The sequence below is a fragment of the Lonchura striata genome, chromosome 1A (genome assembly GCF_050655825.1).
Source record: "Lonchura striata isolate lonStrDom1 chromosome 1A, ASM5065582v1, whole genome shotgun sequence".
Taxonomy (NCBI): Eukaryota; Metazoa; Chordata; class Aves; order Passeriformes; family Estrildidae; genus Lonchura; species Lonchura striata.
The window spans coordinates 43,570,792-43,714,970 of NC_140741.1; the positions used below are offsets into that span (position 1 = coordinate 43,570,792).

Consider the following 144,179-nt stretch of genomic DNA (forward strand, 5'->3'; position numbering starts at 1 on the left):
ATTTAGTAATTTGTGTTTTATGAATAATTTTCAGAGCATAAATTGTATGGTTCATTGGTCAGATTGCTTTCTTTCTATCATCCAAAAGATAGTTCGTGACTAAGATCCTTCTGAAAATATTTTGCATTTTTGTGTCTACAAAATGAGAGTTGTTTTTAATTTATGCAAAATGCCTAATCCAAATAGTGTATAGTATACCTCTAAATGAAATAAGGATGTAATTTTTTTGGAAACAATTGCATATTTATTAAACAACAATAATTTGCCTTATTTTTTGTCTAAACATTTATTATTTTCATCTCATTTTCCAGAGACACATCATTACAATGCTGGTTGTTTTATTGCTACTGCAGTATTAAAAAAAATTCTCCTGTTACTTATAAATAGAAACTTAATGTGGGTTACAGTTCAGACCAAAATTGAATGTAAACTCTAATTAGATTATGGCACCTTATATATGAAATTATTAAGGTCACTTATGATCTTATGAATGAATGACCTGTGCATCCAAGAGAAATGGGAAAGGGCAAAGGCAACACAGCTTGTTTTTCTACTCCACCCCATTTGTAGGCAATGATATGCCAACGAATATACAGTAAAAAGAAACAAAGTCTGAAAGTTAATACCCCAGGCGCCAAACACATGTCTGTGAAAGAGGAATGCCAGCAGACATTTTTGTGTGCAGTACATTAATTCCTAATGGGCTCTTTCTGTTTTACAAAGGTCAGATCACTGGATGGAACAGAATCCCATCTCAGCAATGTATTACCTGCCTTGGTGTGTTTGGAGTAATGGCATAGCTGGGTTTCCTTGCTACGGGGTTAACACCCTACAATAAGTGATTCTGCTGGTAAGACATGAACAGCTCAACAGGTCAATCCTATTAATGCTGGATGTGTATAAATTGGACTTTTTATACTGCCAAAGTGCTCTTGGCCTCAAAGTTCTGGGTGTCCCTAGAAGGATGGGATGGTAAGGAAGATGCCTGCACAGGATCATACACCATCTGGAGTTTTGTTCATATGGCCCTAAAAATTTAATATCTGCCTTTCCTTTTTAATTGCTGGTGATGTGATGGAAAACATAAGGTTGATAATTTTAGTCTCTGAAGCTGGGGTGTAACACAGTCATGAGGTGTGAAATCAGTGCAAGCCTTGCCATAGCCTCCAGTGAATTTTGTCATGAGAGAAATCAAGCCTGGACAGAGACAGTGAAAGGGTGAATAACTTGCACTCAGTAGAGAATGGAGTGATTTTGTGGATGGCCTTGCTGCTCCTGAACGAATGCACAAATCATGGCCAACTGCAGAGGTGGTTTCTGGCTATGGCCATCTGTCCAGCAGAGACCACCAAATCCACACTTGCTTCAGCCACCAAACAACTGAGAAAATGTGTTGGCACTCACAGCTGAAATCATACAACAATCTGAGAGGCTGAAAAGAATAAGCAAGTCCTTGCACCTTTGCCTCTTTTGGGACACCTTTTCCTTATAAATCAAGGCTCCTAATTTAGATTTTGGACTATTTTGTACTTCTGTTTTAAAAAACAAACAAACAACTATATTACATGTAACTATAGGACTTCAGTTTGCAAATTGGGTATGTCAGCATTCCTCTTGGTTTCAAATATATTTTTTTCTCAAATAAGAACCACAAAATTTCATAAGACTTAAACTATGATCAACAGGTAGTGTAACAGTATTAGGCTGACTTTTCTCAAGGGAAACTGAGTGGAAGAAGAGTAATTGAGACTGGAATATCTCACAGCCATTTGGATAACTCCAAATATATGATAAAAATAAAGCTGATCTTTATATAAGTAAGTAATTTTTTCCAAGAAGGAGGTTGGTAGCATACAGTGCTACTGAATTTGTGTTTCAATGACTGCTTATGTCTAGGTTTCTATACAAATATATAAACAGTTTATACAGCTTGTTAGCATGGTGTATTATAGATATTGCATAGCCATGTTTATTATTTATCTTCAGATTTTTCCTTTAACCTTTTCAAGCCTAACTGAGCATCTTAAATGGTAAATGTAACTGTTTTGTGATTCTTACTGAAACCTCACTGTTTTGTACTGTGCAGTGAGAATAAAAGTCATAAAGGGTGTAATAAATATACAATAATCCTAAATATTTTGAGTCAGTTGTGTCTTGTTGTCTCTAGCCATAACACTGACTGTGAAAATTTTAAGGGAGGATGAGAAAAGCAGATTCTAGAGTTTATATCAGGTATCTTTTTCTCACCCATCATCAGTTTGTGAAAGAATGAAGTTTGTGCATTAGAAAGGTGCAGGATGTGAAAATCTCCAGGTGCTCAGAAAATTCAGTGTTACGTAATGAAATCTGATGGGTGGAAATGGCCTTCAAAGGTTATTTCTTTCCCTTGAACAACAAATCAGCTATTTTTGATTAGCCTGTTACTTATGATCCTGTCAAGGTAATAGGATTCTAGTTACAAATGTACCTTCAAGTCTAGCAACAGTCGTATAATTATGAGCAAAATTTCACCACCTGCAGTGGTGTGGGATTATTCTCATGGTCTACAATGAATTGTTGGGTCAAGACTCACTTGTGTAGGACATACTTGAGTCTTCAGCATCTATGACATTGTCTGTAATGCTATTGTTGCTGAGAGAAAACACAGCAACTCCTAGAATACACAGTTTGAAAATCTGTGGAGAAGTGAGAAAAGTGAAAATGTTGATGTTTAATCAACAGAAAAAAAATTCTACTCTTGTTTCTTGGCTACTTTGTGTACTCTACTATAAGTAGAGAGAGAGCAAAATCTTTTGGGGAAGCATGTTATCATGATGCTATTCTAGAGAAAAAAAATACACTAGTATGTAAAAAAAGTGGAGAACAAACACAGCAACAATGGATTTGAAACAAATCAAGTCCCTAATTTCTATGTCCAGATGAGTCTACTGAGTACACAATGCTTTTTTAGCATTCAATGTATTTTTTTGCAGTACAATTAGTAGGCTAGATTAACATTCATACTTCCACTTTTCTTACTTCTTAGCATAGCAGTCTAAACAGTTTAATTAATTGCTGGTCGCATTTTTCAAATATTTTTTTAAGAGTTACCTGTTTTCTAGTCTTTTACCCCCAAGCTTTCTTCTTTCAACTTACATTAGACTCTGTATCTTTTTTATCTCCACTGTTGCACTTTGCTGAATTCCTTCCAATTTGTAGCTGTCATTCTGGTATTGAGGTATCTAGATCTCAGATATCAGAAATATCAGCATATCCTAGTTCTGTACCAACAATGCAGAATTTTCAGGCTTATAAACATTTTGACATTCAGTATCAACTCAGTCTTTCCTAGTAAGGCTGCTCTTTCTCAAAGGATGTAGTAGTTAGGACTTAGTAATAGACTTAGCAGTTTTCCTATAGGCATTTTTTTCTGAAACTGTATCCCATTTGCTTGTTTTCCATCAGATTTTTTGTCTCATGGTTTCATTTGGGAACACTAATCCAGTTTTGATGTTCATCTTGCATCTTACTTGTCACTAGAAGAGCAACCACCTTTGATGAACATGATTACAAGATCTAGATTTCACACCATTTCCAGAAGGGGATCCTGTGCTGCTTTCTACTTCCTTCCATGATTTAACCTGGAATAAGAGTAAATACAAATGAGCCTTCCACTGATTCATATGACATTCATAAACCACCTCCAACTTTTTAGCGCTTCCTAGTCTTTCAGGAGGCTTTCTATTTATAGTCAAACAAAAGCAAAGACCAGTGCACAAATTGGAAAATAAAGAAAAGGAACTGCTCTCAACTTTGCATGAATTCTTCTTCAAGGACTTGGAGGTGACAGATCCTACTAGCAGTCAGAACCACCTACTGATGTCTGACTCTGCCCTTCCAAGCTGATGGAAAATAACCCCAAAATGCCACCTGGATATCTTGTAGAAGATGTGTCAGCACTGCTTTTGATGAAGTGCTCCACTATCAGTCACCTTGCAATAATAAAGTTGTGAGCCAACATGTTGGAGCCACAAGCAAAGGAACAGGTATAACTGCATGGTGAAATGTGTTCCCAGAGATGTACAGATGGCCATGAACCTCCTTACTCTCATGGCTAAATACAAAACTCTTTCCTTGTTTCCTTGATTTTGTACTTGCTTAAGACCCTCTCATATGCAACAAACAAGTTGTTCTAGTAGCTGAAAGGGGGGAAAGAGGATTTGTGTTTAAGTATTTTGATTGTATTTTGCTATAGTTATGTGGGTTTTATGATTACCTAAACAATCAGAAACCTTCAAAAATACCCTGGTTGACTGAGTAATTCAATTAACCCTTCAAGGAAGGTTTAATATAACTCCTGCTGTTTGAGGAAACATATTTTTTCTACAAATTAAACAATGCAGCTGAGCTCCTCAACTGATAGGAAAAAGTGCACAGGGCCTAAATCAGGGCTCCCTGAATCATTATCATCCACAAAGTTGCATGATGTGTAAGGCTGCTGGAATAATTATCCATCACCTCCCTGCTCCCTGCCATTAGTGCACTTCGCCCTGTGTATAGGTTAGGACACCAACCATAACCCACCTACCCCGGGAACTGAGCATGGAAGTCTCCAGCCTTACATAGGGAGAGCAAGCCTTCACTGCTCTTGGGAGAGCAGATAGATGTTGAGGCTGTTTCAATTGTGCTGATCTTGCCTTTGTTGTCAGGAGTAAGAATGATGCAACCGCTCAGAAATGTTGAAGCAAAAAACCCCTGTCTTTAAAAGTAATTGCTTCCTTGCTTTGTAAACTGCCTACTCTTTAAGCACTACGAATCACTGTAATTAATCCTTAATTCAAGCCGCTGTATCTATGTTACATTGTTGTGTTTACTTAGACGTAAAATGCATTATTCTTTACAAGATAATGGCATCAGTCCACACAGTGTCTGTGACAGGCACAGGCAGCTCTCAGTCGAAACATTAGGTGGAGGGTTATAAAGCTAGTTATGTGCCAATATGTTAATTAATTAATCACAGGCATGTTTTCAAAGCATTCTTCATACCTCAGGTGGGGCTGCTGGGCTATTATGAAATGCCAAACTTCCCTTGGGGCTTTGAGGATTGCACTTCTAAATTCCTCAGAAGTTCAGGGAAGTAAAAGGGTATATTTTTGGTGTGAGTCACTGAAGTGAGGCTGGAGATAAAGATTTTTTTGTTTTGTTTTATAGTGGGGGAGGAGGGCAGTAACCAACCAGCAAGCAAGCATGTCAGGAAGGAACTAGGTGGAGGGCAAAGCTGTATTTTTCTAACCCTATGAGCCTATTTTTTCTAAACACATCTAATTTTTATTTAATTTTCTTTTAGTTTAATTTTTCTGAACTTTCTTAATTTTTAATTCAACTCTGCAGTATATATCAGCCAGCCTCCTCTCATCTTCTGGTTAGAAATCCAGCAGCCTGTGCAGTACAGGGTAAGTGAATATATGCCTCTTTCACAGTTCAGCATTCAGGACTTGAAAACAATGTATTTTATCCTGTGTTTTCACAAACAAAACATTTCTGTTTTCTTTCAACTTGTCTGTGAACCTGTGAGGTACCTGCAAGGCTGTATCTGCAAATCCCCCCACAGCTTCTTTTTTTGTAGTGAAAGAGGAGATGCCTATCCAATAACTTCATTCCATTTCAATGGAGGTCTAGGGTGGGCAGGAAATATGAGATTTGGAAAAAATAGAAAAAGCAAAAGAAAAAAGAAAGTATACTTCATAGGGATTTGCTCATTTTTTAAGTCCCACAACTCTAGACGTATATGTGTTGGAGCAGTGTAATCCAGCAAGGTGATCTCCTCCACTCTGTAGCTGTCTGGCCAGCCCTGTGCCATGAGAGCAAGGAACAGAGAGACACCTGAAACACATCCTCGGTGAATTTCAGTAAGACTGGCATCTAAAAAGGACCATGCCAACTAGAGATTGGAGTGTGTCAGAGACCTGAAAAGGGCTCTTAGCTGGGAGAGGATTGGGCTGAGCAAATGTGGCTGTTGCATGTGGGTAGTGATCCCCACTGTCTCATGCCAGCCTCTCATGCCAAAGGAAAAAGGTTAGCGAGTTCTAGGCCACCTGCTCTGCCTAAAACTTTCACTTGAATTGGCAGGAAGAGTAAGTGTAATGGAATTTTTTAAAGGGTTGGGCAATTCTGTTTATATCTGACTCACATTGCATGTAGATTCATGAAATGTAAAGTGATTCCTGGATTAGATACAGAAGAAAGGTGCCTCACATGTCAGGACAAAACTAGTACTATGTGGCATGTTGGTGCTGAGGGAAGGTCACTCAGTTTCGAATTTTTTCTAATTACCATTCCCACTCGGTATCTCATGCTTTACCTGCGGCAAAGTTGTGTAACACCCTGGGAACGCATTTATGCTTTCCCAGTGAAGATGCAGAGGAGACACTGCATTCAGAGAACCCCTCCTAAGTCCTGCACAGCTCAGCCTGGAATATGTTCAGGCAGGACTTTGGGAGTGCATCCAGTGCTGCATAGATACCACTGATGGAGAGAAAAGATAGACAAATCATTGGTCTCTTTACTCTGATTCAAAGAATTCTCAGTCCATTGGAGAAATGAGAAAGAAAAGTTTTTCCTCATTTGGAAACTTCACGGAAGTTCATTAGAACAAGGTCTTTTATATACAGTGTGCAGTTAAATTGCTTTGTGAAAAGTGCCTTTTTTTCTGAAGAAGTAAAAACTTCTGTACAACTTCAAATATTTTGCTTGAATTCATCTGAGATTTCAGTTGCTGATCTAAAAACATATCTTCAGGAAAAGGAGAAAAATTCAGACGAATGCTGGTGTGAAAGGGGATCAACCTTTCACCTAGATTTGTTCTGCACTAATCATGGGAATACGGGCATAAGCTCAAACAAATATGGAAAGGGAGTGGCTTACTGAGAGCCTTATAAATAAAGTACAAAGCTATCGCAATAGAATCTTTAAAATTGGTAGAGCATTTTGTAACCAGAAAGATTTGGCAAGGATCTCTTATTTACATTCTACTGGATTCAGCTGTTTTTAGCTGTTCATCTGTTGCTTTCAGCTGAAATGGCTAAATGCGACCCCACAAGACAACTCTTCTTTTATTGATTTTAAAATTAAGGGGTATTCCTCTTGACTGTGATAGTAGAATATCTTGGATTAGAATGTTAAACAAATAGTCTAATAAAGAAATTGACTTTATTTTTTTTTCTTTCCCTGTTATGGTGTTTGCAAAAGAAATGTACAACAAATACAAGTGCATAAAAAAATCAAGAGTTAAATAATGTAGAAGGAAGGGATATAAAAAAGAGCTGCTTTATGTAAACAAGTTTTGACTTTTAATACTGTATTTTGTTTAACTTTTCTAGGCCTCTGCTGCCAAGTGGCCCTTAATTTATAGAGCTGTCATGCACTTGAATTCAGTGGAACAGCTTGTTTGGAAAAAATTACAGAACAAAACTAGGTTTTCTGTTACTGGAAAGATGTGTGCTTTCTTTTGGTATCAGTGGGCAATCGGAGTTTCTATGGACCTGGTGCTAACAGAGTTATAACAGCATGAAACCTGAATGATGTGGTAATGAATGAGCCTGGAGGTCGGGGGAAGCAGAATAATGTTTTGGAACAGGATGCTTTGGAACAGGATGGTGTTTGGTAGCCAGGGAGGATCCTGCCACTATATATGGTCACTATTTTGTTCATGTACTGAAATTCAGGAAGAGCCACACCTTAGACTCTTCAGGGCTTGACACTGCAGGATGATAACTGACTGCCACTTTGCATGTGGGACAAGCACTCTGGTATAATGCTCTGGGCTGCACTGCCTGTTTGCGTGTTGCAGCTTGTGTTATGTTTCAAACTTGTGATCGCAAATAGGAACCAAATTTCTGCACCTCTGCCCATTGGTATTGATGGAGTGGATTTTCTCCGAAACTATCTCTGAATAATTCTGGATGGATTTGTATCTCCAGAGCAACAGCTTATTTGCATTAGTAAATAGTCTACCCTGACTAATTAGTATCTTTATCTGTTACTTAAGTCTTTATGGTTTCTTTCCTTTGATAAAGACAGGGAAACCACAAATTTTCTGAAAGCCAATAGGAAATGCCCATTGACATAGTGGAGTCAAGGATTGACCTCTGTTGCAAAGCACAGGCAGAAAGGCAGATAGACAAATGAATTAAATTGGAAAGAGGAACAGAGGCTACATATCTTGCAGGAAATGAATTATTATGTAGTAATTTACACTTAAAGCTTAATTATTTTAATTAGATATTACATAGATATCTACCTTGCTGTTTAAAAGTGGCCTGGAGGACTTAAGCTATTGCCATTTTCATTTGAGCCTGGCAGACATGTAGGGTCCTGCACGCTCCAGCAGGCACTCTGGCTTCTCCTGAGCTGGGGCTTTACTCTTCTGCAGGCCACGAGTGTGGCATTGATGATGGCCTAAAAAGACACCCTCTATTCACTGGTCATACTTCCCACATTAATCACAGCATGGATTCAGGAGGAAGCAGAAGGCTCATCTTCCATTTTGCATCTCCCTCCTTACTGTCTGATAGCCCCAGTTACAATTGGTCTCACAGGAATTCAGCAGTGGTGCTCTATTGCTGCAATGGACCCTGGCTCCATCTCCTCAGCATGTGTTGAATGTCCACAGTAGAGTAAGCCTTGGAAAGAGTAGGCTCCTGTCTCTGAGATCAGAGCTCAGAAATTATGTGTGTAGAAAGATGGGTGAAACATTTCATCAACATTTCATTTCATCATTGATTTTACTGTGATGTCAGCCCTGCAGAGAGCAACATAAGAAGATGGGACTACTCCTCTAGGAAATATCTCAAGTGACTTCTTGAATTACCTTAAATGATGACACAGAATCAGCTCAGTGATTTTATTTTAGCCTAAAAGGATATTTCTGTATAAGAATATTTGGAAATGCTGTCCAGTGCTAAGACTCAATCCTAGAGGCTTATGTAGTCCCTGTGCTGAAGACTTGCATATTTATTTGGGTTTCAAAGTTCCTTCACATCCAGAGAGTATGGGGGGGTATAGGAATATTGAGAGCATGGGGTGCATACCTAATTGTGGGACATGGGCTGGCAGGGCCATGAGTTGATTTCGTGGTCTGCATGAGTTCCTAATTTATACCCACGTGGAGTTCAAAGACTTCTTCCCTGCTCAAAATTCTAGAAAAGCTCTTTTTGTCTGGTTACCCTGCCTTTGCAATATCATGTTTCCCAGGGCATATCCAGCCAACTTGCATCAGAAATGCTTTTTGCAGAAAGCATTCCCACCAGTGGTCCTCCAATTGAGCTGCAAGTCTTGGACTACACAGCTTGACTGAATTTCTTTTGCATGAAGCTAATCCTGTCAATGTTCTCCTGGAGCACACCTATTGGTACACAAGACCAGAATAAAGCTCTTCTGAAGGAAACCTACAGTTGCATGGGGTGTGCCAGTTGGAGCCTTGAGCTGTGACTCTCTTGTGCTACAAATCTGCTTCTCTTGGGACTCAGGGCTTGCAGACAGAAATCTCTTTGCTATTATGTTTCTTTCCAACTCCTATTACCTTCCAGTCAGTTCTGTTTTCTGCTTGCATTCTTCAAATCCTTCTTCAAAATCTCACTTTACAGTTTTCTTCCATTATTACTTTCCAGTCATGGAGCAAGTTAGCTCTGAACCTAGGAGCAACATGAAGTAGAACACAGGTGGCCCAACAGCCATAAGCCTGGTGTCTCAGCTGTCTGGGAAGAATTACCAAGAAAGACTAAAATGAAGACTGGGCTGTTTAAAATTTTCCCCTCTATATCTTGTTCCCAGTCCTCACCAGCCATGAGAGCTCCTCTCTCAGCTGGATGAATGTTTTCATAATTCTTTTCAAATATGTGCATTTTATTAAATTTAAAAGGAGATAGTTATAAATAGGATACAGCACTCTGGGCTGAGAAGCTCTTTAGCCAATGTACACATAGAAGGGTGTGTATGCAATTTTCACTGTCCTGCATGACCAAAGTGTACATATTTTTGCTGATGGAAAAGCAACTAATCCAGTGAGGTTGAAGGTGGTTGCAACACAATTTCTGCTCATGAAAATACTGGGGTGAGTTTAATCTTGTGCATGTGAGTGGTATGGGTATATATGGCCTACTTCTACTCTTAGGGACTTTCAGGGGAACAAGGTGGTTAACTACTTAAGGAGAAGCATGTGCACATAGAGCAAGAATGATTAAACTTGGCTGTGCAAAGGCCTCCTCCCTTGCCTGCTCCATCTCCCCCCACGTCTTCTCTCCAAAAGTGCATTAAACCACTTCCAAACTGCTCATGCAGTTGGGGATTATCATGCTCTAAGGGTTGTAATTATTTGAGATCTGTATACTTCCCAAGTTCTGGAGGCAATTATCATTTGGCCTTATCCTTCAAAGAGTGCTTGCAGAATGTGGAGCTCTTACAACTGTGCCTCTGAGATATTCCTTACATAACTCCCAAGTTATGAAAATACAGTGTTTGATTTTTACAGGCAATGAGACTGCTTGGTCTATTGTTTCCTGTTAAATTCACCACACCAAATTCCATCCCATGGGAACTAAAGCCAGCTAGTAACTGAGATGAGGATTTAGTCCATTATTTTCTGTCAAAATTGGGATATTTCACATATCTGATAGTGCATCTGTTAAAGGAACAAATTTACAGTGCGTTGGCCACTTCTGTATTAAAGTCTTACCTTAGATGTGTTCACATTCTCATTCAAACTTGTCAAGTTATTTAACTTATTAAAAAAAACCAACAAAACCTTGCTTTTTTTCTGTACTCATTGATCTTGTCTTTTGATGCCATGCCCATTACGCTACAATGCATCCGGAAAATAGCCCATAATTTTTCTTAAGGCAGGAAAAAGTATTTATGGCTGTACAATAATATTTTACAGTATATATGATCAAAAGATTGCAACTTCATTTTCAAATCAAGTCCAAACAATAACAGAAACTACCAAGGTACTGTGTTTTGTTTCCCATTTCTCAGAATATCCCTGGAATTCTGCCTTCATTAAGTATGCTTCCCACACTGCACAGTTTGGGGTCCTAACAGATGTACTACAGCCTGAGAAAGCACAAAACAAAGTGTGAAATGAAACAAATACAGACTGAAATATATCTGTGGGGAATAGCTTTAATTAATGGAACTCTGCCTATATGTTGCCCTAAAACGAGCATTATGCTGATTGAGGGTGAACAGAAATACTTGTAGTTCCTTTAACCATAAGTTATCATAAGTTACACAGTTTCCAGTAGCTGTGTTCAGGATGGTTATTCAAGCAGCAGATTTTTCTTTTATTAGAGAGTGCACTTTGTTGCCACTCTGCATTTTAGAAAATAATGGAGAACAAGATTCAGCAATTCATGTGAAATTTCAGGTGGGCAACTGTCATGTAGCAGCATCTTGAGAGACAGTAGCAACGAGTGCAGAAAAAACCTTGGGCTGTGAAGAAATCTATAGTTCTCCACACATATGACAACCACTGGAAAGTAGAACCCTTACATCAGTGTTGTATATTTTTTTTCCCCTGTAACACATGTTTTGGTGGCAGTACTTGAGGGTGAACAAGTTGATATAGAGATCTAGTTTTGTATTGATAATCTGGTGTTTAATTTTTCTTTTCCTTCTAACAATAAAAATGTGTCATTTTGATTCTACTGAGAGGAGGGTTTTGTGCAGACTTGACAAGAATTGTAAATTATTTGTGAGCTGAGGAAATTGAGGGAAGCTTTCTCTTCAGGATACAGGAAAACCAGCATTAACTCTCATCTCAGACTTTCCTACTGACAGTAAAAAATCTGTGACTAAACTGAATGCAATTTGAGTTTGACATATAGTCAAGTTGTTCTAAAAGGAATTTGGTATCTCATATTTTCTTGATAATACAACATTTGCAATCTTGGATCAGTTTTAAAGTAATAAATCATGGCTGTCTGATATCAATAGCTGACTGATGATGCCAAAGTGAAGCTATTCCAGTTATGGGAAGCCAAGGAATTGAAGTACCTGGGTTCCCTTTCTCCATGGTGTTGCAGTGGTACTAACATGCTCTGCAAATGCTGCAGACTTCTCTTTTTCACTTGTAGTGGGAGGGAAATGAGGCAGTGCCCAGAAGCCAGGAGCCTTGCTGTCCTTGTCTTCAACTGGCCAAAGCCACCACTCTTATGCTATGACTGTCACACAGCATGTGCAGGCACAGATAGGAGCTTCTCTCTGTGATGTACTCCAGAGTCCTTGTGGAAATGAGTGCATCACTGGGGAGGAAGCTGTCAAGAGTCTCCTGGAAGCGGATGGTTATAAAAATCACATTTTCCTTAGAACAAATGTAAAAATCCTGAAAAGACAGAGGCTGATGGCCATGGCACAATCCATTCAAGGCCATCTGGGATCACTGCAAGGGTTTCAGAAGAGGATAAAAGAAAGGAATGGGGTATGTCTGGGTGTGAGCTAGATAAAATTGTGTGTAGGCAGTGCAGCTGGGATACCACAGAAGGAGGTAGAGACCATTGGAGAAAGCCAAGAATGGTCAAATGAGCTTCAATAATGGGGCCTTAGAAGGGGAAAAAAATAACAAGGAAAAAGGTCATGCTTTTTGGGTTAAGTGCTGGCTGGTGAATAAAAGGCTTGAAAGAAAGAGCAAAGAAATTCCTTCTTGCTGTTTGATGATTAGGAGAAATACAATTTAATGCCCATTTTCAGTAAATAAACAGGGTTGCTACCCTGTTTGTACACAATTCAATCTTGTTTCCTCAAGAAAAACAATCTGAACACTAGCTAAGGACTCTGGCTCAAAGGGGTAATAGTAACCTCTAATGGGAATAAATAGAGGGTAGGCAGCACTCTTTCAACACTCTCTTTGAAGCGCAAACTGAATGCAGTCCTTAAGAAAGGTACAGGTACATAAATATTTACCTGTTAGGTCTCTATTCATGATGGGCTCAATCCTGCGGGCTCAGTTGATGCTTTCAGCCCTCCGTAGATCTGTCCCCTGATGTGTGACCTGCATTTGCAAGCAGTAATTAGAGAACCAGGTGGGTCTGCACCACCACAGGGCCTTTTGAATGAGGGGTAAGGACAAGTTGAGTTCTGCAAAGGCAAATTTCTCTGTATGGGGAAGAGACCTGGGAGCAGCTCAGAACTGGGGGCAGCTCAGAATTTGAGCCCAAAACCACCCAGGGCTTCTGTTACTGATTCACATTCTGGGAGCCTGCAGTAACACTAATGAAGGACTAGGGCTTCGTTACAGTACTTGATGGATAGAAAGTGTCATCTTTTGGAAACACTTGTTGACAGAGCTGCCTTTCTCATTTATCTGCCCTGTAATCAAGAGACTAGTAAAGGTCTTAATAACTGTCACTTTCATGTTGGGCCTGTCATGTAAGTTGGTCATGGTAAACCTTTTACAGGATTAATTCAATGTAATCTTGGGTTTGCAGTGTGTGAGACTAACGGAATTTTTTTTTTTTTTTTTAATATAGAAGTGGGCAGATGGACTAGGATTAAAGGAATTGTCCTCCAACCAGATCATCCTGAAGGAATGAAATACATTTTTCTGGAGGAATACTTTCCTCCTTGGAAATCCAAGACTGCAGTTGAAGAAAGGGGTAGGTGCTTTGCTTTGATGGCTGTGTGCAGTGTCTTGCAGTTTGTTTCTCCTATTGCTAAGGGCCCTATGTAGAGCAGAAATACACACCAGTCCTGTCCAGTGTATGACTGGAGCAGCCACACAGTGTGTCACTGGTGGCTCTCAGAAGAGGGCTTGGGGAGGCAGGCACCAGGACTGCTGGCAAGAGGCATTCCCAGGTGCCACCACTGACCTCCACATGGCAGCCAACAAAGGCCCTATTATGAAGACACAGGGAGGCAGGGCTGTGGTCAGGGTGGAGGAACTTGATAGCAGCCTTTTGAGGCCAGGGAATCTGTAAAATAAACCGCTGGGCAGCGTGAACGTGAAGGTGAGGAATGTGAAACCAGAGTCGAGTTATTTGGGAGCAGTGCCAGTCCAATGCTGCGCAAAACGTTGCTGGCCAACGGAAGAGGCATAGCTGGTTATAAAACACAGCAGTGACAGGACAAACTCTTTGTTGGTATAAATAACTCAAATTCTGATCAGATCAACTGCCCACTTGCAGCAGGGAGCATGGACAGCACCTGTGGCTCACTGTTGCCCCGTCACTTTCCCACCCTGGGCTTGGCCAGGCTGATGAAGCCTGTCAGCTGGGGCTGCGTGGTTTCTGTGACCTCTTTGTGGAGGCACATGGCAAAATGACTTCTGCATCTCAGCCAAGCCTATACCCTTTTCCTACTCGTGGTTACATCCCAGACACATTCTTGGCCTATTTTACCCGAGGATGAGGTTTAAGGCTAAATCAAGGCTGTGTCTGCTGGGAGACATGGTCCTGTGTTCCCTCCTTGCACTATGTTTGGACCCTTGTTTTCAGCTTTTCTATACTGTTCATAGTTATGTGTCTTGGGTTTTCCTTCTGCCGGGTCAGGTCTGGTTCACACAAGTTCTGGCCTTGGCATAAGGGGAGCTTACAGGCCCATGCAAGCAGGGGGTAGAGGGCCAGAAGGGCATTGCCCCTTTCTAGGGAAGCATGTTCCCAAACCTTCTCCTGCTGCTCTGCAAACTGCTCTTTCAGGGGTAGTGGTTTTCCAAGCCTCTCTAACCCACCTTGGGGCTATAGTTTGCAGATGACTTCAAGAAAGAGAACATACAAACAATTTGTGCAGAAAAAACTGCTGATCAGAAGGTGAGAAAAAGGTTAAAATATAGAAATGGCTTTGCAAGGCTTTCTGTGGAGCAGGCAGCGGGTCTGGTCTCCTCATGCTCCTCAGTTCTGCTCTTTCTCTGCTAGATCAGCTGCTGACAGAACAACCCAAAACAGCTAGAAATAGGGACTAGGTCATTTCAGCTGAAGATAATTAGCAAAATAAATGAAAATGAAAGTTCGACTGGGCAGTCAGTCTTCCATCAATCCCTGTGTTGTGATACTTCACTCCTAAAATTGTACAGTGCTAAGTGTTAAGGAATGTTGCCATTCAGAAAAAGAAAAAAAAAGTACCAACAAGAATCAATTCCTTTTGAAGCAAACAAGCAAATTACATAGTAGGCAATGCATGTTATGACAACCAAGTCTTCCTATCTGACAAGATTAGTATAACATCAACTTCATTTATAGTTTGTAACATTATTAAATTGAGTGTTCTGAACTGAAATTGGGGTGTTTGCAATCATAGCAAAGGAAAAAAACAAACAGAAAATAGAACGAGAACTGTTTTAAAAGAAAGAAGCCTGATAAATATTAAGACAACTGAGCTATTGTCTACACAGTGGTTTTAAACTTGATTTAGCTTGTAACAAGTTGTAACAGTGCCCACAACAACATGTCTGATATGCTTTCCTTTGGGGCGAAATGGAGGAATAATTAATTCTTCTAACTTGATTCAGATATAACAATAATGGTGTCTTTTACTATTTATGTTATTAATAAAATATGATTTTTATGGTAAATCTTTTTCTTGTGCTGTGTCCTTGAAGAACCTCTGCACCACTGCAGAACATGACCAGCAGTTTGTTAAAATGGAGGGATGAAGACTATAGCCATAAAAATCTGTTATGCATGACTTATGATTATCTCCTTAAGTCTAATGTGGCTTAATTTGTATGCATTTCATCAGCTAAATTCTAAATAAAACTGAACAATAAACTCTAACTTTTCAGTCATAATGTTCCTGCATCCATTCTTTAACAGCAATATTTTAAGGAACATATTTGTGATTTCTCCAAGTTCTGGATTTGTTCTCCTTGTTTAAATATTGGAATGGAAATGACTAAATATTTGTAACCAATAAAGATTATTTGGCTTATTTGTGGAGTAATTTTATTAATTCTTTGTATATACTGAGATGACTTAATTTATACTGAGGTTCTTGAACAGATGTTTTCACAGAACTCGCCTGAAGTTTTAGTTGAAATAATTATTCCTAAAAAGGAAACAATGGCTTACTATTAACATTTTTGGTATTAACTTTGCTTGATATTAACGCTTTGCTATTCTTATTTTTCCTAAGTTTAGTTCTGGCTGGACTTCACAACCATGCTGTATGGCTTTGCTTACCTGGTTGCTATTATTTGGGAAAAGGCAAAATGAATACTCGAACTGTAGATTGTGTTCTTTACCTGGTCTCTGACATTTAAAGACAATCTAACAACCTAGAAATCTGAATGAACATTTAGAAAATCTACACAGAAGAAAGGAAAAGCAGATTACAGAACAGAGCGTTTCATTCCACTGCAGACTTCTCTCACTTTAAGAATTTATGATTTTAGCTGTCATTGAGATCTGTTGCTCTTAGCAGTGTATTGCCATAACCTCATGTACATGTGTTGGTTATTTTGCTGTCAGTGAAACATGAAAATGTTCATCCACATTCCCAGGAAAGGGGTCTCTCTTAAGAAGTACTTATGAATTCTGACTTGCTCAAGGAGTATCTGTCTTCCCCAGCATGTCATATCTTTTTTTCTTGGCTGTAGCTCGCTGGCCTAGCAATGAGACTTGAAACTGGCTCTCACCTAAGTCATGCCTATTTGTGTAGAGCCTACGTTTAAAGAGCCTCCTTTAAATGTAAAGCAGTGCCATGACATATGATGACAGTCTTGATGAAGTGTCTGAAAGACTGGCTTGTAAAATGATATGTCCACATAACCAGAATAATTTCTGTCTTTCTTACCAATATAGAAAACTTACTTATTATGTAACTTTCAAATCCTTTTTTAAAGATAGGCTTGTTTGAAAAAAATGCATAAAACATTAGAAGCTGAAATTCCCACTAAATTGCTGCAGTTGTCCCTGTAGTGTTTGCCTGTCAGCTTCTGGTGAGACCACTAGGGATGAAGAGATGGACAATTCTAGACTTTTCTCTGAGAGGCAGGAAGATTTCTAGCTGTATGTGTTTTCTGCTGCTTTGCCTGTAACACTTCTTTTCCTCACCTCTTCCCTGTCCCAATCTGTTTGTCCATCCAGAAAAATCTGTATTGAGGTCAGCTCATGTATCTACCAGCAGATGTCTGCTGCTAATGATTTCTTTCTGTTCTGTACTTGCTTGGACTCTACATGAAACAGCAAACTAGAGATGAAATGACCCATATTATGTTTGTAATCTCCTCTACCATATGATCTTCATTTTGGAATTTGAATTTAATTGTTCTTGTGTAGGCTGGTAGATATTAATCTCTGAGATTAATACATGTAAGATAGACAGAGCTTAAAGGTTTTTGGATTGTGCATTTCTATTTTTGCACTCTTCTGCCCAGAGTATAGGATATGCATCGAATGCCAGATCTAACTTCCAATGAAGTTAAAGCAGCAAGGGAAGAATTTGACTCTTATGTGAGAATGTATTAATCTAAAGAAACAATGTCTCACCCTTGTTCTGTTTTGCCAGCTTTTAATATTATCACATTAAAAAAAAAGAAAAACAATGAAAGAAAAATAATTGCCTCATATATAAGTGCTTGTACTGAATATGTGCTACAAACTGAAATGACGTGTTTTTCTTTGGAGTATCATTCTTGCTGTGCCTCTGTTCCCAAACATTTATGATTTCAACCGGAATATCAACACAATGTTTAATAATATGAACATTCTTTTGAAGTACAAGCTGAAGAGATGAGGGCAAAGGGAAAAATTGCCTTTTTTTTTAAAACAAAGTACTGTATTGTGAGAAAACTACTGTACTCACTCAGTTCAGCTGGAAAAAAATCACAAGTCTTTCATGTCAAAACTGAAGGGGTTTTTCAACTCATCTATTATTCCTCAGAATTGCTGCCCAGGAAACTGAATAGGAGATTAACAAAGTATCTGGCTAAAGCAATGTCATTAAAAAAAAATGTTCCACTGTGTTTATAGTAGTGCAAGACCAGCCAATAGATCTCCTGAAAGTGTGGAAATTGAAAAACTGCACTCTCCAGTTATGGAAAATCCCATTGCTCAGAATTCAGATGTTTTGTAAAGGAGGGAATTCTCTTTAGAAGATTTGGCTGAATTTTTTACATTCTTGTATTATCTCGTTCTGCTTGAGGAATGTAAACAGTGCTCATCTGTCAGTATAGCTGTTGCAGCTGGATGGCTTTTAGGACTGGGATTTTTTAAAAAAATGAAGTTGTATCCTGAATGTGATGCTTAAAAACTGTCAGGTCTAAACAATAAAATTTCCACTATGATGGGTGAGGTATGACAGGCAATCTGCTTTGTCTTGCCCCATTGATCTGTCTATTGTGACTTGCTGAGGAATTAATACCAGGCTGGATATGTAATCAGATTTGATGCCTGACTTCCTGCTCTCCTAAAGTGACCAATTAAGATGCCATTAATTAGAAGTGAACAAGTATGAAAGCTGAAAATAAAATCCCCTTTTTGTCTTTTTCTAGTGTTATTTATTAGAAGATTGAAAAGCTTTGCTTGTAATGATTAGAAAATATTTGTTTTTCCTCATCAGCATTATGTGTAAAGCAGAAATATTGTAATCCTGCACTACCCTGCATCTCTGTTTACCTTGCAGAATACAATTTTCTCAGCAGCTGGGGGCTTTGGACTAGGAATTGCATAGATATTAGTCACCCTTCTGTTTCCTTACTTCTGCTTCACCAGAGCCACCCTTAGCCATGCATTCCTATTAATTCCTTTTCTAAATGTTATGATTCTCACACAAGCAGAAGTCAGTGGAGACACCTGAATTCAGCTTTAAAAAAGCTGTTTCTGGAAAACAGTCCAGAACAGTGTATCTAACTGTTCATCTCAGATGCAGGTTTTAAAATTTGTTCTTTATGCATCTTGTATTAACTAGAACAGGACACACAAACATGAATTCAGAACTTAGTACTGGACAGCTGTCTACTTCTTTGGCCTTATACTTACTCTGAATATTGTATTCTTTCCTTCCCTACACCAGCCCAGCCCCAAAGTAACAAGTCACCTCTGCCTTTCTCTCCCCAGTAGTATGATTTTTAAGGCAGGAGGTGGTAGGTGAGGGTGCTGTTTCTGTATTTAACAATGGGAAAAGTGGTTGAATTTGGTATCCCATTCTGTGCTCACAACTACCGTGTTTTGGACTAAGCTTAACCCAGTTCATGGCGGAGTTTGAAAGTGCTTTAAAAACACATGAGAGCCTGAGCCTCATTTGACTGATGAGAACTTGGACACCCCACAGTTTAAGCAGTAGGGTGGAGATCTAATGGATCACTTGCTTGAACTTGCATACACAAATTTCTCCTAAATTGCTCTAAGTAACTATTTATTTATTCATTCAGATTAGGCTCTTTCTATTGCTCTGCTTCTCTCTTCATCTAGAAAAGAATAATAACAGCAATTGCTGCCTCTCCAGGGTGCTGCATAATGAGTATTCAAAATCTTGGAAAACACCCACCCATGATGACAGCAGGGGTTAGTATGTAATGAGCACACCTAATTTATCTGGTCACTGCAGGTTCTGGTCCAGTAGAAGTAAACAGAGGGAATAGTTATTTTTGCCACCTTCTCCAGTTGCTTCTTTGTATTGATGAAAATTTAAATGGACGAAAACTTTTTCATTATGCATCTCACTCTTTGATTTTTGTTTTGTGTGCAGTCTCTGCAAACTTGCCCAGTCCAGATGTAGTGGACTATTGATACTTGCTGCCATTTCTAAATAAAGTAGGATTTTCACCTCCTCTAAACAGAGTCTTACATACATGTAGAAGCACACTTATCTGTCAAAAACTAAAATGTGTGTACATGTACCCCAGCACAAAAATTGAGGGTCATTGTTGTGGATAGATTTAACACTAATGTATGAGATCAGCTCAGTCATACACTTGTAAATTAAGAGGTGTGTACATAAAGTGTTTTTAAAAAATATATTCCAATTGTATATTTCATTAACAAAATGACTAATCTCAGTAAATGTTACAACAGTGCTGATGGAACCTGAGCTCTAATCTATGAATACAGCATTATAATTTTACAAGAGTAGCTGTTCTTAATAAACATCAAAGTGCATGTAATAATTATGTGACTTTTGTCCTTTTTTCCCACGATACTATAGTTAAGCTTGACAACAGCTAGCATTAAGTGCAGTGATTTAATTCCCCTGATGATAAAGTTTAAAAATAGCTTTGGTTCACTTTGTTCCTCTCTGCCATTATCCTCCATCACTTGGCTCAGGGGAATGACCTTCATTCTCTTGTCTGGAGGCAGGGCTTGGACATGCTGGACACTGCCTTTTAGAGGCTTTTGCCTGAGTTTTGGGAAATAGAGCTCGGACAGAGAACTGCATGAAAAAAGACCAAAACTGAAAGAATTAATTGAGAAATTCCTTTAAAGTACAGATGGGTACATTGCGTACAAAGATTTCATTCAATTTGCTGACATTTGCAGTCTTTCCTTCTATGCTTTTTTCACACTACCCTTGACTTCTCAAGCTGCTTTGAACAGACCATTTTCTGATAAAACCTATTACATCATGAATCCTTGTAACATTCCAAGAAGAAAATACAGAGATGAATCATGAAACTAGTGAAATAATACTTATCTTACTCTGTGGACAAATAGAAATATATTGGTAACAACAGCATTGTTGTTGCATTTACTGAAATCTTTATTTTCAGTCTTAATGGGCAGATGCATTTGCTCTTTTAGCAAACAAAAGAGTATTCAAATCCCCTAACTAGAAACAAATGATCACACACTGTACCTGTATTTCTTGAACTCAGAACAGAACAAAATCAAATGTTTTTGTCGGGCATGCTTTATAATTGTGCATTCCTGCACATAGAGATCCAAGCAGGATCCTTCTCAAATGACACAGATGATTATTGTTTTGTTCCCAAGGGAAAGTGGTATTACAGCATCAGTATTATCCACTGGTAATGAGGTGCTCACAGATGGAAGAGGAGGGGTAAGACAGATATGAGTGACTACCCTGTGGCAAATACTGCTTTAAAAATGTTTTCATAACTCTTCAAAGGGTCTGAGTGAAGGGATCATGTGGTAATACTGTCTAACTCTTGCTTTAAACAATAGGGACTTCCAGATCCAATCCTGGATAACCCTGTTAATATTGCTGGTAGTTTTTTTTCTTGATGCCAAGTACATAATTAAGACACTGATTCAACAAATCAGAGGTGATCACTTCACCAGAAAGCATCATATGATAGTGAAAGGCATCTGAGAGGGAGCTCTCCTCACTTCTGCAGATCTGCTTTCTGTTTCTTTCTTGCCACAGTCTCAAACACCATTGTTACTATCTGCAAAGAGCTCTAAAGAAGAACTCTGTGGCAGTGGTTAAGCATTTTAACAGATACTTGTTAGACGAAAGAATGGGTGAATGCTGTCAGTGACATGTATTTGCTTTTTGTTCTGAGATGTTATGTGGTGACGTTGCCTTTTTGTTATGGCCGAGAGAATAGGTGCAGCAGAGTCCCAGACCTTACTGTCTCTTTGAGAAGGCTTCCTTGGAGCTTTTGCCTGCCTGAAGACTGAAACTGTTTACTGATTAGGATAATTGTAGGAGCAATTCTGATTTCACTAGAGATCTAATATGGAAAATATTTCAGAACTGTTCCCTTTGTTTGGAACAAAAACAGAAATGTAATTCAACAACTTGTAGAAAGAGGTAGTAAAACACCATTAAGTACTTTTTAAATGTGAAACCTTCAATGTGCATAAATGAATTGTCTCTCTGCAGCCAGGTGATACACTAAGTGCTGATATGCTGTTCCTTCACAACTATGGGGTGGGTTTCTCAATTAGACTTGTATATGAAAGGCCTTTTTTCCTTTTCTTTTTTCTTCACTGTTGGAAAGGATGGATAAATATAATTATTCACAGGATGAAAACAATCCCCCCTACTGGCTGGACAATACCCTTACTTACAGATAAGTCCAAAATTCAAATGGACTGTTCCATCTCATCCCCCAAAATGTATGTTCATCCCACACCTGTAACCCTCCTCTGAAGCATCAAGTGTCTGTGACCCCATTGGCCTAAGCCTTGTCCCAACCCATCTTGAAGCTCCTTGATAAGGGGTCTCCGAAGGGCCAGACACCCTCTTGGAACTTCCCCTCCTCTTGGAACTTCCCCTCTCTTGGATCTTCCCCCTCTTAGAACTTTCACCCTCTCCTAGAGCATCCTCTCTAACCCTTGTCTCTCCCCTCCCCACATGCCTTGCCACGTGCTGCGTCTGGCAGCTCCAAGCAGGACCTTTCTCCGTCCCTAATAAACCTTATATCCTAAGAGCAGCCTTCAGAGATCTTCATCTCCATTCACCTAAACCATCCTGGAGCCCAGCGTTCCCCACACTTCACTTTTTTTCCCCCTTGGTTGTGTGTATGTGGATGGCCACTATTTCAGTGACAGGATTGCTTCTTATTCTGTGCATGCATATTAGTGATAATTTTCCTTTTTAACTGGGCAGTCAAAATGAATGCAGAAAAGGGAAAACCACATGGACAAAACCTAGAGAAAGAAATGTGTTTATAACCCCACTAATTCCAGCTCATGAAAATTTCCTGATCAAAGCCTAAAATATGCCTCCTACACTGATAGCAAGTGAGGAGTAAGTGGTTTTGTGAATGAGCTACTGAACTAGTAAAGCCTTCAAATCTCTCTGCTACTGTTGTAGTGCAGTATGGCCACAACCATTAATCCCTTCTTGGAAGCAGTGATCAGTAGCAGGGAAAAGTGATATTTTCAAGGGGAAGACTCTCTTGTTGGGTGAATTAAAAGGTAAGGTGCCTAGTAGGAATCTGTGCCCAGCTGCTGGGGAAAAAGAAGCATTGTGATGGGAGCTGGGCCAAGGAGGGCGTACATCAGGGATGAGATGATCCTTCCTTTGAACCCTCTTCTGGACCAGTGTGCACATTGTTAAAAACTTTAAGAAATACAGAGATCAGATGAAGATCAAAGTTTTCTTTGCCATGTAAATGACCAGAGAAGTACCTAAAGTAGGAGGAAGGACAGAGAAAGCAAAGTTGTTCACTTTTCTCTAAGGAGTGAAGGAAAACGTGGCTATAGTCTTCACAGAAGTAAAAAGATACTGCAGAACAAAAGGCAGTGTGGCAATGAGGTATTGTTAGACATCCACTGTTGCTAGGACAAGAAGTAATGGGGTTATATTTAAAAAATATATTTAGGCCAGAAGGTTCAGTGGAAAAATGTATTAGAAAATATATTCTCAGGAAAGGTTAGTGAAATATGGAAAGTGATTTCCTGAAGATGGTAAAGCTTATAAAAGCAAGTCTGAGAAATATCTGTCATAAGTGCTGTGCAGTCAGTCCTTATAGAATAAAGAGTTCTCAAGCCTCCTCTGAACCTTTTTTTAAAATTTTATTTAAATGCTGGGTATTTTTCAGCCTTTTCTATAAAGGCTTTATCCATCAAATTTATTTTTTCTCTTCACCTATATTTGTTTAAAAATCAGCCTTATTCTTAGCATTAGGATTTTTTTCCCTTAATGACATTTGATTTCTTGTTTATCAAATGATAAGCCATTTTCATAAGGTGCTCTGTCAAACAAAATTATCTCCACTGTTTAAAAGGATATAAAATTATTTTTGCGAAGAAAATGCAGATCTTATATTGTCCATTCACCCATGTTAAAGAGTTACTTAAACTACAGTAAACTAGCCAGAGGCTACAACCTCCTTAAGATTACAACCTCCTGAATTTATATGGGGTACTTTGGCTTGCTTGGGGCCCCCACTTTGAAGAGTGGGGCCATTTCAGTGTACAGGTATCTGGAGGGTGGCACTTGCTCAAAGTGAGTGGAAACTTCCTTTTACCAACACTGACTACTTAAGTGACTGATGACATTACAGTTTTATATAAATGAAGTCAGCTTTGCAGTTTATTTGTGGGATGATAATGAATTATTATATCTATCATATTAACCAGGTGACTTAGCATAATCATGTCTCACATCACTGTTTATTGCTCATTATCTTTCAGTGTGCCAATGCTTGATGCATTTTGCATTGCTGATGATTTTGTAGTTGGATGATCAAATCAAGCATTACACTTAGTTTTAATTGAAATATTTTGTTGTCCATCTCTTCATTTTCCTAATTCAGCAAGTAGCCACCATCCCAAATATGTGTCCTTAGACATGATAGACATGATGAATGCCTGTCTTCTAAGCTTGTCTTGGTCACAGATTTGACTTGCAGCTCTCAGCAAATTGTGTCTTTCTTCTTCTCAAACAGATGTTACTCACCTATATTTCAGTTTTCCAGATAACTTGTTTGCATGTTATATTTTACATACAGCCTAGTACAGCAACTGTAATTAAAACTTGGCAGAAATCAATGTAAAGGCTAAATGATCCAGGGTGCTGCTAATAGTAAAGCCAAAATAGACTTCTCAGAAAAGTAACCTGAGTCCTTCAGTGCACTTCAAAACCAGGGTGACCTTCTTTCTTAAAACCAGTTTTTTTTTATTTCTTCACATTTGTGGGGCATTTCATCACTTGCTTCAGAGACCTCAGCTGAAACAATATCTTCAATACTTGTTTCTTTTACCCGTTTCTTTCTATTTTCTTAGATATTCTCAGACCATGTTTCTTTGCACTGTCTGCCACTCAAAAGACCAGCACTGTTTGAGATCACAGACAGCACTCTTGATAAAGTAGTGATTTAATGTCATTCATCAATGAAGAATTTTAAAGCACGTGAAAGGGGAATGCCCCAGGAAAGTGATAAGCACTCTAGCTATTGTTTGCTCTATCAGACAAGTTTGCTCTGTTTATTTATGCAGAAGATCCTCTTTGATCCAGTGTAAAGATTTCACACAACTTGATTGTACTTGAAGGGGGAATCTATTTCTATGTGTTTAATATTCCAGAGAGTTAAGGTTCTTTAAAAATGTCATAAAATGTCCCCACAGTGCATCAGAGTGTGTGCTTGAAGAAATCCCCCTTTTGTAATACTGTCTGTGAGATTCTCAGAAATAGAGAGTCCTGGCCAAAATAATTCTACAGGGACTGAGACAAGCCAAAACTAACATGGTTTAAAAAAAAAAAATTCTATAAGCTTACATGAAACTTTTCTAGGACGGATTTCTTCAGTGAGCATGTCGATAGAATTTTAAAAACTGAAATAAAATGAGTGTCAGTCCCACAAGCATTTGCCCGTGGCATTTGCCACAGTCTGAAGTATATGCCAAGAGAGAGTGGGATAGTAGTGTATAATATGACGAAGAACAGCTGGGTCCTCTTCCCTCTCATGAGCAGATTGTGCCAGATAGCTGCATTCTTGGTCTGCATGTTTGGGATGCAGAGTGAGTTAGATTAGAAGAAATTGCATGGAAGCAGCCTGCATAGTTTTGAAGACATCTTCAAATCTGAAAAAATATTCTTACATAACTTCTGGTCATTTGCTGTAATGAAATCTAACCTCTTGGTGACTCCCTGAGCTGATTTCCCAGGTGCTTTCCAGGCATTTTGGGTCTCGGGAAGAAGTGCTCATCTTATGTTGTCTCAAATGACATTTGGGAATTGAACTGCCCTCCCTCTTACATTTTATTTCTTTAGGAGGCTTTTGAGAAGCACCAGTAAGCCCTTACAGATACCAAGACTTTGCACAGTAGTTTTCATCCCACAGTTGCTTTGCTCACAGTTTAAGCACAGGCCTTTGCAGGCAGAGAGCAAAACACACTTGCTAAAGCATCTCCTGTCTGAAGGTCAAATGCCTTTGGGACGCCCTGCAGTCTGTCTGAGCTGGATAAGCTAGCCTTTTTTTCTTCATTGAGACCCTGATTTGAGAGGCACTGAAAATCTCCGGAGTAAAAAGGAGTTGCTGTTATTTATATAACTTTTTTTTCCCTCTGTTATCTTCTTGATTTAAACTGAAGATTTTTTTCTGTCAGTTCATGTTTAAATTTTTTGTTACCATCCTCCATATATGCCTTACCAAACATCACCAACACTGATTTTCTTAGAGCTTCTTTAACCAGCAAGAAAATAAAGAGCTGGTTTTATTTTTTTTCTTTCTTCTATCCTCTCACTAGCTAAAAGCAAAACAAAAATGTGTGGCTGTTTTAAAGATTTTTATTCTATCACCCACAATATTTTTACTACTGTGAGAAAATACAAAAATTCCTGAACCGAGTTTTCTAGTAGATTTTCCAATGATTTTATGATGATGGAGGTGGGACTAAGGTGCTACTGGTCTGCTGTGGGCAAACTATCACCCACTGGCAAAGAGAAAAGAGGTCCAGAACTCAATAGAGTCCCCAAGAAGCTTTCTGTCTGCATCTCTTAGCTAGCAGGTGAAAATACTGACCTGCAAATAACACCTAGTACTGTTATTGTGGCTAAAAATGGCTAAAGAAAGGAGTGGTCTTTCAAATTTGTAAATAATAAAATGAAGTTGTCTGTCCTAGGAAAGAAAAGGCGAAAGATCAATACTTCACAGCAGCTCCTATGGGGGAACAGGAAGGGGGAGCTGCTTGGCCCAAATACAGTCTGGTATATTTGAGCAAGAGAGACCGGGAAGAGAAAGGAGGAAGGAACTTTGATGCAATAGGAAACTTCTGAATTTATCAAGGCAGGTCCTCTGCACAATCCTGGTGCTGAGGCCTCATATATAGTCTATGCTATTCTTAGAGCATGCAGCAGAACAATAGTTCCATTTGAAGAAGCTCTTTTATAGCTTGCCAATATAAAGAAGGCTGTGCAAAATGATATGATCATGTAATTGAACACTGTAAATAGATATGCTGACCCAAACGATAGCTTGAATTTAGATCACTTTCCTGCCACATCTAAACTTTGTAGACTTAACAGAGTGAGAAAGGCTTGATTATTTTTCCTGTATTTATAAATGTTCATGTTACTTATATGTGATTTATGAAATCAAGTGATCTGATGGGACAATGATGGGAACCTTTTTTCTGTTCATTGAAGCAGAAGCTAGATTAATTTAATCCCTTTACTGGTTTGACTTTAATGTACAGTTATGAAATTAAGATCTGTGTATCCTGCAAAATCCAACCTCAAATGTAAAGAATACTTTTCACGTTTTATAATGCTGTCACAGCTTCCCCTATTAATTAGGATTAATTTAGATTATTAAAATTGATTCTGTGAAATGCAATAGAACTGGTGGTACAGGCTTGAGTCAGAGAGATACAGCCTGCAGTTGCATTTTGAATGGACACTGACAAGACAGGAAGCTAATATGACAATCATGGCTGGCTGGCATGAGCCACAAAGTGTCCTGGCTTGCATAGGCTCATGGCAGATGCTTGATTCCCTGTATGCTGTGGGAAATGAGCAGTATTGCACTATGGAGTTGTTTTTTTTCTAGTTCCCTTCCTAATAGAGACAGATGTGGCCCAGTGCAACAGCTTCTTGAAGGTGTTCTGAACTGCCTCAGAGTAGACGCCTCATCCAGCTCCTTTTCACTTTCATTCTGAGCAGTGCAGCAAGGGCTGAATCTGCACTGATCACACCCTGGTCGGTGGCTGTGCAGTCACAGCAAGGCTCTTGGCACGGTGGGAAGGCTTCGCTCTTGGCAATGATTGAAATACAGCAGGGTGTGGCCCATGCAGAGAGGATGCTGATGGAGACAGAGGCGGCAGGGCCAGAGGTGGTGCCTGGAGCAGCAGGTTCTGCTGGAGGAGTATTGTGAAGCATCCTGGTAGGCAAAAATTGGGACAACACTGGTAGTCAAGACAGGGCAAACCTGGTATTTTGGTCTTCATGGTGACAGTGGAACAGGGAGTGATTGAGTTGGACATCTCAGAGTTCAGCTGTGCGCCCAGAAAATAAGATACCAAAAGGTAAAAGAAAGCCCGAGTATGCCAGAAGTAGCAAATGGTCTGCAAAGCAGTCAGGCATTTTCTTTTATTAACTGATGCTGGTTTGCTGTGTGAGCAAGTAGGAGTGGAGCAGCGTGCTAGATCTTGGGTAAAAGGTAATCTTACACCTGGGAATACCAGACATCATGTTCCCCTTTGAGAAGTACAAAGTTTTGAACCATTCAGATGCCCAGCCTGACTTGTGGCACATAGTTAACCAACCAGCATCTTCTCTGGAGTGGTTTTGATCCAGCCTCATGAACTCACACTAGAAGAATGTGTTGTGTCATGGGACCATGATACTTACAGCATTTAGATAGTGCATGTCTCAAAAAGAAGACAAGGATCTTGAAGTAATGAGCTTCTAAAATACTACCATACTGAATTTTAATTGCAGAGCACCTGGAAAATCAGCAGTCTGAACTGTAGCCATTTCACATGGGCTGCTTTTCCCATGTATTTCTGCCATAACCTTCCTTAATATCTGGGTCTTATGCTGAATTTAGTTTTGTTTTCATGCTGTAGCCTTAAGATGTGGATCAAGTGGCAGGCTGATATTAAACCAAGCTTCATTGTGGAGATGTTGAATTGGAAGAGGGGAGCCCCTGTATTTGCTAAGGACCAATAAGTAACTCCTTCCTGAGATGATCGCACTGGGAGGCTTTTGGAGGGAAATAATTTTTCCTGTATTCAGTTTTGCTTTTGTGTTGGAATTCGTGATTAATGTCATGGTGGTTTCTCTACTTTCACTAGTGATTTAAACCACACATTTTTAACATCACAGGTAGAAAGAGAAGATGTGAGTGTTGAGGGCTGAGCTGGGAATACGACCCCAAAGTTGGAACTGCCTGACTTCAGTGTGTCTGGAGTCTCAGCTGGAAAGCTGCTTTGTATTTGTTTGATTTGCATTGATATATTGTTACATCATATATGTGATACAATAGATTAAAAAAAAAAAGCCATGTGGCACTTGTCAAGAAAAAGGGAACTATGCACTTCTAGTAATTATTACCATATGATTTTTGCACTTTTCCTACATATATGGTGAAGCCACTTATATCCTACTGAAACACTATGTTTTTTTTTTTTTATCAGAGAGAACAGTTGAAACAATATGTATATTGCCACAATAATTTCAGCTCTTGACATCTGTTACTTCGCAACATCCTGTGTGTGCAGAGGATCTTTAGTCAAGAAAGTGAGCTTCAGATGTGATTGCTTATAATAAGTTAAACAAATTCCCAAGCAAAAAGATTGAACAAATAATTTTCCTTTTAAATTTCTCAAAAACTGATGGTGATAATGCAAAGCAGAGACAGGAACAGTCTTCCACATGCAATAAACTGACAGAGCAAGTTGACCTAGTTGTCTCTTCACACTCAGATCTTATTTACCAACTCTTTTCTGAGTGAGTTCATGTAGTGCTTGAGTGTGAATCGTCATATTAAATTTTGTCAGTGACATTTTAAATGCTGTACAGTTTGAAATAACCTGCTTTAATACTCTGCTCCTTTAACTCATCCTGTTATTGTCTGCTGCAGTTGTTGACTCAGTAGATTTTCTGATGTGGTCTGGGAATGATTTCTTTTGGACTTTCACATTATCATATTACAATATACACCACAGATTATTTATACTGGGGGTTAATTACATCATCTGAATGGAATTCATTTTCCATTGTATCTACGAATTTGCATTTTAAAATAGTATTTTCTCTTATGGAAACTCGGAATAAAATTACATTGATTCTTGAGAAAATGAGCTCTAAATAATGATTCTATGATTCCCTGTTTGGCTTCAAACAAATGCATTGGATTGGAATAAATAACTGGGAAGTGTTATTAAAGGATGAAATATATCACTTTTGTACTGTAATGGAATATGGAGTCTGTCCAGTTAAATGTAGCAGATAAATAAATAAATTAAAAAGAATGGAGCCTTCTCAAAGGGACAGAGTTGCTAAGTACAACTTATTTGTGCTTAGGATAATCTTAACTCTTCTTCCAAGCATTTCCATTTAATTTTAAAATAAAATCTTGAAAAAGTTCCCAGGACCAGTAACTACAAATATACAATCTCATTCATGAGAAAAACAAGTGGGAGACAGAACTTCATTGTGTGTATGATTATTTTTTTGATTGGCTGTCAACACATAAATGTGAAAATAAATTGGAGGCATTAACTCACAACCTCATTTTTTCTCATGGCTTATTGGTGAATTTAAAACCTTGAAGTTCGTTTTGGGTCAAGCAAACATTTCGCTTTTCCCATTAAACAAAGCACCTCATTGACTTGCACAAGACACCACAGAAAGGAAGGGCTGATCCACAAGATGGAGGAGGCAGGGCCTGCCCGGCTACTGCGGTGCCTTTGCCCGACAGCCCTCGGGGTACAGCGGGATGTGGGTGCCCTGCTCCGGCTGCCACGTTCTGCTGGACTGCTTGGCTGGGGGCGACCCAGCTCTGGGAGAGGGCTCTGCCTGAAGCACAGCGCTTTGGGCACCCAGCCTCCACACTTCCTTTCCTCCCTTTGAAAGCAATGCGCAGTGAACACTCTTTAGATACCAAAAACAAGAGAACTCTCTTCTTCCTCTTCATCCCAAATGACAAACAACAGGGCAGCTTTATTTTTTCCTCCCATCTCATAAATCAAACAATCCCTTCCCTCAGATGGCGGCGCAGGGGGAGCCTCAGCAGCCCTGTCTGCTCTGCACAAAAGCCTCTGAAGCGATGCCAGGCCGGGATGCAGCAGGAAGAGCCGGGCCAGCGACCCCTGCGATGGCGAGGCTGCGTGGCTGCCTCTTGGTCTCATATTGTCCACTTGGTGCTGCTTCTGTGACAAGAAAAGGGGTTGCAACTCTGGTGGGTTGGGGACCCAGGCTGCCCTTGATGCAGACACCTTTCAGAATGCAGCCATGCCCTCTGGAGCAGCCAGGCTATGCACATGGCTGTTTTCTGTGGCTGTGTTGTATTTCCTCATGAAGACCTGGACTGCACTGGAAATGAGTTAAGTAGATTTGTTTGCTAGGCCTTGGGAAGCTTTGCTGATTGCCCCCCCCCCCCCCCCCCATTGTGCTGCTGAAAACTGGGGTGAGCAGGAGGAAGGATTTGTCAAGATGAAAAACTCTAAGTCCCTAGGCTCATATGTGCTTGTCTGCACACAGAACAAAAGGAAAGAGGGAATTACAAAGCTGCTAATTTGTTAATAATGAAAGGACAGTTGCCAAGGTCCAGCCTGTATTCACGCGCCATGGTTAGTTGCAAAGCAGAAAGGACCAAAAGCAGGGTCTTGGTGAGTCCTTTCCACCTGTGTTCTCTGGAGGTATCAGGGCTGGGCAGTCCTACCCCCATATGATGCAGCATATCAAGCTATCATTAGAGAAAAGGAAATCACCCCAAATCTACTGGCATGCAAAAGTGGATTTAGTATAGGTTACCAGAGGTATAATGGTGCAAGATGCAGGGAGAAACTGAAAACCAAAGTGTAATTTCAGAAAGTTTATGAGTGAGAAGACTCTGATACAAAAAGATTGCCTTCAGCTCAATAAACAATGCATTTTTTCCTCAGAACACAATATTCTGGGGAACCCAGCATGCCTTTATTTTTATGCATGAGATTTTTTGACTCCTGATATAGGAGAGCATCAGAAAACACCCTTCTGGGCTGGGGTTAATGGGGGCTAGCAAACTAAGTGCTCAACATACTCTACTGCAGCAAAAGCTATCTTTTCGGTCTGTTTTTAATTTTCAATTTGGGAATGAGAGGGAAGTTGTTGGAGACTTACCAAACCATTACAGGTGGTTGAAAATATTTAACTCTTCTCCTTTAGTAACAGAAAAATATTTGCACTTTTGAAAAGTGGTTCCAAATCTAGCTGACTCCCTAAAGCCATTTAATGAGCTACTGACAAGATCAGTCTGGGATGTGGGATATACTCCATGAAAACAACCCTTTCCCTTCTTCCCAGGAAGAAATTCCCTGCAGGTACCTGTCACCCCTGTGGCCCTGTGTGTCCCAATCAGGCAAGACTGAGGGGAAGATTTCTAACTACCTTGCCATTAAAGGGTCCTTTTTCTGACCAGGTATGAGAACCTAAAGCCTGCTTTAAGTTAGAGAGGGAGCCATGTCTCTGGGAGGGTGGCAGTGCTTTGGTGAGAGGTTTCTCTCCCGATGCCATGCCTGTCCACCCTGTGTTTCATGGCAGTCCAGCTCCCAGCCATCAGTTAGTTCGGAGAGCTGGCGTGGGTGTGCAGGGAATGAACATTTGTGGTTTAGTTAGTGCAATGCTGATGGTTAGTGAGGTAAGCATCCTCCAAGATTGCTAATAAAGAATGTCCGCCCCCTCCTTCTCTTTGACTGGCGCTGTGAAGACCTGTCTGGGCTATTCAGCTTCTCCTCTATTGGTGAGGTGCTCCAGCTTCTTGGTTTAGACTCCTGTATGTTCTTCAGGCCCAAACCTTGGGCCTAATATGTTTTCCTGGACATAAATCAAAGCAGAGTTAAAAATAATAATAAAAAAGCATAAAAAGCTGTTTGTGTTTTAGAGATACCATATCATTCAGACTTCAAAATACAAATTCTGTTTAAAGTCTTTTTCCCTCCCCTGTGGTTTAGATTCATTAGTTGCTAGACTTCCTTAGTCTGAGTAACAGTTTTAGTATAGATTATGAAGGAAAACAGGATCTTGGTTTGTATTATAAATAAGTCTAGATTGTGCATTGACTGCCAGTATATTTTTCTTATTCCATATCAGTGTCAACTTGGGATGAACACTTCATCATTGTCAAGCCACCTGTGTGACTGCAAAGTGCCAGCTGAATCTGTCAGTGTTGCACAGAGGAAATGAAGAGTCTTTGATCCTCTGAATAGCATCCCTTATCACCTAAAGATGTTGATTCAGATTAAAATTTGCTATGACTTTCAATATGAAAAATTTGTTAGCTTTTTATCTACTGCAGTATTGCTCTACCAAGGGTATCATGAGATTTTGTGGAAATGAGCTGCAGTTATTTTACACTGCCCTTGTGTGCTGCAAGGTTTTGTGCTCCCCTGACCCTACCTTGGATTAAGCAGCTTGAGTTCCAGCTTAGCCTGTGCTTTCTTGCCTAGGTTCACTCCTGCCATTTCAGTGGCCACTGACACGTGAAGTGTTGCACTGTTGGCAGTACTGTTTGCCCTTGGGTTCCTAAGGGAAGTATTGTAGAGAATAGTTCCCCAGTGTAAGCAGGAGTAAACATGTTTTCTTGTTTTGTTTTCTCCCCTTCTGGAGATGCCTGGATATCCTCATCTTCTGAGCCACTGACTGAGGTCACCTTAGGGATCCTTATATGTCTCATGGTCTGGTGTAGTGATATTTTCCTCCAAAGGCTGTGGTTGTGTTGTTTCCTAATCCCACCTGCAATTTTCTTGGTTGGTAGGTGTTTGTGTGGCCAGCTGTATTTTTAACCCTTTTTTGTGCTGAATTAGGTAACCAACAGAAAACTGATCCTGAGAATGCACTGAGAGGGTGACCTTTCTCTTGGCTATATGCTCCCACTGGACATCTTCAAGGAACTGAATGCTCAGAAAACTATCAGAGACACAACAACAAAACCTAAGTGATTTCAATTTTCTTGGGTCTAGTGTTCCCATATTTGCAGTCTGCATGAATAATTGAGCCAGTATAAGAGGCAGGGCAGGGACTTGCACTTTTGGCAGCTGCTCAACTCTACTTGGCTCAACCCTGATGAGAAGCAGAAGTCACATTTGCTAGTAGGCTCTGGCTGCCATTTAATATCTGTTGGTATGCTAGGGATCTGACTCGTGTTTGCTTGACAAGCAGCTAAAATGGGTTAAAGTATGTTACTCCCTCAGGCACACATCAGCTCTTTTGCAGCTGGGGTCAGGACGCCACGGTTTTGGCTGGCATGCTGCAGGCACAGTATGCTCTGCTCCTGGACAACAACCATGGCAGTGGGGAGGGGTGAAGGCCTAGAGGGGAAACACCTCCAGGTGTCACAGACAGATTTGCAAAAGCTTATCTCCCAAAAACCACTGTGGGGTCAGGGACTTGGCATGTCACCAAGCAGGGCAGCGATGTGGGGCAAGTGGTCCAGGCTGTAAGCACCAGGCTTGCTGTCAGCAGCTGCCTTATGGCAGCTCCAACAACACTGCAAGGACCCTGCACTGGCTTTGAGGGAGGCTGCTTAACTTCTGTGTCTCATTTTGCCCAGCAGTGTGACATGAATGGATTGTAAGCAGTGCACTGGATCCCTTTCAGACTCACAATTCAAGAGCAGTCTTTTTTCTTTTGTTGTCTCTTCTATCCTCCTGTCTCTTCCCCAGCAACCACTTCTCCAAGAAGTAATAACTCAGATCCTTTAGTTCCTTATCCTAGCCAAGTGCTTTGATCAATCTAGTATATCTCTAAACATTTTCCAACATGTTTCTAGTCTTTCCACCTTGAATGAGCCTCACAGAAAAATGTAAACCATTTTTTGCTTTCAGCAGATTATTTCTTGTTCTTCAGCTCTTCTGTGGTTTTCTTTTATTTCTTTACTTTTTTTTCCTTTTTAAAATACACAATTTTACATAAAAACTAGACTGACATGTTGTAGGAATTTATTAAGTATTTCTGTTTATTTCTGGCACAGGACCCAGCCAAATCCCCACTGAAGTTTCTGTTGGGTTTAGAGCAACAATCTCTGTTTGAAAACTTATAATGCTCCTTACTCTGGATAACTGCTGATACACTTTCCCTCACTGCTTCTCCTGTCACTTGTAGATGACACAGTGAGAGACTATTTTGCCTACCTGAGCTCTAGAGCAACACTGTGAGTCTGGAAAGAGAATTGATGGTGTTGTGATTGCTGGTCAGTATCTGCTACTGCCTGTGTCTATTTGTGATTTGGACTCCAGCAGCCATCAGACTCCAGTCTGTTCTCAGATCTGGTTCTGTTGCAAAACACATACAAGGACAAATATGCAAGAAACATTTAGCTGTGTTAAAATAGACCTGGTGGTTTACTGCTAGATTTCTTTTTCCTCTCTACTGGTTTCCCTCTCCTTCATCCTCTTAGTGTGGCATGTTTGTGAGTGCATATAATAGTTCATTGCAAAATATACTAGATTTAAAAGCAAAACAGAAAAAACTCCCTGAACAGAAATTGCTGCAGCATTAAGTTTGGCTATGATTCACCCTGGAGACTTTCCCTGGCAGAGACTGTGATGTGCACATCTCAGTTTGGAATTGCTCTTTCGGACACAGATTCCCGCAAGAATAACAGGAACATGATAGGCCAAGCCATGCTAGGCAGCTAAGCCCGCTGCAGTCTGATGAAGAAAATCTGTCCGTCCACCTATTATGCATGCTGCCTGCATGCAAGGGGGAGGGGAAGGGAAGGGGACAAGAGGGCAGAAAAGTAGTTGGAGTTTTAAATTGTTCTGTTTCTGAAGGATTCCAGTCATGTATGTGACATAGTTCAACTTCCTCTATGGAAAATTATTATCTTTCACATGTTCTTTATGCTGTGCTTCATTAAAAACTTGTTTCATTGTTGGACTGTGTTGAACTCTTACTGGAAAAATTCCTGCTCTTCATTTTCTGGCCTGATCCAGCTGACTTCTAAGCTAAAAGAGATTTGTTAGATTTAGTAGGTAAGTTGTGAGATTAAAACAAGCAAAAACAAGTACATGTTCTGAGTGATGCTGAATGATAGGAAAGAGATCTGAAGGCTGAGATTCCTCACTGGAGCAATGGTATAACTGAACATGTAGATGCAGCCCATTCATTTCTAATTTGGACAACAAAGAGTCTACTCACTTCTTACTGTCTGGCTTGGAATGACAAACAGGTGAGCCCTCCCTGCTTTATTTGCCACCATTGCTGGTTTGCAGGGTCACCTGAAAACCAATGTGTATTTGAGTAGCTCATAACAGCAAGTGTTATGTAGGGGCATATACACTCAGCTGCTATTTAAAGCATCAATACCATGTTAGTGCCTGAAATACTACCTCTGACCTGGTTGGCAAAACTGATTCAGTTCACCATAGACAGATTAACATCTTGCTCTGCATTGACTTAGTATTAAGGTCTCTGAAGCAAGAGTTAAGTCAGGGAAAGGTTTTATCCCAAATATATTGATCCTACTCAATTTAAATGAATTTTTAATTATGTTTTGCTATTGACAATGAAGGCGCTGAAGTGTTTGCAATAATCTCTGTTTGATTTTTTAAATTATTCTTATTTTTCCCTCTTCTGCTATGAGTGAAGTATTTATTTCTGTTGCTTAGAAAGCCCAGCCAAAACTCATCTATATTTCTGATGCTGGATGCAGTCCATGAGCAAACCATGATTCAGTTCTGCATGACATAGAGGGTTTTTCTTTATTTAAAGAATATAGTTTATAGAGTTGCATATGCTAGTGCTTTAAAAGCCCTTCCACTGAGCTCTTTCTTCACAGTGCTCAAATGAGAACACAGTGTTTTCTGTATTGTTTGGAATAGCCTGGGAAACAATGCCTCCCAGTGTGAACAGATCTCCTTCAGTGCACTGGCAAACTCATCTCAGAGGAATGTGGTTATCGACTAACCCATGATTTCTGATAGCAATAGCTAAAAAGAGTGGAAAAGTACTCAGCTCCTTGCAGCCCAATAGCACAGCAGTTTACCGATGCGCATGAGAAAGTCGCTTCTATTTAAAATGGTCATAAATTCTATTGGCTCAAACACAGCATCCTGGCTGCTCAGGGGTGGGGAAACAGGTGTGGACCAAGGTCTCTGGTGGTGTAAGCTGGTGTGGCTCTGCTGGTTCCAGCAAAGCAGCTTCATCTACATAAGTTAAATATTTCATCTTAGCATACATTGCAACACTACTACTTGCAAAAAGAATACTTTGAATTAATGCTTGTGCTTGTGGGAAAACATTCAAATGGAAAATATAATCATCCATTGTTAACATGAGTGTCTGGATTCAATGACTGAAAGTTGGCATTGATTTGTGAAATATAAAATAAGGAACACACAGAACAAATACACTTGCATAGAGATTAATTTGGTTTTTCCCCCTGGGAGAGACTGGAAAGAGAACAGGTTTTGAGCAATTTCTCCAGTGAGTGTAAGGGAGCTAAGGGACTTTAGCTCTTGGAATGCTGTAAAGGTCAGTGACATTTGTCTTTGCCTCAAATTGGATTCTGGCCAAATTTTGGGAGGGAGCTCTTCTGCTTCCACCCCATGTTCTGGCAAAAGGCATGCCAGCAAATATCTGACTATGGAGAAGATGGGTGGGCAGAGGGGAGCTCACTCTTGTGCCTAGGCCCCTGCTTCACTGTGGTGGGCTGAGGCTTCTTTCCTCTATCTGCTGGTGTGGGGTGAGCTCCCCAGGGTTTGCAAGGCTTCAGGGACTAGATGCAAGTGGGAGTGCAGCAGAAACTGCAGTGCTAGTAGAGCTGCCAGTAGAAGCTGGTTGTGCTTTCACCCTTCCTACTGTATTTCAGAGTGGTGCTGTAAGGAATACCTGAAGGAGAGCAAATACTTGCAAAGCTGAAGGAAAGCACTTCCAGATGTGGCCTCTTCTAGAATAGTTGGCCAGGCTAGGGCTGGCAGCTTGCTGCATTGCACAGTTTGAGCTAGAGAAATAACAATTACCAAAAAAGAACTGTGAGATGTCCCTAAAGCCAAGGAGAAAAAAGGAGAGGATGTGTTTGCATTTTCTGCACCAGTGGATCCCTCTTCAATCTTCAATCATGTGCTGAAGAGATGATCCTTGCTGGTACTCACTCTTGCTGATGCTGATACTCCTCTTCAAGAGCAACCAGAATTCCCCAAGAACTTCAGATCTGCCCTGTGGAACTGTGTGTCTGTACAGGAAGAGTCATCTAAAGCACTGGTTTCACTTAGCACTCTTGTTTTTTATACAAATGATTTTCTTAAGAAATGTTTACCTAGCAGGAAAAACAATAAAAAAACCCTCAGCATCAACAAAACAGCTGTGTAGTTCATCAGGAAGATTTCCCAGGTCTGGCACCTCCCTGTGCCCTCTCCTTTCTTCTGCCACTGCCATGTCTGCTAGCTTTGATGTTAACACCTCAGCCTCATGCAGAGTAGGGGTAAACAGGGAAAGACTGGGTTCTCTTGTACCATCAGGAGCATGAATTGCCCAGCTCCCAGGCTGCAGCCTGCATTTTAGATTTTGTTTAGAAACAAAAAGGTTTGGATTCCTTTTTCAGTGAGATATATAGGAAATGTAGTTACTTCAAGCAGCCACATCATGGCACTAACAGTGTAGAGTGGTTCTCAGCCAAAACCTAGAGCTCAAGTCAAAACTTGCTACATTAGCACATTTTACTACAGAACAGGAATGTTAATGTGATACAATTAAATATTATGTTGCAAAGAAACTACGTGTCCCAAACCATTGCAGAATGTATCTATGACATAGGGGGAACTGTTTGTCTTAGCAGTGTGTTTATAATTATACCAAACTCCCCTTTTGCCATCGTCCTGCAAAAATCATTTGCAGTCCCAAGCATTGTGTGGCCATGGCTGCCTCTGGCATCCAGTGTGTGGTGCAAGGAGGAGCAGGGCCAGCTGACTCTGCAGATTCAGGGAACCAACTTGCTTTGTAATGGGACACCCAAGAAAGTGCTTTGCTGAGGGCGTCTGAGAGAAATCAAGAGCTGTGCTGTGTCTTGCCACTCATGTTGTGCCCAGCCTGGGGCAAGGGCTTCTGGAGGCTGGGATCCTGGGATCCCAGGATCCTGGGATCCTGTCACGATCCTTCCACCTTTGTGGAAGGATATTATGAACAGGTGCAGATCCAGTGGGGAATTTGCTCTCCCTCTGGGTCTGACTGGTGCAATATATCCTATTGTGACAGGTGATGTGGTTTCAGTCCTTCAAAATCCTCCCTCTTCTCCAGCTTGCACAAGGCTGGATCTCCCTGGTCAAGTTCCCTTAACAGCTGATTAAAATCTTAGTGCCTTGGTCTTAGAGCAGAAGATAATTTGCTCGGTCTCCATTTGTTGAACCACAGATTAGACAGCTCAGCTGTGAAGTGGCCATAGAAAAAGACCCACTTCAGCAGGAAGGAGTAATACCTGTTGTGTTCTTTTACCTTGTCCTTTACTCAGTACTGCCAACTCTTGGGTGCTCTGCCAACCATGTGGATCTTGAGGAATCCTTGGAGAGGCCAGATAATAACTAGTGCAAGTGGAATGGTCCCAGGGGCTTCCCAGAGAGGAGCTGCTGGCACAGGGATGTTCACACACAAGGATAAATGTAGAGGTACATGATTACAGTTTTCACATAGAATCAGTGTATCAGATATTATTTCAGTGATTGATTTGTGTTGAGTGAGGGGAAGACATCTTAATGTGTGTGATTGCAGTGCAATATCAATATTAATTTAAAAGTCCTATGTCCCAAAATCTGGAGAAAACCATCACATGGGTAAATTACAGATTTGCAAGCCAAAACCTTATATTAATAATGAGCTGTCTAATTTTGCTAATTCTAAGTTAGGGAGAAAAAACTATGACATAAAAATACTTAAGCAAATAATTAATATTATTTCACTCTGGAGTTTGATAAGCCTTAATTTTCTTCCTTTTTTGGCAATTCCCATTCCTCTGCTCTGAAAAACTTCTGTTTTCTTATTCTGTAAGTGCATGAAGAATCTGCCCCTTTGCCAGAAAAAAGCACCTGGAGCTTCACTGCAGTGCAGGGATCAGGTCTGGAATTCATTCATCCAACATATAAGAATTAGGTCATACTCTGTCTCCTGTTCTTAAAAGGACTCTTGCAGGTGCTTCTGGATGCCCTGGAGGAAACTGGGAAACATCATGAAGGCTGCCACCAAACCCGCCTGGGGAAGTGGCAAGAGCAGGCTTGGGACTATGCTTCCTCCAAGGCTGCATAACTGGCCATGTCTCCTGAAAACCTGATTCAGTCATATCAGCCTCCTGCAGGCAGTGTTGCAGACCTCAGGATGTGTTTGTTGTCACAGCCTGTGTGATTTTCATGAGCTGTTCAAATCACAGTGTCCATTGTTGGTGGAAGAGGTGATGAGAAAGAGGGAGAGGAAGGTTGTGTTAAAGAAAAGCTTGAAAATTTATGTCTTTTTTCTGTCAGCTGGAAATTTTTTCCTGTGGTCAAAACTATGGAATCTTTTTTCTTTAATTTTTTGAAGGATAAACTGTTGCTGAAGAAAAACAAACAAACAGACAAACAAAAAAAAACCAAAACAAAATAAGCCAAACCAACAAAAAACAAACCATGAAAGCTGTAAGACCAGTATCCTGGTTTCTGTGGAAAAGGAAATAAAACCCCCTTATTCTGCCAAATTGATGTTTTCAAAAGCCATTACCAGACTAATACTTCAGTATGAAGCAGTATGAGGCTCTCTGTATCCTCCCACTGCCACTCCAGGGAAGCACAGGCTCAAGGACCTTTGGAACATGGATCTTGCACACAGCTCTCTAAAGCACCATTTTCTGCTGTCTCTTTGCTTGCAGAAATCTACCTGGTGAGCTCCTCAGACACTGCCTCTCTGTTTAAGTAGAATTGAATCCTTCTTTTTAAAATTTTTTTTAATGGGTTGATTTGAATCAGGTCCTCACTGCTAACAGTCAGTGCATTCAGGATTTTTTTGGGCGACACTTTGAAGCTTAGCTGTGCTCTTCCAGGAAGGGCCCTTCCCTAGCTGTGTCTCTGTGCATGGCTGGGAATTAGTGTGAAACCTTCCAAGGACCAGAGAGCTGTGCTCCAGCCCAGTGAAATACTTTTTTGTCTATTGTAAGCTGAGTGGATGGGAGAGTCAATGGTATAGTCCTTTGCCCTTCCCTAAAGCAAAATGGGGAGGCCCAGACACCTCTACAGATAACTGGGGATTGAATCTTACCTTACAATTTGCTAAGGTATCAAGACTTGTGCTTTTCAAAGCCTGTTGTCCACTCCACAGAGTACTGATACACATTTCCTTCTCCACATTGAGCAATTGATAGGTTCCACTGTAGGATTAGAGTAAATTATCCTTTCTGATGAGTTTTCTAGACAAAACATTGCCTATGAGCTAATATCATGAGGTCAATTCCTCTATCTGTATTCCCAGAAAACCACTTGAAATTCTAGGCAATGAGAGCAAGACTTTTTAAAATTAATTGGGAAAAAAGAACAATTATTCAAATTGCAGAGATGAGGAAGCAGTAGTGTTTGTACTATTGGTTCTTTATTGGCCCTTGTACCCAAGTCTGTTCTGGATGTACCCCACTACTGACAATAAGCATAATTAAATGTAGCTACCTCTTGGGCTTTTTATTTTTTAATCTCTTAAGGACTAGTTGAATAATATTTATATTAGTTAAACTTGTAATCTAAATCTAATCTCATCTTCTGCAAGTCCATGCACATTGTATTAGGTCAAGTTTTTTCTGTAAACAAGGTCTGTTGGGTGACAGACCTTGGAGAGCTAGTTATAACTCAGTGTAACACAATATTCTGTGTACTGTCCTTACTTGCAGCATTTGGACATTGGGAACACCAATTAAAACCTGCTGTGATGAAGGACCACATCTTCTTCCATCCTTTTGGCTTCCTTCCAGCTCCTAGAACCCAAAGGGAAGGGTGGCACAAAATGCAGTAATGCACATCTTTGTGGACTGGTCACCTGTACTGCAATAGTGAAATTCCCCAGTTGGTCTGGAAAGGGAACTCCACTCCAGTGTCACTGCTGACTAGGTGAAAAGGGAGAAAGGCAATATTTAGTCCAGGCATCTCAGTTCTGCACAGTTTCTCTGCCATCACAATGAGGAAGATTTATGAAGGCTGATAAATATCCACCCGTAGAGGGCCATCTCCTCACTGCAGTCACACCTGCACTATTCCTTATTAAAAAAGAAGGCTGGAAAAGTCTAATATAAGTCTAAACAGCAATTTTTCAAGTTGATTTTTATACTTCAGGTAGATCAACAGCAACAGATATGAGTTCTTGTATATTATGTAGCTTATTTCAGCCTCTAATTAGGTTATGTTGCATGCACAATCCCTTTCTTGACACTTGACACAGCAGCTGCCAAAGTTGGGTTCTGGTCAGGCCTGTCCTGGGAACAGTATGTGCTGTGATTTGGATAAAGGGTGCTCAGTCTGAATCTGTGTCTCTGCTTGCCCCTTCCACTGCAACTTTGTTGTGGTTACTTTTATGAAACCCAAGCCAGCTGCTTCCTAGTTTTACACAAAACACATTAATTGGGACCTCTAGCTTTGCTGTAACAACCAACACCTACTTACAGGAATTGTATAGTTATGATCCTCATTTCCACACGTTGCAAAAGTTTGCATTGCCTCAAAGGTTGACACATATATTATTAAGTATTGGTAAGTGAAATCATACAAAAATTTTGTGGTGAGTCCTTCATGGCCCCATGTCTACTAAAAATAACTACTGACAGATCTGATTTCCACATGTCAGAGTGAAAAAGACTGCCAGGTTATTCACCTGTGCCTGTCACTGACTATATTGTCTGGTTGCACATTTAGTCAGCCCTTTCACAAATTCTCCCCAAAAAGTGCTTAGTGAAGCTGCCTTCCTGAATTAGTTTCTCTGTAAGGTTATCTGCTTTTAAAACCAAATGAGTCCCAAACTACAAATTTAGCAGCAGGAGGAGGAATTAAGAAAATTTGCATCCCCTTGATACATTTGACTCAATCATATTTCTCTAACACATTTAATATACTTATATATGATTCTTAGTACTCTTTTAACAGGTACTTACAAATTTACAAATTCTGTACCACTTTGAAGATACATTAACTTTTAAGAATTAGCTAAGACATGCTGGATATATCTCTTGTTGTGATGTTTTTGGTTTTAGAAGGCCAGTCCCCATGACTGATAGGACACTGATTTGCACAGTGCACTAGCCATGTGAGCACTATTGATTTTGTCATGAGGGTCACAGTCCAGACCCTCCCAACCTGTCCTTGGCCCAGCACAACCTCCCAAGCCTCTGAAGTCAAGGGCAGAGCTTGTCTGACTGTGAAACAGGAATGAAGTCCTAATCCCTGTAAGCACCTTTTCTAGATAAACCCTTGGTTCACAGAGTTTGTTGCTCATACTGTGTCAGCATGATGAGAGCAGAGCAGCTGCTCCCAGTGTACTTGGTTGCTGTGGCAGCTGCTCTGGCTTGCTCGTATCACCACAGCTCTGTTTATGATGGAGCATTTACACAGGCACATGTATCCTTTTTTATAGAGCCACCTGGCAAAGCTTTGCTGCCTTCACCCTCGGCTCTGCAGTCTGGGAGCATGTGTTGGCTGTTTGGGTCTATCAGCAGCAGGGCAATGAGCATGAGTGGTGCTGAGGGATGGAGGCTGAGGGTGAGACCTGCATTTGAACTGGCAATGGAGAGATGGAACTGCTGGGTGTGCTGTTCAGCAAACATTCCTGGCTAAAGAAAAAACCTTGATGCTTACAGACCACAGATACCTAGGGTGTCTAATACAGCAGGCTCAAGAGCTGCTGCTGCCCAGTGGTTGGATCACACTGGTTTCAGCATTTCAGCAGTTCTGTGGTTCAGAAGCATAATTTTATTTCCTAGCATGACAACCTTGCTGCTCCTCTCCAGGAAGGTTGCTCTCTTGGCTGGTACCCTTGCAACAGCAGCCAGAATAATATAGGCAGCCTCATGCCTCAGATAGCTCGGCTTTACATGGCATTAAAGAGTATGCCAAGTCAATGAAAATGGGAACATGACCAATGGTAGGTGGTAGACATTAATTTGCCCCTTGAAGTTTTGTCTTGTTTTCACTACTGTAAATCCTTCTGTACTAGTCTGGTTGCCTCTGTTAATGGCAGAATAGACAGAGCCATGCTGACACAGTCAGGGGAGAAAGATTGGCCTATTATAGTGAGAGTTTTGTGTTTGGAGCTTGTGCTGTCATGCAGTGAGGTGGCCCATGCTTGTACAGGGAAGAGAGGAACTGCTGTGAGCTGGTGGCTGCTTGGAGTAGCTGGGGTTGCAGTGAGGTTCAGCCTCCCTAGATTAAAGCACTGTTTCACCTCATGTGTGCCCAGTGTTGGTCATGGCATTACCATTTCACAAACACTGGACTTAGGCACATCTTTGGGAATTATCTGAAATAAAGAGGAGAAATTATCAATTACTATGTCTGTCCATATGCTCTGGTCTGTTCCCCATCCAGAATTGTATTTTTGTGGGGTGTGAAAATTATTCGAGACTGGTAAATCTCCTGAGCATTGCATAGAGCTGCTAAGTGACAGGAGAGAATGTAAGGGGTAGCTGCTGTGCTAGCAGTGGAGGGACAAGCAGCCAGGGAGCTGAGAGAAGTGCTGCTCCCAGGGGTGGCTGGCTGTGAGCCAGCTTCAGGTTGGGGCTGCTTTAGGTGGTACCATGCTGGGGCAGGTGTATTCTATTGCATGGAAAGGCTCATAATCCCATACAGAACATCATGGTAATGGATCTCTCACCTTTGTCCACTTGGATTCTATAATCCTAGACAATGACTACAGCCACAAAGACAGCTAAATCCTACCTGAAGGCACATTTAATTGAAAATGGTCACAGTATCCATTGGCTTAGAGGTGCTTTAGTTTTTACTAGAAATTTCCTAGAGGTGCTCTCAGTTTGCTGGCAGCACAGCACATGCCATCAATGCCATGCTGGCTAAGTAATTGGCTGCAAGGTGCTTCTCCCAGCCAAGACAATCTACATGTGGCTTAGCATCAAATCTGGAGACTTAACTCCCCAGTTGTAGGGCCAACATGTTGGCTAGTCATCCTGGGCTATCTTCCTATTCCAGGAAAGAATTGAGTGTTTGTGGAAAGAGGTTTGTCATATAATAAAATGGCTGACTGCCACCAGTATACAGTAGCTTCATGCCAAGACACCTTCTTGTGGGGGTAAGGCAGAGATTTGGGTCTTTTCTCTGTCTGAGAGGATTCTCAAGCCACCTCCTTTCTGCTTGTCCCAAATCACTTGGCTATAAACCATTCTGTAGGAACAGGATTGAGGGGGACAAACATTGTCCTTCCCTGTGCCCAAGAGCCTTGGTAGATGAGAAGGCCACTGCCTTTACAAAACTTGTGCAAAACTGAAGAGCAACAATGGGGGGAGTGGTGTGCTTCTCCTCTGCCAGTGTGTATCTCAAAAAAAAAACCTCTCTTATAGTGAAAGGCGTGGCCTCAGGCAGAAGTTTCCCACCATTTGAGGAGAGCGGCGCTGTACTGGACTGTTTTGTTCTGGTCTTCACCTGTGTTTTAATTGAGAGACTAGTGCCTGAGTAGCTGAGTGAAACCCAGGCTCTGCAGTTCTTTCATGTGCCAGGAGAGGCACCTGGTAGAGAGCATCTGTGGTAAGCACAGCATAGCTCAGCTGAGCCTCTGAGAGCTGGGACAGACAGGGACGGATATGCAAAACTGAATTTTGGATGCAGGCGCAGGAGTAGTTGGCACATCCTCGACCATCAAGGCAGTGCCTTGACTGGCAGCTCGTGAAGGGCAGCTGAACATGTCCCCAGAAGCAGTGGCAGCATCTGCAGGGCCTAGGGCCTTTTGGCACTGCAAGCCTGGGGACTGCCACAGGGGCTGAAGCACTGCTCTGCCTCCACTGCAGCCCAGTACCAACTGAATATTTTAATCTGCCAAGGATTGATAGCCATGGGGGTCTGCTTATCTCTCTTTTGAGGAAGAAAGTTTTGGCTGCAGGAGAGGTTTCACAACAATGCTTTCTTGCCTTCCAATAGGCATAGACTTTTTAAAAAGGCTTCAGGTTTAGATATATTCCCCAGGCCAGCCTTTGGGCTCTGTGCCTCCTCTACCCCGAATGCCTGTACTGCATCCAAGGGGCACCTCTCTAATGGCACTGGGCACCCTGTTGTGTGGTGGAGCCCCCTGAGACAGTGCTCAGTCCCATTGGGTTCTCCTATAGCTGCTGCCCAGAGCCATGTGTGGACTCCACCTTGCAAGTCACTAACTCTTACAAAAGATCATCCTGGCTGTAACTAGCACTGAAAGTTGACAGTAGTGGACCACCCCCATTTCTCATCCCCATGTGAATTATCTGTGGCTGGTCACACCTAGCTGTGCTGCTGATAGGCTGAGGTGGGGTGTGGTGCCAGAGCAGTGCTTACCTGCCTGGCTCAGGGACCAGCCTTCCCAGGCACAGCTGAGTGCACTGTCAGAGTGGTAACATGTGGTGACATTGTACCAAGATAATATTCATCCTTCCATTTTCTTTATTATGTTTTTCCTTCGTAGGTTACAGAGGATAGTCTTTGCCTTGAATATGAGGTGTCTTCTGGTAAAGCCAGGGGGTGAGCTCCCTGGATGGAGGTGGCTGCAGTTTACTTCCATTAGCCAGCAGTAGTGTTGGGCAGGTAGGCATCTCTCAGATCCCAGTGTGGTTTTAAGGAGTCAGCCTCTTGCTTACAAGGACCAAGCTTTTTCCTTCAGTTGTGCACTGACATGAAAATCCAACAAGGAGATGAAGAAAAGCAACAGAACCAAGATGGCTAGTGATATATTTTAATAAACACAATGCTTATTTTCACCACATCCCTCCACTCTCTTCTTGTTACCCCAGGATGCTCTTAAAGCCTGCAGTGAGGTGCCAAATTGCAGCTTATGCATTTCAGGGACATAACTGCAAACAGATACCGTATTTCTGCAAGCTGTCTCCCTGGCTGTGGCAGATCTGTCATTGCAGGGATTTCCAGCACGTATGGTACCCTGGGGAATGCATCCTCCATACAGGAAGCTGCAGAGCACATCACCCTACCTTTCAACTCTCCCCAAGAGCCCTGGCATTTTTTTTTTTTGAGCCACTTTTCTCACATGGACAGCAAGACCCCAAAAAGAAAATCAAGAGCAGTCTCCAAATTCCCCCTCTTCCCCCCTGTCCCATCATTACTGTTCAGGGAAAACAGAACTGAAACAAACTGTAATGTTGAGGAACTGGCTCAAATTAGTATTCCTCATGAATGATGATATTCTCACTAGAGAGAGAATTAGTTAAATTTTTTCTGCCAGAGGTACTGCTTTTCCCTGGTGCTGCAGACCACTTTGCTGTGCTGCTGGGAAAAAGATGTCCAAATCCCCCGCTTCCACCCACGGCAGAGTTGGCTGCTGCTTCGATACAGGAATTAAAAAGGGAGTTGGAATCATGATAATTGCGTTCATTAGGTGAGCTTGCTCTTTACTGCAAACACAGTGCTGGTATGAGAACCCAGGAAGGCCATGGGAACATGCATCATGGTTCCTGCAGGATTCAGGAAGGACTGGAGGTATGATGGTCCCTGCATGGGCTCACCAGCAGCAGCCCTGCTGTGCTGCTGTGAGGCTGGTCCCCATGGAAGGCCTGGGAACAGTCTGTCCCTGTGATGGCAAATAAAACTTCAGCCAGGGCTGGCTGCTTGTGACAAGTACTGTCACTGTTTCAAGGTTTCATGAGCCCAAAGAAAGAGGGTGGTGGAAGGGAGAGAAGTGTCCTTTATGTATCTGTTAAATCAAGTTTGAGGGAGATCTACTATTGTGTATGGAAGAAAAGAAGGTTGTTATGGAGAAAAGGAGCTGAAGAGTCTGCCAAAGTGTCTAATACCATTCAAAGCCTTTCGACTTTTTATAAAGAAACTACACAGCTCAACTAAGTAGGCTGGTTAAAGCCAAGCAGCCTCTTACACTTTAAACAAAAACTAGACAAAAGCTTCTCTCTGCCACGTGGCTGGGAATAATGTGCTGCCTCTGGACTCCTTGAACCTGACCTGACAAGCACTAATTTATCTGCCATGACTGGGCAGCCCTGAAGAGCCCTTCTTTACTTCAGGGAGGCTGTAAATATGCCCACAGTGACAAATGCAGCTCTTGCTTACATTACATTAGGAAAAATCAACTTGCATAAAGAATACCTGACTCTAAGTTGGCAAGTTTTAGAGAGTATAGCGCCAACCAAATCTTCAAAATCAGTAAAAATGTGCCATGGAAGAAACCCAAATTCCATTGTGTAAAGTGTCTTGGTTTTTTAAAGTGGTGATTGCTATGGTGATATAGGTGGTATCTGTCCATTTAGTGTATTTAACAGCAGAAGAAATATTTTCATATCTGGAATTCAGACACTGAAAAGAGTCTGTGTGGTCCAGGGCCTGACACCCTGGGAAGGGATGGAGCTGGAGGCATGAGATCATATGGCTCTGTAAGAAATCTTATGAATGCTCTCTTCCATGAAAATACTAAAAATGGAAAGCCCACTCTTTATAAAATAAGAACTTTAATTCATATATGAGAAATCGTGTGTAGAAAGGTACATAATTTTTTCCTATCAGTAGTGTGTCAGGTAATTCAGAGAAATTCAAAATGTGCCTATGACAGACAGCAAGGCTTGACTGAAGCAGTGACTGGATAGAGGATGCTTCCTCCTGAAACATCTACTGGCATTAAAGCTGCCCTTTGAATTTATGTCATATAATATGCTGAAGAGAACTGTTAATAGGCTGTAAAATATATGTGTTCATCTTTCATGACTCCATTTCTATGTACATACCTTGCTTTTTTCTAGTTGGTTGGATTTTGTTTAGTTTGCTTGCTTGTTTGTTTGCTTTCAGGATGTTTTCAAGCAATTGCTGAGTTTTTATGATGGAGGGTGATACATCCACCAGGATGGAAAAACTCACTGGCCTTTGCCAAAAATTTCATTTTAAGCACTCATTTGTTGAATACAGTGACAGAGTTTTATTTTAAAGCATGTCTGTTTTTGCTTAGGCAAACATAGCAAATGGTGATAGGGAAGTAATGCTCATTGCTGCTATTATTATTGTTAGTTAAGCCAAAATTTTAAAATTTGGTGAAAATAAGAAAAAGTCACATTCTAGCGTGTCTTCATCACATGAAAGAGATTTTTTTTTTTAAATCATGCTTGGAAGTTGTTTGTATTCTTGTGTTGACTACACTGGTGTATTTTAATCTTCATTATTGGCTTCACATCAGAACTCAATTCCATGAATGTGAGTAAAACGTGTGTGTGCACACTAGATACAGCTTCATGGAGTGAAGACACTTTTGTCAATGCCTGCCAATGCCCAAATCTGTCTGCCTGAGAATAGAGGACCTGCTGTGGGAGGTGCAGAGGGAGAGCATCCTACAGACTTGTCTGCCAATGTCGTGGGGGTCCTGATCCTGCCTGCATGAGGGGCATGAGTGCTGTGGGGAGCAGAACACTGGGGCTGCGAGACCCCTTACTCTGCTTGCCTTGTTCTCCTGCGGGATGTAGAACTTGGTACTCATGGAATGCAGAGATGCGGGTACACAAAGTAAGACAGAAGTCTCCCCACTGTGCTGAGAGAAAGAGGATGCTTGTGGGTTAGGATCAGCAGGGATTTTATAACTGTAATTTTGGTCTCTGTGTATTTATAAATTAAAGAATGAATTTTGGAAGTTTCATATATTCTGAAGCCTTTTTCCAAAGCAGTTGCATGATTTATTAAAAATTTTTTGTATGAAGGGAATCTCATATAGCAAGGATAAAACAGGAGAGGTTCATTGTCAGAAGTCATTAATAAGCTCCAAGGAAAAGAGACTGTCAGGAAAAGGAAATTCTCTGGCATGGCAGAATGTCAGGTAATTAATAATTACTACAATTGTACTACATAATAACTAGAGTACATTCTGACTGTTCATCATTGGCTTGCCAGGCTTCATCACTCCCAAGTTTCTTGTAAAAAAGCAAAGCCAACAAGCAAATCTCATCATATTTGGGTGTGACTTTAGCTATTCATGAAATTTAGAAGGTGATGTTTGATATTGAGTCAGAACTGGTCTGGATTTTAATTTAGGGAGAGAAATCCTTCCAAAGTCTTTGACACAACTGGACAGGGCTGTCACCAGAACCTGACAAGACCTCCAGCTTAAAATAATTTTGGCAAAAGTATGTAGTGATAAAAAAATTAGAATTTTGTCTTGTATTAAATATGAGAGGCTGAAGTTGTTGTGAACAAAATTAGTGCTACTTAGTGATCTCTGATAGCCATTAAAATGGAGTGGACAATGACTTGTTTATTTTCATTCATGAAAAACAGATAAATGCCTTTTGAATGTAGTGATCCGATGGTATGGGTGTGAGCTGGTCAATCAGCTGGCTTTTGCAGAGCCCAGTGAAAAAGTGCCTGAAGACTTCCAACCTAGGATGGAAGATGTGTCAAAGAAATGACAGTGTTTCTTGACCAGGGAAAGGTCAGCTGTGTTATGGCAGCCTCAGTGACATAGACTTGGAATCTGCCCTTAGGAGAGTATATGCTTATAAAAGGAATGTGCAGCTCTAGCAAATTAAATGTTGTGGGACGGATACCTTAGAATAATTTGTTTGACTGACTGAGAATATCTTCCGAGTCCTGAATTATGTGCCTTTTATTCTGCTGTGTATAAGCTCTGGAGCATTGACAAAGAAGCCATTTTTGGTGACAGTCATATTTGAGCCAAGGCTGTGCAAGTGTGTGATGCTGTTGTGATGTGTGCTGTTTTCAGGTAACTGAGTCCTGGTGACACAGGGTAGAAATTATTTCCTCAACTACTGTTTAATGGATTATCTTTATAAAAAAGCCTTAGATAAAAGATGGGTAAAGAAATTTAGCATGTCTAGTGGGCAATTTAGGGCTCAAGGACTATGAGACCAGCATAAAATTTTAGTTCATGGCACACATAGCAATGATAAAATTATTGTACACTAACAGGAGTTGGAAAGGAAGAAGAGGATGCAGAAAACATGGGTGAGGGGTGAACTTCAGAGGATGATGCAAAGCCTTGAGCAGAACTTCTCATCTTTCTAAGAACTGGCTCTGAAGATGTGCAGATGTGAGGGAAGCCAGTGGTACCCCAGGCTCTTATGTAGGAGTTTTAAAAGCAATGTTATTTTTAAAATTATTATAAAGTTGTTGATAAACCCAGAGCTTTTGGCTGTGAGGAGCTCCCTTGCCATGAGCTTGGCAAGGTGAAATGTTGTACAGGGTCATTGGAAAGTATCTGGTCATTGCTGAACGGGACTCCATAATTAGACCAGTGTGGTATCATAAATAAAACAAAGCAGATGAAGACTCCAACATTTTCACCAAAAAAGAGACTGAGTGAGGGTATCAAATACTCCCCCTGACTCTCCCACTGAGCAACTGAAGGCAGAGAATCTGTCTCCTCATTCCAAAACTGAATGTGCTTCTGACTTCCTCAAATACACCAGGATACTTCTGGATGTGCTATTAACTTGTGAACATGTGTAAGGGGAGAGTTTTCTTCAGAGAACAAGGATTTCTGCCAGCTCCTCTGTGCTTTAAGTGTTCAAAATCACAACCACCCTGTTAGTGTAGCAACAAGAGGTGCAACAATGGCATTTGGAGCATGGAAAACTTCCATATACTTTTTAAGAAGGTATGGAATTTGTGTGGCATTTGTCTCAGACAGTCAGGCATGCTGCTTTCCTAAATTATCCATTTGTCCCAAGCAAGTGGTACTAGGGTTTCTGTTGTGGTGGTTTGAAATGGGGAGAGTAAATGTAGCACGTTCTTGGTTGTTTACCAAGAGTGAGGGATGAGACATCTGAGAGCTTGTGTGGATGCTGAGCCCTTTTCAGGATTGGAGAAACTAAACTGAACAGTGCAAGCTAGATGGCATGGGATTTGGATGAAAAAAAAGGAGGTATGCCTTTTAGACTATGAGAAACAAAGGTCATTTTTGGATGGTCTCCCAGATGCCTAGATCGTGACAACATTAATAAGCAACACAGAAAATATTAAAACACCTGTCACCTTCCCTCTATATGGTTATGCAGCAGGTTGTGACAGCTTGTGAACTGTGAGGTGGCTACTTCCAGCAAGGAGCAGCAACAAATTACTGCAGAGGCAGACAGATGCAGAGGGCAATCCTGTCTTGCTGCTCTTTAGCAGAGACCCTGTGAACCAGGAACTGAGAACTCAGTTTCTGTTTCCTTCCATTCTTAAAAGGAGCTTTAACAGTGCACTACAAGTTGGTAATAATTGACATTAATTTTTTTGACATTAAGTGGGAGTTTTTATTTTTCTTCTGGTAAAAAAGTCTGCAGTAATTCCCTCTGTCATCACCTTTAGAGTTGCAGACAGACCTGTGTTTTGATGGTTATATCCAGAAGGTTTTTGCTACTTTTATAAATGGTTTAAAATTCTGCTTAAAACACTTTCCTCTGCTTAATCTGTAATTTTCCAAAATAGTTTTAAAGGCCCTAGGGAATTCCTTACCCATCTTGTCTTTTTAGGTTTAAGGCCTAGGTATTTTTTGATAGATTGCTCTTACTTCAGATGTACTTTGAAAGAGTTTTGTTTGAAGAGATGCTGCATACCTATACCCTGTAATCTCCCAGTGTGCATCTACTACTAACCTCACCTACTGCTGCTTATAAAACTTAGTTTTGCTGGTTTGGGGAAAATATAGACAGTCTATAGTTGAAAAGGTTTTTACTTGTCTCTGAATTATTATTTCTGTTTGTTGCAGAGGCCTTAAGCCTTTTCAAGCCCAAAACCCCAGTGAGGCTGCAATACATCTTGAAGAGATTCTTCAGTGTAGTCATGTCTGGTAGCTGTGCTGTCATGTGCCAATATGAGAATGGAAGTTCTGCTCACATCACAAAAACTGACATAAAGGTAAAGAACATTTTTATGGTAAAAATAGCATCTCACAGAAGTTGGAGAATAGGAGATATCTGTAAGTAGAAAAGTTAGAGTCCTTTGAAACTACACTTATTTAGCTTACCCTCTTAAACAGCCATGCCACAAAAAGGAAAATAATAGCTGTTAAATGAGAAAATCAAAGCATGGGTTTGAAAAATGTCCAATTGAATTTTAGGTTAAATGTGAAAAGACTTTAGAAAGAAGTGAGGCTGCTGAGGCACAGTGTTGGGCTTAGATGTACCTTGGATCGTTTCCAAGCCAGGTCCATCTTCTTCTGGATGTCTGTTTCTGTGAGACCTTTGGTTCAAACCATACACTGAGCAGTCCCAGCATGGGCTGCCTCTGCACCCATTTGTTGTAATCTTGTTAGCTAATGAACCACTGTCCTCTCCTTCTCCAGCTCACATCCTCACTGCTGCTGCTCTCTGCAGCCTGACCAGCTCTCTTTGGTCCAGGGCATCCCTGGGCAGCTGTTGTTGATCTCACAACAGTGCTGGACCTGGCACTTGCCTCCTGCTGGAGGAGATCAGGAGGACCTGCTTTCTACCTCCACCGCTACATTGCTAAAGAAAGAGGCTTGTGGCAGAGACTGTAAAGGCAGGATTTTGCATGTGCACGGCCTGTACCATATTACATTGCATTTTGTTGCTTAGCACAAGGTAAGGAGGAGTGCAATCTGCTCAGATGTTTATAGGTGTCTGACCAGGCATACTCTGCTCTTCCATAGTAGGACTTGTGTCTTTTACTCTCAAAGCCTCCTTGAACTCAGCTGTAAGTTAATATATATTTGTGGACCCCCTGAACAGGTACACTAAGATTGAGCCTGACTCCAGATGAAAGCAGCTGCCTTGGGCAGCTATTTTGAGCTATTGATCTGTTTGAAAAAAAAAAAAATTGCAAAGTGATTTGAAAAGGGAGAAAAAACCATGGCTGGCAGCTGAATTCATGGTACAATGGTACATAGATTTATTTTCCATATGTGAGTTCCCCTCGCAGTAGTAGTAGTAGGAATAATAATAATAAATAAATAAATAAATAAATAAATAATAATAAGTATTATTATTATTATTAATAATAATATCACCATGTTTATTTTGTAAAATTTAATGTTTGAGAAGGTATTAAACACCTAAACTTGACCTCTTACAGCTTACTCTCTGGTTCTTTGTTTCTGGAACTATGACAAGCAAAACCAGCAAGAGCTTGTTATGTTCCAGCCCTGTGGTGTTTCCATATGGTACAACCCAGTTAGAAAGGTGGCCCATTGCAAGGAGTTTGTACCTAACAGGTTGGATTACTTATTTGCAGCCATCACCACAGCTGAAGTTAATTCTTCTCAGCATACTTCCACAAAAATTAATTAAAAAAATATTTGAGACTTTTGTACTATCTTTAACATATAACATATGCTGATGTTCCTGTCTGAAAGCTTTATTATAAATCAGCTGGGACAGGGATTTTCACAGCTCTTTTCATTAACTTGAATACTGGGACAAGCAGTGAATGAATAATACTCAAAATTTCAAGCTGATGGTTTTGATTACAAAAACTCATCCCATAACTGTATGTTTCTGAATATCTTTCAAAATCTTCTGCTTATTGCTTCTGAATATGCATGGAATGGAGATTGTAATTGTGCTGCAGCACTGCGAAACTGTTCAATTTTTGAGTCTTTAAATCTTGTACATCTCTATCTTCTGCAACAAAAAAGGAAATCAGAACATAAAATTAACTTTTTTTTCATCAAAATGGGCCATAACAGCTCTTTTAAACAAGAGATGGAATATGATGGCAAATGGTAGAGCTATCTGAAATTGCCTGTATTTGCTTTTCTATTATGTGCTTGTGGTAATTGAAATTAGGTAGAGGTTAAATAACAGCAGGTGTCTTAATTTCAATTCATTTTTTTAAAATAAGCCAGAAATGAATACTAAAAAATATTACACTTATGCTGCTAGGAAAACATTTGACACACTTAATACAACTGTTACCTTTTAGAAGTTGTAAGACTTTTTTGGCTGCTAATTATCCCCATTTCATGCATGTGAATAACAGCAGAGAATTAAAAAGTGAAAGTGTTTTGATACAACAAAATGTCCTTTATATGTTAATGTGAATTCCAGAAGGTTTTGCTTGCTGGGCAACTGCTGTTACTGAAATGAGCTGCAATAACAAGAGCTTAATAGTTAGCTTTGGTACAGGGAGACTTGTAGGAGCCAGGAACTTCTATAAAGCACAAGACAAAGGGGCAACTTTTCAGAATTTTTCCTAAATATAGCTCTTTCTGGCAATCACAGAAGTTAAACAAGCAATGGATGTTGTCATTAGACTCTCTAGAGTGAGACTGGAGGTATGTGAGAGACTCCACCTTGAGCTCCCATGGAGGTCAGGGCCAGAGAGCAGAGGTGAGGGGTAGGTGAGATGGGGGTTGCACCCACATAGAATTGAGTAATGCAGAGTTTGGATAACTCAGTGATAGTCTATCTTGATATAACCCTAAGGGATGGGGCCAGAGAGATGTAAGAAAGTATGAGTTATTTCAATATGGCATTTATCTAGATTCCTTGCAGGCTCTTGATTTTGGCTGTGCATGACAAGGATATGCAGCCCCTCCTGTCTCATGCTGTGATTTAGAGCTGTATTCTTGCTTCTTGGTGGCTGTGAGGATTTTGACATGGGCAAGTTTTCCAGATACTTAATTTTAAAATTTTCCCTCTTGGTCTCTGTTTGGAAAAATAAATCTCTCTTGCTTGTCTTAAAGCCCATTGGAATACTAAAACAGCCAGATTTTTGTTTTCTTTCATCAAATAACTTGCTCCAAATGCAACTTTAGCTTATCATGGGCTGCCTATGGATTGAGGATAAGCTTGGCAACAGTGTGTATTAAAAGAATGGAGAAGATTTTATGAATGGTTTTTCTCAAAATTTTATGAATTATTTGCTTTGATGTTTCAGAAAGAAACCAGTTTTGCTACATAGAAAAATTAAAAAAAGAAGCCAAAGACTTAGGCGGTAACTGATGAAGTCAACCTCCTCCTTCTCCCATCAAACATCCTCTGCTAATCTGGCTGGGATTCTTCCTGAGATGGTGATTTGCAGCACTTCTCTGAATTGGACCTGTTTCTCCTCTGTGAGCTTGTTCCACCTGATGGGAATAGGGAATTGGGTGGAATGTCTCCTGCAGCTTTGGGGTAACAGCATGTTATCTAGTGGAATTAAAGATACAATAACCCAATAAAGATTAATATTTGTCATAAATTAAAAAAAAAATTTCTTCCATTCTTTTGTTCTCATTGTACCTCAACTCTCACCCATCATGAGAGACACTATGGGTAGTTTCTGTGAAGAACAGCCTGGGAAGAACAGTACTGTTTGCACGCTCCTACTGCCCTTCCATTCCCTACCGCAGGATTTAGCAGCTGAAGATGTTTGCCAGTAGCAATATTTGGTGCAAAGACTGCTATGCTATGTTTAATGGTGATGAACAGGAATTGACTCGGCCCCAGTGTATTTGTCCAAATAAGAAAAATGAAGAGAAGCGTCATAAGGGACCTTGTATTTCCAAAATCAGCTCTGAGACACTGTGTACCCACCATAGTGCTATGAATACTCCCATAAACTTAGCATGGGTTTCTATGCTGCAATGTGACAGGTGCCAGTCCTCTCTCCTATTGGCAGCACTGCCAGTGTAGCTGCACCCTGGTGCAGTGCCTGCTCCTTCCTACATGCAAACACGCTTGTCCCTTTCCACTGCACAAGGTCTGTGCCATGCTTTTCATGGAGAAACCATTTCCTTTCCCAGAGGTGATGGTGCCTTGGTGTAATTTCCATGATGATTTAATTTTGGTGATGGCTCCTCCTCAGGTGCCTTGCTAAGGCTTTGCAGCTGGCTTTAGGCCACCCTTGATGGTACCCATCCCTTGCAGAATAAGTTGCCTGCATTAGGAAGGGGCAGCTACTGGGAAAGGTATAGTAAGTGATTTCATGAGGGGGACCTTGGAAAGGCACATATCCTCCTTGCATGGGCATCTGTGAGAAGTGCATTCAGGGGAAGCAGGAATGTCTTTTGTGGCAGAGTCCTGGCCCCTTGAGAGAGCTGTTAACTCACTTGCCTGACTTAACCTTCCCTTGTGTCAGCAATTACACTGGCTATTCTGAGAGAGGCCAAGGGCAAAGGGGCCCTGGTCCATTCTGCTCTCCTCAAGAAGGGTGTTTCCTGTTCTGTCTATACCAGGAACCAGCCCTAAGTTGAATACATTGTTGGTGTGCTGGCATTTGGTGCAGGGCCCTCTAAGAAGTTCCCTGGATCCAGCTCCTCATTCATGAAGAGTGATATCCATGAAAGACCAACAGCTGTGGCGAGGTAGAAAGCACCTCCTGGGAGAAGGCATGGACAGCTATGGGATTTTTCCTGCTATTAAAGAGTTTCTTCACAGTGAAGAATTACTTATGTAAGTGGGTGAGACTTTGTTCTCTTGGAGGCCAAGTCAGAACTTCATGCATCTGTCAGCCTCGGGAGACTAAAAGAACTTTTGTATCCCCCTCTCTCCTGCATCTTCTGCAGGCTTGATCTTTACCCTTTGATCTCCGGATCTACAGCCCTGGAAAAACAACAGTTTCACTGGATTGGGGCAGAGCCCTCACATCTTCCAGGCTGTAAATCTGACTATTGTATTTGAGCATTGCCTGTGATGCTTCTTATCGGGATTATTGTTCCACCCTTTCCTGTTTGGTTTCTTTCACAATTCCTTTTGAATGGGCTCCCTAGTAAAGAGTCCATCATAAACAAACACATAGAGCTTTGCACAATGCAAAATAACATTGATTTCCCAGTTTTCCTCCCCAGCGGTATAAAAAATGCACCCCAAATATAAAATGAAAGAATCCCAAAGGGATGGAAATCATCCAAGAAAGTCATACCCTTGAGTGGCAAACCACCTCTGGTGTAGCTGAGACCCACCCCAACCAGTTTCCAGCTTTCCCAGAGTTTTCATAAGTGGGAGAAGGCAGTGATGTGAGCCCAAAGAGCCCCCCCATCCCATTCCTACTAGCACCCCCCACTTCAGCCCTCAGCAAGGTCTCATGTTGATTCAGTGTCCTCTAGTGGCAAGCCTGCAAGACACACACGAGAGCAGTGGGACACGGGGACCACTGCCTGGCTTCAGGAGAATCAGGAGGATGTGGCCTTGAAGTAAATATCTTGGGGAAAAGAGGTCTGTTGCACACGTCATCCACGGCACGGACACAACGCATGGCAAACGTGTTACTGAGTAAGTCAAAGTGTTACTGCCATCTGCTCTGGTCCTTGGTGTTAGACATTCCAAAAAAGGCTTCTGGAGAGTGCTGTCAGTAAAATACTTAAAGATATTGTTATAGGTGAACAAACTGTCCAAAAATTTTCAGGGCTCTTCACTACGAATGATTGAGATACTTTGTTAAGGTAGAGTTTACAGCTTCACTTAGGTGAAAGATACAGTGGCTAATAGTGAGATGGAGCCCTCAGCTATCCTGCCACTGGCTGGGAGCCAGTTTTGTGGTGCAGCAGCAGCAGCAGTGCTCAGGGGGCTATCAGAATGGCCCCAAAATCTCTCGTCTGTATCTCTGGGAATAGCACACTCATTCTCCATGTTTTTAGCATGTTGGCATAAATCCTTCTTGTCACATTCATGAGCCTTTAATTACTTATATTATCATAACAAAACTGCATTTAAAGTGCTTTCATTGATCCCCAAAATTTTATTGAATTTTCTAGCTCTTTGTTTTTCCCCAACCTCTATTCCCATCCTACCAAATTCTTCTGATCTCTGCTGTTGGAAGCTATTTCCCAAGCTATGATTTAGTGATTTCAAATTCCCCAGACTCTGGGTATGTTTTCTGTCTGGAGATGGACTCTGGCTAAACTCATTTCTAGTGGTGACATGAAGGCATGACTTCTTACTTTGGCATGCAGCACAAGTCGATAGAGAAATCAGATCAAATGGATCTCTGCATTAGACAAGCTTCCTGGAAAAGATGATGCACTTAGTTGTTATCACCACAAGCTCACAATTAAAAATATGCCATGACACTACCACTGAGGAATAATGAATCAGCTTCTCAGATAATGGAGTGCTTATCCACACCAGAACATAACATTTTTAGTGGCTGTAAAATGCCCCAGAATATCTTTCTGTGCTGTAAAACCACATATCAAACCTTTGGCCATCATCATCCTCCCACAAATGTGAAATCGAGCACTGTCTAGTATTTTCCTTAAACAGATGCAGAAAAGACTTTTTCTTCCCCTCCCCTCCCTCCTCCTTCCCCCCTTCTTTCTTTTTTTCTGCCTCTGAAGGGCAACAAAGACTATAAAATATCTGAAGCTTTCCAAAGGGCACTGGCTGGCTGGTTTTATTTACTGTATCGGGATAAATCAAGACTGCAAAATTACCTTATTTCTACTTCTGTTTGCACAATGTTTTGCATCAGAAAAACTGGTTTGGACATATCTAACATACTTTTTTTCTTTAATAATTTGCATTGTTTAGATAAAATGCAGAGGCATTTCTTGGAGGTAGTACAGGAACCCAGACCTTGTCCCAACCTTAATAAGTGCTGAGAACCTCCTAAGCTACTCAGGACATCCTCACTCTCTGGTCTCAGTGAAATTCCTTGCAAGGCAGAACCACTTTGGAAAACAGGCTTAAGGACTTCAAAATTAAAGGCTGCCCTTGGGATCCATCTAGAAGGGAATCAGCAGCTGCTGTCCACTGGGAGAAACCCAGAACCTGACTCTACCCTGGTGAGGCAGGCAGAGGATCTGCTGAGGATGGTGGATGGTTTTACCTAAGATGGTAAACACCTCTGGTCTTATCATGTGGTGGTACCAAGCCACAGCTGTGTTAAAAACAGGTTTGCTACTTTCTGCCACTTAGAGATATGTTGGGATAGATGCCGAGTTCATGTTTGACCATTGCCAGTGGCAGCAATGACTCCATCACTGTCACAGTGGGCTGTAGAAATGAACATTCTGGCCCTTCTGCACCACGTCATCCCTTCGTGTTTCTCCCTTGCAAGGAATATCCACTTCCAATCCCTCAAACAGAGCATGGGAAACCACAACTTTGCCCATGTCACTAAAAGCCTTGTGCTAGTTCAGATGTTGCTCATTGCATTTCCTATCCTCCAGGAATGGATGGAAAAGCCAGGGCTCACACTAAGAGAAGGCAGTGAGGCTGCTTTAGGGCTCCATTTTGACTCAGATGCTCCTAGTTGCTTCTGTACATGAAAGCCAAGGGGAGCTGGGAGCATCTGGCTCTGTGCTAGCTGAACTGGGCTGCTCCTCTGTGTCTGCAGAAATAGTGTTCCTTGTAACTCTTGTCAATCTTCGCCTTTTCCAGCAGGTTCTTTAAATCTCTCTATAGCTTCCTGCTCTTTCACATAACTGGTGGTTGGGCAAGAGGCAAGACATCTTCTGTCTGGCTGGAAACACGGCCAAATAGACAAATAAACCAGAGGAAGAATGCTTGATTTGAAACCTTTCCTCTGGTGAAGATTTGAATCTCTTCTCTCTCTAGATGCTGATTTCATGCAACTCTTTAAAACATTAATTTTTTGTGGACTGTGAAGTCATGTCAGATTGCATTAAAACAAGCCAAAAATTGGTCCAGAAAACTGCAGGAAAAGCTGTTGGGAGAGAAAGAGAAATTACATAATCTTCATTTCCATGGGGACCCAGGCTAACAGGAAGATTTTTATCCTATCATTCCAATTTGAGTAGTAACAATATATAACAGATAATGTGGTTTGTGGAACTGCAGGCTGTGACTTTCAGCATGTCTTTATGCCCTAATGTGACTCCACCTACTCCTCGTTGCCACTCAGCCTGACCCTCATCCTTTTGCCAGCAATGCTGTCCCCATTATTTTGCAGAGAACAGCAGAGTAGCAATTCTCTGGCCAGCTCTCACTCCCACTCACTTTGTGCATGGCAGGGTAGGTGGAAGCCCAACAGGGATGTGAAGAAATGTGTTTTGTGACTGGAGAGTCTAGATCCTACTTTTATGTGCCCAAATTCTTTTGTTGTTGAACCAGAGTTCAAAAGCTGTCAAGGGGCTTTCCAGTGGATACATTGTGAGAGATTCTCAGTGAATTGAGGCACCCTCACATGAATAGTACTGATGGACCATGGTTTTAATTTGACATTTTGCTTCAGACTACCTAAATTTTTTTCATTTATGTTCTGAAGAGTTATTTTGTAAGGTGAATTGATAGTCCTGTATGGTTTTGTCTTTCCAAGCACCGTTTTTTTTCCCCTGTATCCTAGAAGAGATGCACCAGAATTTTATGCCTCAGAAGAAATGGGAAGTTTTCATGCTGTTCTACTAGTGTGGTGTCACCTTTCTTTTCAGAGAGACAAGGTGATATAGTGATAGTGCATATGCTTTCTTCTGAATAGGGATTTGACAAAAATGCACACAATTGGCTATTCAGTAAAGAAGGGGATAAAGGTCAGGCCTGATCAAGTAACTGGCTAAAAAACCAGAAGGATATGACATGATAGCACATAAATCTGTCTTGAATGATTGTTTAAAACTATTTGTCTTCATAAACTGGTGGGTGAAGGAGTGAAGAAAATCAGACATTAATCTTGTGCATAATGGTTTTTCCACTTTAATAAAAATGGTGTGACTCACTAGTCAGATGGACCAAACTCAGCTACCCAACACAATGATACAACATCATATTAAATACTGTATATGCATGTGGAAAGAGTAATTTGAGCTGGAAAGGATTTTTAGTCACTTAGGAAATCAGATGTCATTTTGGATAGCTCAGTGAAAACATCTGGTACAGAGGATCAAAGACAAAAGCTATTTTGGATTGAAATAGAGTGCTATTGAAAGTAATATGATAATATAATGTTTCAATCAATAATGTTTGGTAGATTGTTCAGTTTCAAATGTAGAAGTACAGCCAAAGAAGCACATTGGAAAGAACTAGATTTTCAGAGGTGGTGGTGCTGAAGAGACAGCTGGGCCAACAAGGTGGCTGGGCTCTCCTCCTGGTACTGTTGTTGGATTGTGGGACACTTAAATCAAGACACCATTTACTTATTTGCCATGAGGCAGGCAGTTGGAACTGCTTAGTTATGGCAGTGGTAGAGACTCCAGCACTAGAAATCTTTACCCCAGGGCCTGATTTTTTATCTCCACAAGAATTCAGGGAGTCCTCTAGTCTGTGTTGACATGAAGAAAGGGTAGGTAGCAATCAGGATAAAATAATAGAGGAAGGAGAACATAAAGAAAAAATGAGTGACAGTTTAGAGATTACATAAAAGTTCTAGAAACACATTTGAAGTAGAGGAAGAAGTATGCTGATTAATTTCTCACTGAGGAAGACTGAACTGGTGAACTATAATAGACCCAGAAAAAAAGATGTGTTCCTAGTTTATCCACATTTATGTAGCCAGATTATCCTGGTTTAAAATCACCACATAGAAAATATTTTGTCCATGTCTGAAGACTTTTTGTTGTCCTGGAAAGAAATATGTCCCATGTATCAAAACAGCACCTGTTTTCTTTCCTTTGACCAGTCTACAAGGAATAAGATGGGTCTGACATAATCCACGTTAGTTTTTTTATTCACAGATTTCTGGTTCCAACATAACTGTATTCATGGGGGGCTTTGTACATGCACTAGAACAGCAAACATTTTGATAAATTAGTTGGTTTAGTAGGGTCTGATGAATTTTATCATGAGCTAGTGGAGAAATGCAAGGCCTAATCAGTCTGAGATGGATGGGATTTACTGAGGAGAGAAAGAGAATTTGAAGTAAAATCCATTGGGGAAATGTCAGTATTAAACTTCAGCTAATTGATTTACAGAATCATAGAATTGTTAAGGCTGTAAAAGATCTCTAAAGATCATGAGGTAAGAAGTTCTGTGTCTGGTGAAGTGAAATCAGATGTAGAAACAAGATGCAGGCATTTATGGTGTCACAAAGCAAATCCATGGGGATCCTGGAGCTATAATGGAGTGCAAACCAAACAGCAGTCAGCTATATGCAGACTAAGAGCAGGAAGCAAGAAAGAGTCACCAAAAAACCCAAAAGCACCACAAAATCATTAAGATTGGAAAAGATCTCTTAGATCATTGAGTCAAACATGTTGCAGTGGTTGAATTTACAGCTTTTTTACCCACAGTGAGCAAAGACAGTGTGAGACCAGTGCTGCAAATGCAGTGGGCTGTTATCAGGCCTTATAAAGGCAGTTGCTGCCATATTTAGGTGTATCTCATAAACCTGGTTGAAATTCCCCCCTCAGTTTGAAAATGTCTGTTTATAATGAGGAATGATGGACCTCTGTGTTCAAGTCATACAGGTCTGAAAATCAGATGGGAAAGTCTACAGAGGCTGGAACTTTCATTTATTTTGCTCAAATTTGGTGTCAATTTCAAAATGAAATCTGTTTAGACCACTCCACCTGCAAGGACAGCCCTCACCCGGGAACCTCTTCTCTGCCACAATTTTCTGGCTTAAAGGACAAGCAGGTCACCCTTCAGCTGTGTGAAGTATCATTGATCTTGGTCTTTGGACTACAGGCTGAACTGCAGCCTCAAGTTGCAGATAAAGCCATCAGGATGGTACTTAGCCTGCTGGAGCCCAAGCCAGCCAGGACCTTTTAGCACAGCAGCAGTACAAATGTTAATAATAAATCAGTGAATGGTTGAGAGATTTGCCCTAAAAGGAAATCTCCCAGCTCTATTCTTTCCAGCTATGTTGTTTCTGGGAGGTTGCTGTGCTGTTTTCCTACCAAATAAAAGGACCATTTTCCCCTCAATGCGAGATGCCAAGTCTTGAGGTCCCACTGCTCTGAATAATTAAGAACAGAAAGTCCTTTCCTACAATGTGACTTAGGCCTTGTGATCCGTTATGGTTTTCTGATTTCTGATTCTGACTTAAAATTACCAGATCTTGAATTCAATATGAGGCTGAATAAGTAGTTACTCATACATGCAACCTGATTTCATCAAATGGAGCTAGCTGAGCTTGACTGCTTAACTGCTGGCGTAAAGAACTCATGACCTGCCTGCAATGATGATATGGTCATTTTTAGCAACAGTACATTTTCCTTCCTTTTCAGATTTAGGGCAAGTATGTTCCTGGACACAGGAAAGAAACACAGTATCCGAGGTTCCATGTGAAAAAGAGGAACTGACTAACTGAACAAAAAGTGGGGCAAGAATCCTCAGCTGAGCATGTCAAGCCCATGAATCAAGTTGTATTATTACCTTTTGGTGGTTGTTTTTTTAGCCAGCATGCTGAACCTGTGATTCAAGTGGGTCTTAGGAGGCAGGAAAGGGCAGTCTGACCTCTTGTAGCCCCTGAGGGATGCTGCTGTGATTTTTCCAAAGCATCAGGTGTTTATTCCAGAGGACTGAAAAAAAACCCCTGGAAAAACTCCAGATTAGAGCTGCCATCCTTGAGCAACTACTATTGAATTCATAAAAGCTTTGTTTCAATAAGAGCTGGATACAAACCACAGACTGGTCAGGGTCTGACCATGGAGGTCTTACCTATGATTCTTCCTGTTCTCAGTTGAAAAGTTTGTTTTGTGGCTGTTTTCCTGCCTGTAGTTTTGCTGTTGTGTTTCAGCCCAGAAATGGTAACTTTTACTAGCAGCTGAAATACCTCATCTGTTACCTCACTGGTTAAAGAGGTGTTAGATAATGATACTTAGTCAGTTAAAGAGCAACCCAGGACACTTTGGATTTCATATGAAGACAGATTTGTAGATGTTAAGGCTGTTGGACAAACTTACACTCATGGCCCTAATTTGATTACAGAGTTATGAACAATCAGAAAGTATGGAAGGTAACATAAGCACTGTGCAGAACCCTGAGAGAGGCTGGAAGGCAACCTGACAGAGACAAAACTAGTAATAGAGGTATCTGGGAATTACTTGGTATAAATCTCCCCTATTATCAAATTTCTCTGTGGCCTCCACAACGAGTAGAAATCTCTCTATCTATAGAAAAGCTTATGGACAGCTGCCAGTAGATGATGCCTGGAAATCAGGAATGAGACAGCTGGTGCTTGACCTTGCTTTACTTGATCCTGATTTATAAAAAAGCTGGAAATCTCAGGGCTCCCATGAGTCCAGTGGGAATCACCCTTTCCAGCCCTGTGGAACAGCCTTCTCAAGAAGATCTATAAGCCACAAGTGAAATTTTCCATGTCCCCTGGAGACTTCCCCCAGCTTACAGTTGAATCATACCCACAAAGGGAGTTTCAAAGATGTCCATTGATGGTGATTGATTTTTTTTTTTCCAAAACTGACACTGGAGTCCTAGAATAGACCATGCAATTGCAGCCTGAGAAAATCTAACAACTATGCAATAGATCCAGAAAATTGCACGACTTAAGCAAGACTTAAAAACTCTCAGCACATTGACTGAGTGGCACAAGGATTTTCAGAAGTGCATTGATAATAAAATAAACCTAGCACATAGACTAAAACTTGCAGAAAAAAGAGTGAGTTACGTAAGAACTCTCCAAAGCTTTATAAGAACTCTCTAAAGAACAAACAAACAAAAAAATCTACCTCTTCTCTGTCTTTGCCCTCTGCTGCTATGGCCTGTCCCTCAACCTAGCAAAAGTAGCTCAGAAAAATTTAACACTTCACACTAATTTCCAGAATTCCGGGGTCTCCCAGTAGAGGGAAGTGTTGTTTCATTTCCTTTGACTTTGAAAGGCTTTGCCAGGGGAAATAAGGCAGAAGTACAGAGTGATCAATAATATACAAAGGAGGAGATGGAAATGATCACTTAGACCTTAGTCTTGCAGGTACACACCTTCTTGCACAAGCAGGAAGTCAAAAGAAGTGAATGAATAAAAGTTGCAGGATCAGGCTCTACATAATTTAATATTCATGTGAAAGACACAGAAACTGTATCAAATGTCCTGCAATAGAAGCCAGGGGAAAATGGGGATGAAATATCTGAGTCATACAGATACCATGGTTTCCCAAGGCAGCTCTGCAAAAAGCCAGCTTGAATTTCTGCATGATGCTGCCAGGTGAAATAATTCAGGGAGGTCTTCCTAATTATAATGTGCTGTCCCATGGGCACTGGAAAGCAGCTGAGGAGGGGTCAGGATCATTGCTCCTGAGCTCCTGGAACAGGAAGCAGGAGGGAGTCAGGCATGGATCCTGCTCAGTGTACCAGCTCCTGGTGCTGTGCTCTGGGGCTCCTGGGGCTCTGGATGTGATGCTTCCAGCTGGCTCAGTGGGAACAGAGTTGTGCCCAAACTAAATAAAACTGATTTGGCTGCCTCAACCATACTAAAAATATTAGGACCAGAGTAAAAACTCTGACAGGCATCCTTAATTATTCACACACTCCACAGCTGATTTTCCCTTGTGCTAATTAACTCTCCTGCAGAGAAAGATAGACAGGGACAATTCGGAGAGCGTAGGCTGGAAGCAGAATGGACATAGTCATCTTAGTCTGAGTTAAAAGTAAATTTGCCTATAGGGACATGGTCTATGTGATACTGCATAGTGCCACACTGCCTGAGTAGAGACAGCTTTGTTCTTTCTGTCCTGTTAGGTGTTATCTGCAGAGGGATTAAATTGCTGGCTGGTGAGGAGAACAGATGGAACAGATCATGTTGCAGAGCCTTTCTTCTCCTCAGCCTGACCATACCTTACATAGCTTTACTTTTTCAGGTGCTGGTATCAATGTGAGCTCCAGCATCATGAGCTGCAGCACTGGCCTGGTGCCCTGGGTAATCATCAAGGGCTGAACTGCTCAGGGATCCCTTCTTCTGCTGCCTTCCATCTGCATGCTTCTTAGGATCCCCTCCAAACTTACCTTTGATGCACCTCATGGAAAGTCTCAGAGGTGACTGAGTGAATCTTCTTTCCTGTGGAACAAATGAGGTGATTCTGCTATGGTGTTGAATAATTTCTCCCAGCATTTTAGGTTCTGTGATGAACCTAGCCTTGGTTTCTTAGCGGTTCAATGCTATTTGCAAAACTTCTTTTTCCACCCAACAAAGTGCTGCCATTTTCCCAGTAAAGGCAAAGATGGGATTTTTGTGCACTTGAATATGATTGCTTCATGCTCTGTTATCTTTCTTACTACTCATAGCAGCAGTAATTCAAACTTCAATGACTGAATCTTTGTACTTATGGACCATGCCAATTATGTTTTTTTCCTACCTATAAATACCATCTAAAGTTTTTCTTCCTTATTTCCATTTTCTTGAAATCACTGAGATATAATCTGTCTTCCCTCTATAGAGTCAAGACAGATGCACCTGTTTTCTCTCAGTTCAAAAGTATATTAACCTAGGAACTTGCTTGGCATTTCCTCAGCTGTAACTGGGGAAAACACTTTCTTTCCCCATCTAAAATCTATTCTGGGAAATTTCTAATTTTAAAGTCAGATTTATTTCTTCACCCCCAGTTCTGCTGACTGACACCTCAGGAATCATGTGAAATTATTCTGCATGCAACAGCTTGTGGTGGCTTCCCCAAAACATGAGTCAAAGAGTTGGGCAGGAAGCACACCACTACTTTCTACATGGTGGCATAGAGCAAATAGTGACTGTGTATGATCTGTCTCCATACTCAGCTCTTATTCAATCATTTTGAGAGGGATTTTTTAAAAGACAGGGGTGGGTATACCAGAAAATCCTCCTCAGCTAGTAAGTGGTAGTTGTGAGGATGAGTATGTCATACTTTGCAGGAGCTCAAGAGCCTGTTATACTCTTTACACAAGCATGAGCAATAGGGAAACAGCAATGTAGAGATATTTCTAAAATACACATTTTTCTTGTGCACATTGTGGGTTACTGAGTTCAGAGCTATTTAACATTGCAAAAATGTCAGAGAAATTTTCTATCCTCATACAGAAAATCAAATGCAAGCAGAATCAGTTTTGTTGGTTACAGTAGACAGGTTAACTCAGAGAATAGGTATCAGTCGATTTGTTTTAGCATCAATTTTACTCATAACCTGGAAGTTAAAGGATACCAGACAGCTGTCTTCAGTGACTATGATGACAGATGAGCATGTGTTCCCCGGAGAAAGGACTTCAGCACTTTGAAATAACACTTGTCTTCTGCTGTATTACTGTTCTTTGCTGGAGATGCTGTCCCATGGCAGAGCCACTGGAAGAGACGTGTGAGTGTTCATCCAGGGTTTCAGAGCATGATCTGCCTGCTGGGTTCAAGTTGCTCTGGCTAGCCCTGGAGAGGATGCCTGGGCACTGCTGGGTGCAGGGCTGGGGAAGGTGACCCCAACAGCCAGCAAGCAGCTGTGTCTGCTGTCGCTAGGTCCACTTCTCTTCCTTCTTCTGGAGACATTTAATGTCTGACTATTAGCAGTTTATAAGATTTTGCTAATGCTGAAAACTCTTGTCAGAGGTATGTAGCTGCATGCTTTCTCCAGGCAGAAGTGTCAGCAGAATTATCCACAGGCACCAGTCAGGGCAAGTGTCTGGCTGTTTCTGATTCCTTTGACTAAAGGCTGTTGCTGGGTCTAGCATGGAAGCATGCCAGTGAGCAGTGCCAATTAGGAAAGGGCATTTAACACGAAAAAAGATCTTATCAGTGTCTAGTAAACAAAGACATCTTGCCTTGTGTCAACAATACACTGGGCACATGGCTACAGCTTCCTCCAATTGTGTGTCCTCCAATACACAACTTTGTAGCTATAATAGTTACCCACATAAGCAGTTCTTAAGCATGACATTGTTTTAGGCTGAAGCTCATCAGTATGATGACAGACTCTGTGAAAGAAAAGGCAAAATACAATTCCTTTTATTGCATAAATCTCAGGACTGAATTATTGATATTTTTTGCTATTGTGTTTCACCCCTGCCTTCCTTCTTTCTGCCTATCTTATGTAAGGCTGTAACCATGGACAGATATGACAGAGGGCAACTGCTCAACGTTTTCTTAAAGATGGGACAAAATTTCATCTACTACTACTACTACTACTACTACTACTACAACTTTACACGTTTAATTTCTGACCGGGAGTTACATCATTGAACTTAAAATCTGTAAGAATTTTGGGTGTAATTAAGCAGAATGCTTTCAAAGGACATGACTAATATTATCAGTAGATCAGTGGAAACTGAATAAACTGAATCGAAGTGTATCATTTCACATTCAACTCAACTCAAGCATCTGTGTGCAGAGTAAATGTAAATATAAGGTGATTTTAACCCACATGTTAGAAAATTTGAACATTTGGTTCAGTATGTCATATGCTCGGCATATCACATTTTGTGTTCATGGTTTCAAAGAAAATCAGAAAACAGTGACACTCCTGAAGAAATCTCAGTAGATTATGCTGTAATTGATATTTTATACAGAGGTGACAGGCTCTGAATAAACCATGTTTTTAGTGTGCACATAATTGTTTTCCATTATAAGTTAATACATGGGGATCCTTAAAACAGAAGGGAAATTATTTTAGGAATATGTAGAATATGTTCCTTCCTGTTTTGGTTGCTACTTTTCTTTGGGTGCATGTGAGTCTTTTTACTTGCTTTTAATAGAGCAACTTCATGCCAGCCAATAATTGATGTATGTTGCATCAAGTCTACATACCTTAGCAGAGATAATCTAACTCTTCAGGGCAAACAGTTAACTCCATATTTCCTAACTGATGTGCATTGTCACAGGAAGATGATGTATTTTTATAAATACTTTTGTTTTCCTCGGTTCTGGAAGGTTTCAGTCGAATGTTTGGATTTCTCACAAACTATTTCCCATCACTTGTTTCAGCCCCAAGTGACCAGTAATTCATACAATACACAGTCCATTGGCTTCCTCCATCTCACGGGATTGTGTCTGCTCTCTCGCTGGCAAGCTGAAACTTTTCATGAAGACTTGAATGAGTCCCTCGAGGATTGGACCTTTCTGCAAATATATATTTGTGTAAGTGTTACTATAGCAATGTGTATTATCTGTCACAGCTTGCAAGTCTCCTCAAAGCAGCAGCAATCATTCTGATGAATTCATTTGCACATCTGTGCTTTTCAGGTTATCTCCTTGCATGAGAATTGTCATGAACAAAGTATTTCTGTGTTCAGGAATGAGAAAAGTGAAAACACACGGGTGACGCTTTAGCAGATGTTTTAGAAAAGTTAATATTTCCCTACTTCCTCGCCTTTTGCACTCCAACTGAAGGAGAACAGCTTTGCATCTGTTCTGAAGTGGGGCTTTTTTTTGAGTCCAACAGGGCAAAAGAGTTGCCATTATTACTGACTGCTGATTAAAGAACAGAAAATGCTGGGCCTGGCTCCATGGTTCCAGAAGGCAATGCTCAGAAAGTCTTGCAGGGTCTCTGCTCCTGGGATTTGCAGTTTATTGCTAGTACCCACAGGCTGGCTTAGTTCATATTATTCAATGATGGTGAGGCACCTGGTTAATAGAAAAACCAAACACGGAACAGAAAAAAAATCTCCTTTGTCAGAGAAGTAGTCCTGTTTGACTGTAGGAGACTTTTCTTATTCTCATTCTAGTGATTTGTTTTGTGGTGTTTGCAGGGATAACCAATCAAAATATTCCATCAGGCTGTACTAAGTATTACAAAAATCCTTTTCAGATGTGCACACAGCTGTGAGGTCTTTCTCTGATTTGGCATTGAATCTGGAAGATATTGACTGAGGACTGTGGGACTTGGTTGACTCCAGTGTTTTAGCAAAAATTCCCTCTGCTGCATAAATAACCTACCCCTAGTGGTGATTGTGCTTCAGAGTGGCTGGAGTACAGACAGAGGTGGTGTTAACTAAATGCTCCCAATTTCTGAAGTTAAGGGTTGATCCTTTTGCTACTGGTGGCATGGTGTGTCTATGGGAGGGAAATGGATTCAGTGTCATCCAGAGGATAATGGTGATACTTTTTTTTTTTTTCCCCTGAAACACTGAACTTGTCTTTGTCTTTCTTTTGTACCTGAAGCCAGGTAGACTATTCGCATTTAACCAAAATACATGTTCATGGCTTTGGCCATGTATATAATTCTATGTGGGAAAATGAGTCATCCCAGACTCGGTTGCCTGATCACCCCACCGGGAATATGCTAGTCTGACTGCAATTCCATGTATTTCATGCAGTAGTACTATGAAGTCTTGGGCACTGGAGACAATTTCAGAGAAACTTGTAATTTTAAACTTGAGTAATCTTATCTTTGATTTCCCAATAGCTTCTAAGAGCACCACTGCTTTAACTTCCAGCTGTTTCAGCCACAAATTGTGTGAACATTTGCCCAGCTTGATATAGGTGAGGTTAGTAGAAGTATTCAGTGTCTTGTAGACTCCTGATGGGCAATACCAGGAACATCCACATTTCCTGCAACAGCCTAGGGTTTGGCATCCAATTTCCTTGAGAAAATAATGGGGAAATAATTTTCTGTTGATCTTGTATCTGCCCAGTTACTCACATGTGTAAAAGCAGGGGTAATTAATGTTTGTTTTCTTTGCGGCTGGATTGTAAAAAGAGCTATTTGCCATTTTTCAGAAGGTTTATAAGAAGAAATTTAGAGTGCAAAATAATTAAGAGCAAAGGGGTAAATTAAGACAGCTTAGGCACCATCAGAATATTTGTAACAGTTCTAGATAGATGTAAGTTATATCACTCTGTAACTGAAGGAGGGAAACAGGTGGCTTCTAACCCCTGAAATGGGGCTTTGAATAAGTAGGACATCTATTTCTGCTCACTAGTGATATATTAGGCTGAAGTGCCTCTGAATGGTGAGGAGGTGTTACAAGCCAAAGGGAGGCCATCAAGTGACCCATAGGAAGCAGTAAATAAGGTGAAGTATAGGAAAAGGTGCCTGCCTCAGCAGCTGCTTTTTCCTGGGAAAGTTCAGGAATGTTTTGTGCCAGTGTTTTTTGCTTAGGATAGACCCAGTTAAAGGTGGGGATTCAAAGGAGAAGGGTCAATCCTAGTATGAGCACTTGTATTAATTCCAGCATGCGGAGTTTGTTGGGTTAGTCTGACTGTGGTAATCTGGAAACTAGCTCAATCGATTGAGCTGCTAGTGAAAAAACTAAGCTCAGCCATCTTGGAAGGAAAGGGTGGCAAGACTGGGACAGTCTGTGGTAGAAAATATAGAAATTCCATCTAGGTCAGAGTGAAAAGCAGGGTGATGCTGATATATGCAGTCATTGCTTCCTGTCATCTGCAAGCTTCCCCCTGAGAGGAGGTACAGACCCTCCTTTTGGGAATAAACAGGTAATAGATTATGTGTAGACAGTATGGTACTGAGGATAGGATAATTTTCCCAAGCCTCAAAATAAATGAGCCAGAAGAGGTGCGTGCTACATGTAAAGCTGAATGAATGCTGTGGACACTTTCCATTCGAGTGTGTGGAACTTTGAAACATCCACTTAAAAGTGTCCTGGAGAGCTGCAGCCAAGCAAGCATCCCTTTATGTTTAGTTTTGCTTCTACTGGGAGATAAACACCTTATTTTTCATTGTTAGTAACAGCATAAGGTCACCTGTCATTTTTATATAGCAAAATTAGGACATCTTGATTTCAAAAGTTATCATTATGGGATGCATTGTGTTTAGAACTTGTTTTGCCTTATGGGCAAGGGGATTAGGCTCCACAGGACATAACTCCCATCAGTGCTAATGCTCTGCCAATGGAGGCAGCAGCTCTGCAGCACTGTGAATGCTCCCAACACCTATTTGTCCATAGGGTACTGAGGTATCCATGCTGTATCCTACGTAGCTGGAAACAACATCTCTTAAACACTGTAATGGTTGTGATCCAGTTGGCACATCCATTTTTTTTTTCTTTGACTTAATTAAATGTTGGAAATGAACAGCTGGAGCTAATGCTGTTGGCTTCAAACACTAGCCTAACACTATCTTATTCAGGTGTGGACCTGAGATCCCTTTCAGCTTCATATATCTCACACTCTTAAGAAAACAGTTTTTATCATGCAGAGTCAGCACAAGAGTCAGGAAGTGATGACTTAATTAACTAAAACCATATTTCTTTTTTTTTTTTCCAGGATGGTACTAGACAACACAACATGCCATGGAAGTATTGACAGTCTTGCCACTACAGCACCAAGGCAGAGCTCCACAATAGGAAACTCACTGACCCTGAGCTCACCCTGGACCCTCAGCCAAAGCACTGTCCATGCTGGCTGTGGGTGGGCTGGCCCTTGCCCGTTGCCAGGAGAGGTGGAGGCCAAGGACTGTAAGCCCCCCTGGAGCCCACAGCAGTTATTTAGGCAGATTAATGGAAAACAGATGGGGCTCTGCCAGAATTTTGTTGCAATTGCACAATTTCAGTAAAACTTCAATTGAAATTTAAAGTAAAATGAATAGAAATATTCCATCTATAGCACCACCTAGACCTCTGAGTAATTGCTGACTAGCTTTATTTACTGTTATGTGAGCCACTGAGAGCCAGGAGGGTTTAATGAAAATGAACATCAGATCCAGCTACTCTGACTTACGTAGGCCTGCTGCCCTTCTTTAAGACAGATGCTACTGAATAGAGCTTTTGATTATTTATGGACTAGAGATTATTTTGCCCTCTAATGAACATCCCATTTTCAGCCCCTTACTAAATCCAGGGCTGGATTACTTCTGGTTTTGTTATTTTTTTTCTGCATCACTGCTGGCATTCTTGACACATCCATTTAATGACACACCTCTATGGCCACTAAAATTTCTAACATTTTCATTGATTTTTTTTTTGTCCTTGAAGACACACCTTTTACTTTCCTTTAACTCCCCCCATTAATTTCCTAGAACCGTAATCATTTAATTAAAATAGCCTCCTGACTTGAGGAAATTATGCTTCAAGCATCATCAAGACAGAGCAGAGCTGATGCTACAGGGAATGAAGGCTGCCTAACTAGAAGGGAAGGAGAGGTCAGGGTGAATGTTTGAGTAATAGGTGGTGAGCATGTGTCCAGGGCTGCAGAGGCTCCCTAATTAGCAGGCGGGCTGCAAATGCTGGCTGGCCATGGGCATGGTTCTCACATGAGCTCATTGATGCTGGAACTGTGTGTAGACAGTATATTTTGGGCTGTGAGTATGCATCAGACAAGTATGTAACAGCGGGAAAACCTGCAGCTGCAATGATAGGAAGTATTTATACATGGTGGTACCAAGTGGTGTAGGCTCCTATACTATAGTTAGCAATATTCTATATATACTGTCATACTATAGTTAGTTGCCATACCATGTATTCCAGCTAATCCAAAGAATGAGGCATTCAGTATCTCACAAATAACCTCACTTTTAACACCAGCCATTCACCATACCTGATGACATCAATGCATCTCCATGAATAGATAGAAAACAGGGAATGCCAAAGGGTTATTATATGAAGGGTCTGCCATCTTACTGATCTATGAACACATGGATACACAAATTTCTTTCTTAAAAGAGAATGAAGTTTTAGCAATACCTGTGTTAAAGCTACCACCTTGACTCTGGTTGGTTTTCAATCAAAAATTCCTCTCCTGCTAGACTAAAGCAGATAAAGAATAATTTGCAGTCTTCAAAAAAAAAAATCATTTATTATACATTCATGGATGATCGAATAATAAAAATCATCACCAAGCCTATTGTCAACATTGCAAAATGAGTAAGAAACTCCAACAACCAGCATTCCCAGCAGTGCTAATAGTTAGTGAGCAATACTGCCCTTACTCCCAGAGTGTGCAGCAGCTGCATATCACTGTGACCAATGCATTTTAACTCAAAACCTCAACATTTTACAGCCCCTCTACCCCTGCCTTTTTTTTTTCCATAAAAAGGCAGTGAGTTATGCCGTAGTTCTGTTACTTTTCTTGAGGTCATCTGTATATTTTGGGTGGACTACATGAATTCCTAAGTCTCTACACTCAGCTGTAATCACAATATGTGTTTTAACTCTGAAGTAAAGATGCAGTTACAATTTCATACATACAACTATCAGTAACAGTAACAAGAAGAGAGATATGGTGGTGTTTTATTATTAATTTTGGTCCATGATAATGGTATCTTCACTAATAAAACAACATTATTTGTATTAATCTGCTTAAAATAAAAATATTATTGGCACTATTTTCTTTTAAAAATGCAAAGTCAGACTTAGCATTCATAAGGAAGTGTTTCCCAGTATATTAAGGATGCAATACTCAAGTGAACAGATAATACTGCTCAGAAAGGTAGCATTTGACATGGAACATATATATTTCTTTCCAGTTAATCTGAAAGTATACTCAATTTATGCACACACAGACACACAAATAAACAGAATTTTGTGTGAAGACAAGGTGGTAGCATAGACAACTTTTGAGTAATTCACAGCCTTCTGAATCTACAGGTATGTACTCAACAGAATTCTGAGTCAGGAAATGAAAACTCTTACACGAGTTTGGATTTGTGTAAGTGTGATAAACCCAACAGTGACACCTTCCCACTCATTCCCTCTGCTAAGGAGTCAGCAAGACCTCTCTGTCTGAGAGATCCCTTGGTATGTGCAGAGAGCATATGTAGTGAGTACTCCACAACACAGCCCAATTCATGATTAGACTGTTAATTAAACATGAATATAGCACAGAACACAACCATTTTTTTTCTTCTCTTGCACAGCTGTATAGCATGATACACTTGAGATTGTCAGTAATGCTGTTACCTTTGCATAATTTAACCAGCCAGGATGTTGTGGAGTGCTGATATATGCATAGACAAAATGAGGTACAGCAGATGAGTAAGTAATTCAAATTTGTGGTGTACAATGGTATCACAAAACTTCAAGACACATATTAAGAATTCTCAAGAGGAAAACATCTTGAAATTTATTATAACGTAAGTAGTAAACATATGAAAGTATTTTAACACAGGTAGCAGTTAGGGCTTGCTACAGGTATATTTCAACCACTGGTGAATAAAACCAGACCTTTTACAAACCCACCAATTCAATATGTTTCCTTCAAAACAATATTAAATGTGTGGCTATGAAAAGAGTGACACATAAAAAATCAAAAATCATATACCACAGGATAACATTTTTATGACTAGAGAAAAACAAAAAATTATGTACATAAATACATATATTTTAATATATAGCAAATTACAGTTTCCTGCACTGAACATTTATCAAATACACAAGTACTGAACAATACTGGATAGGGTGCTTTGTCACACCTTGTGGTCTCATTAAATTCCTGTGAGAGTGGAAGACAAGTTTTTATGGAGGATACAACTTGTTCAGTGATGTAAGCTCACATAATAATTAAAATTAAAGAACAAAAAATCCTACTGCAGAAATGACTGATATTTCCAGCACAGGCACCTTTAAAAACAAAATGAGAATACTTTACTGTACTTCAAGCACTTGCCCCAACAAAGAATCTGTGTTAGAGAGCTTTATTCTGTACAACAGCTGGGCAGTGAATCTGGGCAACAAATCTTACACTCAGCTTTGTCCACTGGCTGGTCAAAGCCACTGTCTTTCTGATAGACAGGCCAGTCTATCAGGCACGGAGGAATCATCTTCCAGATCCCCTCCAGAAACCGTACCCTTTCTCTGGGACCTGGGCAGCCACTCCCATGACCTTCAGATGGAAAACAAGGCACTGGCTGGTTTTCTGGCCATTACCTTTCCAAGGCTCTAGAAACGGAGGTTACTATTATCATGGGAGATTTTGAAAGGGGTGACACCAAGCTATTTTTGAGGACTATGTACAAAATTATTTTGGTTTTGAAAGTAGAAAGCATTCATACCACACTTTTCATTTCACCTGGCCAGAAATGCTAAGCTCAGATTCCTAATGCATAAATAACAATCCTTATTGACAAGGATGATGTAGACTCTGTTGGGTTCTTGTGACCTTACCAGAAACTCTCTTCAAAGTACTGCAGTTACTAGCTAGGAATAACAATCCCATTCAGATGTTCTTCAGAGCCCAAAATACTAATATTTGTGTTATAAAAAGCACTTGTTTGTCTTCACAGGTTAATGATGTCTTGAACTTGGGGGATTGTAAATCCAGTCCATTACAATAAGAGTCATACTCACAAGCATGAAGATTATGCCAACTATGAGGAAAATTAGAGCCTGCAATTGGAAAATGAAATTTAATTAATAAAGCAAGTGACTTAGCAGGCAGTAGCTCATAGATTGCCCCACTGGATCTGCATTAGTGTAATACCCATGGCCTAAATTTGGCTTATTCCATGTAACTAAAGCCCAAGTAATGTTGGGCTACATGAATCAAAGTTAGTGTGAATTTCAGTCCAAGAGAGATGGAATTTACACTGCTAGATCTGAAAACAACCCACTTTGGTACTGTGAACAATTAAAAAAAAATATAACAAAGAAACGACTTTGGTTTTTATTGTTAAAAAATGACAAATTTTCAGTCAATGGTCATAATCTCTGCTTAATCTTTATTAGACAAACAGGTAAGCCCATATGTCTTATCTGACAGTGTTTCTGTACATATTTAAGTGATTCAGATGTTTGTAGTCACTCTTTGCTTTAGTGGAGCTTTAGTTTACCATAATCTGTCCACACTTAAAAATACTCAGTTTTTGTAAAACAAAGATGAATATTGTATGTGATCTCAGTGCAGGGTGTGAAATTCTAGATGTGCCTAATACACAGCAACATGAAAAGTGAACAAAGACACATGAAATAATATTCACAGTCTCTCTACAATAACAGCTGCAAAAAACATTGTATAAATAATTTCATAGTAATAAATTTCTTTTATACTAGAAGTATGTATCAGTTACACTCACATGACTTTTGTGAACATATATATATATATATGTATATATACCCATCTGTTTACATTATGTGCCACATATATATTTCATCAATAACTTTTCTAATTACATTTTCAAAGAACATTTCCTCAGTGATAGTTAAATCTGCAGACAGTTATTGATGTTCAGGATGAAAGGTGTTGCAGTGGCAGTCCAGCATGACATATAGACACATGCTGTGCATAAATGATAGACCTTCATATATCTATCCCACAGGTGTGTGGATCTATCACGGAGGAGACCTCACTATTACTTATTTACCTCTGTAGTACAATTTCGCTCTTAACCTTGTCCTCAAATCTTCATGTTAATCCACAGCTGGTATCCTAGCATTAACCAACAACTTATTACAGACTGTCTTCGTGCTATTTATGCAAATGCAGGTGTTAACTGGAGTTCAGATCAGACTAAGTAAGTCCCTTTTTCTAGTGGTTTAAGGCACACTTTATCTTAGGTGAGTACTTAGGTGAGAGTCAGGAGCAGTAGGCCTCTAAAGGCTTTGTCCTGAGAAGCCTTAGGTGAATCCCTCTGCCCAACCTGTATTTTGAGTGAGACACTACCATTCAGGAGCAAGTGCCAGATGTTGCAAGTCAATAGTCTGAGTATTACTGAGGAGTGGAAATCACACACCCTCCCACCCTTCCTTTTGCAATTGCCCCCAGTTCTCTTACCCCAATCTTCTGGGGTGACCTCAGGGGTTCCTTCTTAACAATTCTCAGGTAGAAGGCACCAGGGAGGATGAAAATCAACAGTGTAGCAGAAGAGGCTCCTGGAAGAGAGAGCAGAGTTGGGTGCTGCAGCATTTGACAGCAAAGCAGAGTGGTACACCTGCAAAAGAGAGCCTGCGGGAAGGCAGCTGCCATTCTGAGCCCAACAGTACAAAGGGCTGTACAGTACAGGTTATCTCTGTAGACAGCATTCATGGAGACCTGTAGATGCCCGAACATTTATTTGGGTGCTTGGGACCTGAAGAGACACTTGTTACTGGGAAGGTTTTTTAAAAAGTGCTGCCTGTGGTGCTGATGTTTGCATGTCAGCTGGTGAAACAAGGACAAATAGACCTTCCCTGGGTGGAATGACCCTGGAAAGCAGGTATTGAAATGAGAGTGGATGATCTGTACCTAAGAAATGCCTACTCCCCTCTGCTCAGCAGAGTGCAGCATGAAGGCCTGGGTATAAGAGGCAGGGAGGAGAAAACCAACTACAGAAACCCCTCGGGGGTACTTTGGTCAAGAGCATCTGCATCCCTGAGTCCTCAAGCACTTCAGCGCATGGAGGCTCTTCATGGACTTTGGTCAGAGGCCAAAATTGACCAAAAAGAAGTGGTAAGGAGAGAACTGTAAATGTCAAAAGAAATGTGTCACTTTTCTTCTTTTTCTAGCACAACATTTTGGAAAGCAACATATTATTTCATGCTATAGGTGCTTGAAAACCAAAGGTGATTTCCTTCTCCTCTGTATATATTAAATTCTCTTTTGGTGGAAATGGGAATTCCACCAGTTTTTATATTGAGATTATTGGATTCCTTGTGCCTCATGCAAAGTGACAACAAAGTTGGTTAGCTTGTGATTTTGTCTGTCAGCTGTTTGGGAATTCTTACATCCCCTTTAACTTCAATTTGTGTTTATAATACTCTACTGTAAGACTCAAACAGAGATTGACCTTCAGTCCATGAATGTAAATATGTTGTAGAAAGGATAATAGAATCAACAAAAAGTATTTAAGAAACCTACCGATAAATCCAAAAATGTCTTTAATAGTTGGGACAAAAATCACAAGCAGATTATTAAAAGCCAAAATTACTGCTGCAATCAGGAAATGTCTTATCCAGCTGAATGGCCTTTTGGGAAACAGCAATGCACTGACAGATGAACGAATCTGCAAGATGAAAGACAGCAGGGAAAATAAAGCAACAATTAATTTATCTTTGCTTTCAGTTTTAAAATATGATCTATATTAGTTACATCTGCTGTGAGAGATTCTGACTGAAAAAAACGTGTTTTCAGACTTTGATTCCCATAATGTAATCTCACTCTGATGTAGGTTTTTAAGAACTGGGTTCACAGTTTAATGCAGAAACTCAAATATTTGCAGTGTAGGAGAAAGTCAAGTAAATAGGGTGTAAAATCAGGGACATGAAATCTGTTCAACTGAAAGATGCTAATATCAGCAAAAAAAAATCTTCAAAGAACCTCCAACTATAAGTACTAATCAGCAGGCAAAAAAAAGAGCATGTGTGAAATATGAATTGCTGTATTCCTGAACCTGATGAAAATCCCACAAGAATTCTGTAATTTACTTTTCTGAGAGACAGAGGAAGCTATTGTACTTAATCATTAAATATATACATATATGTATCTGAAAAGCATATTTTTCAATGCCTCTTAGAAATTATAATCCTAAAACCTACTGCAGAGGATCTTTTATTCTTCACTGATTTTCTCAGACATCATGGATTATTTCTGGTTTTACAACATAAAAGATGGTAAGTAGACAAAAGTTCAAAAGTAAATCCATTTGGTAGCTGGAAATAATGTTATTCTCAGGTGCCAAAATTAGCTTAAGAGTTGGTATTTAGAAATTCAACAAAAATATCTATACACTCAAAAAGCTCCAAACACACTTCTGCTTGGTTGTTTTAAAATAACATATAACTGCTTTTAGATGAGTTTGGGAATTGAATGAATATATAGGGTTCTCTCAGTGTAGTACATCACTTGAAAATACACCATGAGTTTTGTATTTTATGTTTTTCAAGTTGATATAAACCAATATTAGGAAATATTGAAAATATTTTGTCCAGCTTCCAAGCTGGTGTAAAATAGGTTTATTACAGAAAATACTTCTGCCTGCATTCCTGTGAGCTTACTGTCAGCATTTCATGCATTATTCCTTTTGTGACACAGGCCTTAAAAGGAAGCTATCAAACTGAAGTTTTACAGTGACTAATGGTATATAGATCTATATTTAATTATTTTTTCTGGCAATGCAATAACTTTTGTTTTTAATAAAATGCTCTGACTACTTTAAGAAAATACAAATGGGATGATTCTTTAATATAATAGTTGATATAGTTATACAGCTTATTTGAAGTAGTAAGATCTGCTGAAATGGCTGTCCTGATAGGATATGTAAAATTCTTTGATATTCTGGATTACAAGCAAAAGGTATTTCCTCAGGAGTTCTTTAAATGGAATAATCAGTGTTGTGTAACTGCTAACTATTCAAATATAAAAATGATTATACAGAAATCTAAAAATACAAAATGCTACACCTGACAGGCTTTGTCAATGCCTTAGCTGTTTTCCCATGAAGACTGATCAATTTGTTAAGACTCATTTAAACATCTAGCCACTAGTTTGAACGTGATATTTAAGGCAGGGCACTGGAGCTCTCCAAGCTAGAACGACTGACCTCTCTGGGTGCTTTATACCTGATTTTTTTTTTTTTAAATTTAGTGGACAACATTGAACAGTGATCACTGCTCTTAGGCATTTGTCAGCAAGCCTGGAAACAGTACCTACTCAGAGTGTGTATTGCATCCAGGACAACAGAGCAACAGGAGCCCCGAGTTACTCAGATGGGAACATTGTGGTGTGATGCAGCTTGCTGGGAGCACTCCCACAGCATGATGCTGGGCTTGTACATGCTGTACTAATGATACATCAGCCTCCCAAAACCAAATTATGAGGATCAGCTTTTTTCTCCTCTGCTGCATGGAAACTCAGGGAAGACATGAAGCACAGTATTATGCATTCAGGAGCCTGGAGTTCTGCCCATTGGGGAAGATTGATCCCTGAGGAGGGTTGGTCCCTCTGCAGAGCAATTTGTTTAGCTGTGTCTTTCAGTCCCTGCTACTGTGGTTATTGTGTTTTTCCCAGTGCAGAGCACACAGAAGTTCCAGACTTTGCTCAGACAACTGACTATGGAGCTCTTTTATACCTCTTTTTTTCTGGCATTTAGTTTCTTCACCTGTCCATAGACTCAAGCCTGTAAGGTGAGCACAGGGCCCTCTGTCCCTGTACTTTAGCAACCCAGTGTGGGAGTCCTGCACAATGCGTGACCTGAGCTTCATGTGTCTGTCCTAAGTTTGGATGCTATAGTAGGTGCCTGTGTCTGTATTAGGAAATCTCATAAGTGGTTTCAGTATATCTCCAAGACTTTAGTACTTAGCACTGCTCTGACAAATATAGTACAGAAAGAGCCAGGGAGACTGAGAATTAATTCCTAATATATTTATAAAGATTGATTTATTTCAGTCTTTCAAATTTTGCAACCCTAAATGCCTAAGGTCCATGCTCTGGTCAAATGAGAAAACAGACCTCACTAAATAAAAAGCTCAGGCTTTTCTTCAGTGCTAAAATCTGTGCTGATCACATTCAGTCAGTGTTTATGGGTTAGCCCTGATTTCAGCTCTGTTACTTACAGGGAAAAGGACAAGGGGCACGGTCAGGGTTACAGCCACCAGCACTGCCAGGCGAACTGACAGCAGAAGGCTGTCGAAGGTGTACACTTTAGTATATGTATGAAGAAGCTCATCTTCAACTTCTCCTACGAAAAGGAAACAGAAAGGAATTAAATCACTTAAGCAGTACCTTGCACATTTAAAAGGATCTTTATACTGCAGCCAGATAAGAGATAAGATTAACTTTAGCCCAGCTCTGTCATTAGATACAAGTTATGGGCTAGACATGAAAAAGGAATTTTCCCACTGTGACTGATACTAGTCCATCATTCAGAGATGATGAGGGTAATACAGCTCTGAGGTGATGCTTTGTACTCTAGTACCTTTGAGATGACTTTGAAAAAGTAATTAAGTAGAGGTAGAACCTCAAGTAAAAATAATTTTTTGTGATGTGAAACAACTCACTGAACAGTAACAGCTCCTTTTGACCTCCACCCTGATGGAGAGCCCTCTTGCCCCAGTGATAGGGAGCAGAGTGTGCTGTATCATTCACTTCTCTGCTGTATGGAGGGACTAACAAGGTAAAAAGAGGTGGCGTTTGCACAAAATGATGTGCTAATAGAGGGACTACTCTGTTTGCCTATCGGTTAGTTTAGCTCATCCAGATTTTTTTTTACACTAGAATGATTTGCACCTGTTTTTCAGCATAGATGAAACTGAACTAGTGGCGTCAGAGACAGATTGGATAGCACTTAGTAGTGTCATGTAAAACTGTTGAGCACTGGAGTATTTTTAGTACTCTTGGCCTTTGCCAAGAGTCAAGTTTACAGCAGCTTCTTGTCTAAGTTCACAAAGTCAAGGGAAACAAAACTGGTCCCCTAGCAGGTGCCTTGGAATCTCTCACAGGTAAAGAACTTGTGGCCTGACAGTTGGCTAAGTCCCACAGTTCACCCAGAAGGTTACACACTGTGTCTTATAAGTGACTGTTGATTAAACTTGGATTCAGGCCTCCAGAAGATGCATTAATACTTGAGTCTTTGTGATAGAATGAGGGAAAATTCTGCAGAGAACAGGGTTTTGACCTACCATAGAAGGTAAGGTATCCAAAGAGGGCGGCCAAAAGATACATGATAAGCATACCAGTGATGGAGATATTTGAAACATTCTGCATCCGCTTTCGGGAGCGACTGAAGTACAAAAGAAAGAGAATAAAACTATAAAACCTTCATTGCACAAGAAGTACCCTGAAGGGTCTTAGCTCTCTGATATACCCTCACCAGATAGAAAGTTCATAGCAACTATTTTGGTTACATAGAGCTCTTGATACTTTACAGCTCTGTGCAGAGCAGCACAGATTTATAAAATATGTTGATACTGCATTTCTAGTGCTTTTTCTGTGACAACATAAAAATGGCCCACATTATTTTGTATATTATTATTTATTAAATGTCAATCTCAAATGGTATATTTTAGATTAAAAAAAATGGAGGGACTATAATTACAGGTCTGTTAACAGTAATAGATGAGAGTTTTCAGCCATCTTTATATGAACATACCCTTATATATACATAGGGCTGTTCTGCAGGTTCAAGAACCTCTTGCAGATCACATCCTTCCTTCATAAATCCCTTGGTTAAATAAAATCTTCATCTTATAGGAACTGCAAGCATTTTCCCAAGTCATATGAGAATTTTTATTGCTTCTGAGGTTAAACCTACTGAAATAGGAGGTAACAGTTCTTAGCCTCCTTGAGTTTTGCAGCACACCCTCCTATTATGCATTTTTTGCTTCAACAAATGCCTTTTATTAGCCCTTCCCAACAATCAACTCTGTGCTGTTTTAAGCAAGTGTATTTGATTTTTGATTTTTGTTAAGCAAAATAGGCTTAGTGAAGAGTCTATTTAAGACTCCCAAACCAGTGGCATCCCAAGAAACTTTAAAAGTAAGCAGCAACTGACACAGACACAGAACACATTTAGGTATTATTAGAAACCAGAATTATCTGTTTCAGCGCAACCAAGTTCCTCAGTTTATTTCAGACCATTTGAAGGATTGTCCAGATTCCTCCTTTACTAAGTGATATTGATCAACACAGTGGTTCTCTGTCACCAGTATATGACTTTAAGATCAAACCAAAGACAAAATCTGCTTACTATGGAAAGCAATAATTCACTATCATGTGGGTATTTACACACCAGCAATCAATGTACAGCATGTAGAAAGTGATCTCTATCTATTGTTAATTGGAAGTATCAGACAAAATTTAAGAACCTTACTCTTTGAGTTCACTGTATATTGGTAGCACCTCAGGGTGGCATACGAATGCAAACGCCAGGATGGGTATTGCATAGGCAGTCTGTAAAATAAAGCTCCTATTAGTAAGAACGGCCATGGCTGTACCTCTGACTTTTGGCAGGCAGCGGTTTAGTTGTGGTACAAGTGGTGGAACACAAATTCTACAGAATCTCCCTTACCCGTGAGTTGAATACAAAGTATTTTGGCTGGCACTTGTCACTATTGTCACTGTGTGCTTCGTATTCTACACCGCTTTTTGGGGAGATATCTTTTGGCTCCTCAAGGCTTGGGAAGTGCCCAGCTGTGTTGTCCATCATGAAATTCACACCAGAACTGAGTGACTCATTCGGTAACATGACCAGGTGCATTGGCACTGTGCCATTGGTGGCGGTCCAGTTTTCAACCCCATGCTCCATGATGGGAAGAGGACAGGGTATTTGGGATTTCTTGAAGATCACCTACAAAAACGTAGGCAAAGTTATTAGATGAGTGCCACTACAGGAGATTACACATTTCTAGCAAATACTTCCAACAGAAGTATAAACTGACACTGAGAAAGAGAGAAAGCAAGAAACCAAGTGCTACCAATTCTGCCTCTTCTGCAAATATTTGTTGTTACTCTGCCTCTGCTGTTTTCCTGATTTATTTTTTATTCTCAAGTGTTTTTTAAAACAATTTTTTTTACTCTGACTTCATTCAGCAATAGGTTGTTGATTTGATTTACTTTCAGGGGCTAGTCTAACATTCACATTAAATTGCTATGGTATGAAGCATAAAAGTGTTTAATGTTTACAGAGTCTGTTTTTGTCTGGACACAATATCCAAACAGTCACCTACCACACTGACAAAGAAAACCATACAGGTCAGCGAAAATCCACTTGTATAACCAAGATAACCTGTGCAGCAAGAAAAACAAAACAAAACAGAAAAAAATAGTTCAGTTACATATAAATTCACAATCCTAAAAGGATAAAGAAATGAGCTTAAGCAGGGCATTAGCTTACCCATTAAGCTTACCTAAGCTTTTTAGAAGGGAGAGGGGAAGAATAATCACAACTGTTACAAGTATGACGAGGTAGTTCCCATTAAGGTACCATTCTCTAAAGAAGAAGAATAAAAATAAAATCAATCATCATTGACATCAAGGTGAAAAGTTTTCATCTCAGGTTCAGGCTGGGAAAAGGCACCTACCCAGAATTCTCCTCAAGTTTCATAAACGCTCTGATGACTTCAGGAAGTTCATATTTGATAATAAAGAGGTAGCTTGACATTGCTGGAAAAAAGCCCAAACAAACACCTTTAGTGAACTGAGTTCCAAAAGAAGGCAGAAGTTTTTGCTGAAGTAGACAAATGAATTTTGTTTAAATAACAGTGTGATTAAATAAATAAATACATAAAAGCTTTATATTGTTTTGAGAGGTCCTGAATAGCATCTAACATTCTGTATTACAATACAATACAGTTAGAACTGAATTTATAGCATACTTAAATCACTATTAATTTTTTATTTTACATTTTTGTTATATATGTTTTTTTTTCCCAATGGATGCTGTCCATTCCTGTTCTGTAGTAACTTTAGATTTATTTCCTCTAGATCTCTTCAGCTGCCTTATCCTTCCTACTTTCAACTTCTTTCTTCCAGTGTCTTCTCTATATATAAAGAAATCAACTAGTTGTCAAGATTCCTGATGTAAGAGTGGACTTTTATACATCTCATTTAAAATGTACTGACAGAAGTAATGCTTTTTTTCATGTTTTATATTTGCCACAGGGAGGTCTCTAAAGACCTCTGGATCAATATAGATAAGAACTAGAGGAACAGCTATTCCTCTTTAATAAGGAAATTAATACTTAATTTCTGAATTCAACCAATTTGGTATCCAGGCTTGAGGAAGGAAAGGCATACCATAGAATAACACCTTTTATAAATAAAATCAATAAGTCTTTTGCAGTACAGAGATGTGAACTGTCTCTGTTTGTGTAGCAAAGTTGCTATAACAGGATAGTATTGATCTATTGATGGAGATTTGTAAACATAGCAAGTTCCAATAGAGAAATCACAAAAAAACCTGCATAAATTTAATTGACTAATGGTACATTTGATTTAAGTTTCAATTACCTCTCCTTAAGGAATCTGTAAAAAATTATGAACTCCCTTTTGCTTTCAGACCAGGTGTTCTTCAGCCCTCTAAAAGGCTTCTTCCAGGATAGTAAAGGAAAAAAACTTTGTTGAATGAATGTACACTCACTCTATCACTACTGTTTATATTGTTAAGTCTCCTGTTCTGAGAGGATGGAGGTTATTTGATAGATATTTCACAGGAAGTATCTTTGTGGGTGAATACATTCAAAAATTACTTTAAACACACATTTTAGGAATAACACAAACCAATTGTTATTTGGAGAAGAGAATTCAGCTGAAAAATGAAGTACTGAAGAGCCTTTTATGGACAAGTCAGAACCCTGTACTGTTCCTTTAGGTGAGACTAATCTTTTCTAAGTTGAAGTAGATACTTCAACTAGATGCTAAGAACAGACTGAGCCATACTCAATAAAGAGAATGGACAATTCCTTGAGGACAATCAGGCCACTTTAGCCACCACTGAAGCCTCTTCACTGGCCATGGAGAGATCCCAGGAAACTGTCTTTCACCATACACTGAAGTGCCAGGTAGCTGAAAAAAGTGAGATTAATTCCTCATATCCTTCATTTTTACAATACAATGTGTGCTGTATCTGGCTCATCTCTGATGCCATTTAGCCAGACAGAGGAGAGAATGAAATCACTTGTGTTCTCTTTTAGAAAGAGCATTGGAAGCTAGAAAACCTCTATCTCTTACCTCCAATATTCTGCATTGTGACTGAAATGAAAACACCACACTTCCCAGGCCAGCCAAATGCCTTTGCTCCCAGTTTTTCATATATTAATGATCCTGAAAAGAAACCCAAACAAAACCAAAAGAGAAACTTGGGCCACTACACTGGACATACTTGATAAACTGCATTCCAAGGTAAAATACATGCATGCAATACAGACTCTGTCAATCACAGCCTCCTACCTCCTTCTTTTGATATCTTCAGTAAAAGGTGGACCGAGTAGAGTGACAATACTGCTACACTGAGCAGCAAAACTCTGTAAGGCAAAGCAGAAATCAGAATCCTAAGCAGGACATGAGAGACAGTTGATATGAACACACACTTGCTTGTTCTCATGAAGTTCAACATGTAAATAGTTTTCAGCAAGTTTGTCCTTTGGTCTCCCAGTGCTAAATGCAGAGTTAAGTGTCAGCTGTAGCTTACCTGTGAGTACAGTTGCACCTTATAAGCTCTAAAAGCACCTGAAGGCTTGTTGAAGTCCAGTAAATGCTAGTTCTGTGCTAGTCCACAAAGACAGAATCTTATATCTTAACAAGATCCCACTAAAATAAGCAGATTTCTATGCAAGAATCTGGTCTTTGGACTCTCATCTGCCCACTGACCTTCCATTTTCAAATCTCTCCTTAATCAGAGCTGCCAAAAAACCTCACAAAAATGAAACCCAAAACCAAATTGTGACTAGGACAACTTCAATGCTACCTCTTAACTGGCCACTGCTTTTTACTTCTGCCATATCACTGCAGTCGAGGTTAGTCGCCTGCTGTGTAAGTACATTAGAGATCTTGCATCATGTTAAAGCAAGATGCAATATGTTTCCAAAACATTGAAAAACCTGGTCTTGGAGCACTGGTAGCTTAGCTTGTAGTCTCAGTATGCTTGGAGGTACCGGTACTTGACTTCAATAATTCTGATTACTGCCATGTTCCTTCCACACAACAGGTGCATCTGATGTGAATTCTGCTATCTGCCTCTTGTAAAGTGCTTGTGAAGAATGTAGCTTTGTATGACATTTTCAGGGCACAGCACTGTGCACAGGATATTACCTTAACCATCTTGTCATCAGCCTGCCCAAGTGCTGATGAGGAAGAGAATGTGATGATAACATCACAGAGATAGAAAATATGGATGCACTTTATCCCATGGCTGAACAGGAGATTGTGCCCACACCTTCCACTCCACTGAGCACATGGTTTGGTGTAAACATAGGAGACACTGACAGCCAGGTTCATAAATGAGTTATAGGCTAGCAACCTGTACTGGCTTAGGCCCTGGGGCTGGGTGATGACCACCAGACCATCACAATTTCCTCTGAAGTTTCCTTCTTCAAGAGAGACAGAAAATGCTACCACCTTGGTGTGGGCAGGGTTGTCTCCTGCTGTGGGCTCATGCAATATGGTAAGAGGGGATCACGTTGGAGGGGACAGTGCATCCTGCTGAGGTGGCATCCTCCTTGATCAGGGGCACCCCTACAGCTGCAGCTCAGAGACATGACCTCCATGTCCTGACATATGAGGTGGGGTAAACCAAAGTCCTCCTGGTTGCACTTGATAAATCATGCTGGGCAGCAGAAGTGTTGCTTTTGGAGTGTTGTGAACCTTCTATTTTCCTTCATCCTCTAGAAGCATGAAAGCACTTAGGCAAGATGGTAACAGTAAATTACAAAAATTTAGACCATGCTGCCAGCATCAACTAAATTAGAATTTGTGTCCAGTAATTTTCATTTAGTAAGTGAAATTTTTCTGTCCCACTAACACTAACAATATGTGCTGTGAAAACAAAGGAACTTTAGGCAAGTGGGAGTAACTGCTGTGGGGGGTAACAGTATCTACACACAAGTGCATAATTTTAAATAAAATTCCTTCTTTTACTGAAAGGGAGAATGTTCTCATGTAGGAAATATGGAAATAGCAAAATAAAGAAAGTGAGCTGTGGGTGGAGATGTCTTTGTTTTTTACTTTAGCATTACTCTCTACTTTAGCACTGCCAAGAGAGCTAACATCTTTAGGCTTGTATTAGAATTTTTAGCCACCAGTCAGTATGAAGAGAATTTCGAAATAAAGATACTTTAAAGGTAATATTTTTTCCCTGTTAGTGAGGCTTAACATATCACAGTTTTCTTTCCAGTCATCATTTATGAACATACCAGTAAATACAAATGCTCAAAGAAAGTTGGAGGAGAAAAAAAATCCTACATTTTTCTGACCCTGATGAAATGTCAGTTTTAGAACTGGCTTTCAATTTTTGCTCTGCAAATACTATGTCTAAACCAGTTGGGTGCAGGTGTTATGAAGTGCTTATACAGAACAGCATTTGAATCTACAATTAATTTTCAGTTAAAAATTATATTGGCAAAACAGGAGATGTTTCTTAGCAACTGTAAGTTACATGTAACATTTTAAACGCTGTTGCTGTTATAGTTACACAGTCCCTATAAGCAAGAAGCTCTATAAAAAGATGCTAGATTTCAGTAAGGTCAAAATATGGCTTATTGTCACACAGAAATATCATGGTTTATTCCAGTCTAATGGGAAGCTAAAATTAAGGCTTCAGGCTAAAATTAAAATTGGTTATTAAAAAAATCCCCAAAATTTATTTTTGATACAGTTTGTCATATTAAAAGGAGCCAGATGTTAGCCATTGATTAAAAAACTTCCCATGGCTATATGTTGCTGTCTATCAAAACCCATTCTGTGTAGATAATGTTTGTCAGTCACAGACCAATGCTGTCCTTTGTGCACGTTGGGTACAGACAGACTTGAAGCAGCAACATTAGATCTGTGAATGCATTTGCACTCAAAGCATGTTGCCATTTCAGATTATATTGAATGCTCTTCTTCCATTTCTACATAGTGATTAGATAATTGGGGTGATGCAAACATATTTATGGATGATTTAATTTCCTTGTTGGATTCCCATACTGAACTGGCAAGATTGGTCTTGTTATTTTAGGACCAGCATGCTGTTCTTTCCTTCTGTAATTTGACTGCACAGTATCAATTCACAGTCATGTTTCTAACACAAAGGAGATCTAAAATTTCAGCAGTGGATTTTCAGCAGTGGATGGTTCCTTGTGGTGAAGCTGAAATGCTTTCATTACAGAGGATCTTGCAAGAATCTTCAGCTAAAAAAACACGCTTAACATACCTCTCTAATCATAAAAACTTCAGTTCGAGCCCCCTGCTTATATTCTATTTGCTTTTTTCTATATACTTACATGAAAAGGATAATTCCTGTGTTGGCCATGGCATAGGAGAGCCCTAAGATGCCACTGCCCATAATGGCATTGCTGAGGTTGAACGAGGACATTCCAAAGGAAGTTCTACCGCTGTGCTGTTGGGTGCAAGAACAGGAAATGGCAATTCATTTGCATTTTACTGAGTATGACTGGTTAATTAGCTTCATGGCTGGTGTTCCCTGCACTGCTCCCTTGATCCCTAGAGGTGGAGCTTTTTCAAGGTTCCCAAGCCCAGAGGCACTTGCCACCATACGGAGTCTACCCCAAATACAGCTGTGCTGGTAGTGTTTACCTCTTCCCACTCTTTCATTGTCTCAGTCAGGAGGAGCCTTACATTCCTGACAGGTGACTGAGGTGACAGAGTTACACTGGCTATGCTGGCCAGCCTCTATAGAAATACATGGTGTTATCAAACACATTTCTCAATTACTGATTTTTAAATATTCAGATTTTTAAAAACATAAGTACAACAGATTATTGAATTTGTCTCCAAGTAGAGTGCGCTTTTTTTCTTTGGGACTCTAAAAAGGTGTCTGGGAGGAGGAAAGAAAGGAGTGCTGCATGCCTAGGGCTGGAAGCAGAAGAATGGAAGAGGACAAAACCTAGGAGATAGAGGATGGTGTGTGAATGAGTTACAACTGACACCAAGTGAAAAGAAAAAGAGATCATAGCTCTCAATTTTGATTTACAATCACAAATAATATTTTTGATTTTATGTGATCATCCCTTTATAAAATTGTAACATCACTGATAAAATAGTGCCTTTCATTGCATCAGATTCACTAAAAATTGAGTAACATTAAATCCTGAGCAGAGAGGTACCAACATGCATGCCCCAGGAGCTGGTGCTGTGCTTCCACTTGTATGTAGAGCTGTCTAGGGAGTTGGACGTGTGATGACTGTGTAGACCTCAGCATCATAAAGACAAAACTAAAAGGTTCTTCCTTTAAAGCAATGCAGCTGAATGTAGATTCATTTAAACAGATGCAGGAAACTAGAAATACAAGCATGTATGCACTAAGGCACAGATCTACCTTGCCATAGGAACAACAAAATCCTTCTGAGCCCAATGTCCTGTTAGGAAAATGGGTGCAAACCCCCTGTCTGCACATTTTAGCTGAGATTAGATGGAGATGTTACTGAAACTCAAGGGTGATCTCAGGAATTTTTCTGATTACTTGTGAAGGAAAGACTCAGTTTTACTTGTAAGACAACAGAAAGGGTTTGCTGCATTAACTGTTAGAAAATGTGTTTATTCTTTGAAAGCCAAAATTATGCTGGCCAGGCTCCAGAGTAATTTTGCTTACTGACACTTTAAGAAAAAAATCTGGTCAATAAGATCTACTTTGTAATCATTTATTCATTCATTAAAAAAGAATAAAACTCACATATTCTTCATTATAGTCTTCCAATTTCTTTTTATCCATATATCCATTTGTAAGGAACTTCTGACTTTCTGCATCGTCACTAGCAAAGGGACTGAACACAAAGAAAAATTAGAAAACATTAGATAAAGCTTATGACACACATCTTATTTGTGTAGTGCCTTTTGTCATCAGTGGAAACTTTCCTTTGACATTGCTACAAATATGTAAAAAGACATAAAAAAAAAAAAAGCTCTGTTCTCCTGTAAAGTTCTCCTCTTCAATGGCATGTTTAGTAGATTTTTGCTTTGATTTGGAATTTACTTCTAGACCCAGTAATCTTCAGATTGCACTGGATTGCAGATGTTGGAAAGCACATCCGTACTGCCAGTAACACACTAAAGCTGAGCACATGCTTCACATCTGGGGAACAAAGGCCTTGCAACTGCCTTGTTGGAGATACGTGCTGGAGGGAGCAGCAAGCTGAGGGCAAGAGACTGATGGCTGATTTTGAGATGTCCTTCTCCAGCCACACAGGTGCTAGTGCTATGGTGGGTTCTGCTGGAATGTCTGAGGGTGGGCTGTCCCTGCTGCCCTCCATACCTTGCCCTGGGGAACTTTGCCCCTCAGTGTGCTCAGGCTGAGCTGCTCTCAGTGTATTTATTTACACACATACTATCTGACTGGAGTAGCTGAAAATTGCCAAGGGTTAGTCTGTGTTGGGAGCCTGAAGATATCAGTCCAGGTGGTGGCAGGCAAGGGGGATCCTGGGCTGCCTTGTTGTTCTGGGCACACTGTCCTCCAGAGCACAGAGCAGGGAGGATCAGGGCTGCGGGGAAACTTCCCAGATGCCATTAGTGAAGATTATTTATTGATTACTGCTTTCTAGCCTTAACAGAACAGATAAATGCTTACCTCCCAATTGCAGCCTTTTCCGAATCAGCTGGCTCTGGGTAGTTGTCTTCGAGGCTTTCCCCACTGTTGCTCTGATCATCAGGTTGGATGTTGACTTTTTGCAGCTCCATGCGATCCATTAGAACGGTCAGTGCTTCCCAGCACACACACTCGCTTCTTCAGGGTAAACAGCACTGTGCTTGCAGGTCCCCTCTGTCATGCAAGGACTGCCAGAACACTCTGTTCTGCAAACAAAACACAACAGAACTCATTAGAGTATTCTTCAAATTAGATAAACCAGTGTGAATTGTTTGGTTTGTGTTTGATCTTTGTAATAGCATTAAGAAGGGAAACTGTGGCAAACTGGGAAAATTCTGGGCAAGCATAAAAGTCTCTTTATATGCCAGCATTTGGTTCTTCTGTCTCCCTTCAAATGGTAAACGGTGCAGAGGCCAACAGATGCACAGCGGATATCCAGTATCTGGAAAAAATACAAAGCCAACAGAAAATAATTTCCTGAACTGCTCTTTGGAGTTTCTAGGGGAGGGTGATGTAGAAATGCTTTCTGATAAAAACAGGAGTATAGCTGGCTTTCCCATATGTTGGAAGACTAACGTTGTCACAAGATTAAATGTTTTGTAGATTTGTCCCTTTCCCTGGGATCTGACAGAGGTGAGCATCTCTGTATGACCATTTTTTGATAATTAGGAGGTGCAAATCTGATAGGCCAGTTTCTGTTTTTAAGTGGACTGGTGTTTAATTCTTACTTGACCCACCACTGGAAGCTCTGTCTCACGCAGGATTATTACACAGATATTAGACTGATTATCTTTACCCCACGAGAAAAATTCTTGCCTTTTAAAGAAACATATGAATAAATGCTCAACTTTGTTTCCTGTATGAGCCAAATGAAACTGTACAACCCAAATTTACAAAGAGAATTTCACTTCTGGGATTTCAACAGCTGTGTGCTACAGACTCATTTGTGGATACACATGTGAACTAATTTGTTTATTATCAGATTCAAAAGGAAAGCACTGTGAAAAAAATGCTGTGGTTCTGCAATCCTTCTCCCTTCCCAAAGATATTCCTTGATGCATACTATATTTCCATTCCACAGCTGAGAGGATACCAGTAAAGGGAGTGAGCAGAGATCAGAGAGCACATACTTGGGGCCACAGTTACAGTTTCCTGGACATTTACCTGAGCCTTGCAGTCAGGCACACTGATCAGATTCATGACAATTTTCATAAATACGACATGCCAAATGCAGCTCAGCATTCCATAATAACAATAGCAGGAAACACTGCAACACATAATTTCTAAGTCTGGCTCTTTGCAACATTAAATCTGCAATTATTCAATAGTCTTTCTCCTGGATTTGCATTTATGGGTGTATAGGTCCTGCTCAATGACCAGATCTTTGCTACCCTCTGATACTGATCATATGCTGTTCTTAAGAATATCTACAAGCACATCTGTAGTGGAAAGATGTTGGAGATTATGTGTTTAAAATGCAAATATAAACTTTAAACACCAATCCTGGAGATTAAAACTGACTCCAGGCCAGAAGTTAATGTCAAATTCCTTGCTTCTTACTAGAAGCATTCACCCAGACCAGACAACTGAAAAGGAGAAGCAAAATCAGAGTGCATTAGGAAATTTCCTACCAGAGAGAGTGGCTGGCTTTAATTCTTTCTGCTGCCTCACAGAGTGTTTGTATGTGTGAGGGGATGAGTGATTCAGGCATCAGGGCAGAGTTGCTGGCACTCACATTCCAGTGCCTGGGGGATTCTGCTCGCTTAGGATATTAATAACTCCATGAGATAAAAAAACAGTGACACCCTTCTCACCCCTCCACCCCCAACAGAGCCCTAACAAGTGTGGCTTCATTCACAGAACTGTCTTCAAACGCAGACACTGCCCTATCTGAGAAAGAGAGTTTATCCAATTCTTCATGCTTATTTTTAATCTGTAGAAGTCAGACAAACAAATCTAACTGTGCTTATTCCTGTTCTGGTAAAGGGTAAAACCTCTTTGTGTGCACTGCCTAATAGTTGTTGGAAAAATGTCTTTTCCAGAAGTGGCAGTCCAAAAAATACAGATCTTCAAAGAGATGGGAAATGAAGGAAAAGTAAGCAAAAAATTTGCCAGGAGTTAAGCTGCACAAAGATTAGGCTGAGGATGAAAGCTTGTGCAGCACAGCAAACAATATGGAAAAATTGACTGAAAATACATGTTACAGCATAAGAATCATCTGGACATTGCCCTGTCAAACATTTACACAAGTCATCTGATTTATGGGTGTCATCTCAAGAGGCTGTGTAATCAATGCATAAAGCAACGATTTTCTATTTTATTTTATTGTTTTAAATCTTTGAATTCCTAAAAGTCTTCTGGTGAAAGTACAAAGATTCAGATGGCAAAATTAAGTCTATTGAGAATCTGCTTTCTTGCAGTTGTGATTTTTTAGGGAGAGGTTGGTAGAACACCAGAGGTTTGCAAACCATGAGCAGAAAGCCATTGTCATAAATGTGGGGAGAGTGAGACCTATAAAACACGCCTATTATTAGATTTGAATCCTACAAACACTAATAATTGTGATTATGACCAATGGTGCCTTTGAACTTTAGTAGAACTTGTCAGGGCTGGTCCTTAGCTGGTGGAAATCCACATCTTCATGTTCCTAGCACAGCAGATACTGAGGGGTTTGGGAGATGTACAGGCACTGGTAGCATGTTCTCCTCACAAGTAACACAGAAGAGGAAGAGATGTCACTTCACCTGAGGGGGACATGAGGTGGCCCTGTACCTCTGACCCTGTACCTCAGCCTACAAGATATTTAGATGAAGGGGAATGCACTGACATTGAGCTCTCAGTTGCCCCCCTTCAGGGGTTTGTGCTGCTGGATTGCTGCTCTGGGGGGGATGGCTGGGAAGCAGGGCAGGGATGCAGTGAAAGCACAGCCACCAAGGCTGGGCACGCCTGGGCACTGCCAGAAGCTCAGCCTGTAATATGGGAGGAGAAACACCAAGGTTCATCTGCTTTAGCTTACTGCCTTCTGCTTCAGAACTGTGATTTTGGTGCCTAAACATACAAGAGAAATCTCTTAGATTTCCAGATATAATTTTCCAGTTCATCAAACTTGCCTTCAATACAATGATTTTTTGCTGCCTCTTGTAGCATTTGGCTGAACAGAAAAGACTTTTCCTAAAGTATAGTATTAAAATGGAAATACTCATTACAAAAGAAATTCACTTATTATTAGAGGGCAGTTGTTTATCTCTGTAAAATTAATTTTCCTTTTCAAGTATAGGGTACTGTTCTGCATCATTTATTAACTAATGGTTTTCAGCAATGATTTGGAAAATGATGAAATTTTTGACATCCAATTTCACAAGGTTATTGATTTCTGTCCAGTCTGCAGTTAGAACGTTAGGCAAATGGACAACCACTCGGCAAATAATGCCAGGTCATAGATATGACATACACTTTCATGGGTTTTGCAATATCAATACTTGTAGTCCATGGTATCCAATTTAGCAGATTTTGCCAGATTCTTCATCTTCATGACAGTGAATTTATAAGGTTATTGTCTATGTGGCTATTTCAAAATGAAATAAGTGTTGCAGCTGTGAAATAAAGAATTAAAATGTAAAGTCCACTTTCCCAAATTAATTTGTTTAAAGAAATATTAACCAAGTAACTCAAGAACGTAGAAAAAATTTCTCAGAAGATAGCCAAGGGCTGCAAAGGAAAGCAATCATTCATTTCTTAATCGACTGGGAAATTTTGAATACTTTTGCTGTTCTATGGTTGCTTAGGTTTTGATTTTCTGTACAAAAGAGAAGACTAAATTTAATTCCTGAAGAAATACCAAAGATATTTGCCAGTGCAAATTACCATGTCAGTAAATCTTAAGGAGTCCATTCTTCATATTGCACTTATAGCTACAGATTAATTGAATTTATAATTCCCAGTTTCTAAAGAGATGGCCAGTGTCTAAAATACATTGAAAAATTTTATAAAGAAAAGAAGTTTACCTCTGAGTTAAGCAGGTTCCTTTCCTCACTTGCTACACAGATTATATCTTTTAGGAATTGCACCTGTAAGAAAAAGTTTACTCATATGAAACCTAGAGCAGTTGAACAGTGATTTAAAGACAAATGGGAGTGTATGAGATGAACCAATCAAAGCTGCTACACCCAACAACTCCCTTTGACAAACTTGCGTCAGCTCTTTAAAAAAAAAAGGGGAAAAAAAAGAAGAAAGGTAAATCAGTTTATTGGAGCACACTGAGGGCAAACATCTCAGTTACCGGAGTTATTTGCTCTCTGAGCTGAGCCCTGTTTCAAAATGCTTCTCCCCAGAACGCGCCACCCAAGCTTGATCACACTTTCATTTGACAGTTTGGATTTTTAAATAATGTGCATGCATTAATCTTGCAGTAGCACAATAATAAAGAACCTGGAAAATAAGTTCTGGGACAAATACCTATTTCCTCCCACACTGTTCTTATCTCTGTGACAATAGAGCTACATCTTGCAGTGTCTGTCTGGACTTGGTCTGAACTGTGTGCTTTCAAAGGGGCTGTTTGACCTGTGCCTTAGTTTCCCAGTTGAAGTATTTAATGTAATTTCAACTGAGGAGATATATGTCCAGTGACAAATGTTATTAATTTAATGGCAATATAGGCCTGTGGAGAAGTATTTAATGATCTGTGCTGTGCCTTTAATACTGCAGAATTTACTGTAGAATTTTATCCAATTACATAATGACCATAATTAAAACTAACAACTAACCCTCCAGCCCTCCCACCCGTGTAGGTTTGTGATTAAAGCCCTCAGACTGGTCTGACTGTGAAGGCAGGAGGGCAAGTGAGAGGATGTAATTTTTAATTCTTAAAGTTTCCTGTGGAGCACTCAGACTGCTTTAGCGCAGGCTGGGTGACAACCTGGTTCAACCCAACCCTGCTCCAGTGTGACCAGCCCTTCTGCTTGCTTGCTGCCGGCACCGGCTATGCTGTGCTGGTTTCAGAGTTCCCCCCCAGAAAAGAAAGCTGAGTTCCAATATAGACTCAGACAAATGGTTTAACAAAAATAAGCTCAGTCTCCCTCAGTTCTGCATCCCCATGAAAAGACAACTAACTGATTGTAAGGCCAGTAATACCATACGATGCCAAAAGCAGTGCAGTCCAAAGATTAAGAGGTGCAAGGTTTGGAGCCAGAGGTCCTCTCTTGATTTAAACATAGCTGGAAAAATGAACAAATTTTTGGGCCTAGATTGGTTGAATGGACTTTGAGTCTGAAAAGTCCCCATGTTTTCAATTTCATCAGCTGATCTAATGAGGGAAACAGGTTTTCCCTCTAAGGCATATGACCAAGAATAGGTATCCTTAATGTATTAAGGCAGTTCTCAACAGAAGTCTGGCACCCAGCTGTCCTGTGCCATTGCTAGGGTAAGGGAGCAGAGCTGCCAGGGGAGCTGGGGCAGGCAGCTGTGCTCTGCTTGAGCCTGTTTGCTTTGCACACTTGACAGGGCTGTGGGTATGGACAGCCTCCTTGTTGCTGTGTTGCTCATGTGGCTGTTTCATGTAACAATAGGGGAGAGAAAAACATTTCTTTAAACAAAGGAAAATAAGACTGCAAACCATAAAGAAATCAGCAGGGAAATTTGGGGATAGATGTACTAACAAATCAGCAACAGCTGTGAAAATTACTTCTGATGCATTTTTTTGAACCTGATTAAATAAATAATAATCAAGATTAGAGGTAATTTCCTTTTCAAATACCACAAATACCCATGTCTATCTCTGATTCCCACTGAGTCTAAGCAGTGTGGCACAATTCTCTCTGCAGCCACATCATGGTAGCTGGGTGGATCTTTCCTCAGTGCATGGGGGGATGCAGTTGTCAGGGTTGGTGGTGCTCAGCAGTGCCCATGTCCCAGCACCTGATGCCTCAAAGATGCCAGGCAAGGTGTGCGGGCAGCTGGAGCTGGCAGAAACCATGCACAAGCCTGTAGGCATTTTTTTCTCTGCAGCAAAGAGCCAGCTAACACAGTTTCTTAACACAGTTTTTTTTTTTAACTCTGCCAGTTCTTTCTGCCTATCCATAACTAGAAAAGCACCGCTTAATTTTCATCAGAAAAGTCTTCTATCATCAGAGCACAAATGTCAGTGTCCAGTCTTCCCACTGAAGGGAGGCACATGCTAACTCAAGACCCTTTTCTGTTTTGTCTTCAGCTTGGCTGATTTCACTATTTGTAAAGAAAACTTTGTATTTGCTAGTATTGCTTGAGGTCATGCAGGAGTTCACAGAAAAAAACAAAACATTTTCTTTTTGCTTTCTGGCAAAGAACAGGATTAAATTCTTGATTAGAATATTGGAAATGGTGAACAAAAGAAAGCACAACATTGCCATATCCACTCTTGCCTCTTGTAGATGGAACTAGCTTTGTCACACACTAACATGTGTGACATGTCTCTGCTTCAGAGTAATGCAGTCAGAGGAGCTCCACTTACATTCAAAAAAAGAGTCAATTGTACTCTTGGTTACTTTTCCACCAAAAATTACTAAATAAAGCTCTTTGTTAATTTGTGGGATCATTCTACAAGCTCTGTTAGTCACCTCAGTGTTTATGGAGCACCTTGAAGCTCACCAGGAAGTGTTTGCCCATCCCAGACCCCTGTTTACCTTTTCTCTGAGAAAGCCAGATTAACTGCAGTTAAAATTTATGATATTTGGTAGATGTTATATTTTTCTCTTCTGGAGCCTTTCGGCTACCTTATGTCTTATAGAGAAAACTGCTGCAGTAGTACCTGCAATTGGTGACAGAAGAAATATCCAGGTACAGCAGATCTGAGGACTGAGCCACATTTCCTGAACAGCAGAAGCAGGAACAATCTTCTGTAGCTGTAAGTGCATATTTCCAGAATCTTCTAGAGTTAGAAGGTTGTTTCCAGAGCAGAGGTTTTTGGCAGAATCTAGAGCTGGCAGTGATGGCAGTGCCATTAAAAAAGGCTCAGTGATCCTTTGCCCCCCAGGCACAGCCTCCCATATCTGCCATAAAACAGGTTCTATTTTCTGAAGACTACAATGCTCTTTAGGGCACAAAACCTCCCAGCCCATTGCTTAGAGCTGTGTGAATTGGAGGTGCTGGCTCAGAGCTTTGTATTTGCTATCCCCCAAACATGGGGATCCCCCAAACATGCAGAGGGAAGTCCAGCATGTTCTGCTGCCTGCCTCTGCCCCACTTTTTTCCCCCATGCAGCTGGTGGTCAGCCTCCAGGATCTGAGCTTGGGCAACGAAGGTCAGGGCTGTGGTGCTGCCCCCATGGCTGCTTATATTGCTGTGTCTGGAGCCTAGGTTGACAAAAAGGCTTTACAGCATGAAATAAGGTTGTACTAAACATGCTGGAGATGTTTTTACCAAAAAAATAAGCACTCTCCCCCCCCCCCCCCAGCTATTTTGTCCTTGTTTTTATGGAGCTTGAGGTCATGTTAAATGTTTCATTAACATTTTTCTATTTTGTAGTAATTGCTGCTCTCTGAATCATGCTACTTTCCTCTTGACACAAGAGCCTTTATCTGTCTGTGTTTGCTTCTTGCTCAAATACTATCTTCTGAAATTGAAGGAGATTTTGTTGTAGCTCTGTGTTTAGATTTCACTCTGTATTCATTGTCATTGGCAATGAGACAGTGTGCAGGGCAAACCAAAGTGTATTTTGCAATTTTTTTGTGGCTGTCTGCTCTACACTAATACACTACAATTAAAGGTAATCCTGGTAATGATAAACCAGCTACATCCAAAGCACCTGACTCTACATACCCATGTATACAGAAGTACAGAAGCCCAAACCTCACCTTAAAAGGGTTAGGAAGCTTCTTGCAGGGATCTTTTCAGTTTTATTTGACTCTTGATGTATTTTACCCTTAGAAGTGCCCATTAAAGATTAGGTTTTTTTTCTCAGTTTTTTAAAGTGTAAGGCCAAGAGGGACAGTGATATCTCCTGCACCTCAAGCACCCTGAATTCTCACTCAGATCCTGCAAATTCAAGGTGCTGCATGATTTCAGCCAGAGAGAAACATTTGAATTTTTCAAAACAGGATAGTTTGGGAAAGGGATGTTTGTTTAAACTGGGGAAAGATAAAGGCAGGCATGAGAACAAGCTACAGCTACTTGAAGGATAGTTACAAAGATTACAGGGGCAGACTCTTCTCAGCTGGGCCAGGAAGCCCAGACATGGGGCAGAAGCAACCAGAGTGTGGGAGGTTCAGAGTGGACATGAAGAGAATGGTAGTGCAAAATGGGGCAGGTTGGTGAGAGAGCAGACGTGCAGAGCCACTGTCCTTGAAGGTTTTGAGGCTTTACAAGGCAAAGCTGTGTCTGAGATGACCTGGTGTTCGTGCAAGCTGCTCCTTGTGGAGGAGGCTGGAGCAGCTGCTCTCCACAAGTCTCTTACAATCAATGTTTTGATGAGTCTGTGAAACTGCTTAGTGCCACAGACATAGACACAAAGATATTAAAGATGATCTCAAAAATACTGATGGCAGGAATGCAACTAGGTGAGACATGGCCAGACATTAGGCAAACAACACTCCATGTGCCAGAAACAAGTTATAAAAAGGACTTACTGAGGAATTCAATAGTCCACTGACTTCTTAAATAGATTTGCTGAAGAAAGTGGGGGTTTTGGCTTAAGGGCCTTTTTGTCTTCACACATACATATGTAAATATATAACTGTGGCAAGCACACATAACAATTCACAAAAGAATTCAAAGTGCTCTTTTAAAATATTAATATTCACAAATTTTGCAAAACAAAACTGAGGATAGTTGGTAAATGTGTTATGTGTAGCAGAACAACTGGTGTGTTCCAAAAAAGATTGCAACATCCGTGTTTCCTTTCCAAAAACAGAATTTCTTCTTATCCCCAAGTTTATTTCAGTCTCTCTGGCAATAATGATCTTCACAGGGCAAGTATGAAAAGCTGCATTTGCTACACTGCTACTAAGAGGAAGAGCTAAAGAAGAATATTAAATAAAGCTCACGTGATTTTAAGAAATAGGATTCCTAATAATAAACGCAAGTTTCAGAGTCATGACTATAATTTACTATATATTAACTGCTTTTCTACTGTACTTTTTGACTTAGTGTGTTTATAATATTAAGTATGACTACAGACAGCACAGGATTTTTCCTTTGTGACATTACTACCTCTCCCTGTTGAAATGATTCCTACCACTGCAGAATGTATTTATTGCTGCCCAATATTTTTAAGTAAAAAGAAGAACTGGAAGTTCATAACACCTAACAAAAGGCAATTCACTGCAATGACTAAGAATGGAAGCAATTGACTTCAGTGTCCATATAATTTCAATAGAGGGAGAAAGGAATGTCTCTGAAAATGATTCAAACCCCCTAGAAGGGGCTTATGGTCATAGCTAGCCTCTGTAATGCACTTCAGACTGCTGCTTAAAGGCTTGCAGTATGAGTCTAGACTTTGGGAAGGGTATAAGGTATTACTCATACTATTTTGAAGAAAAATTTGCCACACAATTTTTATGTCTTCTTTCTATTTTAATGATGTCAGGAGCAGAGGAAAAACATCCTCCAGATTTTTACCCCATGTCTGCTATTGTTTAGTCCAAAAATGTCCATGTGTGCTAGAAAGAGCATATGAAGCTGAGCAAACAAAGCTGCATGGCAAAAGAATGATGAATTTACTAAAGAAGTTAATTGGTGCTGCTGCATATTATGGAGTATAAAACTATGCTTTTATGGTTTTTAAAATATAATAGATGAATAATATCAAGCTATTATATCCCTTTCTGTACTGATATATATGAGAAGTCTTACTGCAATTTATCCAGTCTCTTTTCACTCTGCCTTTTGCAAAGGGTAGAGAACTGCATTTTCAGCTTCAGAGTGCCTGGGGTTTCTTATGGCTGCTGCCATGTTGTACCCAAACCTGAGCAAGTGATTCAGGCTCTCAACTGTACCACAGGTTTGACACCTATGATTTGGGCAGTGAGAGTTGCTGAGACTCAGGAGTTCTAGGAATATCATATTAGGTGTGGCTTTGGAACCTCTGCTTCTTTTATGACCTGGAGAACATGCAGGTCCAGAAAGAAAAGGAGTTAAACTTAGTTTAATATTTTGATCTCCATCCTTATTTTAGGAGGCTAATTTTTGCAGCAGCTGCAATGATTAGCTAAATCCTGAACAATTCATCAGAACTGGATCAGCTCAGATCCATCCTGCCAGAACCTTTCATCTGGGTGGTTTCTACCTCTGCTGCCACTTCTCACTGAGGCCCTTCAGCTGTAAGGAAAGGTTTCCAGCAGGATTACATGCTAGGCTAGCCTGCTTATAGATCCTTCTTCACCTCTCCCACTGCATGACCAGACATGCCCACTATAGCTTGTATCTGCAGCTATCTACTGTGAGATAAGCACACTCCCAGTCACACAGGCTGGGAAGAGCTCACTGTTCATGATTTAATAGGGAACACATGGAATGTGTACATTTATTTTTGTTAATGTTTAGTGAGCCAGAGGAGTCTATATTTGCTTAGTAGTGTACAGTTCTCAAATGCCTCTGTATGTGCCAGCATGAGGTGCTGGGGTGGCAAGCCTGGCCATCATGACTCCTAACCCCACAGTCACAGAGGGAAGGCCTGGAAGACTTCTCATGAAACCATCTGGATTGTATTAGCTGAAGCACAGCCAGCAGGTCAAAGGTATGGAAGAGATTATTCTCCTCCATCAGGCAATTTTGAGTTTTGCTCCCTCAAGAAGGAATACAACAAGATGGTGGTGGAGTGCAAGGCATATAAAGTAAGGTTGAAGGAGTTAACCTGGAAAAAAAAAGGATAAGTAGGGATATTACTGCTGTCTACAACAACCTAATGGGAATATGAGAAGAGAGAGACACATTTTCCTTGGAAGCAAAGAGGCAGATAAAATATAAATTTTATAAAATATATAAATAAATTTTATAAAACATATAAAGAAAGCGACTGATAACTAAGTTTCATCAGTAATAACACAGTTCTGATTATAAAAGTAATAAGATGTTAATGTAAACAAGCTACATTTTAAACCAGCCTGAGAAAACAATCAGATTCCTTTTTCATTAGCAGACTTTGTGGGAGACTAGTGTTACTATTTGTGCCCTCTGAAGAGTATATAATTCTTTGCACCACTTAACAACATTTCTCAGACCCTGAAAACAGTCAGCTCCTTAGAAGCAGTTACAATGATATATGATTCTTAAAAAGGTTTATCTGCACACAAGGATAAAAGCATGCCTTTGGAGACATATGGGTGCTGCCACCTTGCCACAATTTCCCATTTATTAATCAATGATAGAGAGGTGAAGCCAATACATTTCTGGCCCAGCAGAGTCTGAGCCCATTACATTCCTCTGACAGTGAGACTGACACACTGTACTCCCAGAATTCTCCCCAGGGGTCCTGCAGTTTGTCCAGGGAAAAAAAACATAATTCTTGGTTCTGCTGCAGACTTTTCCTCCTTACTGAACACCTGTCTAAGGCAACATTCATGGAGAGCCAGTGCTCACATGCCCGTGTGCTAGGCACTGACATTTTCCCCAGGGAGAGAGTGCCTCATCTGGCACTCTTAGCAGGGCTAAGCAGCTTAGCATCTGGGCAACTTGAGCTCTGTAAAGTCAAAGTTTCTTCACTGTTCAATCTACCCAATCTGTTCAAAAGACACCAAGCACACACCTACTGGTGTGGGATGTGACAGCCTAACAACATTTCGGTTCTCCTCTGTTGCACTAAGGGTTCCATGGGCTGGACTGACTTTGAGCATGGGCATGTCTGTCCAAAACATACCTTTCACATAAACTCACAACAGCTCAGGATCAGGTGTTGCAATGCCCTTGGTGAATTTAATCCACTCTCTGCTCCACAGCCCTCAGACTGCAAAACTGGGAATGTAGTACATCTCTGTTTCATTTGGACATCATAGGGGCAAATACATTCAAGGCTAAGCATCAGAGGAGCATGCAAAGTCCTCACAAAAACTGTCTGCCATTTATCAGCTATTTAATGATGTAAAAAAGCCACATGAAACAAAAGGCAATGCAAAAAAAGATTAAAAATATACTCCATGTGACACATTCTTGTTCCTATAATTTTTTCTTTTGAAACTTCATAGCTAGAAAAACTTTGTCTCTTTCAGTTCCACATATTTCTTTTGATAGTATACCACACCCCATGGTAGTGACTTTCTATAATGCTTTATAGTTTGTAAAAAAAAAAAAAAATTAAATCACCAGATGACTTATAACAGTGATTCATGTTATTGTTATTGCTCATTATTATCATTTGTCATATGAGACAATGCCTGGCTATGCACTTTTCCTCTTTTGTAAGAGAAATCTGGCTCAGCTCTGAAGGCTCCACATTCTGTTTATTATACTAGCTGAAACATGTTTATTACACTGTCATGTTTTTATATCCCTCCTGCTACCTTGTGCAAAACATACTTTTGCACTGACCAAATTGTGAAAATTCTGCAAGGCTTTGCACTCTCTGATCAAGCCACTGATCCACCGAGTTTAGCAGCCTCATGTGGTGGCAGCCTGAATCTGACCCAGCAGTGTCCCCTGCCTCTCCGTACCACACCTAATCCTGAGAGGCCTTTCATGGGGAACTGCCTTCATGACTTCCAATCCTAAGATTTCCCGAGTTTTAAGCTCTAATCGTTCCTCAAAAAAGTGCATTAGAAAAAGTACTACTTGCCTGAATGTTGTTATGATATAATAGTGCTTGATTGAGAAGTAAAGCCGCAGGAGACATATATGTAATAGCTAAAAATAACAGTGATAAAGCAACAGTAATGACAACCCTATTTTCATGTTGCAGCTGCAGTAAGTTCCTGCATAGCTTTGACCAAGAGGCTTTTAAGGCATTCTGACCAGAGCCTTTTGAACCCCTGAGCTACACTGACTCCACAACTTGATGGCAGGAAGTCTGTCAAGTGACATTCTGAACACAAATATCAGTCAAAGAAAGTCATTTTATGAGAACTCAGTCGCTTTGCTCCCTCCTTGATTTTGTACCACTTCTGAAAGACTAACTAGCTCTACCTTCGGACATCTAGAAAAGTGATTGTTTCCTCCTGATTTCTGCCCTTGGATCTAATAAGTTACATTACCTCCCCCTCAAAACTTACGTCATCAGGTTTGCTGTGACTCAATAACAGAGGGCTGTTGCTAGAAACACATGAAGGGTTCATGGTTGCATGAAAACCTCTGAAACACTTCACTTGGCTTTGCAATGATGTCAATATTTATTGTCACTGTCACAGACACAGACAGATTACACAGATATGGCCAGGATACTGCACTTGCAGTTTACATAGGGTTACATGCAGCACTCTCCCTCTGGCTTTGAATTTAAGAGATACTGTGTCAGAACTGGTGTCAATGAGATGAATTTTTCATTCAGCCCAAACACTGTTTGGAGAGGAAGGGAACCAGTGGCTGACGTATCTGGGTTCCTGTTTCTTGCTCCACAAATCCCAGCTGGGCTTGAGCCTTGTAGGAGTAATGCTAATTCTGTAGTCCCACAACTCCTTTAAGTCAACAAAAGCAAATGCAGATGCTAAAAGAGGCAGTGCCAATTTCCCACTGACCCAATCAGTGTTTTCACTCTCTTAGCTTCCTCAGGGACTGCAAATAGTCATATATACATATGAGAGGGGAAGAAAAGGTTCCTTTTAACCCAGAGTGTTGTCCTGTTCCCACTAACTGTGTGTCTGCATGAACGTCTGGCAGATGGGAGAGAGAGATGCAAATGGCAATAAGCAGGCAGTGTACTGGAAGGTAAGCCAGGACTGCTTATTACAGTTTGAATAAATTTGCTAATTCTGGAACTTGCAAAATTTACAGCACTTGTACAATGTCCCCTCATGGCTAAGCAGGAATGAAAGGAGGGTGTGCAAAAACACAAGGCAGACATCCCTTGTCCATTATCTCTGGATTAGATGAATCAAATTTTCTAACTCAGAAAATGCCATCAGACCTGTTTAAACTAGGCTAAATGTACCTAAAGAACCCCTTACTTACAAAGTGCTTCACACTATCCATAATGACATCCAAAATCAAGTACTGGTAGTTTCTAACAAAACATAGCCTAGTCAAGATGCTGTTTTAAATCAAAACCATTGTCTCATCCTTTTTTTGAAATGAAAATCACTTGCCTCATAAAAAGTTTTTATGTTTCAGAAAATTATATTGAGAATAATGTTTCTTAATAATGACTCTTATAATGGCATTACTTAAAACAATTAAATCAATTAGTTCAATAAAATTCTTCAACTGAACTGCAATATTTTGACATTATGACTGATTGAGTTTACTGCCTTTGCAATTTAAGAAAGATTGGTTCCTTTAGCAATTACACTCTGATTAGTCCACAGCAAGAACATTTTCCATTACTCATCCCCCACTGCTATCAAAGGGCCTTTACTTTGGGCTTTTATTTCTGTCTTTAATCCTAAATTAACAGAGTTTATCAAAGTCCTTGCTCAGTAGAACTCTTGGAGAAAATTTAATTTTGTATTTTACCTGTGCTAAAACTTCATTGAAGTAAGAAAATACAAGAAGTAAGTAGACATTAGTCACTGGCACATAATATTTTAGTTTTAATTAAAAATATAGCAGTTGTGGCTGTTCAATAACAAGTAAGAGTTAATGCTAAAAACCTGTGATAAAAAAACCCCTCATATTACAAAACAGCATAAAGAATCTTTTCATAGCCCAAGTAATCAAGCTTCTGTCAAAGTGAGATAATTGTCAATCAAACTTTGAAATCAAACACAGCTGCAAAAATCAGAGAAAAAAAAAGCTAGACACTTCACTCCACTTTGAGCACTAACTCAAAAGTGAGTACAGAGGCTTGGCAGTAGCTGAGATCTTGTAATTCTGTACAGTTGTAGAAGCACTCAAGAAAAATATCTCTAAATTGGGGAATTTTGTCTTTCTGAAGTTGAAAATAAATGTATTTACCATGCTGCTTAAAATAGTACTTGATGAGAAAAATCTGTTAGTATATTGTTTTTTCTTTTTAAATCCCTGAAGTACTAAAGGTGACTCTTGACTTCCAGTAACAATTAGTATTTCTTTTAGTCAAATCCCATTAGTAAAGCTTTTTCCTGGCTCGGCAGATTGAATGAACATGGCAGGGAAGATTGTGAGCCCAGCACAATGAGCAGGCACAATTCCTGCAAAGACTCATCATTCTTTATTCTGCTCTTGCCTGTAGAAAATAATCAGAAATTAAACAGACAGGTATTGCTACAACAGAGCTTTATTACATATTGATTTTGTCACCATTGGTTTCTATTTCTTGTTTTTCCTCTCAAATGTTAAACATTGTTAAACATGGTAAAACTTTAGTTGCTTACTCTGCTTGACTTCCTTTAGTAGAGTTTGAAGTAAAATCTGGAAACTGACAATTCTCACAGGAATTTAATATTTTGCTTGTATGTGCTGCATATTCATACACCACTATTGTTCATTATATGATTTTGCAAATGTGCACAAATATCAACTAGTAATTTCATAAATCTGAAAACCACAATTCCCAGGTGTTGACCATGACCCTAGAAAAAGCCTAGAGAAAACAACCTCTTTACGAGACATACCTTGCAATAGATGTTTGTTTAACTGGAAATCCACAAGAGCAGCTGCCCAGTGCAACAGTACATATTTGCTTCTGAATGCTTTCTCAAAGACACTATTTAAACATGCTGATGAACTGAGCTGGGTTTTTCCCCACCTCCATTCCAGAAAAATAAGGACACTCAGAAGATAAAATTTGTTTTGTTATTGCAAGTAATGCTATGTGGTAAGTGAGAAATTTACTTTCTATAGTCCTATGTAATTATGAAGGTGGGAAATGTCCATTTCCTGTACAGATGCAATGTCTGTGTGTACTGCTTAGTGATATTTCTACTTGAAAATGAATATACTTCTATTTCTAGAAGTGTTTGTGTATAGAGCTCCTTCTTGTCCATATTTGGCTTAATGTTAAAGATCTGCTATTCTAGCTTCACTGCTTTGGCAAGAGGAAACAAGTATTTCTTGTATTGAGACTGAAACTCCAAGTTATAGAATGTGTTTCAGTATGGTTCTGATTTACGTTAAGCTGTAAACAACTGAGATTTTTGACATGGGTTTTATGATGTGTGCAGCTGGACTAACTATCACCAATTTCATGCAGCATCTTGAATAGGAACAATGATAACAGACATCTTTTCAAATGTCCCAGTTCTGTGCTAAGTTTAATGCTTTCACTTAGAGGGGAAAATTTGTGCCTCCTGAGACAGTCACACTTTACACTTTCTTCTTGGACTCTGTTTTAGCCTTTCCTCTGCCATTTAATGGATGAGAATCCCTTCACCCAGTGAACAACTTTAATTGTCAGAAGAAATTTCTAAGTTCTCCTTCTCTCATAGAACAGTTTCTGCAACCATTCTATCTCTAAAACCAAAGGAATTGGGAGTGACCATAGCTGAGGTGGTGTCACTCATCTTCTCCTCCACCACCGGCCAATGGTGTAAACTGTTGGAAAGGACTCAACTCAATGTCCCTCCTATTCCTGCAGGCAGCAATTATGCATGTGACAAACTTCACTCTGGCATGGAGAAAGATCTGATCTGAGGGTACACTGACTGACACAAAAATAAATTTTCTCAGAGTATGAATGATGTTTTCTATAGTAAAATAGAAATAAAAAGGTACAAGATGAGTTATGCTTTTAAGGTGTGAGAAGTCCTGTGACACCTGTTTCAAACTAAATTAAAAATGTCCATCAGCCACTTAGTCTTCTATTTACTCTGTGTTTTCACTTGCTTTGGAGTTTGTAAGCAGCAAATCATAACGTCAAAACATGGACTGAACCCTAAGATATTTATTCAGATTAGAATTTTATGACTGGCAAATGTCTGCCTGAGTAGCCTTGTCATCTTCTAATTTTTTTAGTGTAAAAAAGAAATGTAAAAAATAAAAATATAAAAAATCATATTCTTGCAGCATCCAGAAATTTTTTTTCTCTCAGCTTCAATAATCAGAACATTACCGACTAATCTGCTTTAAAACAAGAAGGGTAAAACCATGCTTTCTAACAAGACTTGTGGTGAGATTGAGGAACACAGGTTTATTCCATAAATATCAGTCTGGTTTCCTAGTGGAATTTTCTGGTTTTCTCATCCCCTGCAATGACTTTAAGAATAGTTTCAGAAAAATGACTTTTAAATTTTCAAATCCAATTTCTGGATAAATGAAAGTAAAAAAAAAAGATAAAATGAGCTGTATTAGAAATCACAGGTACTTTGTAAATTAAGGTAATTTTTAGATTTCTAGGAAAACAAGATGTTTTATCTTTTGTTGCAATGTTTTGAAATTTTCTATTTACTTTGAAGAAAACTTTGCCTTGAAGCAAAATGATGGTTTAATAGTGAATAGAGAAACTGTCCATGGTGGCTATGAAATCCAAACTGAATCACAAGACCAGATGGTCTTGACTATTACTACTACTGTTTTCAAGCTGCATCAGAGGTAGTGATGTAAGAGATGTTTTAAGACCTAATTTTCAGTTCTGATTAGAAGGAAAGTGTGACAATAATTGTCTACATATTTCACAATGATTTTATGAAAATCAGTGTTTATAGAATTTTTGATCGGGTAATATGTGTAATGAACATTTATATTTTAATTGGATAGCTGAACTTAATGCAATATTCTTAAACATTACTTATACATTCATTAATTACATAACTCTTATATTTTTTCATTCTTCCTTCAAACTCTGAACTGTTTAGTATGATATGATTTAGATCTGTTATTTTACACATGGTTGTGTTTGTCATGACAGGAAAGTGAAATTCAAAATATTGACAAGATAATTAATTTTTCCATTCACTATACTTTACACATGTGGATAATGATAAAAATCATTATACTGTGTCTTTTTTTGCTTTCTGGTTCTAATAGTTCATAGTAGTAGATGAAAATAATGTGAAATTATGCTCCAAGGATGTCTGTTCCACAACTTCCAAGGCCTGGAATCTGTGTTTATAACTTTACCTGTAATTTCCTGTCATAAGAATAAAGAAGCAGCATAAAAAAATTTTAGCCACCAATGACTGTCACTAAGATGTTCTGGAACTTAAAACTAAGCAAAAGCAATGAATATATATTGATAATTTTAAAACAATTGTGACTCAGCAAAGTGATACATACAACAAATGCTATCATGCTGGTACAAATTTTTAGCCATGGACCAATATTTTTTAAAATCTCTTCCATGTATTCTATTCTATACTTTTGTCATCTCAAGGTTATACTTTGAATGTACTCCTAAAGGTAATGGCCATAATGAAGCCAGAGGTGTCAGCTGTTCCAGCATGTACATACTGACTGCCTAAGGGATGCTGGGAGGTGGCTGCTAGCCCATTGCTCTGGTGAACCATGCTGTTTTCTCTTGGTTTTCTCCAGAGAGCTGAGATGCTTTTTCCTGGGTTCTGTTTATTTGAAAAACTCATTTGTGTCTTATCATCATGAGATGGACAGAGTTACCAGGCTTTACCCTGCTGATATCACATGAGTATATTCACCTTTGGGGTGTGAAAAATTTCCAATAAAGATCCCTGAATGCAGAACTTATTTCATTCATCCCAGTCCTGCTTTGCTCCAGTTCTTTTATGCACAAGTGAAAGAAAGAGAAAAAGAAAGAAATAACATGCTGACTTATTATTTTAGAAGGATTTATTTGTACATTAATTCAACTGAAGATAATTGGTGTGGAAAACATGAATACAGCATCCCAATAAAGGATAAAAAAGATTACTAATCTTCTTAGTGATAATTGTTTAGAAATGTGGGTAGGCTGGTACCTTAGTAATGTTCTACTCATAGGCACATACCATAAGAAAAGTAAAATTCACTATGTTCTGCTATTCCTTTGTTTATGTTATTGAACAGTATTTTCTAAAATTTTTAGTTTGCCGCTTTTGACTCTAATACTGCAATGTGAGATATTGGCTTGTCTTTGGAATGAAGGCCTTACAACAGAAGATTGAAAGGACATTTCTCATCTTCTAGTGCTGTAGTGTTTGGTTTTGTAGAGCTCGAGGTCTATCCTATGCAGGAGCTGAGCAACAAGTTGTGCAGTAACACCCAAATACTGTAACATTTAAAACTTGGAGCCACTCTCCAAAACACCATCAACATTATTTCAACGATATCTATTACTCCATTTAACATGAAAGGCCCTAATTTAAGCTGTATAAAAAGATCAAGCTTCTATAGTTTATGTCAGGGCAACATCTAAATCCTATCACATCTTTCTATTTCTGACTATTGGAGTAAATTCTCTAAAACTAACCTTCCCTTCTTGTTACCAGCTAATGATGTACATTTATGATCTGTTTCTTCATCCAACCATGTTTTTCCTGACTTTTGAGGAAGATGTGTTTGTTCAGACACACTGTTTATCCATTCAGAAATGACCATCCACTCTTACAGGCTGACATGAAACACAGAAGAAAGTGTTTCACTTAAAAGTACAGTTTTAACAAGGTCAACATGAAAGCACACATGCAAGTCTCAGGATAATAATCAGACCTTATGGACAAGTTGGATAAACTGATTTGTTTTTTTTAATGGTAAATTTTGATTTTTCCACTCAAGTTCTTGAAACCTACAGTCTGAATGAACACATATGCATTTAAAAATACTTTTGTAGCAGTTTTACTTCAAAAATATTATTATCTATTGTAAGAGATTTTGTCAAATATAGACATTTCTCACAAAAGTTTGTTATAACTGCCAATGAAAGGAAAGCATTTAATCAGGTAAACCTAAAAATGTATGCAACAATTGTCCTGACATACACAGGGTAGCTCACAAAGAAAAATATTCTCAGAAACTTACTCACTCTTTTTCAAAGCAAATGATTAGGACAGTAAACAGGTGCCAAAAAGATAAAAGTATTCAATTACTTCCAACTAAGCACTCATTTCATAAATGTTAGGCTGGAAAGTCACTCAAATAATTGCTCAAAAAGAATGCATTGGAGTCTACATGTTATACTTCTGATGCCATTTAGTTAAATTGAATCATTAAAGACAAGAACTAAGCACCTAATTCTCCTTTATACAAAAGTGTCTTTATGTGACTCTGGCAGAACAGATGGGCTGTTAAACAAGTGCTGTAATTAATGCCTGACTGAATGGCCACTGGTACCAACTGGAACAGTGAAATGAAAACTAATCCCCAAATTTTCCTAAACATTTTTCTAAGTGAGAAATACCATAACTATAATAAAAATTACTAACTACTAAAGAGTAGAAACAAATTCATTGATTTTTTAATTTGATTGTTATGTCTGAAGACTTCAGAAAGGTATTGATGCTGTGCTAAAAATACCCTGGAAGTGTACAAACTACTTCTGTGGATTTGGTTTAGGAATAGCTTTCTTTGTTTTTGACCAAGTCATAACAGGAAAACAAGTATTTTTTTCATAGAAATGCTGACATAACTTTACTAATAGCACCTTTAACAGAGGTTGTTACAATGTGTGTTTACTCAGGTACAGGATTAAATAAGAGATGTGAACTCACCATAGTAACCCCTGCATCACATTGCAGATATGCTGCTTCTAAGATACGGCAAATGTTTCTGAAGAAATATACATGAATATGAGGTAAACATATATCAATTCCAAATTGTGTTTCAAAAAAAATTTGCCATACAGCATAACAAAAAAGCAGCATAAGTTGATGCTCTGTAAATTAATGTATTACGGGATGTTATTTTTACTGTGTTACGACTTTTGGCTCAAAATATAATAGATAATTCCCCAATTCACTATAGCAAAACTAATGACAAACACAGTATTGAAGTCCTCGCAAATACTGCTGTGAATCCTTACACTCCCTAGGAATCCAGGAATCTCACCTGTCTGTTTTGAACCACCTCCTGCTGGTGTTCTGAGATCTTGCAACAATACTAATGTTACCATAAGATTTTCAGAAGAATTCTGTGAAAACAGTTAAAGTTGGAAGCAAGTTTTCTTCTAAACAGTCTTTTTTCCCACTTTTAGACACTTTACTGTTTCCTCTTCATTATCCCTCTACATCTTCAAATTAATCAGCTAATGTATGTCCCTTCAATTGATCTTGTTTTGCATAAAAAGCTTATAATTGTATTTACAAAATTACAGCCTTGTTTTGTTTTGTTTTGTTTTTTTTCCTTAAATGTTTTCACTTCACCTTCAAACCACATAGGCAGTACCTAAGGTGAGATCCGATGATACCCGGTGGGTTGCTATACCTCTGGAAATTAAGCTTTTGCTGCTGCATCTTTCTTATACTTTATCCAACAATTCATGGCAGAATTTAATACTGCAAGGAAAACTAAATGATCATATTACTTTGAGTTTTTCCTCGATATTAAGCAACCCTATTGTGTCTTCCCAGATTTCAGTTGTAGAGGAGGGAGGGAACACCAATTTTCTAACATTGCCTGAGATGACTGATACAGAAGACAACAAGTATTCTGAACTACCACATAACGTTGTCTCCATACATTTTTCAATCACTGTTCAAGGTTTCATCTCTGTGGTACAGACCGTAAATAAATTTTGAATATTTTTGTTCGCAGAGGCAGAGGTTTAATTAAAACCTCAAAGCATTTTATTAAGCCTGAAAACCTCATTGTCAATCTACATACCTACATTTTATTAGAAGGGAATACTTTTTTATTCTTACAAATGAACAAGTTTGTTCATTGAGGGTGTTAAAAAAATCTGTTTAAAAATCTACTAATAAAATGCACTCCCCTATATGAAACTTATTTTTATTTCACCACCATTTCCCCATTGGTTTATTATATTTTTTCACAGAGGGTTACTTATACTTGGGGTAAGGGATGATGTACAGTGACTGAATGGTTGGTCCCTGGTGTTTCTGTGCACTGGGGACATGCCCTGGTCCCAGGTAACCCTGATTGTGATGGGGTTCGAGGGCTCACCTATGAGTTGGGGTCCAAGTGCTGCTTGATCAAGCTCCTGCCCTGCCTCTGTGTTCCTTGGGATGATGACTTGATCCTGATGGGAGCTGAGGCTGAGTGCCCCCAGGCCTGGGAGAGGTGTTCAACTTATAGTTCCACCAGGACTGGTGGCCTCTTCCCAGGCAAGCTGTGCAAGCAGCTGTATTTTATGTCTGGTTTTTATTCCCTTTTCATGGCTACCTATGGTGCAAAAGATGCAGCTGCTCAGGTGAGAAGGGATGGTTCAGTCAGCATGGGTGAAACTCATCCACAAAATGCCTGCCTGAGAAGTTGTGTGACAATTTCCACCTTTGCTATCATTCAAAACTTCCTTTAAGCAGCTCATTGTGTTCAGTTTTGACTGTCCCTTTGCTCAGCTTAGGGATAATGTTAATTGTGACTCTGTGCTAGCAGAGATTGTCAGAGGGTATTTGAGCTATTCCTAGTTTTTTTTTTTTTTAACTTGTTTGTTTGTTTGTTTGTTTGTTTGTTTTTTTCCTGGCTCATTTGTTCAAGTTTTCAAGCTCCCCATAAAAAGGAGTTGCTGGCTGTGGTCCTCAGATGACTGAAATGATAATAATAATATGGCCAAACTATGTTTCTTATAAAACAATAGCATTCTAGATTACTTCTCATGACCCAGGTTTACATACTTACTTCAGATTAACTGATGGAAATAGCCAAAATAGCCTAGTCACCATGGCACTGAGTTTCTTATATTAGTTTGAGACCTTTGTGATTAACTGTCACAGGGATATAACCACACTTGTTTTTACTATTGTAAATCCAGATCACAAAACCCTTCACAAACTGTATCGAAATGAGTCAAATGTCTGCCCACATGGCTCTCCAAACAACCACGATCAATGGGTACCATTTTCTGAAACTAGTGTTGGTCATGGGTGTGATGTGGCCAGCATCATGTTCAGCTGCTTTTGAGACCCTGCATCCAGCAATTTCTATTTATAACTATTTCTATTGAAAATGGCTGTTGGCACCAGGACAGGCCAGAGCTTGGTCTTTGGTCTCTGGATCCACTAGGGAGAGCACTGTCTGTCTCCCACACCCTGCCTTTTCCCTGTACAGAGCAACAACCATGTACAGAGCTGTGGAAATAGTTCATGACTTCCTCCTATACATGTTGTAGATATTGGGTGAACCCAATTAATTGAAAAAAAATCACATCCCCTCCCCTCATTATCCTTGTCTCACAAGAATTCATCTTGACTTTTCCCCCAGCTGCCTTACTCCTGATGGAAGCAATCTATTCCACATATTGCAATCTGTTGTTAAAATTATTGGTTTATAGTGCTTAACATTTTATTTTTCTTTAAACTGAATTTCTTAATTTTTTTAATAGAAGAAAAACCATCAGCTTTGTAAAAATGAAATGTCAGCATTATATGGCTCAGAGAAGTACCATGAAACTTTTGCTATTGCCATCTCAGATTTTTGGACTTGCTGTATCTGTGTTTTTGCATAATGGTTTCAATTGAAATATTTCAAAAAGAATGTTTCTTTTCTTTTGCAGTGAACATTTCTGTTTGACATCATGTAATTCCTCATCGCCAGTGCTTGAAATAAGCAAGCATTAAGGATTGATATATTATGTGGCTCGCTGCTGCTCCTCACAGCCCAAGGGAATGGGACACTCTGAGAGCTGAATGGATTTAGAAAATTACTAAAAATGACTAAGCCTCTCTCCCAGATTTGTACAAACAGTCCCTTTTTAACACTGAACTCCTTAACCAAATCTGCCAATTCACATTTCTTCCTGTATTTATTTTTCATTAAAATTGGTTTGGCTTTTGCTGTGTGTTTTTTCTTTTTCCAGTTTTGTTTGTTTGTTTTTTTTTGGGTTTTTTTGAGTTGTTTTTTTTTTAGCTATTTGATTTAAGGGAACAAAGAGATCAAATAATCCTCAGGTATTTTTCTTACTGGAAGAGGTCTGTGAAAGATCTTTTATTATCCTTTTCCTTTTCACTGCAAGAAAATTTCCATAGATTATCATTACAGATATATTTTACAAAGAAAAAATGAGTAATATAACACAAACACATCCATTCTCTTAATTGAATGAGCTACAGCTTTTTGGCTGAAATGAACAATAATATTATTTATAACTCAAATTACATTCCACAAACTATGCTCTCATCTATAAAGAGACTATAAATGGTGTGGTAGGGTTTCATATTGGTTTTCTATTTTTTTTCCCTCCAGTGACTTTCCTGTTGACCCTTCTTTTAATTTACAAATAAAACCTTGACTTTCTTGACTGCCAGCACTGAAAATCCACCCTGGGATCTGAGATCAAGCTGTGTCCTTTCTGCTTTATGCCAAAATAGACTCTGGTTCACCTCCTCAGTGTTGAGGTGGCTCTGCAGGGCTGGCAAGAATGTAAAGAAACAACAATAGTTTTGCCAGTAAAAAGATAAAATGAACGAATTCTCTCAGAAGTAGGAAGATACCAATTTTCAAGTCAGCTTTATAGAAGACAGCTGTTCTTTGAAACAAATGCTCATAGGAGGGTTGGGGTGGGACACCTCATTGCTTGCTGTTCCTGCACAACCTTTTCCCCTTTGGTCTTTCCAGTTCAGCCTGTATATCAACCAGCTGAGGGGTTTGTGGCTGTGGCTGCACAGCCTTTTTCCCTGTCAGCACTGCTGGACTCGGGTGTTTCTGCCCTCTTTGAGCTGTTTTTGCCCTTATGCTTGTGTTAATGCTGAGACCATTGTGTGCATTGGGTGGAGGGGTGTCCTGTGGAGGTCCCAAGCTTGTCTCTTTCCAGCCAGGTCCCAACACAGCTCTGCAAACACTTGGGCTGTCTTGGATATATGCTCACCCTTCTGCTTCTGTGTTTGTGGGGTATCCAATGAAATCTAGGAAATCAGTTTCCTAATGATTTTTAAGTCTTGGTCAAAGATGAACACTCAGCCAGGTTTTTTTCAATTAGTTATAATACCTTCTAAAATTCTTTTGAAGTTCAATCTTCTGTATTATAGTTGGCAAATACATGTTCTCAGTGGAAGGAAGTCTGATGGATATAAAATCCCTTTGGACAGAGTACAAAAACTTAGAGATGGTCAGCTTCCATTGGGAAGTGAGTATCTCTGCAGAGGTCAGGAACCCACTTCACCCAGACTCCGGGACCGAGCCCTCTGCTGCTGTCATGGGAGAAGGGCTCGCTCCTTGCAAGGACAGGAGTTTGCACAAGGCAGAGAAATGTGGGCAAAGCAGAGAGAGAGGGTGCAAGGCCTGACAGCAGTCAAAAAAGGTGCTAACAGGGACTGTTCTAGTGGCTTTTCTGGAGCTGCAATTGTTCCTGCTGTCAGGAGTACTGAGGCACATGATAGGTGAGAAACACTCTCAGGAAAATGGTAGCAGGTGAGGTCAGGCGAAGACAGAATTGTGTCCAAAGGCACACGTGAAGCCCCATTCCCTGTCTGCACAGTCTTAGCTCTGTTGGCAGAACACAGGTTCAGCTGCTCAGTCCTATAATTCACTGTGTTTTATGTCTCATTTATTGAAGAATAGAGAGAAGGTAATGATGCATAACAGACTGCTGCCCTGGAGCTCTTTCAGGCTGTGGACCGCAAAATCCCCGTTTCCAACTCTGAGAAATAATCAGCTACAGTACTGTTGGTTCTTAGGGACAAGTGAAGTTCATGATGACCTGCTGATGTCTGGATTATCAGTTGCCTAGTACTGTCTGCCTTTTCCACTGGCTCTCCTCTGCCACCCCATGCCACCAGCTGTGCTGAGAGCACTGATCTCATCATGCAGTGCTGCCACAACCCTACTCGAGAGCCTGACAAGCATTGAGAAGCAAGGCTGAAAAATTATTTCTACTTCATAACAGACAGAATTAACAGGAGAAGAAACACTGAGCTATGGGGAACATGCATTGGCATTTACAGTTCCTTCTGCAGATACATCCTGTGTGAAATGTGAGTTTCTTCACTGCCTACTTGAGTTTGATGAAAGACATATTTAGTGGAACTTTATTTTTTATCTTAAATGTAATTTGGTTTTCTGGATATACACTGACATGTAGACTAAGAGAAAAGGAGGATAATTACAAAAGCTAATTAAAACAGCTTTCACATAAACTAGAGATTTACACAGAATTTCTTCCAGAAGAAATTCCTTTGTGCTTGGTTTGGCTTAATAAAACTTGTGTTTTATTTTTGATGTACTTTTTTAGGCTAATTCTGCAAATATGTATTTGAGTTCTAATTTTAATAATCACAGTAATATCAACATTTACTTTTTTTTCTGCCTAAGAGGTAAAAATCTAAACGTAGCAGAAAATGTATCTTTTAAAACTGAGCCTCTGTAAATATTTCCTACCAACCACCACTGAAAAGGTAATTCTTTCTTAGGAATAAACCCAAATTCATAAAACCAAAGGTATTCACAGTTAAGACATTGACTCTTTTTTCTCTTAGTCCAATACTATTTGTTTATGTATTACAGCATCTACTGAACATTATGTAAGACCTGTCGCAAGAACTTGTGATATCTGATGAATAAAGAACAAAGTCTCAGTTTAGTTTAGAATTTTCAGGGTTGAGCAGATTCTTCGTAACCCTGTCCCAGGTCTTACTGCTCCAGATGGTTCAACTGCAAATCACGTCTCTGAATAATGGAGAAACTCCTGTCACTGTGTGCCTTGAGCTTGCAATTCTTTATGTACAAAGGAAATCAAAGGACATTCCTTGGGAAAAAGTGCTAAAATTCACATATTAACTGACAAAATTCTTTTTGAATTAGATGAACTGTTAGATTGCATTATCAGCAACCAATAATTTCATTTTATGAGTTATTGGTCACTCAAATCAGAAGAATGATCATCTGAATCAAAATTCTATCCTTAGCTCAATTTTTAAGATTCAGACTACATGGACATCCATTCTGATATCACACAAGCTAGTTAGCATTCAGAAAGCTTAATCTTGTTCATTTCATTCAGATGAATATTCTCACTGGGGTTAATGAAGTTCTTATAAGAATAATATGAACATGGTTACTTAATTCTTGCCTAGATAATGTTAAACCATTTGATTAAATTCCTTTTCCCCCCTCAAGGCTGCTGACAAGAAAAATTAACCAAGACTCACAAATATCCAGCTATGATCCAGTTCAAACCACATACATTCCCAAGGAGAAAAATAAAAGGAAATTTCTTTAAGCAGAAATATGTCTTTAATATGGGAGTGAAGACAGAGTAATACTGTTGGATTACAATAAGTAACTGGGCCAACTTTCAAAAAAACCCAAACCCAAATGTGCAGAAAAGTTGCCTTCAGAAATTAATTGGATTCTGCATTAAAAATATTTTGCATTTTACTTGCAAATATACACTTTGCCTGAGGATAAATGTGTTTGCTCATTTAACTAAATAATGCATGCTATGACATACCAGAAAATATGCAGAACAGTGTATTCAAGGGTACATGGACACCCAGATCATGGCACTTCTTGTCTTCTTATCTCTAGAACTATTTAAACTATTGAAAAACTATGCCCATCACCTGGGTGAAATGCACTTTGGGAATACAGGCAATATACACTAAAGTACTGCTCTTTATTTAATAGCTATAAAATAGAGACGAGATAAATTTTGATAATTGGTAGGAATACATGTTTCATGAAGAAAATTGCATCAAGCAAATGTTGATGTCTCCACACTGTAGAGCAATTTTAGCAAGGATTGTACCTGTGAGCATGAATGTTTGACAATCCCTACAAACAATCCCACAGTGATGATTAATAGTTAACAATGAGCAGGTAAAGTCCTGTAGTATAGAATCAGCTATAAATTTTATAAATATTAAAATGCTTAAAATCCTATCTAATGTTGCCTCAGTAGGAGACTGGCATGTGAGGACACAAAATGTTAACCCATCCCATGGACAAAGCTGAACTATTGCTGCAGGCAGTGCAATGGGAGGGGAAGAGCTGCTCCATGTGTTCTGCTTGAGCTGTGCAGGCAGCTCAGTAAACATGGGGTAGGGACAGCATCATTTATTTTCACCAAATCACCCATAGCCATGTCTAGAAAAATGAATTAAGATTATGCAACTTTTGGTATTTTCTACCTCTTGATTTCTTAATTGATAAATAGCTGTTACACTTTGCATAATTGATTAAATAGGATTTACAGTTTTACTTTTGTGGTTATTCCTGCCTTTTGAAATAAAAAAAAAAAAAAACAAGAAGAAAAATAAGTCAATAACAAGACTTTAAGTCTTTTGGCACTTTAAAATCAGTTTATTTTTGGAAAAGCATGGCTTCATTAATCTGAGTCTATGTAAAAACCTACAACTTTTTTAGCTCAAACCTTCCAGGGCATTTCACCTTCAGAGCCAAAATGGAGATGTTTTGAAAGAGGAAAAGCTTATGAGGCTACTGATATGTGGTAATACAAAAAAAAAAAAAAAAATAGATAAGACACTGTCACAGTGTTCTAAGCCAGTGTGTTCCAGCAGCTGCATCATCATCCCTTTCCTTGGCAAATCAGCATGCCTGTTTTTCCAGGAATCTCTTAGCTCCCTCCTTTCCTTCCTCAGTCCTTCCTTTCTGCCCTCTTGTATTTTACCCTGTAAAAATATATGTTAGCCACAGGACAAGAGAGCCGATAGCATGACTTGGCAGGAAAAGTAGGAGAGATGGATATCTAGAACAAAAGAAAAAGGCACAATGATAAAATGGTGGAGCGGATTGTGGAAGACAGTCAGACTGCTTGGAAGTACAGGCGGATACTGGGATGAGACTAAAACAGAATATTTAATGTATGCCCGTAGTAATTATCAATATTAATATCACTACATAATGGCTGTTAAAAGCATAAAACTAAGAAAACAAAAATTGATAGAATTCATAGAAACCATTATGGTAATTTAAATCCTTATTATCGGTGTTTACTTATGTCTTAGGGTAGAATAATGAACCTTTAATTGCAGGCAAGCAATTTATGTAGGGATAAATCAGAACTTGGGCACAGTGATAGCATTTATCCAACAATGCCCTTGATTTTGGCACTCATTCAGCATTCTCAATATTAAGTTTTAATGCAAAACATCTGAAGCACACAGTTAATAAAGCTGTTAGATACAACTCATACGGAATGAAACATTCCCCATTGTCTCCCCTCTTTTTTTTCTTTCAACTCACACAGGCCTTAATTTTACAGAATAGCTTTACTTTTTTGATCTCCAAACTAAGAGAAAAATAGAGCCAAACAAAATAAAACACACATGCAGCAAGCACATTTGATTTCTGAGTCTGGAAGGCTGAAATGCAGAATGACTTCTTGTTCCAGGAATGTTTTGTTAAGCATGGAGAATATTGTTTTCTAAAGGAACTACACATATTAAAAGTCCTTAAACAGTGTCATATCAAAAGACTGATGACTGTACTTTAAGAGCAGGAGATATTAATATTAGTCTAGAATAGAGTAAGAAGTATCTGTGTTAATTTATTCTAGTTTCAGTGCATATTAAAAAAACTGTGACCTGTTCTGAACTTGAGATTCCTTGAGAAATAATATAAAATGTTACGAAACATGCTAATGGGATAGAAAAAACCCCCTACCCTTGTGTCAACACTCAGACTCCTGATTGTCTAAGGCAGCCCTAGCCAGAGGTCCATGGCCAGCAAAATCCCCTTCACACACTATCAGAGGCCTGGCTCAAGCACCCAATGTGGTTTGGGCTGCAGCCTGAGGTGTTTTTTTACCATTTAAAGGCAGATTTTTTGGTGCTTACAATGCACCAGTGCATTCACGGGAGATGTGCTAGCCAGTGAGCATGGTGCTGCTGGGAGGATCCAGCTGTAGGGAGCAAGGTTTACTGCAGCTAAGTTAAAACCCCGACCATAATTACTAATGTTTGTCTGATTTAAAAGATGAAAAATCATAAGGTAAATAATAAGGTTATTGGTGTTACCAAGTCAAAGGAAGAGAATTATAGTGACATTCCAACAAGTACTGGTCTGAAGAGAATGAAAAAGTTTTTACTTTCTATATGAACATGGAAAATAAGAGGAAAACTAGGTAATGTTATCTAAAATAATTTCTGATGGCTAATATATTAAAATGTCTGGAACCCCAAACTCAGCTATCAAGCAACTGTCCCAACATCCAAAAATCTGCGCAGACTTTGCAAGTAAATTGCAGAGACTGTGGCAAGAATTTAGTACCAAAGACAGGAACAAGATCTGTCTACTTTTCTTATCTGCCTTGGCTATTTACCTAGCCATCTACAGTGCTTTATTATTTGCATATATATATATTTATATACACACAAATGGTATTCTAAACATTCAAATGTCAATAGTAGTATCACCATAGTTCATGTTTTAGCTTTTATTAGGCTATTTTTTAAGCTCTAATTTAAAGAAAGTATTGCAAAATTTCAGTAAGAACTAGATTTGAATTTGGATATATTTAGGAATAATGCAGTTGTAAATATTTCAACTTGGAGGCATTTATTCATAAAGTAAAAGGGAATTATTCAGGATTTCATGGTTAGAAGTGAAATATTTTGTCTGGCTTTGCATTTGATTGGACTAATTAGTGGACAGACTCAGCATAATTGTTCTGTTTCCTAGGAAAGGATTCAGCGTACTACATTTTACATTAACTATATTATCTGATATATGTTTTATACTAAATTCTAGGGAAAGCATTTGCAAGATGAAGAATCTTATTTTACACAACCTGTTTCACAATTTTACACAATCTGTTTCACAAACCTCTCTGTAACTAAGATGTTTAAATGACAATTGTTAAATGACCAAAAATGCTTGTTTTGCTCTTATGTATAACTTTTATGCAATCCATTTATGGCTGCTATTTCTTGAGTTTATGTAACCTTACATTCCAGATCTCTCTTTAAATATTATTTTATAACTAAAACTGAAATATGCACAGTAGCATACACAAAATTTCTTTTAACAGAATTCTAAGGCGGTGAGTTCAAGCGCTCAAAGGATTTAGAAATGTAAGAGTCAAGAATGCCAGTGAATTCTTAGGCATGTCCCTTTTATATATATGCATAACATTAAATGATGTTCCTCTATTCTCTGTTGCTGTTCCCACTGAGAATTTTTCCACAAGTTTTTGTTTAGCTGCCTATGGAAGGTAGTTCCTCCAGGTCAATAAGCCAACTGCTAAATGTCTAGATTTTATCAATTTTTTTTCAAAATTTGATCAGATCTACTGGCTTGTATTTTTTTCTTAATATTGGTCATCCATTAGTGGTTGAAGCATGGAAGTTATGCATAGGCATATAAAGTGCTCATCTTAGCTTGTTATCTGCCATGGAAAAAATCCAGCATGAATAAAACTGGAGAACATGATAAGGAACTTAATCACAGGTTGGTAGTGAGGAGTATTGGGCAGTCTAATATTAGTGTGGGCTGACACTGATGAGTTCTGCCTGAGCTGCAATCCATAATGAATGTAAGAATACAAAGAACATAAGTTCATTATTGGTTGGTAGGCTTTATTTTGTTTTTTTTAACCACCATTTTAAATAGCCTGGAAGGTCCATATTCGTTCTTGTCATAAACAGCTCTGGAAATCTGATACAAAGGTAAAGCACTGGAGAATAAAAGATTAGCTATAGACACCTGAGTGGTATTTTAGTTTTCAAATCTCTGAAGTAGCCTATTGCTCTTAAGGAGGGTATAACCATTTCTGAGTCCACAGACAAACTAATTTAAATCCAGCATGGTTAGAAAATGCTGTATGAGATGGGCTGAAGCTAATCATGGGTTGAGGTCCAGCTTGAGCCTAGACATACTATATTCAGAAAAATTAAAAAGCAAAATAATACAACTTTTTATTTTCAACAATTACATGGTTTCAAAATTGCCCACAATGTTACAGCAATGTCAAGGAAGGGTTAAAAAAGCTCAGAATGAAACTATAGAACACAAGTCAAACATACTGTCAGTCTAAATTGTCATAGACTGTACTAAAATTCTGCAGTCTCCACCTACAACGTAGGGAAAAAAGGGATTTATCTAGTGATAAGATAAAACTATTCCTAGTTACGATTTCTCTGAGTTGGGACTAGTACAATACTTCATTACAATCAATCTGCCTTGGCTTGCTAGAGAACAAAATGCAACCAGATTCAGAAGAAAAGATGACCTCATGAACTTGAATACCTGCCCTACCTTGTGGCTGTCATTAACTCATAGTTGTTTACCAAAGAAATCATAAAACCTTTGTTGCAATTAATGACTGATAGTGAATTTTAAAATCCAGAGACATATCTGTTAAATTAATCAGCAACTGTTGCCTTACTCATATTTATTCAGGTTTTATTTATTGTGAAATATGAGATGACATATTTTACTCATCACTGTGGAAATATTTATATCCTGAGTGGGAAGTAAATAAAACACCTAAAACATAGTTAAATTGTAATTATTACCGATTATTGAATAAATGAAACCTTTTGGATTTTGAAGCTGAAGAAGATGAATCATACGCTGAGTTTGAAAAGAAAAATTAAACATTCAGTTTATATGTGGAGTTCAGATTATAGTTTTCACTTCAAAAATGTCTGAGAAAGCATGTAAACATATACATGATTTACACTTTGTTGGATCATGGGCATGGGAGAGTATAAATATTATCAACTTGGAACATATAGTAAAGCAGCATTAAGTATATACAGTGAAAGAAAAGGAAATTACAAGCTCACATCAAAGGGACTAAGGATATTGCAAGGAACCTGTAATTTCCAGTATGGTAAAGCATTATTACATGCATAAGAAAAGGAAATTATCTAAAACCTGAACCTTAAATGCAAAATTTTACCCAATGTATATTGATTTTTGTCACCATTTATTTCTGATTTTATCAGTGATTTCTTGAAAAACTGCATTTTGATGACATTTAAAATTACAGAAAAGTAGAGAAATTGAAATAACTTCAGATTTCAACGAAGTATAAGCAGATTTCTAATGCTGATTAAAGCATTCAAACTTATAAAGTGTTTTCAGATAAAACATTTTTTTAAAAAATTACAAGTCAATTTGTTTTTTATTCTTTAACATAAAAGCTGTCCAAAAATGTATGCATATAGTAGTTGCTTTGAATTAATCATAGAATCATAGAATTGCAGAATCATTAAATCAGTAAATGGTTTGGGTTGTAAGAGACCTTTAGAGGATCTTAAATTTTAGCCACATGGCCTTGTTGCAGAAGGAGAAAAAACTGAGTGGGAAAATGCAAGCTATCAATTTCACAGTAAATAAGGTAGCACAGACAGCATATTTTTAAGTGCCAGAAAAATACAATAAATATGAAGACTTCATAAAAATGATGGAGAGATGGTAACCCCATTCCTTAGGGAATAAATAACTGTGACTTAACTGCTGCAAATTTTTACTGTATGTTATAAACATATTTATTTCAAAATTATATATAAAAAAATGTACATATTTTGGTACCTGAATAATTGATGAATACTTGCAGGTTTCAAAGTGCCAGGTTTGAGGGTTTGAAACCTTTCTGCTGAGAAAATGTAAAGTGTGTGGTTCTTTTAAAATTTCCCCATATGTTCAGTAGCACATACATGGACGAGCATTAGTTTCTTTTCTTTCATCCCTTAGACTACTCTGCCTTGATGTAAGGTATGTAGGTATCAGGATGACCACATGAAGAGGAAGAAGGATGTTTAGCAGATGGAGATACATATTGAGGGCTTATGCATTTTCTTGCATTTCAATACTTGAAATAATTTAACATCTCAGTCTTGTTTTGTAATCAGTGTTTAAAAGACAAATATTATTTTAGTAATCTCTTAAGCATCATAATTCATCCTTAATTTCTATTCAAGTCAAGATTAATCTAAGTTCCTTGACATGTCAGGGACAAAACAGGGCTGACTTGTTTCTTAGAAAAACTGAGGACCTTAGAGAACAAAATAGCAAAGCAAATGCTGAGAAATTCTTTCATTCAAATTCCACTCCCCTAAATCATCTCTCTCTCTTTCTCTGCAAGTATGTGTGATATGTGTATCAGAGGAGAGAGCAAGTGAAAATGTCCATTATTACTGTGATTGCCATCTACTCATGCAATTTGACAGCACCTTGGAGTCATAAAATAGAAAATATGTTTCTGAATATTCAGGTTCCATATGGTTTTAAATTATAATACCTATTTCAAATTTTCTATTTGTACTCCTCAGAAAGACATTTAATTTTTGATGAAGCTGTGCCTCATTGTTTAGCTACTTAAATGTAAGTATGTTTAGTCCTCTTTTCTTTATTTAAATGATACATATTTCAAATTTCTATGTTATGAGGTCAATAACTCTTTACTGTCAGAGCAATATATAAGTGGATTTCTAAACTGTATTTTTCAGCTTACTCTGCTCATGCTGTGAGTCCAGCAGGAGCTGTGTGGCCCAAGCTAATGGACTGTCAAGCTTGACCATGAATTGCACCCACATATCTTTCACTTTGTTCAAAACATATGAAGAGTCAGCTGACGCCTGCCTCCAGAAGACCTTGGAAATACAGCCAAGCATATTATCTTGAGTCTACCTTGTGCTGAGTAAATAATTTAACAAATAGTACAGCATTGTGTTACCACTTACAGTTTTGATATACTGTAGTCTCTCCACAAAGATGTTAAGGGGGAAAGAGATAGGCCTAGATTACCCTGAAATATATCTGCTTTTGCCTTGTAGTCTACTTAGAAATGTCTAAACTTAATGACTGTTTTTGGAAAACCTCAGCTATCCAGAAGTTTGCAGAAGAAATCAAGTGTGGAGGATCTCTGTGTAATCATATTTGGCTTTTAGATACCATGGGCTGAACATTAGAGCTTTTCCTTTTCCTGGTCCCTTACTTGTCTTCTTGAGTGGAGCTATATTGCTGGTTAGACTCATAGGTTTCCCAGAAAGCAGGGTGGAGAGCAGGAATTCACAGAATTTTGCTGCCCTGGGGGACAGAGAACCTGCCTTGACTCATGCTTTCCTTCCCATGACTTGCTTTTTACTTTAACTGATGATGCAGAGTGCAGAAGTGGTGCTGGAAGTTAGAACAGGAATTCAAAGTCTGGTCCTGTCATAATCAACTACTGAGCTATATAACCATGTGTCCTTTTGGTCCCTTGTTTGCTATGGTAAATCACAGGTTCAGAGACAGCCATCAGCTCCTCACATGTCTCTAATGCTTAGCTAAATATCACCTTGCCCCTACGTCAAGCAGTCCTGTATCACCCAGATACTGAAACATGCATCTATCTTATGCACACATTTAAGAGGACAATTTAACATAATTTTGCAAACAAACACTAGACCAAGAAAAGCTCTTTAATCTTGGGAGGTCAGGTAGAAAATTAATTTCAGATGTGCCTGATTTGTTCCACAATGGCCTGTTTTCTTGATCTAGGAAGACATTGAACATGGACTTATGTGCCTTCTCATATGCAGTCTCATCCAGCTTGCTTACACGGGAACAGTTATACTTCCAGAGATGCAAAATAGACATGCAGTGAAATCAGTCAGTTTAATGGAGGCCTTCAGGGTAATCCATGTTAAAAATGCAGTGAGTTTGGTGTAAATAGTGTAAGTCAGCCTGGCTGTCCAGTGTTCCTACCACATTTTTTAACCTTTTTAAAACCATTCCAACATCTCCTAGTTTAAACTATCAGATAATATTCAGCACTTGGTAGTTTTCCTCCAAATGTCGCTATACTACTCCAATGGTGAGGCAAGAGGTGTTAGTTTAAAAAGCTCAAAGGCAGCCAGAAAGAGTTCAGGCACAGCTACCACTGGGGGACACAGCTCCTTGCTGCGGATGGCAGCTCCGTGTCCACGCTGCCCTGCACAGCTCTGGGCTCTCCCCTCTGGGACGGCATCTCTTGGCTCTCTGTAGGTTTCCTTCACTGCAATTGGTGATCCTACTCCTGCTTATAAGTCCTGCAAGATGAATCTTTTAAAGACCAACATACTTTGAAACACTTCTCTAACACTAGTGACATTATCAGGGATAATAAGTTCCCTTTTCTTTTTAGACATATTTACAAACCATTTTTTAAAAATACTGAAAACATTGGTTTTCTAGGACAATTAGAAAAAGAGCTATTTTTTTTTTTTGATAAAGGAAATATCATATGCAGCCAGCAGAGCAGATGGCAGAAAACTTGGACCCTAATGTAAATTTTGAAGTTAGGAAATGGAGTTGCCAGGTGGAGTTTCAGTTTCTCCCTTTTAGGGTTCATCTACAATCGAAGGGTAACATTTTACAAAAGTTGAAGATCTCATCTGTGTTAAGGTGGTCCCACAGGTGGAGTAAGAGGTGGTAACTCCTGAGCGAAATAAAAGCTTTAGTAAAGAGTGGACAGGTGCTGCTGGTGAACAAAATTAAGATGCAAGATGACAGAGATGCTGTAAAACAATGGAAGAGGAGTCAGGAGTTTCACATTAGAAATAGTGTTAATTTAGCGCAAAGACATCTTTGCATCTGGCCAAAACACATTCTGCATGTTTGATGCAGAAATAGACATGTTTACATTGCTTAATTAAAAAAGAGTTTTGGCACATATTTTTCTTGTAAACTGCAGGTCTTGAAAATCTTTGGAATTTGGTGCAAATCTATCAAATGTTTCCATAAATACAAGTAGTCTGTTTTAAAGGCAAAACCAATCTTGGTATTCCTTTGCCACTGGCTTTAATACATGGCTGTGTTGGAGAGGCTATGCACATGACATATAGAGGAACTGCTGGTGCCTGGCAGAAGCAGATTGGCATAGAGAAGTGCAATCTGGCAAAGAGCAGATCCTTTGCTAATGAATCAGCACAAGCAGTTCAGTTTGGACAGAAACAAACTATAAAATGCCAGCTCAGCGGGAACTCTTCCTCGAATACATCAAAGCTGTTCCTTTCTACATGGCACAGCTGCCTTCTTTCCAAGAATTTATAGGCCAGTATTCTTATTTTCAAATAGTTTTTAAAAGCATACAACCCCCACCCTGCCCCAAATGTCCACAAATTAATAAAAAAAGATGTAGAAATTAGAAGCATCAAAATATTAAAGTCATCAATCATGAAAGCATAAGGATAGCTGGCTACAGTCCCCCCCTTGTTTATGTGATGATTATATTAAAAAATTAATGTTGTTTTTTTTCCTGAAGAAGTAGATATGTTGAACATTCTTTTTTTCTTTATCTGGGTATTTAATGATTTTTTCCTAATGTTTGATTTTTTCTATAAGCATTAAAGTACTAATATTATTTGCATGAACTAGACTTCAGTTGCATCAGTAACTGTGGGATAGTTTGGCCTATTTCAGCAGATTGTGATAGAACAATTAGAAGTAATATCAGAAGTAACACAATAGCTGATGTATCTTACAGCATTTCTGAGGCTATGGATTCTGTAAAAGAATAAGAAAACTGCAGAGCAATGTGTTACTAATTATAATAATGTAGTTGTGGTGTTGTGGCTGTCCCAAGGCAGAGAAGCTGCAGTGCATGGAAACCTATGAGTTCATCCTCACCTTTGTGGGGCAGCCACAGCACCCACTCAGAAACACAGGGCACTAAGCACGTGCATCAGCCCTACAGCCTCACCTGGCTGCTGGGCAGCAGTGGGGGTGTGTTCTCAGCCACAGGGTATTCCCCAGCTGGGACAGCAGGTAGCAGAGATCTGGCAGTCACACTGCTCCCAAAGGTCTTCCCAGTTTGTTTCACACTGGTAAGACAAAGGGCACTGTCTATCTGTGGTAGAAAAAGGCAAGAATGTTGTGTTGTGATGCAACTATCAGGCTTATGGGAAGGGCTCACAGATGGCTTGTGTTGGTGCAGAAGGAGATGGCAGAGTTGAGCAGTGTTTCTGGCCAAGCCAGGCTGGGTTTCCTTCTAAATTTCTCAGCAGTTTTGGCCCTATGTCTTAACTTCAGCAGAATTTGGGTGTACTGGATTAGACTTGGGCATTGTACAGGTTAGTGATCTTCTGTAAAGTATTAATTTTTTTATGATAACTTGGAGTGTGCATTGGTAAGAAGCTGGATGGGAAACTTGGACATGTCAGCAACTGGGGTGAGGTAGATACACTTGATAAGGTAAGCAGTGTACAGTGGTTTTATGGTTTTGCTGTTGATGTGCAACAGTATAAGGAAAATGGTTGCACCAGAGACAGAGGAAGGGGATGCCATACTCAGGGTTCTTGCTGAGTGCTCGGTGAAAAATAAATTCTTTGCCATGCTTCATGAGTGTTCAAGCATCCAAGGCTGCTGCTATTGTATCCTGCCTCTAAGATCTGCTGCACTCTATGACCAGAGCACCACCTGTGGCTTGGGATTGAATATTACAGAGGACACATCACTCCATGTGGAAGAGGAATCTTCTCTTGGGAACAAACCAGCTCTTGCTATTTCTGGGTAAGCAAAGCAAGCCATTTGTGGGATGTGAAGGACTTGCCCTGACATCACAACTAGATATGCTGAGATCATCTCTTGCTGTGCCAGCAAGAACCACAATATGGTCTGGGAGATGTCCTAGAATGTATATGAATATATGGAGCAAAACAGACTAGCAGGGTGGAAGCTGTGAGACAGAGAGTTCTGTGAGGTACTGAGGACACAGAAAGAAAGGAATTTTTTTAAAAGGTACACCATAAAATATGCAGCAGTTAGGCAGAGGTGCAGCTTCAGAGCAAGTCTGAATTAGAGGCACTAAAAATATGGAATTCAGAGGGAAATTAAGTAAATAATAAGCACATAAAAATACACAGGATAAAAAGTGCATTGAAAATACTCTCTTCCTGGGCATGCTCATGATTTTCTACCAGACTAATTCAGCACCTACACATTTTTTTGTGAGCATTTAGGGTCCAAAAATGAATAGACCCTCCATGAAATAACTTTTTGAACTTATGTTGCTTGACAAAACCAAGCTTCCTTCAAATTCAAGGAAGTCTAAATATTGATGGAGATGATGATTGTTTTTTTGCTATAATGGCTTTATAAAAGGCAAGAAGTACAAATTCAGATCCCTACTTACCCAGTTGTCTATTAAGCTTTGTTCAGTTCAAATCTCAATCCCCTCGTGCCCAAAGGCTCTTCTAAAGTTTGGGTATAAATCATAGCAAAAGGAGTGGAAGGCAGAAAGGATGTTGTAGCAAAGGATGCTTTTTATGAGTCCAGGAGGAGAGGAATAACAGGATCACAAGGGACTTGGAGGCTGTATCTCAAGTGTTTGACTTGAAATTATTGCAAAATCACTGTATAGAGCTGGACCTGTAACACTTGACACCCTCCTTTTCTTAAAATAGGCATTTAGAGTAAATCTGATTTCAGTCCTTCAACACATTAATTCTCCAAATACAAAGATAGGGACAGTAATAGCTGCTTTTCACAGGCAGTATGTGTAAATAAATTCTTGAATGTCTATGAGGCGCTCAGATGCAATTCTGAATTTTTCCCTATGGTCAGTTGGGAGAAAAAGAGTCAATCTCTTTAAATAATGCTTTGAATCAGTGGGCAGCTAGTAAGGAAAAAGCAAAATATTTAAGAACTGCTCATGGTTTTGCAGCAATCTATCATTAAAACGAAGTATAAGTGATAATACTGTGACAAATAGTTTGAAATTATGGAAGTCTTCACTAGATAGAACACACAATTCTTTTTAGCACTTTATCTCTCTGAACGGATGAATGAGCTAAATTTTGCTTTTCTGAGAAGGCTGCTTTAAAAATCCTCTGTTAGAATATGTTCCACAATTGATAATTAAAACCAGTCAAATGTCCTGAAAATCCAAAAAATGTCTGTGTTCTTATCCAAGCAGGATGGTTAGCGCAATCCTGTCAACATGTTTTTCTGATAAACTCCTTAGGCCACTGGAATCATCTGCCCAGGGAGGTGGTGGAGTCACTGTCCCTGTAAGTGGTTAAAAAAGACTGTACATGGCAGTCAGTGCCATGGTTTAGTTCATAAGGTGATGTTAGGTCATAGGTTAGATTTTATGATCTCAAAGGTCTTTTCCAACCTAGTTAACTCCGTGATTCTGTGATATAAAGTGATAAGCCAGAAATTGTGGTATCCCTACAAGCAGATAGAAGTTGCATCTTTTTCTGTACAAAGTCATGCCTTTGTGGAGCTACACATGTCTGCATTCTCATATTCACTCACTCTGCCCACTGGCATACAATTATGCACCAAATAAATATTTAATCTCCTTTGTACTGGAGTGGTCACATAAGAGGTAATATTTAAGGACATAGAAGGTCTTGTGACAGATGGGATCACAGATAAGGAATAAAGGCACACAAAGGAGCTACTGAATGGTCAGAAGTTCCTTTAAAGAAAATGTAAGATGGCATTCCTGAGAGAACCACCTACCTCCAATTCACTCAACATTTTATGAATGACCTTGTTTATAGAAGTGCTTGAAAAAATTTGAACTGTCTCACTTGTTTGCACACAAATTACAGCTCTACCTTAATGAAATATCTGCATTTTGAAAGCTCCCTTAGCACCCGGTACACTTCAGTATATAAATTACATTTTAGTAGCCCAGAACAGTTTCAGGAAGCAAGCAGTGAACTGAAAATGTCTGCATTCATTACATTAGGTGATTCTCTTGTTCCATTCCACCAGGATGATGTTTTTGGCATATTTATGTTAATTTATATTCATTCACTGGAAACCATCAGCAGCATCTGATAGACTCTGGGGTCTCTTCATCTGAATGTCCCTGTGGGCACTGGTGGCCCAGAAACATCTGTCCTCTCCTCCCTGGGAGGATTCAGAGGAAGGGACATGAGGAGGAAGTGCTCTGCAGGGTCCAGCTTCTGGCTGCTCTCATGTGAAATGACTGGAGGGACCAAAATTACATGGGACACAAAGCCAAAACTACTTAAATAATGAGCAACATTGCCCCTGTTTAAATGCCCCCCTCCTCCCTCTCAAATCCCAGATAATGCAGCTTATTTGTTCCTCAGTGGATAAATGAATGTTTGGTGAGAAAGGTCTGGCTGAAGCTCTGTCTATATGGGATAGAAAAGATAATGATGGATGCGGAAAAGGACTACTTTGGATATCAAGATATGCTGCAAAATGGAGCCTTCTACATACTATACCTTTGTATTGCTGTAGTCAAGATTTCCCAGATTCCTATACATTCTTCAGTGGTTAAAATCCTCTTTTCACTTGCCTGTTAGTATTTACGTGTCACACTGTGACACAAAATAACTCACAGAAGTAGTCTAGATGTAAAAGGAAAGAAAAAGAACCCAAAAAGGCAAACTTTATTTTCTGACTCCACTATATATACAATAGCAAAAATGACAGTAGATTGGAGGGTGAAACTGCCATTTCTCCAACCACACTGGTCAAACCAACAGTCCATCAATTCTCTCCACCCACAAAGAAGAATGCAAAACAATCATTATTTACATGAACATGCGTGAGAAAACTCAATTGAAATATGTAAATATCAGAAGGCATATGAAATTTTAGAAAAACTTTAAAACTCAGAAGAACAGGGTGACATTTACAAAGTTTCTGACACAAAGCTCACCTTTGTGTATGTGTGGTCAGGCTGTTGTGTTTGGTTTGGAGCTAACCTTGCCTGCCATTGAGATAAGTGAAAGGTCATCCATCAGCTGTTCATTGTTCCCTCTGGGTGGCAGGTAATTCAAAGAGTAGAGAATTTTAACTACTTATTGAGCTAACATACCTTAATCCAGTTCTTAGTCTGTCATTGCTGGAGAGGTAATAGCCAACAGCTTAAATTTTTGTTAATACTTTTAATATCAGAAGTCTAGATGTGGGCCATTTATGGCAGACAGAGGGTGTGATTTAACTTTACTTGTGGAGCTGTTGAAATCTTCACAGTGTAACGGAGCTCATACTATTCCTTAGGGTAATGCATAAGAGCATCTGTTGTGCAGAAATAAAGTGCTGAAAATAGTCAAAAATTCAGTCTTCTGTGTTTTGGTTTGGAAAAGAGCCAATCACCACTTAAGATGAGAGAAGACACCTTAAGGAGAGCAGCTCGCAGGTGAAGGCAGGAGAGGACTGTAATCCTCCACTGGAGTATCCTGCAAATAAAAGAGGATGCAACTAATTTCAAAGAAGAATTTCTTTGTTATTATAGAAATGAAGATAAAAGCATTGTCAATTCACAGGACAATCAATTTAATATTCTTTTTTTTTTTGCTGAATTATTAAAAGCCTGAAGACCTTCTCAAGTGTCACATTTTCTTTGATTTTGCATGAAAAATGAAGCTTCTAGCCTGACAGAGTATCAACTAGTGAGAGCATAGCAACTCAGCAGCATTCCTTTTCCCCTCTTCTGAGAACTGTCTTCCATTTTGTTTGTCTTGTTTTTTCCACTTTCTCCCTCAACAATTTTCCCACCACTTAATTCTGATTTGACATATCTGTGCTGACAGAGAAGTTAAGATTGATGACCTCTTCTGTTCTTCTGGTCAGAGAAGATGAATCAAACGAAATTGTTTTAGTAGTTAATAAAAACAGCCTACTTTTTTTTTTTTTTTTTTTTTAATAACAGAGCAAAGAAGTTCAGGGAGCAAAGAATGACAGGGAAGGCAGATGGATGTAACGTGATGGTGGTTGCTGAAAAATAGAGGTAGCTATGGGCAATGTGCCAGTTTGTTCAGACTGAGACTTAGCTCTTGGATCAGGAGGAACTATCTGAGTTTTTTAAGTTCATAATGTAAACATCTGTCAATTTGCTTTTGCAATGAGAACTAATATGATTTTAAATACCCAAGTTATTTTTACTTTTATAATTGATCCTGTGTATATTTCTGGTCCTCTTCCATTCAATGTCAGTCGAGGAACATGTGATCTTTGGAGACCAAGCTATAGTTGTAGATAATAAATCCATTAAGTCTTTCATTTTTTGATTTTGATGACACATGCTTCAGAGGGCTAGGAAAAGATCCACCACAGAATAAACCCACATCTTTTTAAGCACTGATATAAAAATTGCTGCTATTTTTGACTAGTATTTTTTCTTGTTTTTTAAACATTCCTGTTAGGAGCAGCCTTATCAGGGATGATTTACTGCAGATATCAGATTGCTGCAGGATGTGAGAAATCCCACCACAGTGGGAGCAATGCAGTATCCACAATAGAGCAATCCTGGCTCTATTGTAGATACTGCATAGGTTCTTCTGTCTCTGGTGACAATGGTCAAAATCCTGAAGAATTCACTGTGCTTCATGCTGGCAGGAAACACCCATGAAATCTCTTACACATTTAAAATGTTCTTTTTTCTTCTTTCTCCAGAGGTGAAAGAGTCTTCAAGGATTGGGAGGGAAGTGTTAGTGTATGCTGCATGTCCCCCAGAAGGAATCCACTATGCATTGTCCTCAAAGTGGTGGTGACTAGGCAAGGAGGATTCTGTTCTCCTACTCCCACACCTTCATTTAGTTCAGCATGTAGGCATACATGGTCTGTGTGTACTTACATAGTTAAATTATGCTTTATTTCCAGGAAAATCACCAGTGGTTTTTTTCACAGACAGGGAGTCCTCTACAAGTGGCCACAGCTTACACCCACTTCACTCACCTGTCCCATTCTGTTCTACCACAAACCAAGGCTGAACTTCAGCCCCACTGTCAACTGTACTAAGAGACTTCTGGTTCTCTGTCCTTCACTTTCAGGACTACGTCTTACTCCTTGAACTGTTGTGTTTGCCATTTACCAAACTATTTCCTCTAAATCCACCTTTTAAAAACAATTCCATTTTTAGGGGCATGTATGGAATTAGTGGTCTTCTAGGGCACAGTTGAAGCAAAAAAACTATCCACAGACACATGCTCCCTTACTAGTTAGAGAACTTAAGAGGTCTCATGTAGAAGTGATACACCAAATTATTGAGGTTCTTCAAATATATATATTTGTATTTCCAAGCAGAAGTTTTGATGAGTTGCTTCACAGTCTAATCATACTCATTCTGTGGACAGTAAAGCAGGGTCTGATTAAATTCCATGCATTTTCTGTGACTCTGTGATTTCAAGTTCTGGATTAGTGCTGACATCTGCTGTTTATTCTTGTTAAATACATGCAATACAGGTCGGAGAATTGCTGCCTGTGTGCTTTGTGCTGACTAAGTTTCATGTTTTATTTCTTACAAGGAAGCATAGATAGAAAACAAAAAGTACAGAAAAACCTTCATGGGTCAATTGCTATTCGCATGGAATTTTGAGCCATTAAATAAAGAGCAAACAACAAAGATGAAACTGAATTTTAATCCTTTTAAATGACTGACAATGCTTCTAATGAGGAAAGGGTTTGAGATAGGTGACCTGGGGAAGAAATCTGTCTATGTACAGGGTGGATATTTAGCCTGGAAAGTCCTTAGTGCAGGGATCCCTTTTCTATTATGATTTCTGATACTGCTTTTCTGCTAGTCTTTCTACAGGAGCTCCATAAATGCTGAGGTCCTAATCCAGAGTTGGTACAGCCAGCTACTGCTGCAGGGGGAAGGGGTTATGACAACAGTGCAAGAACCCTGTGTCCTCATTCTGCTTGTCTGCTCTGAGTTCAGACCCAGTAGCATCAGTTCAAGGAGTTCCAGCCTGGCCACAAGCATGGCTGTCACTCTAAGACACCAGGGCAGGTGTCACCACTCAGTGTCACTAGGATTTGCAAGAGAGAACTGATGGGAAACAACAGCTGCTTTCATATATGTTGTTATATGGCTTCCATGCCCATTGTCATCGCTGGGCTGGGCTGGATCCACAGTACTTTTTGTGCTTTGTATTGCCTGGGAGACTTAACTCATCCAGCTCCTGCCAGTCATCCTCCTAACATCAACCAAAAAAATGGTGGGGCATGAAAGAGTTTTAGAGATTCATAATGAGATTTCCTCATTGTAAAAGATACCAGGGAGAATGTAAGGATGGGATTTGGTTGAAAGCCCAGATTTATCACATTACTGCAATAAAAACCCACTATGTTTCTGCTCTCCAATGAAAATCCTTCACCTAAACAAAATGACCCCATGTACTACTCCAAATACAGCCATGGTAGCTGCTAATTGCATTCCTTTCACAAGGCATTAGAATTAAGTACACAAACATTCACAGTTTTAGGATTTGTTTACTGTGATTAATATAATGAATCAGAGGGAAGCAAAATTTTCAGGTAAGTTTTAAAATCCAAAGTGCTTTAAAATAACATTTAAATATTTTTTTTTCTGTATTGTAGTATTTCAGTCCATTATAGTTTCCCTTTTATAAACATTTTTACTTGTAAAATGCTTCAATCCCTGTCCCACAAATCCAGGATCTGTTTTTCAAAGATTTGCAATTAAACTGCAGAATTGGCAAAATTGCTTCCCAAAGGCTAATGCTAATTAATGTCATTGCTGGGGGTTAGGTTTCTGTAATCTCTGGTGTTGATCTTATTCATGGTTTTAAAAGAAAAGAGAATGTATTTATATCAGATATAAAGATGGAGTTCTTTGCTATGAGGATGATAAGACACTGGAACTGCTTGCCTAGAGATCCTGTGGATGCTCTATCCCTGAAAGTGTTCAAGACAAGGCTGGTTGGGGCTTTCAGAAATGTAGTTTAGTGGAAGGTGTCTCAGCCCATGGCAGGGGTTTAGACTAGATGATATTGAAAGGTCTCTTGCAAACCAAAACATTCCATGATTCTATGATTCTATTATTCAATAATTTCCAGCCTGGCTGGAAATCTGACTCTGGAGGAAGTGAGTAGCATTCCCTCAGGAGGAAGGATAGCAGCAGGGCAGAACATTGAAAAAAGTCAGGTTGTCTATTCAAGATAAAGCCAAAATTTTAATCCCAGAAAAGCCAATCTACTATGCTATAAGACTAGGATTTTAATTCAGTTTCTCAAGAGAGTGAGGCTATTAACTTATTTTGATAAAAAGACAGTAACATGCCTGGCACAGAAAATATTTTTTTATTTTTTATTTTGTATATGAATTAAATAACAAGTCTCAAATATAACCTCAGGGTTTCTCAGGGCATGTAAGAGCACGGTGCACCCAGGTTCCTTGCCTGGGTCATCTCAGGGGTGGTGTGAGTAAGGGAAAGAAGCAGATCTTTGCCTTGCTCTCAGTCCCCGCTGCACCAGCAGCACTCCCTGTGTACAGGGGGTAGTTGTTTCTGTCTGTCAGTACACAAACACGCTATTCTCTACTGAAGGGAGAATGACTGTAAGAAAATTCTTTCATTAAGGCATTTCTATTGCATTTTAATTATGTGCAGCTTCAGAAAGTTGCACGAGTTGCTTTACATTTAATGACATCATAATAACATTGTAATTTACTCCACAGAACTGAGAAAGCTACTAACAACATGAGGGCATTACAAATCATATCTAAGTGGTCAGCGATATTTTGTGTCTCCTGTGCTAGAGAGTCTTTGCTGTACCCAAAGAGTTTTTTTCAGAATATTTTTAATAAAGATCCCCTGTCATATCCTCCAATAGTTTTCTCATTTAATAATAAATAAATTATATTTTCTGTAAGTTAATTTTTTTGAGGTCAAACTCACCTTTGTGTGGATTTGGCTCTCCCAAGGTTCTTGGATATGACTACATTATTTTGACATGGCTGTGGAGTATAGTACTCTATGACTGCTACCTTTGCCATGACTCTGACCCTCAAAATGGGACTTAACATTTGTGGTCCATTAGAGAATTTGGTAAAGACCTGAGGACAATGCAAAGTATTTCAAGAACAGAGATCTAATAAATGACATTAACCTGCTCTGATACTTCTGCATTATACAAAAGATGTCAGGGACAGGGAATGCGGTGAAGGCTTCAGTACTGCAGCTATCTGATGAAATTGTATTGAAATGCAAGGTGGGCACAGTACTAAGCTGTGAACCAATAAATATAATAATTTTCATCACTTCTTTTAGACTTTAGTTGGACTTTAAATCTCATGAGTTTAACAGGATTTGATTGAAAAAGGTATTCCTGAAATTGTTGACTTGCAGTGTTTGTAACTAGTCTCATCTGCATAAATCACAGAATCACAGAATATTCCGAGTTAGAAGGGACCCTCAAGGATCATCAGCTCCCACTCTTAAGTGAATGGCCTGTGGCCATGACCTTGGCTTTATTGCCACCATGCTCTAACCAACTGAACTAACCTATCCATATGGCTGGAGCTCCTACAAGAAGGGTCTCCTTCAACCATGTTCCCAGTGATCAGGAGTACTCAAGGACTGTTTCCTTGTAGGAATGTTGCAAAATCTTCAGTGAAGCAGGATTATTTTAGCTCTTTGACATACCCTAGTATGTTGGGCAGATTGCCATTACCCTGATTTAGACAGCTGGTTAGTTCTCTCCTGACAGAGCCACACATGCAATGTCCTTGCAGTCCATCAGTTGAGGAGATGATTCTTATTAATACTAGCAAGGGGTTACTGGGAGGAGCAATGTGCAGGGGCAGTATTGCAGTGAGGAAGGGAACAGTCTGCTGTTTCTGCTCCTCTAGGGCAAGTTGTAATGGGTATGTACTGCTACAATAAATATTCCCATTAGACATTTGACACAAAAACTCCAATTTAGAAGTGCAAGGATAGAGAAATGTTGGAACAGATGGCCTGGAAAGATGATTTCACCTATGGAAGATGATGAAACCAAGTAGACAAGTACTGTCAGGAGGACATTTGTCTTGCTCAGTGATAGGCAATTTCTTGGAATTTATAGCCTTCCTGGCTTCTCCCCGTGTAGATACTATGCCACACTGGCCTTGCTTTTAGGTAGAGAAACTGCCATTACTTCTACACTAAGTTTAATACCTCTGCGTTGCTGAGATGAGCCTGGCAGTCATGAACTCCTACGTGGATGTCAGCTAACACTTCCTCACCTCATCAGCTCCCTGCGCAGCTGGTGCAGTGCTATAGCAGCAGGTTGGCTCTTGGGTACATCACATTTAGCACTTTTCTCTTCTCTACAGCAAAGAGTCTTTTAATATGCTGCAACAGCATAAAAGCAGGAGGAACTGAAGTACAAGGCAGGAAGAATCACTAGAATTCTTAGTTAGGAAGCCAGTCTGCAGCCTGTGTAATCTTAGCTAAACTGTTGTGTTGTTTTAAACATAATGCTTTACAAAATCTCTCTTTTGCTCTCATAAACTCTTTCATATCTTGTTTCTGCAGCTCCTATTACAACAACTCTCTTCAGTGTCAGTGTAGTTCTATAGCAACCAAGAGTGAAAGGCAGCATCTATGAATATACTACATTTCTGCTCCATCCTACTATAAGAAACATTCTAACACTATGAAGAGCAGCTCCCTCTCTTTTTGTGTTTGCTCAGCTAAGTACTTGCTTTTAGCATGTATTTCAAGCTAAGCAAACAAAAGTACACACTAAATGTGGTCTGCCTATGATATAGTTTCTTCCTGCATTTTTGGGTTTGAAAATTAACTGTGCCTAGCCAGGAAGTATTATGAATATACAGACAGGAAAGACTCCCACTGAATTATTATGCAAGCTACGCAGCACCTAGTCATTGCATTTTTCAAAGGGCCTGTTAAAATACTGCAGAAATGATAGAATACACCCAGAATGGTAGAGGGGTTTTATATGTATAATTTAGCAATGGTGTATAATGGGTATAATATTTGTAACAGCTGTTAGGTGCTCTGAAGCTACACTACATTTATGGAATTTTCCATTGAGCTCTAAATATTCAGGTCACATACACAGTTAAATTTCCAGCAGTGGCAGTACAGATAAAAGCACTCCAACCGTATGCCATAATTGTGCTCTATTTAGAGAGTGCAGCAACTCAGGCATTTTCATAGCAGTTGTCTTAGATACGGTATACATTCTGTTTTATAAATGCCAATTCATTAGTGCATGTAACACATAGCATGCTGCTTTTCATTAAAAGAAAAAAAAAAAAAAAAGGAAAAGGAGAGCTCTGTGTTTCAGTGAGGAAAAAAAAAATACAGAAAAATGCTTTTACTTAGAAGAACGGAAAAGAAAAATGGAGAGGAGTGCCAAATTCAGTTTTGTTTTTTTATGCAAAGATCTGTAGAATATCAAAGTTAATTTTGTAAGAGGTTTCAAATTAGTGGCAGTAATTTGAGTATCCATAAATAAATACTAAAATGACTTAATTTATGGGAAACTTCAAGATATTGAATTCCACCACGGAACGGGTGTATCACTGACAGGACATGGTTTTAAAAGGCAGTAAACAAGAATATATATTTTGCATATTTTTTTAGTGATACTACACTAGTTTTGATTACAGGCTCCAAGAAAGACAGCAATATTATTTTAATGCTTCGTGCTGAGGGCTTTTTTTACATTCTGCAAGTACTAAGCCAGTAACTCTGACCAAAAATGGATAGCAAAAACAAAGAAAAATCATTTTATCACTGCAATGAATTAAAATAAAACACAAAGAAGAAAACACTGGAGATAAAAATCATGTTTAACTCACTACTCTGAAGTGGAGAGAATGGCAGGTTCATCTTGGTAATACTGGTTTTGAGACAAGCAGCACAGCTGTGTGAGATCAAGTATTCATGAAAAGTAGGTCAGCACAGTCAATTGGATTGAATTCCCAGTCTTGCTAGACTTATGAATAAAATAGTTTGTACCTTTTTCTACAACTGTGCTCCATCTTGAACAGCAGATATATCAACCTATTTTAAGATTTGTTATGATTGCAAAATGCCTCTATGACCTAAATGTGGATCATTAAGCTATATTTTTAAGTCACCTTTTTGTGGCCTTTCTTTTTAATTCAGTACACATGAGAGCATGATGGTAAAACGTATCCACCTTGCACCTTCTCTGCACTAGAAGCCCAAAATTATAGAGACCTTTTACTCTGTTCTTATCCCTTTTTCTGTCCTTTGCCCCATAGTAGCTGGGTGATGTGTCCCATCCAGAAGTTTAGACAGGCATCATCTAAGGAAACTTCAAGTAAGGCTATGCCGCGGTGACACTTGGGATCAAGAGCAGAGCTAGAACATACTCACAACTCTTGGCTAGTGCATATGTTTTCTGGGGAAAAGAAAACCTGTTACAAAACAATATTGATGGCTCTGACAGGTGTGGCAAAGGAGCTTTACAGTGTTACTTCACCATTGCCCATGTTTTTTCTCTTCTGGGAGTCTACAGCGACTTTGCCACAGCTGAGAGAAGGGAATGCTTGATTCATGTCCTCTTTTTTCAGCTCACATCAGGGTGCACAGATACTTGTTTTCCTCTAGTCTGCTTGGCCTTGTGTCCAGCCAGCTGGACAGGGAAAGGGGAGCTAGTGTGCTAAGTTTGCCTTGCTTTCCTTGATGGAAACAAGGCTGTGTGATGCCTGCAAGCCCTGGCCTGGGTCATGCCAGCACATGTGGTTGGCAGAAAGAGCCTGGACTCTCCAAGAAAACACAGCTGCTGCGTGGGCTCCTTTCCACACCTCCACATGTCAAGCTGTTGCTGCCATAGTTCATATTTCTTCTTTCTGCACACACCTGGCTCATCTTTCTGGCAGGGGAATTAGGAAGGAGTATTATGCAGTACCTGAAAGAGGGCAAAGACCAATTATCCAGCAGCTCCCAGAACTTCTGATGTTTCTACCCTCAACATTCAGATTTACTGAATTGCCAGCCCCATTAGAGGGAGATGTTTCTTCCAGAGAGCCTAATTCCCAAGATAACAGTATTGTGGAGCATCTACAGTAACTTCCTCCTGGATTCAAGACACAGTGAATGCTTGTCATCCTAACAGGATTTTGATTGTTAAGGGGAACCATCGGGGTTTTTTCACTCTGTGGAGAACATGAAAGTTTCATGGAATAACATCCAAATCCTGTTGGGTATCTCCTTCCATCTGCCTGCCCTCAGAAGGCCCAGAAACAAACACAAATTTCCAGGCTTGTTAAAACAGGCTCATTTTGTTAGAAAAGACAAACAAAATCTTCATCTCATGAAATACAGAAGTATGAAATGGTTTGGGTTGGAAGGGACCTTAAAAATCATCTAGTTGCTATACCCTTCCCAGGGACACCTTCCACCACACCAGCTTTCTCAGAGCTCCACCCAGTGTGGCCTTGCACACCTCCAGGGATGGGACATCTGCAGCTTTTCTGTGCAACATGTTCCATATCTGAACAGTAAATTCCATGACTAAATGGCTTTAAAATGTTTCTGTCCCCAAATTTTGACTAAGAAGGACAGTACCATGTCATATTTCTGGATGTTCTGGACTGACAGCTCTTGTTGTTTGCATGAGCTTTGGGCTTATGATAGAAATGTTTAACCTGGGTGCCACAAGCGCAGGGAAAAACTGTATACACATAAATATGCAATTATGTAATAACTGTAAGACATTTTTATAGGCTTCATGCAATGTCTTGTAACAGTGTTGCTGAAAACACAAAAAGTGATCTTTTTTCATCTATCTTAACAAAATTGAAGACGCATTTGAATTTGCAAAGACTTTTTGATTTATGAATTATGAATTTGAAATAGGCATTAGAAGTTGAAAACGGGTTGATCATCCATCAAACAGAGAAACCTGATGGTCTGAGAAAGCTGCTGATTTCATCAGGGTTGTCTTTGTTTTTTCTGTCTGTTTCTTTCTGTGGCCAGTTACTTCTATTTTCAATTATTTGTGTAGTTTCTCTTGTACTTGAAACAGGGGGAAACAATTTCTGAAAAATCACTGAAAGAAGCCGCAGGTCATCTTGCA

The 144,179-nt window shown here is 39.5% G+C and overlaps 2 protein-coding genes and 1 long non-coding RNA gene across 6 annotated transcripts; 2 read left to right on the forward strand and 1 right to left on the reverse strand.

Moving 5' to 3' along the window:
- The first annotated feature begins 2,821 nt into the window (after positions 1–2,821).
- LOC146763467 (uncharacterized) lies at positions 2,822–69,301 on the forward strand. 4 transcript variants are annotated; one of them, XR_014952056.1, is made up of 4 exons: positions 2,822–5,432; positions 13,503–13,628; positions 52,354–52,502; positions 55,485–69,301. XR_014952056.1 is itself a non-coding variant. In XM_085569374.1 (4 exons), exons 1-4 carry the CDS (start codon positions 13,086–13,088, stop codon positions 55,506–55,508), a joined length of 306 nt encoding a protein of 101 aa, XP_085425500.1. In that variant the 5' UTR covers positions 5,439–13,085; the 3' UTR covers positions 55,509–69,301. The 4 variants fall into 4 exon arrangements, 2 of the variants coding, with proteins under 2 accessions (XP_085425500.1, XP_085425499.1); XM_085569374.1 differs by lacking the exon at positions 2,822–5,432 and adding an exon at positions 5,439–13,092; XM_085569373.1 differs by lacking the exon at positions 2,822–5,432 and adding an exon at positions 5,439–13,055.
- A 5,195-nt stretch (positions 69,302–74,496) lies between these two features.
- Positions 74,497–96,590, reverse strand: SLC38A4 (solute carrier family 38 member 4). The gene is made up of 16 exons (XM_021547378.4): positions 96,432–96,590; positions 92,410–92,633; positions 91,519–91,609; positions 90,110–90,225; positions 87,078–87,151; positions 86,859–86,951; positions 85,211–85,292; positions 85,037–85,119; positions 84,857–84,915; positions 84,199–84,477; positions 84,001–84,080; positions 82,811–82,911; positions 81,746–81,870; positions 79,053–79,197; positions 77,991–78,088; positions 74,497–76,606 (listed from the first exon to the last, which is right to left on the reverse strand). Exons 2-16 carry the CDS (start codon positions 92,526–92,528, stop codon positions 76,505–76,507), a joined length of 1,647 nt encoding a protein of 548 aa, XP_021403053.3. The 5' UTR covers positions 92,529–92,633; positions 96,432–96,590; the 3' UTR covers positions 74,497–76,504.
- A 3,253-nt stretch (positions 96,591–99,843) lies between these two features.
- LOC110479863 (uncharacterized) lies at positions 99,844–118,889 on the forward strand. The gene is made up of 2 exons (XR_002467016.3): positions 99,844–108,274; positions 116,012–118,889. It is a non-coding gene; the product is annotated as an uncharacterized LOC110479863 (long non-coding RNA).
- Positions 118,890–144,179: the final 25,290 nt, after the last annotated feature.

Coding starts and splice junctions, on each gene's coding strand:
- LOC146763467 (XM_085569373.1), top strand. CDS start 13,016: ATGTGTGACCTGCATTTGCAAGCAGTAATTAGAGAACCAG. Junction 13,056..13,502: donor AGCAGTAATTAGAGAACCAG/GTGGGTCTGCAC, acceptor TTTTTAATATAG/AAGTGGGCAGATGGACTAGG. Junction 13,629..52,353: donor GACTGCAGTTGAAGAAAGGG/GTAGGTGCTTTG, acceptor TGTTTGTTGCAG/AGGCCTTAAGCCTTTTCAAG.
- SLC38A4 (XM_021547378.4), bottom strand. CDS start 92,528: ATGGATCGCATGGAGCTGCAAAAAGTCAACATCCAACCTGATGATCAG. Junction 90,226..91,518: donor AAGACTATAATGAAGAATAT/GTGAGTTTTATT, acceptor TGCACCCAACAG/CACAGCGGTAGAACTTCCTT. Junction 78,089..79,052: donor AGACATTTTTGGATTTATCG/GTAGGTTTCTTA, acceptor TCTCTCTTCCAG/GAGCCTCTTCTGCTACACTG.